General features: G+C 46.2%; 2 protein-coding genes across 2 annotated transcripts; both read left to right on the plus strand.

The window, feature by feature from the left end:
- Positions 1–6,659: 6,659 nt before the first annotated feature.
- On the plus strand, positions 6,660–97,831 carry LOC122541192 (uncharacterized). Its single transcript, XM_087979717.1, has 5 exons — positions 6,660–6,759; positions 20,771–20,851; positions 80,782–80,883; positions 86,082–86,219; positions 92,407–97,831. The coding sequence occupies exons 2-5, from the start codon at positions 20,794–20,796 to the stop codon at positions 96,225–96,227; spliced, it is 4,119 nt and encodes a 1,372-aa protein (XP_087835843.1). The 5' UTR covers positions 6,660–6,759; positions 20,771–20,793; the 3' UTR covers positions 96,228–97,831.
- A 30,127-nt stretch (positions 97,832–127,958) lies between these two features.
- On the plus strand, positions 127,959–136,313 carry LOC148140963 (uncharacterized). Its single transcript, XM_087979718.1, has 2 exons — positions 127,959–128,628; positions 133,707–136,313. Exon 2 carries the CDS (start codon positions 133,948–133,950, stop codon positions 135,328–135,330), a length of 1,383 nt encoding a protein of 460 aa, XP_087835844.1. The 5' UTR covers positions 127,959–128,628; positions 133,707–133,947; the 3' UTR covers positions 135,331–136,313.
- Positions 136,314–144,179: the final 7,866 nt, after the last annotated feature.

The following is a 144,179-nucleotide window of genomic DNA, read 5'->3' on the forward strand; positions in this document are numbered from 1 at the left end:
TTAATAATGGGACACACACTCAGTGTGAGAGAGTACAGTGATAGGGGATGAGCTGCAGTCAGCATCTGTTTCCGTCAATGATGGTAATTAAATAAATGTCAGATTATCAAATTGATTTGAAATATCCCCTTTTTTTTATCCTCAGGCCTTCAACAGTGCCTTCTGAATCTTGCTCTTGTACAGCAATCTTGTTGCTCCTCATTTTTATCTCATTATGGCCTGAACTCATCTTCCCAGTCTGCGGCTTCTCATTCCCTCCATCCCGAAGAAATTGGATGCTGTAAACTCCTTCCATCTAACTCGGAGTGGGTGCCTGCTGACTGCTATATGATAAATGTTTGCCCCTGGCATTGTGGAACCATTCCTTCCGACATCCCTGTATGCTGTCGTGATATCTTCTCCTCAACCCTTTCTATCCATATCAACTGGCATTGCACACTGGCCAGCCTCACCCCACCATATCTCGGACCATATCTCCAGCTGGTATGCTTCTGCCAGGTTTGCCCTGTATTCAGCGGCACACACCCACATTCTGTCTATTTACACAGGAAGTATTTTCTAGCTCTGGCTTGTTTTCTTCGAGCTCCTGTACTTAGTTGGACACTGCCACCTTCTGTCTACTCCATGTTGCTTTCTGAGCACAAATTCACTGACCGACTCGCTGCCTGCCTCTGTGGCTTGCTTTATTCATCCAAAGGTCTTTCATCATCAGTTCCACACGGCTTTTTAGGAGAGAGAGGAGGGCCATCTGTGTTGCTGGGGAGAACTGAACAGCTGAGGGAATAAATGTCTGACACTGCAGCATGTGCCAGTGGTTTTCACAGTAAACACATTACATGTGATTTAAGTGAACAGCCATGTGCGAAAGTCAAAAGGGAGCAGTTGTCACTGGGTTGGAGGTCTATGGTGAAGTACCAGAGCAGTCGGAGGAGGGGCTCATCTGATGCTCATCCAGGGTGTGGGCCGTGGGTAGTCAGGCACTTGGTTCTAGCAGAGTCTAAGGATCTATGGCCTTGCAGCTGAGGACTGGACTGCAGTTAGTCTCACTGGTCAAGTGCAAACAGTGCAGGTAGCTCAACTGGTACACGTTGTGGAGAAATTAGCCTGGGGGTTGGGGCACGATAATTTGGGTCTACCCTGCCAAGTCGTTTTGGGGGAAGAAGTGAGTGGGGTGGGGAAGGGGGTTGGTCAACATTGGCTCAGGGGTTTACTGGGGCCAGAGTGTGAGCTCCTGGAAAAAGCTGGCAACTCGAACCCGGGAAGGGACTGCACCGGACTATTTTGCTGAGGGAATGATTATTGTGATGGGGGCAGTTTCAGATAGTAGGCTGGAACCTCAGAACGTACTGGAAGAGACTGGGAGCTCCGGAAGAAACAGTTTAAATCAGTAAGAGTAACAATCTAGGCATTAACACTTCCATTGCGGTGAAAGGTATATGATTAATACATTTATTCATACCATTCTAATTGTTTACAGAATAAAACAATTGATGTTCATGCCTCATGAATTTAAAGAAACCTTAGTCAGATAGTCCTTCCAGAAGCATGACCTAATTTTGTATGGGTCAGAGGGCAGGGAATCCTCGGAGTGTTAATGGAAAATTGTTTGTAAAGTGTTGGTTTATGACAAAGGGAGTACACATTTAATTTCTCTTCAGTTTAGAATGATTAAAACATGATGTGAACTGAAAACATCCAGCTTGAGAGTTTTTCAGGCAGTTTGAAGGAGATTTGGCTGGCTTCAGAACCAAGTATAATCTCTCTTGTCCAAAGGAGTTTTGTCAGAGCAGTTAAGGGAATAACCTATCTCAGTAGGAGAGTTTAGTTTGTGCAGTTTACAGACAGGAGCGTTTGGTTAGTATTCTGCAGATTATTAGGAGCTAAGAAAATCTAAGCTCTATGTTTTGTGTGTCTTCACGTAAGAAGACTCCACAGGTCACAGGAAAACAACTGGGGGAGAATCAGTTTAGTCAACCTGAAAGATTCCATACAGAATGCAAATTTGAGATGTCAGGTCCCCAGCCCTTGCTATCATTTTCTTCAATGGTCTGAAGGAGAGGCACGAGTGAAGGCTATCCTCAGCCATCATCACCAAACTGTGTCTGAGCAGGAAATACACTCAGAAAGACTGGGCCTTATCCCAATGCAGTAGCTGTCAAATGCCACAGCTGATGTGAATTTTTATGTCTCTGGCTCATTTCAAGCAACGATTGGAGATCTGTCTGGTATTTCCCAATCCTCCACTGACCAATGCTATTTTCTGCAGACTCTTCTTCTCACATCCCCGTGACGAGAAATGTTCAGCATCTCCGATACTGGGGTTCTCCACCATCACTGGCCTTTACCAGATGCAGGGGCTAACTTAGTGCAGCATAGAGTCATAGAGGTGTACAGCACGGAAACAGACCCTTCGATCTAACTCATCTCTGCTGACCAGTTATGCAGCACCCGGCCCATATCCCTCCAAACCCTTCCTATTCATATACCCATCCAAATGCCTCTTAAATGTTGCAATTGTACCAGCCTCCACCACATCCTCTGGCAGCTCACTCCATACACGTACCAGCCTCTGCATGAAAAAGTTGCCCCTTCGGGCCCTTTTATATTTTTCCTCTCTCACCCTAAACTTAAGGTCTCTAGTTTGGACTCGCCAACCCCAGGGAAAATATTTTTCTATTTACCTTATCCATGCCCCTCATGATTTTATAAACTTCCATAAGGTCACCCCTCAGCCTCCGACGCTCCAGGTAAAACAGGCCCAGCCTGTTCAGCCTCTCCCTGTAGCTCAAATCCTCCAACACTGGCAACATCCTTGTACATCTTGGAGATCAGAATTGCACACAATATTCCAACAGTGGCCTAATCAATGTCCTGTACAGCCACAACATGACCTCCCAACTCCTATACTCAATACTCTGACCAATAAAGGAAAGCATACCAAACGCCTTCTTCACTATCCTATCTACCTGCGACTCCACTTTCAAGGAGCTATGAACCTGCACTCCAAGATCTCTTTGTTCAGCAACACTCTCTAGGACCTTACCATTAAGTGTATAAGTCCTGCTAAGATTTGCTTTTCCAAAATGTAGCAGTTCACACTTATCTAAATTAAACACATCTGCCACTCCTCAGCCCATTGGCCCATCTGATCAAGATCCTGTTGTACTCTGAGGTAATCTTCTTCGCTGTCTACTGCACCTCCAATTTTGGTGTCATCTGCAAACTTACTAACTGTACTCCCATGCTGACATGCAAATCATTTATATAAATGATGAAAAGTAGTGGACCCAGCACCGAAATTTGTGGCACTCCACTGGTCACAGGCCTCCAGTCTGAAAAACAACCCTCCACCACCTCCCTCTGTCTTCTACCTTTGAGCCAGTTCTGTATCCAAATGGCTAGTTCCCCCTGTATTCCGTGAGATCTAACCTTGCTAACCAGTCTCCCATGGGGAACTTTGTTGAATGCCTTACTGAAGTCCATATAGATCACATCTACCGCTCTGCCCTCATCAATCCTCTTTGTTACTTCTTCAAAAAAACTCAGTGAAGTTTGAGAGACATGATTTCCCACGCTCAAAGCCACGTTGACTATCCCTAATCAGGCCTTGCCTTTTCAATTACATGCACATCCTGTCCCTCAGGATTCCCTCCAATAACTTGCCCACCACTGATGTTAGTTCATGTTGCTTTGAGAGTTTTCTATCACCTTTATGAAACCAGAACAATTATACAATACTAGGAGCAAATGAGGAGTGCAGAGGTAACGCCGATATAGTCATCAATGCAGCAAAGGAAAAGGTGGGGAATGGCATCAGCAACTTCACTAACATGTTCCACCCTGACCTCAAGTTCACCTGGACCATCTCAGACATCTCCCTCCCCTTCCTGGAACTCTCTATCTCCATTTCAGATGACCAACTCAACACGGACATCTTTTACAAACCCACCGACTCCCACAGCTACCTGGACTACACCTCCTCCCACCCTGCCTCCTGTAAAAACATTATCCCTTATTCCCAATTCCTCTGCCTCCACCACATCTACTCTGAGGAGGACCAATTCCACCACAGAACACACCAGATGGCCTCCTTTTTTAAAGACCGCGATTTCCCCTCCCACATGGTGGATGATGCCCTCCAGCGCTTCACCTTCACTTCCTGCATCTCCACCCTTGAACCCCACCCCTCCAATCGCAACAAGGACAGAACCCCCCCCTGGTTCTCACCTTCCTCCCCACCAATCTCCGGATACATCGCATTATCCATCACTATTTTCACCACCTACAAACAGACCCTACTGTCAGGGATATATTTCCCTCCCCAACCCTATCAGTGTTCCGGAAAGACCATTCCCTCCGCGATCCCCTTCTCAGGTCCACGCACCCCCACCCACCCACTCTCCCCTCCCGGCACCATCCCTTACCAATGCAAGAAGTGCACAACCTGCGTCCACACCTCTCCCCTTACCCCTGTCCAAGGCCCCAAAGGAGCATTGCACACAGGTCAGAGATTTACCTGTACTTCCACACACAAGGAGGATTCTGGGTAATCCAAGATGGAGGACAGCACAAAATTTCTGGCTGTAACAGCTGCTCCTTTTTTGAGGCATTTAGGTGCTGGAGGTGATTTCCTCGAATTCCAGGAGCAGCAATTACTGTATCATGTGCTGTTGCATTGTTTTGGAACTTTGGAAAAACAAGTCAAAACAACAGCAGTTTAAAAAGGGAGAAGAGCATACAAAGGAAGCACATGGTGAGGACAGTGCAGGAGAGAGAGAGAGAGAGAGAAACTGATACTGCCTTTGCTGTTTTTGAATTCATGTATAGCTGGACATCGGAGTGCGTTTGAGAAAATGAACAAACAGTGATATTCACAACTGATCTTGGAGGAACTGTAGGGTGAAGTTCACAGCACAGAAGATGAGCTGCCAGAGGATGTGGTGGAGGCTGGTACAATTGCAACATTTAAGAGGTATTTGGATGGGTATATGAATAGGAAGGGTTTGGAGGGATATGGGCCGGGTGCTGGCAGGTGGGACTAGATTGGGTTGGGATATCTGGTCGGCATGGACGGGTTGGGCCGAAGGGTCTGTTTCCATGCTGTACATCTCTATGACTCTATGACATCATCGACTGTATCCGTTGCTCTTGATATGGTCTCCTCTACACTGGGGAGACAGGACACCAACTTGTGGAATATTTCGGAGAACATTTCCTGGATACTCACACCAAACAACCCCACCGCCCTGTGACTGAACACTTTAACTCGCCCTCCCAGTCCACCAAGGACATGCAGGTCCTGGGCCTCCACCGCCAGACCCCAACCACCTGAGGCCTGGAGGAAGAACAATTCATCTTCCGCCTCGGAACTCTCCAACCCCAGGGCATCAATGTGGATTTCACCAGTTCCCTCATTTCCCCTCCCCCCACCTTATCCCAGTTCCAACCTTCCAGCTCAGCACCACCCTCATGACCTGTCCTACCTGCCTATCTTCCTTTCCACCTATCACCTCCATCCCGAACCCCATTCACCCATTGTACTCTTTGCTACTTTCTCCCCAGCCCCACCCTCCCATTTAAAGGCTTCCTGCCTCTATTCCTGATGCAGGGCTTTTGCCTGAAACGTCGATTTTCCTGCTCCTCGGATGATGCCTGACCTGCTGTACTCTTCCAGCACCACTCTAATCCAGACTCGGGTTTCCAGCATCTGCAGCCCTTGTTTTTATCCACCGATATATTAACAAGGCCTGCAGTCTGGGGGTCAAGGTAAGGACATGGGAAAAGCTCAATCCCTAAAGCTGTTAAACTAGATCCTGAGTCCAGAAGGCTGAAGAGTTCCCAAGTGGAAAATAAGGTGCTGTTCCTCAGCTTGTGCTCAGCTTCAGTGGAGCACTGCAGCAAGCCAGAGATAGAGATAGTGGCCAGGGATAAGGGTGGCGTGTTGAGGTAGCAGGCAACGGGAAGCTCAGGATCGTTTTGCGGGCAGGACTTGTGGGCGGCACGGTGGCACAGTGGTTAGCACTGCTGCCTTACAGCGCCAGAGACCCGGGTTCAATTCCCGCCTCAGGCAACTGTCTGTGTGGAGTTTGCACATTCGTGGGTTTCCTCCGGGTGCTCCGGTTTCCTCCCACAGTCCAAAGATGTGCAGGGTGAAGGGGTCAATGTAGGGGAATGGGTCTGGGTGGGTCGCTCTTCGGCGGGTCGGTGTGGACTTGTTGGGCCAAAGGGCCTGTTTCCACACTGTAAGTAATCTAATCTAATCTAAATTTAGGTGTTCTGGACTGTGATCTCCCAGTTGATGCTTCATTTCCCCAATCAGAGGAGAACAAACTTTAAGCTAAGGATGCACTAGAGCTACATTGAGTGACCACTATTAGTGTTTCTGAAGTTTAAATCATTGAAGCACATCTGCATTAACGGAGAGCCCGGCACTGGCCATTGTGGGTTCCCTCTCGCTGCCTGATAGCTGTGTTTTCTGTTACCTCCGTTGTTTTGGACATACAATAAATAGTATATTATGAGGTTTGAGAGTGAATGTGCAAAAACAAAGTGTATCATTTCTCGGAAACTGTTACAATGTGGGGAAGAAATGCAACTTGTGAAACTGAGCAAAGTGAAAGTATATGCTTTGAGACATCACCGCTGAATCTCTGAGATAACAGCGGCAGAGTTCCTGCAGCACTTCAGGATGTTGTTATCTGGAAACTGAATTATCAAGAGCCCACAGAAAATAATCCTTCAATCAAGTTTGTAGTCCAGGTCAGGCCAGTGTTTATGTTTCACCCGAGTCTCCTTGCATCCTTTCTCATCTTTCCCTGTCAACATAACACTATTATTTTCTCCCTCATGCAGTCCTTTAACCTTCCACTAAATGCGTCTATCCAACACTGTCTGCTTCAGCTATGCCTTGTGATAGTAAGTTACACGTTCTCACCACTCTCTGGGTAAAGAGTTCTCCATTTGATATCTCAATGATCGTGTTATGTTGATATGCTCCAATTTCCATTTCTGTCACACAAACGTTTATAACTTAAAGATGTCTCTGCCGATGTATTCTCCTTTCACAGAAGAGGAGACCCTGCTTGCCCACACTTTCCTGATTTAGGTGACTACACGTAACTCGTAAACTTCTTTTAAATCTTTTCTGCACCCTCTCTACCTTCTTTATAGACAGCACACAAGGTTCTTAGTCTAATCCAAGCACATTTTAATACTGGATTAGAATTCTCTATCTCAACAAATTAGAGTTTGATTAATTTTTGTTGTGGACTTATTAACCTGTGTCACACTATGTCGATTTATGCTTTGATATCACTTTTCTCCACCATAATCTTCCCAATAATATGATTTCCTTCTTTTCTTAACCGATGTACGATTTCTGACAGTTTTCTATGATTAAACTTTCCAAGTATTGAACTATTCTTTAAGTTTATCACCTTTTTCATGTCTTCTTGCAAGTTGAGTATCCATGCATTTAGTTGTTACAGTATGTTTGTGATTATTAAAATACATTTAGATTACCAGAGATTTTAGCACTGGTGTTTGCAAGTTCCCTCTTGCAGCCAGCTAGCTATGTATTCTGCCATTTACTTTTGTTTTGGACATGCAATAGTTTATTACAAGACTTGAGATCAAATTCCAAAAGCAAAATGTATCATTTCTCGGAAACTGTTACAATGTGGGGAAGAAATACAACTTGTGAAACTGAGCAAAGTGAAAGTATATGCTTTGAGACATCACCGCTGAATCTCTGAGATAACAGCGGCAGAGTTCCTGCAGCACTTCAGGATGTTATTATCTGGAAACTGAATCATCAAGAGCCCACAGAAAACAAAGATCCCTTTCTGTGATATAACGATCTCCCACATCCAAATACCAGATAATGCAGGACCATTAATCACTGAATCAAACGCAGCCTGACATCAATTCTAACCAGACAGTCACTGAGGGCCTAGATGTCTCTTTTTCTCCCAGAATGACCTGTTTCTTTTAAAAAAAGACTAAATATCAGAGTTGTTATGGACCAAACTAAATCCTCTCAATCTGTATTAATAAGATTGTCTAGATGGCCCAGTGATTAGCACTGCTGCCTCACAGCACCAGGGACCTGGGTTTGATTCCAGCCTCGGGTGACTGTCTGTGTGGAGTTTGCACATTCTCCCCGTGTCTGTGTGGGTTTCCTCCCACAGTCAAAAGATGTGCACGCCAGGTAAATTGAACAATTTAGCATGGCCATAGTGTTAGGTGCATTAGTCAGAGGGAAATGGGTCTGGGTGGGTTACTCTGCGGAGGGTCGGTGTGGACTGGTTGGGCCGAAGGGCCTGTTTCCACACTGTCGGGAGTCTAATCTAATGCTTTCTTGTTTTCAAGGTGAGTGCAAAACATTATGCTCTAGGCACAATTTGATTGGTCAAACTGCTCAATTTTATGCAAAACACACTTTATCTTTATACTGCAGTTAAAGGACAGATAAAGCAAAAAGAAAGAATTGTCTTAACTGTAACTTGATGGAAATGCTTAACAAAATAATAGACAGATAAACTACTCCTAATTAATGGTCCCAGTATAGTAACATCCCATAAATCTGGTGAAATAGATTGTCTCATATGTAATTCTAGCAACAGGAAGAGAACCCCAGCTGTTGCCTGAAACAGAGAGGGGAGTAGGTGCTCCCACATCCAGCTTCAAGATCCCAGCAACTGCTGAAAGCTATAACTAAAACTCCTGGTTCCGTGGGAGCTTGATCCCACCCATTCAGGCTACTTCTATTGTTCCAATTTATATTAAAAAAAACTCAAGGCCTCACAAGTAGTTGCCTTTATTGGCTTCGAGCAGACTGCTTTTCACCTCTGTCTCAAACCGTCTTCATTATGAAAACCAGGAAGACATACACTTCTTCCAGCCTTAACATCATCATACAGTATCCCAACGGTATTCCCCAAACTGGTCAAAGAGTCCTGGTTTTAAGCTTCCCTGGAATATCCTTTCCTTTAAATGGCCCCCATATTACATTTCGTGTTGGCTCATTTGAAAATTCTCTCTCCCACTGCACGCTGGGAATAGGAAAGAGAAGGTCAGCTGTTGATCATGATGGGATGCTTCCATATGGGAAGGAATCTTTCTCACCAACACCAGGAGAATCCCTAGAGCGTACAGGCCGGCTATTTGAGCCATCTAGTCGAGACCGACCATCCAAAGACCATCCCACCCAGACACAACCCTGTACCTTATCCCTGTAGCCCTGTTTTTTCCATCGCTATTCTTGACGCTATGGGCAATTTAGCACAGCCAATCCACCTAACCTTTACATCTTTGGACTGGGGGAGGAAACCGGAGCACCCGGAGGAAACCTACACAGACACAGGGAGAACGTGCAAACTCCACACATTCTTGAGGTGGAATGAAACCCAGGTCCTTGGCGCTGTGAGGCAGCAGTGCTGACCACTGAGCCACCGTGCCACCCTCTGGGGATCAGCCTCTAATGAAACCCGGGTCCTTGGCGCTGTGAGGCAGCAGTGCTGACCACTGAGCCACCGTGCCACCCTCGGGGGATCAGCCTCTAATGAATTAGATTGACAGCAATGTCCACCCCAGTCAGGAGCCACCCTTGAAGAGGAATTCAGTTGTCCCCATCAGGAGATCACCAATCAACACTAGGGGAAGTCGTGGACAAGTCTGGTTGAGCCTTGGAACATTGAAAGATCACACACCTCCTGCTGGCAGGAATACACAGGAGACCCAGTGATGTACTGGTAATATCACCGGACTGGTCAGCTAGTAACTAGGAGAAAGTGAGGACTGCAGATACTGGAGTACCAGAGTTGAAAAATGTGTTGCAAGAAAAACACAGCAGGCCAGGCAGCATCCAAGGAGCAGGAGAATCGGGCATAAGCCTTTCTTCAGGAATGAGGCTGGTGTGCCAAACAGGCTGAGATAAAAGGTAGGGAGGAGGGACTTGGGGGAGAGGTGCGCTGGGAATGCGATAGGTGGAAGGAGGTGAGGGTGATAGGCCGGAGAGGGGGTGGGGGCGGAGAGGTCGGGAAGAAGATTGCAGGTCAAGAGGGCGGTGCTGAATCCGGGGGTTAAGACTGAGATAAGGTGGGGGGTGGGGAAATGAGGAAGCTGGTGAAATCTACATTCATCCCTTGTGGTTGGAGGGTTCCCAGGCGGAAGATGTAATCTAGGGCGACCAACTCAACAAAAACATTTACTACAAACCGACCGACTCCCACAGCTACCTAGATTACACCTCCTCCCACCCTGCCCCCTGTAAAAACGCCATCCCATATTCCCAATTCCTTCGCCTCCACTGCATCTGCTCCCCGGAGGACCAATTCCAATAACGAACAACCCAGATGGCCTCCTTCTTCAAAGACTGCAATTTCCCCCCAGACGTGGTTGACGATGCTCTCCACCACATCTCCTCCACTTTCCGCTCCTCCGCCCTTGAACCCTGCCCCTCCAATCGCCACCAGGACAGAACCCACTGGTCCTCACCTACCACCCCACCAACTTCCAGATATATCGCATCATCTTTCGTGATTTCCGCCACCTCCAAACAGACCCCACCACCAGGGATATATTTCCCTCCCCTCCCCTACCAGCGTTCCGAAAAGACCACTCCCTCTGTGACTCCCTCGTCAGGTCCACACCCCCCCACCAACCCAACCTCCACTCCCGGCACCTTCCCCTGCAACCGTAAGAAATGCAAAACTTGCGCCCACACCTCCCCCCCACCTCCCTCCAAGGCCCCAAGGGATCCTTCTATATCAGTCACAAATTCACCTGCACCTCCACACACATCATTTACTGTATCCGCTGCACCCGATGTGGTCTCCTCTATATTGGGGAGACAGGCCGCCTACTTGCGGAACGTTTCAGAGAACACCTCTGGGACACCCGGACCAACCAACCCAACCACCCTGTGGCTGAACACTTTAACTCCCCCTCCCACTCCACCAAGGACATACAGGTCCTTGGCCTCCTCCATCGCCAGACCATGGCAACACGACACCTGAAGGAAGAGCTCCTCATCTTCCACCTAGGAACCCTCCAACCACAAGGGATGAATGTAGATTTCCCCAGCTTCCTCATTTCCCCTCCCCCCACCTTATCTCAGTCCCAACCCCCGGCTTCAGCACCGCCTTCTTGACCTGCAATCTTCTTCCCAACCTCTCCGCGCCCACCCCCTCTCCGGCCTATCACCCTCACCTTAACCTCCTTCCACCTATCGTATTCCCAGCACCCCCCCCCCCCCCCCCCCCCCCACCTTTTATCTCAGCCCACTTGGCACATCAGCCTCATTCCTGAAGAAGGGTTTATGCCTGAAACGTTGATTCTCCTGCTCCTCGGATGCTGCCTGGCCTGCTGTGTTTTTCCAGCACCACACTTTTCAACTCTGGTCAGCCTGGGGATATGGATTTAATTCATTTCATTAATTTTATTCCAGTTGCTTTGTACATTCAGATACAAAGCCTTTATGTTTGTTAGAATCATACAGTCATAGACTCCTACAGCATGGAGACAGGCCCTTTGGCCTAATCTGGGCCATACCGACCAAAATGTCCACCCACGCTAACCCCATTTCCCTGCACTTGGCCCATATCCTTCTAATCCTTTCCTATCCATGTATTTGTCCAAATGCCTTTTAAATGTTGTTAATGTACCCATCTCAACCACGTCCGCTGGCAGCTCATTCCATATGCGTACCACCCTTTGTGTAAAAACGTTGCCCCTCAGGTTCCCTTTTATTCCTTCCCCTCTAACCTTAAACTGATGCCCTCTAGTCCTCGATTCCCCATCCCTGGAAGAAAGACTGAGTGCATTCACCCTATCCATACCTCTCATGATCTTATACACCTTTATAAGAGTCCCCCGTCAGTCTCCTATGCTCTAAGGAAAAATATCCGAGCTTGCCCAGCCTCTCTCTAAAACTCAGACCCTTGAGTCCTGGTAAAATCCTTGTAAACTGCTTCTGCACTCTTTCCAGTTTAATAACATCCTTCCCATAGCAAGGTGACCAAAACTGACACAAATGCGGCCTCATCAACGTCCTGTATAACTGCAACATAACTTCCAAACTGCTTTCCTCACTGCCCTGACTGATGAAGGCCATTGTGCCAAAAACCTTCCTCACTGCCCTGTCTACCTGTCACTCCACTTTCAGAGAACACTGCACCTGAACTCCAAGGTCCCTCTGTTCCATTACACTCCTTAAGGTCTCACCATTCACCATGAAACTCCAACATTGATTTGACTTTCCAAAATGCAAGACCTCACACTTAAACTCCATTTGCCATTTCTTGGCCCACTTCCCCAGGTGATCAAGGTCCTGCTGTAATTTCTGATAACCTTCCTCACTGTCCATGAAACTGCCTATTTTAGTGTCATCTGCAAACTTACTAATCATACCTTATACATTCTCATCCAAATCATATATATATAGATAACAAACAGTAATAGGCCCAGCATCGAATCCTGAGGCACACCACTAGTCACAGGCCTCCAGTCTGACAAGTATCCTTCTGCTATTACCTTCTACTTCCTACCATCAAGCCAATTCTGTATTTAATTTGTCAGATCCCCCTGGATTCCATGCGATCTAACCTTCTATTATCAGATGTCCTTACAGGTTTATGCTTCATTGGTGCAATGTGAGATTAACCATGGTTCACCAAGACTTTGGTCCCAGCATGATTCAAGTGGAGCCCATTCCATCAGGAAAGCTCCCCACTTCCCCAGTACTGATGCCAATGTCCCATGAATTTGAACCCATTTCTCCCAAAACGAATCTTTGCCCCTTTAATCTTGACCCTGTGCCAATTAGTTTGTGGGTCAGGTAGTGGAGGTTATGACCTTTTTCGTTCTGCTTTTTAATTTGCCCCTAGTTGGTCATATTCCTTCAGCAGATCCTCTTCCCTCATTCTACTGATACTGCTGGTATCTATGTGGACCACAACACCTAGATCTTTCCTCTCCCACACCAAGTCCCTCTGCAACCTAAAGGAGACACCCTGCACCCAGGCTCCAGGCTGGTAACACAGCCTTCAGCTCTGTCAACCTTAGCCGCAGGGAACACTGAATATTCCCTGATGATACTATCCCTGATTACAGCTACATTCCTGTTTTCTCCACCCCCCTGAATGGCTCCCTATACCACAGTGCTGTGATCAGTTTGCTCAGCCCCCAGGCTCTCCCTCACAGAGAACAAGAATCTTGAACCTGTTAAATGAGTTGAAGGGCTGACGCTCCTGCAGTGCTACCTGGATACCTCAACATGCCTCGCTGGTAGTCACTACCCCCTGTCCCTGACCTCTGACTGGATTAGAGGTACAGTAATTCATCTGAAGAGTGTGACTACCTCCTGAAATACAGTGTCCAGGTAACTCTCCCCCTCTCAGATGTGTCTTGAAGCTCAGACTCTAACTCATTAATTCTGAGTAGGAATTCCTTAGCGCTTGCTAAAAGTGTGGTCATTATCATCCAAAGTGGGATCCATCCACTCCCACATCATCCAGTTACAACAGATCGCCTGCTCCAGCATCTCTACTGCATCTCGTCAGTTCTGTAAGATACCTCTCCCATTTACCTTTAATCTGAGAGTAACCAATCATATACTTATATTAGCAGCTATTATGAACCAATGAACATATGATTTTCACGTGATATCATTTTATGTTTTTTGTGGGGCCTCAATTAATCCGTTAAAAAAGACCTGACAAACAAAGGCAAAAAACACTTCTTCCCCAATACACTGAACACCCACACTGCTCTAAAGTCCCAGAATCACTCACTCACTCACAGACTCAGAGTCATAGAGACAACATGGAAACAGACCCTTCCGTCCAACCCGTCCATGCCGACCAGATATCCCAACCCAATCTAGTCCCACCTGCCAGCACCCGGCCCATATCCCTCCAAACCCTTCCTATTCATATACCCATCCAGATGCCTTTTAAATGTTGCAATTGTACCAGCCTCCACCACATCCTCTGGCAGCTCATTCTGAACATGTACCACCCTCTGTGTGAAAAAGTTGCCCCTTAGGTCTCTTTTATATCTTTCCCCTCTCATCCTAAACCTATGCCCTCCAGTTCTGGACTCTCCCACCCCAGGGAAGAAACTTTGTCTATTTATCCTATCCATGCCCCTCATGATTTTATAAACCTCTATAAGGTCACCCCTCAGCCTCCGACGCTCCAGGGAAAACAGCCCCAGTCTGTTCAGCCTCTCTCTGTAGCTCAAATCCTCCAACCCTGGCAACATCCCTTGTAAATCTTTTCTGAACCCTTTCAGGTTCAGAGGGAGGGAGACAAAATTGCGCATGATATTCCAAAAGTGACCTAACCAACATCCTGCATAGTCGCAACATGACCTCCCAACTCTTGTACTCGATACTCTGACTGATACTCGATACTTTATTGGTCAAAGTATTGAGTACAGGAGTTGTGAGGTCATGTTGCGGCTGTACAGGACATTGGTGAGACCATTTTTGGAATATTGCGTGTAATTCTGGTCTCCTTCCTATCGGAATGATGTTCTGAAACTTGAAAAAGGTTCAGAAAAGATTTACGAGGATGTTGCCAGGGTTGGAGGATCTGAGCTACAGGGAGAGGCTGAACAGGCTGGGGCTGTTTTCCCTGGAACGTCGGAGGCTGAGGGGTGACCTTATAGAGGTTTATAAAATCATGATGGATATGGAAAGGATAAATAGACAAAGGTTTTTTCCCTGGGGTGCGGGAGTCCAGAACTAGAGGGCATAGGTTTAAGATGAGAGGAAAAAGATATACACAGAGGGTGGTATGTGTATGGAATGAGCTACCAGGGGAAGTGGTGGATGCTGGTACAATTGCAACATTTAAGAGGCATTTGGATGGGTATATGAATAGGAAGGGTTTGGAGGGATATGGGCCAAATGCTGGCAGGTGGGACTAGATTGGGTTGGGATATCTGGTCGGCATGGACGGGTTGGACCGAAGGGCCTGTTTCCGTGCTGTACATCTCTATGACTCTGTGACTGTATGACTCAATGGCTGCAATAATAAAATCCATCGAACCAGTCTGAATTTTTTGTTCTTCAATATCTCCAAAAGCTTTAATTGGTTATGATCAGTATGTATGATTGTCTCAGGCACGTTACTGGCAATATAAACATTGAAAAGTAACGCCAACACCAAGCTCAAGGTCTTCTTCCCAACTGTCAAATATTTCTGTTGATGAATTTTCAATTTCCTGGAGAAATATCGAATAAGTCTTTCTATCTTCTCATCATCTTCTTGCACAAATACAGTATCGACACTGACATCATTCGTATCGATAGCCACCTTGAATGGCTTTGCATAAGTAGGTGTGGCTAATACTGGGGCAGTAGTTAGCACAGCTTTCAGGCTGTCAAGTGCCTTCTGTCAGTTTACTGTCCACTGAAACTTGCTACATTTCTTCAGTAGTTCAGTGAGTGGAGCAGCCACACTGCTAAAAGTCAGTACGAATTTCTGATAAAACCCACTCAATTCTAGGAAACATACTGCTCTCTTCATCAATGGTATAGGAAACTTCCCAGCAGTCTTTGTTGTCACATTCCTTGGGGCCATCTGTCCATGTCTAAAGACATGGCCCAGGAAGGTGACTTGGGCTTTGGCAAATTCATGCTTCGCCAGATTTATCACCAAGCCTGCCTCCCAAAGTGAATCAAATAATTCCAATAAATTCTGATAACGTTACTTCCATGTGTAAATTAAAAATCACCAGGTCGTTGATGTATACCGCACAATTGCATAATCCAGAAAGGACTTTATTGGTTAGCCCTTGATAAGTAGCTGGTGCATTTTCCAGACCAAATGGCATGACTTTATGTTGATACAGTCCATTCAATGTTACAAAAGCTGAAGTTGTTTTTGCTATTTCGGATGAGGGTACCTGACACGAATCCTCTGAGTAAGTTCAACTTAGAAATATAAGTTGCTTGTCCCACCTTCTCAATATGTGGTATCAGATATGAATCAGACTTTGTAACTGTATTGACTTTGCAATAGTCTACACATAGCCGTTGGGTACCATCTGGTTTTGGCACCATGACTATGGATGAGCTCCAGTCACTGCAACTACTTTGATTATGTCATCTTGGAGCATACATTCAACCTCTTTTTGAACCGGTTACAATTTTAGAAGGTTAAGTCTATAAGAATGTCATTTAATTGGAACAGCATCTCCTATATCTATATCATGAATAATTAGATTAGTACTTAACAGCTTATGTCCACATATCTCCCCATGTGATAGCAATAAGACTTTCAGGTCATTTTGATTTTCATCTGGAAGGTAAATCAATAATTTATCCCAATTTTTGTCAACTTGCTCATTGTCCAATTTAATTTGAGAAGTGTCCAATTCAGAATCCTCTGAACTTGGTTCTTCCCTCTGTTTTGTAATCACTAACACATTCTTCTCTTGATTTCCTTCCCTATCAAATACCTTTTGAACATATTCACATTACACACTCTGTGAGATTTCTTTCTATCTGGACCCCTTATCAAATAGTTCACCTCACCTTTCGAGTTGTTAAAACCCACTAAACCTTGCTTTGACAGATGATCAGAAGTACCACAAACACTTTTATCTCCATTAGCAAAATTGCGAGGTTTTGATTTGTTCCTGTTTCATCATATCCAGTGAAAGTTTTAATTGCTGTCTAGCCAACTCCCCCAGTCTATTTAACTGTTCCCTAAAACGTGGCACACAGTCCAAATATGTGGTCTCTGAATTCTGACTTTTAATTGGAACAGGAATCTGTATCTATATCATGAATAATTACATTAGTACTTATGTCCATATCTCCCCATGTGATAGCAATAAGCCTTTCAGGTCGTTTTGATTTTCATCCTTGTGGTCCTCTCACCTCATGCCCAAAAACTAATTCAAATGGACTGATCGATTCATTTTGTGCATCTCTAATGGCAAAAAGTACAAACAGAATTCCTTTATCCCAGTCATCTGGATAGTCTTGACTATAAACCCTTAAAATGGTCTATAATGTCTGATGCCACCTTTCTAGTGCTCTCTGCGATTCCGGATGGTACACAGTGGATGTGAATTGTTTTACTCCTAATTTTTGAATTCCTCCAAAATAATTGTCTCTCGAAGAGCGTCATATGTCTGATCTATTCTTAATGCCCTGATCCATCTATCAAATTTGCTTTGTTTGATCCTCGATATACATTTGACCAGGGTCTGTCTTTGGATGCCGGAAACATTGTCTGTAAGCTTCTGGCACAAGCTGATATTCATTTAAGATGGCTTTCTTCACCTCCTCATACTCCATAGATACTTCTCTGCTGGTGGTGCAAATACCTTACTAGGCTCTACCTACCAGCTTTGTTTGGATCAACAAAACCCACATGGTCAGTGGCCACTGCATTTGTTTAGCCACTTTCTCAAATGAGATGAAGAAGGCTTCAACAATCCTTCTCATCAAGTTTCGGCAATGCTTGGATATATTTAAAAAGATCCGCACCAGGCCTTTAGCTACGATGGTTTGTTCATCCTCACAAGACCCCTCACTAAGCCTACCTTCTACCTTCACCTCCATCCTTTAAAGCTGTTGTCCACGTGTCAATTTCTGAAGTTCAAACTCTCTATCTTTCTCCCTTTCCTCTACTAGGGCCTTCCTCTCCTCCTTGTTCTGCCAAAGTGATTCCAGCCTTTTCTTTTTGTTCTGCTAAAGCAATTCTTTCCTCTTCTTTTTGTCCTGCTCGGAAGATTTGTTCTTTTTCTCTTTCCTCTGCTTTTAACCCTAATTCAAACTGTCTCATTTCCTTTTCATGTTCAAGCTGCCTCATCCATAATTGAATTCGAACCATTTCCAAAGATTCTGATCGCATTTTCAGCAAATTTAAATGCTGAGCTATTGCTGTAATTACCTTCCCCTTCCTCAGCTAAAAGCAACGCAAACTCCAGTTTGTCTGCCAGCAGCTTAGCCTTGTTCACCTTTTGTAAACCCCCCCCCCCCCCACAAAGTCACTTCTTCCACCCCTAAAAAGTTCTTAGTGACCAAAACAGCCATTACTAGACCAAGAACTGTTTTAATCAAAAAGTGTGGTGCTGGAAAAGTCAGGTAGCATCCGAGGAGCTGGAGAGTTAACATTTCAGGCATAAGTCCCTCATCAGGAATGTGGAGGAGGAAGGGGGTGAGAGATTTACAGAGACGTGGGGCTGGGGGGAAGGTGGCTAAGAAGGCGATAGGTGGATGTAAGTGGGAGGGTGATTGTGATAGGTCAGAGTGGAGTGGATAGGTAGGAAGGAAGATGGACAGGGAGGACAGATCAAGAGGATAGTGCTGAGCTGAAGGGTTGGATCTGGGATAAGGTGGGGTGAGGGGGAGATTTGGAAACTAGTGAAGTCGCTGTTGTTACCGTGTGGTTGGAAGGCTCTTGGGCAGGCGATGAGGTGTTCTCCCTCCAGGTGGCGGGCGGCTTGTAATTGGCGGTAGAGGAGGCTCAGGACTTGCATGTCCTTGTGGCAATGGGAGGGAGAATTGAAGTGGTATTGGGTCTGTTTGGTGCATGTGTCCTGGAGATGTCCCCTGCGATGCTCCGCGAGTTGGTGTCCTGTCACCCCAAAGTAAAGCCAGGTACAATTGCAACATTTAAAAGGCATCTGGATGGGTATATGAATAGGAAGGGTTTGGAGGGATGTGGACCAAGTGCTGGCAAATGGAACTGGGTTAGGTTGGGATATCTGATCGGCATAGATGAGTTGGACCGAAGGGTCTGTTTCCGTGCTGTACATCTCTATGACTCTATGAACAGACGCAGTAGATGAGATGTTTGAATGTGCAGGAAAATCTCTGCTGGATGTGAAATGGACTTTTGGGGCCTTGGATGGAGGTGAGGGGAGAGTTGTGGGTGCAGGTTTTACACCATGTGTGGCGGCAAAGGAAGGAGCTGGGTGTAGAGGGTGGGTTGATGGTGAGCGTGGACCTAACAAGGGAGTGCAGAAGGAATGGTCTCTGTGGAACACAGATAGGGGTGGGGAGGGAAATATAGCTCTGGTGGTGGGGTTTGTTTGTAGGTGGCAGGAATGGTGAGTGTTTCTGGAGATTAGTGTGTTGAAAGGAATGGACCAGGGGAGTTCTATCCTTGTTACGGTTGGAGGGGTGAGGTCATCTTCCCCCTTGGGACCCTTCAACACAGCATCAACATTGATCAGTTTCCAAATCTCCCCTCCCCACACCTCATCCCAAATCCAATCTTCCAACTCAGCACTGGCCTCTTGACCTGCCCTACCTGTCCATCTTCCTTCCCACCTATCCACTCCACCCTCCCCAACGACCTATCACACTAACCCCTCACCTGTATCCACCTAATGCCTTCCCAGCTACATTTCCCCACCCCACCCTCCTATTTATCTCTCAACCCCCTTCCCCCTTCATATCCCTCATGAAGGACTTATGCCCAAAATGTTGATCCTCCTGTCTGGCTGTGCTTTTCCAGTGCTACATGTATGATTAGATTACTTACAGTGTGGAAACAGGCCCTTCGGCCCAACAAATCCACACCAACCCGCTGAAGAGCAACCCGCCCAGACCCATTCCCCTTCACCTAACACTACAGACAGTTAAGCATGGCCAATTCACCTGACCTGCACATCTTTGGACTGTGGGAGGAAACCGGAGCACCCGGAGTAAACCCACGCAGACACGGGGAGAACGCGCAAACTCCACACAGTCAGTCACCTGAGGCGGGAATTGAACTCAGGTCCCTGGTGCTGTGAGGCAGCAGTGCTAACCACTGTGCCACCGTGCTACCCAGTCTGACTCTCCAGCATCTGCAGTCCTCACTTTCTCCACGCACTATTTAAACCAACCGAAACCAACACCCAAAATAAAAGACACTAATGCTGAACACTCACTGCCTTCGAGTCCAACAACTCTCAACTCAAAATGGAATTATTGAATCAATCCCGACAAGTGACCCCAATCTGTTATGGACCAGGCCAGATCCGCTCAAAACACGTCAAGAAGGTAACCCAGACCCTGACTTTTCCTTATTTTAAAGGCAGGTGTGAGGTGGATATTCCAGGTGCAATGCAGCTGGTCAAACCACTCGGCTTTAAGCAAAACAGAATCTATTTAAACGTTACAGTTGAAACAAAAAAAAATGGAATTTAGAATAGCTTAACTGTTGGAAAACTTAACTAACCTGATCCTGCACCTTAACTAAGGAGCCGTTCCAATCCAGTAATATCCCATGAACACAGCCCTTTGGCAAAAAGGTAAACTGAAACACAGATTCTTACAGCAGGAGGGAACAACGTCCGAAGAGTTTTTAGAGAGAGAGTCAGTCAGGAATGATTCGCTGAAACTTGGAACCTCTCCTGGATTCAGCATCTTGAGCCTGCCACAGCTAAACCAAACCAGAAAACCCTGAACAGGGAGAACTGGCCATTCCCCTGCATTGTTAAACTGGGCTCTTTCCAGACCACTCAGCACCTCTGCCTTTGTGACCTCTGTTAAAAAAACAGCCGAGAGATAAAATAACATTGTTGAAGTGACAGCATCATCACACACGGGAGAGTCTACAGAAGAATGAGACAGTGTGCAGTTTCTGGAATGGGACCACACCCACAACCAAGTGACTCAGAAAAGAATGTGATTGACTGATGTCTGGGTGAATCATCCATGCACAGGAAGGTTCCAAAGTGTACTGATGTGAGAGATAGTTATTCAATGTTGTTATCTTGCAGTCAAATATTATTTCTCGTGCTTTGTGTTTAGAACATAATTCTGAAGGTCGAAGAATGGAATGGAAAAGTTACTACAGTCTTCTCTTGTTGCTCCCTACGGTTGGAGCCTCTGGTGAGGAGAATTTAAATTCAGCTTTGATTTTCTTGTTCGAGAGTGACTGCAAAGGTTGATTACTAATGAGAGGATGCAAACAATTAACAATGTGATAGACATGAAAGATCACACATGTCCATGTCAGCAGCAAGAAGGTAAGTGTACTGCTGATTGCGACCTCAAATGTCCACGTACCTTCATCCCCTTGGATGCTAGTTCCAGCACGGTGCAGTATTGAACAGAGTTGGGGAGCCATGGGCGAGGCATGATTCCAATGCTGCAAATTACAGCAGATGGATTCTGGGATCTCCACTGGAAATAACAAATGTGGGGCTGGGAATATTGGTGTAAGGTGAGGGAGTAGGTGTGAACACCCTCAGGGTGAGGGGCAGTGAACATTCGTGTAAAGCAAAGGAGAAGGTGTGAACACTCTCTGGGTGTGGGGCTGTGTATATTATTGGTGCAAGGTGAGTGAGTCAGTGTGAACACTCTCTGGGTGTGGGGCTGTGTATATTATCGGTGCAAGGTGAGTGAGTCAGTGTGAACACCCTCTGGGTGTGGGGCTGTGTATATTATCGGTGCAAGGTGAGTGAGTCAGTGTGAACACCCTCTGGGTGTGGGGCTGTGCATATTATTGGTGCAAGGTGAGTGAGTCAGTGTGAACAGTGTCTGGGTGTGGGGCTGTGAATATTGGTGCAAGGTGAGTGAGTCAGTGTGAACACACTCTGGGTGTGGGGCTGTGAATATTATTGGTGCAAGGTGAGTGAGTCAGTGTGAACACTCTCTGGGTGTGGGGCTGTTAATATTATTGGTGCAAGGTGAGTGAGTCAGTGTGAACATTCTCCGGGTGTGGGGCTGTGAATATTGTCGGTGGAAGGTGAGGGCATAGGTGAGAATACTCACTGGGTGTGGGACTGTGTATATTGGTTAAAGGTGTGGGATTAGGTGTGAACACTCTCTGGGTGTGGGGCTGTGTATATTATTGGTGCAAGGTGAGTGAGTCAGTGTGAATACTCTCTGGGTGTGGGGCTGTGTATATTATTGGTGCAAGATGAGTGAGTCAGTGTGAACACAGTCTGGGTGTGGGGCTGTGTATATTATTGGTGCAAGGTGAGTGAGTCAGTGTGAACACTCTCTGGGTGTGGGGCTGTTAATATTATTGGTGCAAGGTGAGTGAGTCAGTGTGAACATTCTCCGGGTGTGGGGCTGTGAATATTGTCGGTGCAAGGTGAGTGAGTCAGTGTGAACACCCTCTGGGTGTGGGGCTGTGCATATTATTGGTGCAAGGAGAGTGAGTCAGTGAGAACAGTGTCTGGGTGTGGGGCTGTGAATATTGGTGCAAGGTGAGTGAGTCATTGTGAACACTCTCTGGGTGTGGGGCTGTGTATATTATTGGTGCAAGGTGAGTATGTCACTGTGAAAACTCTCTGTGTGTAGGGCTGTGAAAATTATTGGTGCAAGGTGAGTGAGTCAGTGTGAACACACTCTGGGTGTGGGGCTGTGTATATTATTGGTGCAAGGTGAGTGAGTCAGTGTGAACACCCTCTGGGTGCAGGGCTGAGAATATCATTGGTGCAAGGTGAGTGAGTCAGTGTGAACATACTCCGGGTGTGGGGCGGTGTATATTATTGGTGCAAGGTGAGTGTGTCACTGTGAACACTCTCTGGGTGTGGGGCTGAGTATATTATTGGTGCAAAGTGAGTGTGTCACTGTGAACTCTCTCTGGGTGTGCAGCTGATTATATTATTGTTGCAAGGTGTGAGTCAGTGTGAACAGTCTCTGGGTGTGGGGCTGCGTATATTATTGGTGCAAGGAGAGTGTGTCAGTGTGAACAGTGTCTGGGTGTGGGGCTGTGAATATTGGTGCAAGGGGAGTGAGTTAGTATGAACACTCTCTGGGTGTGGACAGTGAATATTGTCGGTGCAAGGTAAATGAGTCAGTGTGAACACTCTCTGGGTGTGGGGCTGAGTATATTATTGGTGCAAGGTGAGTGAGTCAGTGTGAACACTCTCTGGGTGCAGGGCTGTGAATATCATTGGTGCAAGGTGAGTGAGTCAGTGTGAACACCCTCTGGGTGTGGGGCTGTTAATATTATTGGTGCAAGGTGAGTGAGTCAGTGTGAACACACTCTGGGTGTGGGGCTGTGAATATTGGTGCAAGGTGAGTGAGTCAGTGTGAACGTCCTCTGGGTGTGGGGCTGCGTATATTATTGGTGCAAGATGAGTGAGTCAGTGTGAACACTCTCTGGGTGTGGGGCTGTGAATATTGTCGGTGCAATGTGAGTGAGTCAGTGTGAACACTATCTGGGTGTGGGGCTGTGTATATTATCAGTGCAAGGTGAGTGAGTCAGTGTGAACACTCTCTGGGTGTGGGGCTATGAATATTGTCGGTGCAAGGTGAGTGAGTCAGTGTGAACACCCTCTGGGTGTGGGGCTGTGCATATTATTGGTGCAAGGTGAGGGAGTCAGTGTGAACAGTGTCTGGGTGTGGGGCTGTGAATATTGGTGCAAGGTGAGTGAGTCATTGTGAACACTCTCTGGGTGTGGGGCTGTGTATATTATTGGTGCAAGGTGAGTGTGTCACTGTGAACACTCTCTGGGTGTAGGGCTGTGAAAATTATTGGTGCAAGGTGAGTGAGTCAGTGTGAACACTCTCTGGGTGTGGGGCTGTGTATATTATTGGTGCAAGGTGAGTGAGTCAGTGTGAACACTCTCTGGGTGTGGGGCTGTGTATATTATTGGTGCAAGGTGAGTGAGTCAGTGTGAACACTCTCTGGGTGTGGGGCGGTGTATATTATTGGTGCAAGGTGAGTGTGTCACTGTGAACACTCTCTGGGTGTGGGGCTGAGTATATTATTGGTGCAAGGAGAGTGAGTCAGTGTGAACACTCTCTGGGTGTGGGGCTGTGTATATTATTGGTGCAAGTTGAGTGTGTCAGTGTGAACACTCTCTGGGTGTGCGGCTGATTATATTATTGTTGCAAGGTGTGAGTCAGTGTGAACAGTCTCTGGGTGTGGGGCTGCGTATATTATTGGTGCAAGGAGAGTGTGTCAGTGTGAACAGTGTCTGGGTGTGGGGCGGTGAATATTGGTGCAAGGTGAGTGAGTTAGTATGAACACTCTCTGGGTGTGGACTGTGAATATTATTGGTGCAAGGTAAATGAGTCAGTGTGAACACTCTCTGGGTGTGGGGCTGTGTATATTATTGGTGCAAGGTGAGTGAGTCAGTGTGAACACCCTCTGGGTGCAGGGCTGTGAATATCATTGGTGCAAGGTGAGTGAGTCAGTGTGAACATTCTCCGGGTGTGGGGCGGTGTATATTATTGGTGCAAGGTGAGTGTGTCACTGTGAACACTCTCTGGGTGTGGGGCTGAGTATATTATTGGTGCAAGGAGAGTGAGTCAGTGTGAACACTCTCTGGGTGTGGGGCTGTGTATATTATTGATGCAAATTGAGTGTGTCACTGTGAACTCTCTCTGGGTGTGCAGCTGATTATATTATTGTTGCAAGGTGTGAGTCAGTGTGAACAGTCTCTGGGTGTGGGGCTGCGTATATTATTGGTGCAAGGAGAGTGTGTCAGTGTGAACAGTGTCTGGGTGTGGGGCTGTGAATATTGGTGCAAGGTGAGTGAGTTAGTATGAACACTCTCTGGGTGTGGACTGTGAATATTATTGGTGCAAGGTAAATGAGTCAGTGTGAACACTCTCTGGGTGTGGGGCTGTGTATATTATTGGTGCAAGGTGAGTGAGTCAGTGTGAACACTCTCTGGGTGCAGGGCTGTGAATATCATTGGTGCAAGGTGAGTGAGTCAGTGTGAACACCCTCTGGGTGTGGGGCTGTTAATATTATTGGTGCAAGGTGAGTGAGTCAGTGTGAACACTCTCTGGGTGTGGGGCTATGAATATTGTCGGTGCAAGGTGAGTGAGTCAGTGTGAACACTCTCTGGGTGTGGGGCTGTGCATATTATTGGTGCAAGGTGAGGGAGTCAGTGTGAACAGTGTCTGGGTGTGGGGCTGTGAATATTGGTGCAAGGTGAGTGAGTCATTGTGAACACTCTCTGGGTGTGGGGCTGTGTATATTGTTGGTGCAAGGTGAGTGTGTCACTGTGAACACTCTCTGGGTGTAGGGCTGTGGATATTGGTGCAAGGTGAGTGACTCAGTGTGAACACTCTCTGGGTGTGGGGCTGTGAATATTGGTGCAAGGTGAGTGAGTCAGTGTGAACACCCTCTGGGTGTGGGGCTGTGCATATTATTGGTGCAAGGTGAGGGAGTCAGTGTGAACAGTGTCTGGGTGTGGGGCTGTGAATATTGGTGCAAGGTGAGTGAGTCATTGTGAACACTCTCTGGGTGTGGGGCTGTGTATATTGTTGGTGCAAGGTGAGTGTGTCACTGTGAACACTCTCTGGGTGTAGGGCTGTGTATATTATTGGTGCAAGGTGAATGAGTCAGTGTGAACACACTGGGTGTGGGGGTGTGAATATTAATGGTGCAAAATGAGTGAGTCAGTGTGAACACTTTATGGGTGTGGGGCTGTGAATATTGTCGGTGGAAGGTGAGTGTGTCACTGTGAACACTCTCTGGGTGTGGGGCTGTGAAAATTATTGGTGCAAGGTGAGTGAGTCATTGTGAACACTCTCTGGGTGTGGGGCTATGTATATTATTGGTGCAAGGTGAGTGTGTCACTGTGAACACTCTTTGGGTGTGGGGCTGTGAAAAGTATTGGTGCAAGGTGAGTGAGTCAGTGTGAACACACTCTGGGTGTGGGGCTGTGTATATTATTGGTGCAAGGTGAGTGAGTCAGTGTGAACACTCTCTGGGTGTGGGGCTGTGTATATTATTGGTGCAAGCTGGAAATGTGTTGCTGGAAAAGCGCAGCAGGTCAGACAGCATCCAGGGAACAGGAGAATCGACGTTTCGGGCATAAGCCCTTCTTTTCCTGAAGAAGGGCTTATGCCCGTAACGTCGATTCTCCTGTTCCCTGGATGCTGCCTGACCTGCTGCGCTTTTCCAGCAACACATTTCCAGCTCTGATCTCCAGCATCTGCAGACCTCACTTTCTCCTCATATTATTAGTACAAGGTGAGTGAGTCAGTGTGAACACTCTCTGGGTGTGCGGCTGATTATATTATTGTTGCAAGGTGTGAGTCAGTGTGAACAGTCTCTGGGTGTGGGGCTGCGTAAATTATTGGTGCAAGGAGAGTGTGTCAGTGTGAACAGTGTCTGGGTGTGGGGCTGTGAATATTGGTGCAAGGGAAGTGAGTTAGTATGAACACTCTCTGGGTGTGGACAGTGAATATTATTGGTGCAAGGTAAATGAGTCAGTGTGAACACTCTCTGGGTGCAGGGCTGTGAATATCATTGGTGCAAGGTGAGTGAGTCAGTGTGAACACCCTCTGGGTGTGGGGCTGTTAATATTATTGGTGCAAGGTGAGTGAGTCAGTGTGAACACTATCTGGGTGTGGGGCTGTGTATGTTATTGGTGCAAGGAGAGTGAGTCAGTGTGAACACTCTCTGGGTGTGGGGCTGTGTTTATTATTGGTGCAAGGTGAGTGAGTCAGTGTGAACACTCTCTGGGTGCAGGGCTGTGAATATCATTGGTGCAAGGTGAGTGAGTCAGTGTGAACACCCTCTGGGTGTGGGGCTGTTAATATTATCGGTGCAAGGTGAGTGAGTCAGTGTGAACACTCTCTGGGTGCAGGGCTGTGAATATCATTGGTGCAAGGTGAGTGAGTCAGTGTGAACACCCTCTGGGTGTGGGGCTGTTAATATTATTGGTGCAAGGTGAGTGAGTCAGTGTGAACACTATCTGGGTGTGGGGCTGTGTATATTATCAGTGCAAGGTGAGTGAGTCAGTGTGAACACTCTCTGGGTGTGGGGCTATGAATATTGTCGGTGCAAGGTGAGTGAGTCAGTGTGAACACTCTCTGGGTGTGGGGCTGTGTATATTATGAGTGCAAGGTGAGTGAGTCAGTGTGAACACTCTCTGGGTGTGGGGCTATGAATATTGTCGGTGCAAGGTGAGTGAGTCAGTGTGAACACTCTCTGGGTGTGGGGCTGTGTATATTATGAGTGCAAGGTGAGTGAGTCAGTGTGAACACTCTCTGGGTGTGGGGCTGTGAATATTGTCGGTGCAAGGTGAGTGAGTCAGTGTGAACACCGTCTGGGTGTGGGGCTGTGCATATTATTGGTGCAAGGTGAGGGAGTCAGTGTGAACAGTGTCTGGGTGTGGGTCTGTCAATATTGGTGCAAGGTGAGTGAGTCAGTGTGAACACACTCTGGGTGTGGGGCTGTGAATATTATTGGTGCAAGGTGAGGGAGTCAGTGCAAATACTCTCTGGGTATGGGGGTGTGAATAATATTGGTGCAAGATGAGTGAGTCAGTGTGAACACTTTATGGGTGTGGGGCTGTAAACATTATTGTTGCAAGGTGAGTGAGTCAGTGTGAACACTCTCTGGGTGTGGGGCTGTTAATATTATTGGTGCAAGGTGAGTGAGTCAGTGTGAACACACTCTGGGTGTGGGGCTGTGTATATTATCAGTGCAAGGTGAGTGAGTCAGTGTGAACACTCTCTGGGTGTGGGGCTATGAATATTGTCGGTGCAAGGTGAGTGAGTCAGTGTGAACACTCTCTGGGTGTGGGGCTGTGTATATTATGAGTGCAAGGTGAGTGAGTCAGTGTGAACACTCTCTGGGTGTGGGGCTATGAATATTGTCGGTGCAAGGTGAGTGAGTCAGTGTGAACACTCTCTGGGTGTGGGGCTGTGTATATTATCGGTGCAAGGTGAGTGAGTCAGTGTGAACACTCTCTGGGTGTGGGGCTGTGAATATTGTCGGTGCAAGGTGAGTGAGTCAGTGTGAACACCGTCTGGGTGTGGGGCTGTGCATATTATTGGTGCAAGGTGAGGGAGTCAGTGTGAACAGTGTCTGGGTGTGGGTCTGTCAATATTGGTGCAAGGTGAGTGAGTCAGTGTGAACACACTCTGGGTGTGGGGCTGTGAATATTATTGGTGCAAGGTGAGGGAGTCAGTGCAAATACTCTCTGGGTATGGGGGTGTGAATAATATTGGTGCAAGATGAGTGAGTCAGTGTGAACACTTTATGGGTGTGGGGCTGTAAACATTATTGTTGCAAGGTGAGTGAGTCAGTGTGAACACTCTCTGGGTGTGGGGCTGTTAATATTATTGGTGCAAGGTGAGTGAGTCAGTGTGAACATTCTCCGGGTGTGGGGCTGTGAATATTGTCGGTGCAAGGTGAGTGAGTCAGTGTGAACACCCTCTGGGTGTGGGGCTGTGCATATTATTGGTGCAAGGTGAGTGAGTCAGTGAGAACAGTGTCTGGGTGTGGGGCTGTGAATATTGGTGCAAGGTGAGTGAGTCATTGTGAACACTCTCTGGGTGTGGGGCTGTGTATATTATTGGTGCAAGGTGAGTGTGTCACTGTGAACACTCTCTGGGTGTGGCGCGGTGTATATTATTGGTGCAAGGTGAGTGAGTCAGTGTGAACACTCTCTGGGTGTGGGGCTGTGAATATTGGTGCAAGGTGAGTGAGTCAGTGTGAACGTCCTCTGGGTGTGGGGCTGTGTATATTATTGGTGCAAGGTGAGTGAGTCAGTGTGAACACTCTCTGGGTGTGGGGCTGTGTATATTATTGGTGCAAGGTGAGTGAGTCAGTGTGAACACTCTCTGGGTGTGGGGCTGTGTATATTATTGGTGCAAGGTGAGTGAGTCAGTGTGAACACTCTCTGGGTGTGGGGCTGTGTATATTATTGGTGCAAGGTGAGTGAGTCAGTGTGAACACTCTCTGGGTGTGGCGCGGTGTATATTATTGGTGCAAGGTGAGTGTGTCACTGTGAACACTCTCTGGGTGTGGGGCTGTGTATATTATTGGTGCAAGGTGAGTGAGTCAGTGTGAACACTGTCTGGGTGTGGGGCTGTGTATATTATCGGTGCAAGGTGAGTGAGTCAGTGTGAACACTCTCTGGGTGTGGGGCTGTGTATATTATTGGTGCAAGGTGAGTGAGTCAGTGTGAACAGTCTCTGGGTGTGGCGCGGTGTATATTATTGGTGCAAGGTGAGTGTGTCACTGTGAACACTCTCTGGGTGTGGGGCTGTGTATATTATTGGTGCAAGGTGAGTGAGTCAGTGTGAACACTCTCTGGGTGTGGGGCTGTGTATATTATCGGTGCAAGGTGAGTGAGTCAGTGTGAACACCCTCTGGGTGTGGGGCTGTGCATATTATTGGTGCAAGGTGAGTGAGTCAGTGTGAACACTCTCTGGGTGCAGGGCTGTGAATATCATTGGTGCAAGGTGAGTGAGTCAGTGTGAACACCCTCTGGGTGTGGGGCTGTTAATATTATTGGTGCAAGGTGAGTGAGTCAGTGTGAACACTATCTGGGTGTGGGGCTGTGTATATTATCAGTGCAAGGTGAGTGAGTCAGTGTGAACACTCTCTGGGTGTGGGGCTATGAATATTGTCGGTGCAAGGTGAGTGAGTCAGTGTGAACACTCTCTGGGTGTGGGGCTGTGTATATTATGAGTGCAAGGTGAGTGAGTCAGTGTGAACACTCTCTGGGTGTGGGGCTATGAATATTGTCGGTGCAAGGTGAGTGAGTCAGTGTGAACACTCTCTGGGTGTGGGGCTGTGTATATTATGAGTGCAAGGTGAGTGAGTCAGTGTGAACACTCTCTGGGTGTGGGGCTGTGAATATTGTCGGTGCAAGGTGAGTGAGTCAGTGTGAACACCGTCTGGGTGTGGGGCTGTGCATATTATTGGTGCAAGGTGAGGGAGTCAGTGTGAACAGTGTCTGGGTGTGGGTCTGTCAATATTGGTGCAAGGTGAGTGAGTCAGTGTGAACACACTCTGGGTGTGGGGCTGTGAATATTATTGGTGCAAGGTGAGGGAGTCAGTGCAAATACTCTCTGGGTATGGGGGTGTGAATAATATTGGTGCAAGATGAGTGAGTCAGTGTGAACACTTTATGGGTGTGGGGCTGTAAACATTATTGTTGCAAGGTGAGTGAGTCAGTGTGAACACTCTCTGGGTGTGGGGCTGTTAATATTATTGGTGCAAGGTGAGTGAGTCAGTGTGAACACACTCTGGGTGTGGGGCTGTGTATATTATCAGTGCAAGGTGAGTGAGTCAGTGTGAACACTCTCTGGGTGTGGGGCTATGAATATTGTCGGTGCAAGGTGAGTGAGTCAGTGTGAACACTCTCTGGGTGTGGGGCTGTGTATATTATGAGTGCAAGGTGAGTGAGTCAGTGTGAACACTCTCTGGGTGTGGGGCTATGAATATTGTCGGTGCAAGGTGAGTGAGTCAGTGTGAACACTCTCTGGGTGTGGGGCTGTGTATATTATCGGTGCAAGGTGAGTGAGTCAGTGTGAACACTCTCTGGGTGTGGGGCTGTGAATATTGTCGGTGCAAGGTGAGTGAGTCAGTGTGAACACCGTCTGGGTGTGGGGCTGTGCATATTATTGGTGCAAGGTGAGGGAGTCAGTGTGAACAGTGTCTGGGTGTGGGTCTGTCAATATTGGTGCAAGGTGAGTGAGTCAGTGTGAACACACTCTGGGTGTGGGGCTGTGAATATTATTGGTGCAAGGTGAGGGAGTCAGTGCAAATACTCTCTGGGTATGGGGGTGTGAATAATATTGGTGCAAGATGAGTGAGTCAGTGTGAACACTTTATGGGTGTGGGGCTGTAAACATTATTGTTGCAAGGTGAGTGAGTCAGTGTGAACACTCTCTGGGTGTGGGGCTGTTAATATTATTGGTGCAAGGTGAGTGAGTCAGTGTGAACATTCTCCGGGTGTGGGGCTGTGAATATTGTCGGTGCAAGGTGAGTGAGTCAGTGTGAACACCCTCTGGGTGTGGGGCTGTGCATATTATTGGTGCAAGGTGAGTGAGTCAGTGAGAACAGTGTCTGGGTGTGGGGCTGTGAATATTGGTGCAAGGTGAGTGAGTCATTGTGAACACTCTCTGGGTGTGGGGCTGTGTATATTATTGGTGCAAGGTGAGTGTGTCACTGTGAACACTCTCTGGGTGTGGCGCGGTGTATATTATTGGTGCAAGGTGAGTGAGTCAGTGTGAACACTCTCTGGGTGTGGGGCTGTGAATATTGGTGCAAGGTGAGTGAGTCAGTGTGAACGTCCTCTGGGTGTGGGGCTGTGTATATTATTGGTGCAAGGTGAGTGAGTCAGTGTGAACACTCTCTGGGTGTGGGGCTGTGTATATTATTGGTGCAAGGTGAGTGAGTCAGTGTGAACACTCTCTGGGTGTGGGGCTGTGTATATTATTGGTGCAAGGTGAGTGAGTCAGTGTGAACACTCTCTGGGTGTGGGGCTGTGTATATTATTGGTGCAAGGTGAGTGAGTCAGTGTGAACACTCTCTGGGTGTGGCGCGGTGTATATTATTGGTGCAAGGTGAGTGTGTCACTGTGAACACTCTCTGGGTGTGGGGCTGTGTATATTATTGGTGCAAGGTGAGTGAGTCAGTGTGAACACTGTCTGGGTGTGGGGCTGTGTATATTATCGGTGCAAGGTGAGTGAGTCAGTGTGAACACTCTCTGGGTGTGGGGCTGTGTATATTATTGGTGCAAGGTGAGTGAGTCAGTGTGAACAGTCTCTGGGTGTGGCGCGGTGTATATTATTGGTGCAAGGTGAGTGTGTCACTGTGAACACTCTCTGGGTGTGGGGCTGTGTATATTATTGGTGCAAGGTGAGTGAGTCAGTGTGAACACTCTCTGGGTGTGGGGCTGTGTATATTATCGGTGCAAGGTGAGTGAGTCAGTGTGAACACCCTCTGGGTGTGGGGCTGTGCATATTATTGGTGCAAGGTGAGTGAGTCAGTGTGAACAGTGTCTGGGTGTGGGGCTGTGAATATTGTTGCAAGGTGAGTGAGTCAGTGTGAACAGTGTCTGGGTGTGGGGCTGTGAATATTATTGGTGCAAGGTGAGGGAGTCAGTGTGAATACTCTCTGGGTGTGGGGGTGTGAATATTATTGGTGCATGGTGAGTGTGTCACTGTGAACATTCTCCGGGTGTGGGTCTATGAATATTGTCGGTGGAAGGTGAGGGCATAGGTGAGAATACTCACTGGGTGTGGGACTGTGTATATTGGTTAAAGGTGTGGGATTAGGTGTGAACACTCTCTGGGTGTGGGGCTGTGTATATTATTGGTGCAAGGTGAGTGAGTCAGTGTGAACACTCTCTGGGTGTGGGGCTTTGTATATTATTGGTGCATGGTGAGTGTGTCACTGTGAACATTTTCTGGGTGTGGGGCTGTGTATATTATTGGTGCAAGGTTAGTGTGTCACTGTGAACACTCTCTGGGTGTAGGGCTGTGAAAATTATTGGTGCAAGATGAGTGAGTCAGTGTGAACACAGTCTGGGTGTGGGGCTGTGTATATTATTGGTGCAAGGTGAGTGAGTCAGTGTGAACACTCTCTGGGTGTGGGGCGGTGTATATTATTGGTGCAAGGTGAGTGTGTCACTGTGAACACTCTCTGGGTGTGGGGCTGTGAAAATTATTGGTGCAAGATGAGTGAGTCTGTGTGAACCCACTCTGGGTGTGGGGCTGTGTATATTATTGGTGCAAGATGAGTGAGTCAGTGTGAACACACTCTGGGTGTGGGGCTGTGTATATTATTGGTGCAAGGTGAGTGAGTCAGTGTGAACACTCTCTGGGTGTGGGGCGGTGTATATTATTGGTGCAAGGTGAGTGTGTCACTGTGAACACTCTCTGGGTGTGGGGCTGTGAATATCATTGGTGGAAGGTGAGTGAGTCAGTGTGAACAAACCTCTGGGTGTGGGGCTGAGTATATTATTGGTGCAAGGTGAATGAGTCAGTGTGAACACTCTCTGGGTGTGGGGCTGTTAATATTATTGGTGCAAGGTGAGTGAGTCAGTGTGAACATTCTCCGGGTGTGGGGCTGTGAATATTGTCGGTGCAAGGTGAGTGAGTCAGTGTGAACACCCTCTGGGTGTGGGGCTGTGCATATTATTGGTGCAAGGTGAGTGAGTCAGTGTGAACTCTCTCTGGGTGTGCAGCTGATTATATTATTGTTGCAAGATGTGAGTCAGTGTGAACAGTCTCTGGGTGTGGGGCTGCGTATATTATTGGTGCAAGGAGAGTGTGTCAGTGTGAACAGTGTCTGGGTGTGGGGCTGTGAATATTGGTGCAAGGGGAGTGAGTTAGTATGAACACTCTCTGGGTGTGGACTGTGAATATTATTGGTGCAAGGTAAATGAGTCAGTGTGAACACTCTCTGGGTGTGGGGCTGTGTATATTATTGGTGCAAGGTGAGTGAGTCAGTGTGAACACTCTCTGGGTGCAGGGCTGTGAATATCATTGGTGCAAGGTGAGTGAGTCAGTGTGAACACCTTCTGGGTGTGGGGCTGTTAATATTATTGGTGCAAGGTGAGTGAGTCAGTGTGAACACTCTCTGGGTGTGGGGCTGTGAATATTGGTGCAAGGTGAGTGAGTCAGTGTGAACGTCCTCTGGGTGTGGGGCTGTGTATATTATTGGTGCAAGATGAGTGAGTCCGTGTGAACACTCTCTGGGTGTGGGGCTGTGAATATTGTCGGTGCAAGGTGAGTGAGTCAGTGTGAACACTATCTGGGTGTAGGGCTGTGTATATTATCAGTGCAAGGTGAGTGAGTCAGTGTGAACACTCTCTGGGTGTGGGGCTATGAATATTGTCGGTGCAAGGTGAGTGAGTCAGTGTGAACACCCTCTGGGTGTGGGGCTGTGCATATTATTGGTGCAAGGTGAGGGAGTCAGTGTGAACAGTGTCTGGGTGTGGGGCTGTGAATATTGGTGCAAGGTGAATGAGTCATTGTGAACACTCTCTGTGTGTGGGGCTGTGTATATTATTGGTGCAAGGTGAGTGTGTCACTGTGAACACTCTCTGGGTGTGGGGCTATGAAAATTATTGGTGCAAGGTGAGTGAGTCAGTGTGAACACACTCTGGGTGTGGGGCTGTGTATATTATTGGTGCAAGGTGAGTGAGTCAGTGTGAACACTCTCTGGGTGTGGGGCTGTGTATATTATTGGTGCAAGGTGAGTGAGTCAGTGTGAACACTCTCTGGGTGTGGGGCGGTGTATTTTATTGGTGCAAGGTGAGTGTGTCACTGTGAACACTCTCTGGGTGTGGGGCTGAGTATATTATTGGTGCAAGGAGAGTGAGTCAGTGTGAACACTCTCTGGGTGCAGGGCTGTGAATATCATTGGTGCAAGGTGAGTGAGTCAGTGTGAACACCTTCTGGGTGTGGGGCTGTTAATATTATTGGTGCAAGGTGAGTGAGTCAGTGTGAACACTCTCTGGGTGTGGGGCTGTGTATATTATTGGTGCAAGGTGAGTGAGTCAGTGTGAACACTCTCTGGGTGCAGGGCTGTGAATATCATTGGTGCAAGGTGAGTGAGTCAGTGTGAACACCTTCTGGGTGTGGGGCTGTTAATATTATTGGTGCAAGGTGAGTGAGTCAGTGTGAACACTCTCTGGGTGTGGGGCTGTGAATATTGGTGCAAGGTGAGTGAGTCAGTGTGAACGTCCTCTGGGTGTGGGGCTGTGTATATTATTGGTGCAAGATGAGTGAGTCCGTGTGAACACTCTCTGGGTGTGGGGCTGTGAATATTGTCGGTGCAAGGTGAGTGAGTCAGTGTGAACACTATCTGGGTGTAGGGCTGTGTATATTATCAGTGCAAGGTGAGTGAGTCAGTGTGAACACTCTCTGGGTGTGGGGCTATGAATATTGTCGGTGCAAGGTGAGTGAGTCAGTGTGAACACCCTCTGGGTGTGGGGCTGTGCATATTATTGGTGCAAGGTGAGGGAGTCAGTGTGAACAGTGTCTGGGTGTGGGGCTGTGAATATTGGTGCAAGGTGAATGAGTCATTGTGAACACTCTCTGTGTGTGGGGCTGTGTATATTATTGGTGCAAGGTGAGTGTGTCACTGTGAACACTCTCTGGGTGTGGGGCTATGAAAATTATTGGTGCAAGGTGAGTGAGTCAGTGTGAACACACTCTGGGTGTGGGGCTGTGTATATTATTGGTGCAAGGTGAGTGAGTCAGTGTGAACACTCTCTGGGTGTGGGGCTGTGTATATTATTGGTGCAAGGTGAGTGAGTCAGTGTGAACACTCTCTGGGTGTGGGGCGGTGTATTTTATTGTTGCAAGGTGAGTGTGTCACTGTGAACACTCTCTGGGTGTGGGGCTGAGTATATTATTGGTGCAAGGAGAGTGAGTCAGTGTGAACACTCTCTGGGTGTGGGGCTGTGTATATTATTGGTGCAAGTTGAGTGTGTCAGTGTGAACACTCTCTGGGTGTGCGGCTGATTATATTATTGTTGCAAGGTGTGAGTCAGTGTGAACAGTCTCTGGGTGTGGGGCTGCGTATATTATTGGTGCACGGAGAGTGTGTCAGTGTGAACAGTGTCTGGGTGTGGGGCGGTGAATATTGGTGCAAGGTGAGTGAGTTAGTATGAACACTCTCTGGGTGTGGACTGTGAATATTATTGGTGCAAGGTAAATGAGTCAGTGTGAACACTCTCTGGGTGTGGGGCTGTGTATATTATTGGTGCAAGGTGAGTGAGTCAGTGTGAACACCCTCTGGGTGCAGGGCTGTGAATATCATTGGTGCAAGGTGAGTGAGTCAGTGTGAACATTCTCCGGGTGTGGGGCGGTGTATATTATGGGTGCAAGGTGAGTGTGTCACTGTGAACACTCTCTGGGTGTGGGGCTGTGTATATTATTGGTGCAAGGAGAGTGAGTCAGTGTGAACACTCTCTGGGTGTGGGGCTGTGTATATTATTGGTGCAAATTGAGTGTGTCACTGTGAACTCTCTCTGGGTGTGCAGCTGATTATATTATTGTTGCAAGGTGTGAGTCAGTGTGAACAGTCTCTGGGTGTGGGGCTGCGTATATTATTGGTGCAAGGAGAGTGTGTCAGTGTGAACAGTGTCTGGGTGTGGGGCTGTGAATATTGGTGCAAGGTGAGTGAGTTAGTATGAACACTCTCTGGGTGTGGACTGTGAATATTATTGGTGCAAGGTAAATGAGTCAGTGTGAACACACTCTGGGAGTGGGGCTGTGTATATTATTGGTGCAAGGTGAGTGAGTCAGTGTGAACACCCTCTGGGTGTGGGGCTGTTAATATTATTGGTGCAAGGTGAGTGAGTCAGTGTGAACACTCTCTGGGTGTGGGGCTGTGTATATTATCAGTGCAAGGTGAGTGAGTCAGTGTGAACACTCTCTGGGTGTGGGGCTATGAATATTGTCGGTGCAAGGTGAGTGACTCAGTGTGAACACCCTCTGGGTGTGGGGCTGTGCATATTATTGGTGCAAGGTGAGGGAGTCAGTGTGAACAGTGTCTGGGTGTGGGGCTGTGAATATTGGTGCAAGGTGAGTGAGTCAGTGTGAACACACTCTGGGTGTGGGGCTGTGAATATTATTGGTGCAAGGTGAGGGAGTCAGTGCGAATACTCTCTGGGTGTGGGGGTGTGAATAATATTGGTGCAAGATGAGTGAGTCAGTGTGAACACTTTATGGGTGTGGGGCTGTAAATATTATTGTTACAAGGTGAGTGAGTCAGTGTGAACATTCTCCGGGTGTGGGGCTGTGAATATTGTCGGTGCAAGGTCAGTGAGTCAGTGTGAACACCCTCTGGGTGTGGGGCTGTGCATATTATTGGTGCAAGGTGAGTGAGTCAGTGAGAACAGTGTCTGGGTGTGGGGCTGTGAATATTGGTGCAAGGTGAGTGAGTCATTGTGAACACTCTCTGGGTGTGGGGCTGTGTATATTATTGGTGCAAGGTGAGTGTGTCACTGTGAACACTCTCTGGGTGTAGGGCTGTAATAATTATTGGTGCAAGGTGAGTGAGTCAGTGTGAACACACTCTGGGTGTGGGGCTGTGTATATTATTGGTGCAAGGTGAGTGAGTCAGTGTGAACACTCTCTGGGTGTGGGGCTGTGTATATTATTGGTGCAAGGTGAGTGAGTCAGTGTGAACACTCTCTGGGTGTGGCGCGGTGTATATTATTGGTGCAAGGTGAGTGTGTCACTGTGAACACTCTCTGGGTGTGGGGCTGAGTATATTATTGGTGCAAGGAGAGTGAGTCAGTGTGAACACTCTCTGGGTGTGGGGCTGTGTATATTATTGGTGCAAGTTGAGTGTGTCAGTGTGAACACCCTCTGGGTGTGCGGCTGATTATATTATTGTTGCAAGGTGTGAGTCAGTGTGAACAGTCTCTGGGTGTGGGGCTGCGTATATTATTGGTGCAAGGAGAGTGTGTCAGTGTGAACAGTGTCTGGGTGTGGGGCGGTGAATATTGGTGCAAGGTGAGTGAGTTAGTATGAACACTCTCTGTGTGTGGACTGTGAATATTATTGGTGCAAGGTAAATGAGTCAGTGTGAACACTCTCTGGGTGTGGGTCTGTGTATATTATTGGTGCACGGTGAGTGAGTCAGTGTGAACACCCTCTGGGTCTGGGGCTGTGAATATTGTCGGTGCAAGGTGAGTGAGTCAGTGTGAACACTATCTGGGTGTGGGGCTGTGTATATTATCAGTGCAAGGTGAGTGAGTCAGTGTGAACACTCTCTGGGTGTGGGGCTCTGAATATTGTCGGTGCAAGGTGAGTGACTCAGTGTGAACACCCTCTGGGTGTGGGGCTGTGCATATTATTGGTGCAAGGTGAGGGAGTCAGTGTGAACAGTGTCTGGGTGTGGGGCTGTGAATATTGGTGCAAGGTGAGTGAGTCAGTGTGAACACACTCTGGGTGTGGGGCTGTGAATATTATTGGTGCAAGGTGAGGGAGTCAGTGCGAATACTCTCTGGGTGTGGGGGTGTGAATAATATTGGTGCAAGATGAGTGAGTCAGTGTGAACACTTTATGGGTGTGGGGCTGTAAATATTATTGTTACAAGGTGAGTGAGTCAGTGTGAACATTCTCCGGGTGTGGGGCTGTGAATATTGTCGGTGCAAGGTGAGTGAGTCAGTGTGAACACCCTCTGGGTGTGGGGCTGTGCATATTATTGGTGCAAGGTGAGGGAGTCAGTGAGAACAGTGTCTGGGTGTGGGGCTGTGAATATTGGTGCAAGGTGAGTGAGTCATTGTGAACACTCTCTGGGTGTGGGGCTGTGTATATTATTGGTGCAAGGTGAGTGTGTCACTGTGAACACTCTCTGGGTGTAGGGCTGTAAAAATTATTGGTGCAAGGTGAGTGAGTCAGTGTGAACACACTCTGGGTGTGGGGCTGTGTATATTATTGGTGCAAGGTGAGTGAGTCAGTGTGAACACTCTCTGGGTGTGGGGCTGTGTATATTATTGGTGCAAGGTGAGTGAGTCAGTGTGAACACTCTCTGGGTGTGGCGCGGTGTATATTATTGGTGCAAGGTGAGTGTGTCACTGTGAACACTCTCTGGGTGTGGGGCTGAGTATATTATTGGTGCAAGGAGAGTGAGTCAGTGTGAACACTCTCTGGGTGTGGGGCTGTGTATATTATTGGTGCAAGTTGAGTGTGTCAGTGTGAACACTCTCTGGGTGTGCGGCTGATTATATTATTGTTGCAAGGTGTGAGTCAGTGTGAACAGTCTCTGGGTGTGGGGCTGCGTATATTATTGGTGCAAGGAGAGTGTGTCAGTGTGAACAGTGTCTGGGTGTGGGGCGGTGAATATTGGTGCAAGGTGAGTGAGTTAGTATGAACACTCTCTGTGTGTGGACTGTGAATATTATTGGTGCAAGGTAAATGAGTCAGTGTGAACACTCTCTGGGTGTGGGGCTGTGTATATTATTGGTGCAAGGTGAGTGAGTCAGTGTGAACGTCCTCTGGGTGTGGGGCTGTGTATATTATTGGTGCAAGATGAGTGAGTCAGTGTGAACACTCTCTGGGTCTGGGGCTGTGAATATTGTCGGTGCAAGGTGAGTGAGTCAGTGTGAACACTATCTGGGTGTGGGGCTGTGTATATTATCAGTGCAAGGTGAGTGAGTCAGTGTGAACACTCTCTGGGTGTGGGGCTATGAATATTGTCGGTGCAAGGTGAGTGAGTCAATGTGAACACCCTCTGGGTGTGGGGCTGTGCATATTATTGGTGCAAGGTGAGGGAGTCATTGTGAACACTCTCTGGGTGTGGGGCTGTGTATATTATTGGTGCAAGGTGAGTGTGTCACTGTGAACACTCTCTGGGTGTAGGGCTGTGAAAATTATTGGTGCAAGGTCAGTGAGTCAGTGTGAACACACTCTGGGTGTGGGGCTGTGTATATTATTGGTGCAAGGTGAGTGAGTCAGTGTGAACACTCTCTGGGTGTGGGGCTGTGTATATTATTGGTGCAAGGTGAGTGAGTCAGTGTGAACACTCTCTGGGTGTGGGGCGGTGTATATTATTGGTGCAAGGTGAGTGTGTCACTGTGAACACTCTCTGGGTGTCGGGCTGTGTATATTATTGGTGCAAGTTGAGTGTGTCAGTGTGAACACTCTCTGGGTGTGGGGCTGATTATATTATTGTTGCAAGGTGTGAGTCAGTGTGAACAGTCTCTGGGTGTGGGGCTGCGTATATTATTGGTGCAAGGAGAGTGAGTCAGTGTGAACACCCTCTGGGTGCAGGGCTGTGAATATCATTGGTGCAAGGTGAGTGAGTCAGTGTGAACATTCTCCGGGTGTGGGGCGGTGTATATTATTGGTGCAAGGTGAGTGTGTCACTGTGAACACTCTCTGGGTGTGGGGCTGAGTATATTATTGGTGCAAGGAGAGTGAGTCAGTGTGAACACTCTCTGGGTGTGGGGCTGTGTATATTATTGGTGCAAATTGAGTGTGTCACTGTGAACTCTCTCTGGGTGTGCAGCTGATTATATTATTGTTGCAAGGTGTGGGTCAGTGTGAACAGTCTCTGGGTGTGGGGCTGCGTATATTATTGGTGCAAGGAGAGTGTGTCAGTGTGAACAGTGTCTGGGTGTGGGGCGGTGAATATTGGTGCAAGGTGAGTGAGTTAGTATGAACACTCTCTGGGTGTGGACTGTGAATATTATTGGTGCAAGGTAAATGAGTCAGTGTGAACACTCTCTGGGTGTGGGGCTGTGTATATTAATGCTGCAAGGTGAGTGAGTCAGTGTGAACACCCTCTGGGTGCAGGGCTGTGAATATCATTGGTGCAAGGTGAGTGAGTCAGTGTGAACATTCTCCGGGTGTGGGGCGGTGTATATTATTGGTGCAAGGTGAGTGTGTCACTGTGAACACTCTCTGGGTGTGGGGCTGAGTATATTATTGGTGCAAGGAGAGTGAGTCAGTGTGAACACTCTCTGGGTGTGGGGCTGTGTATATTATTGGTGCAAATTGAGTGTGTCACTGTGAACTCTCTCTGGGTTTGCAGCTGATTATATTATTGTTGCAAGGTGTGGGTCAGTGTGAACAGTCTCTGGGTGTGGGGCTGCGTATATTATTGGTGCAAGGAGAGTGTGTCAGTGTGAACAGTGTCTGGGTGTGGGGCGGTGAATATTGGTGCAAGGTGAGTGAGTTAGTATGAACACTCTCTGGGTGTGGACTGTGAATATTATTGGTGCAAGGTAAATGAGTCAGTGTGAACACTCTCTGGGTGTGGGGCTGTGTATGTTATTGGTGCAAGGTGAGTGAGTCAGTGTGAACACTCTCTGGGTGCAGGGCTGTGAATATCATTGGTGCAAGGTGAGTGAGTCAGTGTGAACACTTTATGGGTGTGGGGCTGTGAAGACTATTGTTGCAAGGTGAGTGAGTCAGTGTGAACACTCTCTGGGTGAGGGTCTGTGAATATTATTGGTGCAAGGTGAGTGAGTCAGTGTGAACACTCTCTGGGTGTGAGGCTGTGTATATTATCGGTGCAAGGTGAGTGAGTCAGTGTGAACACTCTCTGGGTGTGGGGCTGTGTATATTATTGGTGCAAGGTGAGTGAGTCAGTGTGAACACTCTCTGGGTGCAGGGCTGTGAATATCATTGGTGCAAGGTGAGTGAGTCAGTGTGAACACCCTCTGCGTGTGTGGCTGTGAATATTATTGGTGCAAGGTGAGTGAGTCAGTGTGAACACCCTCTGGGTGTGAGGCTGTGTATAATATCGGTGCAAGGTGAGTGAGTCAGTGTGAACACACTCTGGGTGTGGGGCTGTGTATATTATCGGTGCAAGATAAATGAGTCAGTGTGAACACCCTCTGGGTGTGGGGCTGTGTATATTATTGGTGCAAGGTGAATGAGTCAGTGTGAACACACTCTGGGTGTGGGGCTGTGTATATTATCGGTGCAAGATAAATGAGTCAGTGTGAACACCCTCTGGGTGTGGGGGTGTGAATATTATTGGTGCAAAATGAGTGAGTCAGTGTGAACACTTTATGGGTGTGGGGCTGTGAATATTGTCGGTGGAAGGTGAGGGCATATGTGAGAACACTCACTGGGTGTGGGACTGTGTATATTATTGGTGCAAGGTGAGTGAGTCAGTGTGAACACACTCTGGGTGTGGGGCTGTGTATATTATTGGTGCAAGGTGAGTGTGTCACTGTGAACACTCTCTGGGTGTGGGGCTGTGAAAATTATTGGTGCAAGGTGAGTGAGTCATTGTGAACACTCTCTGGGTGTGGGGCTATGTATATTATTGGTGCAAGGTGAGTGTGTCAGTGTGAACACTCTTTGGGTGTGGGGCTGTGAAAAGTATTGGTGCAAGGTGAGTGAGTCAGTGTGAACACTCTCTGGGTGTGGGGCTGTGTATATTATTGGTGCAAGGTGAGTGAGTCAGTGTGAACACTCTCTGGGTGTGGGGCTGAGTATATTATTGGTGCAAGGAGAGTGAGTCAGTGTGAACACTCTCTGGGTGTGGGGCTGTGTATATTATTGGTGCAAGCTGGAAATGTGTTGCTGGAAAAGCGCAGCAGGTCAGACAGCATTCAGGGAACAGGAGAATCGACGTTTCCGGCATAAGCCCTTCTTTTCCTGAAGAAGGGCTTATGCCCGTAACGTCGATTCTCCTGTTCCCTGGATGCTGCCTGACCTGCTGCGCTTTTCCAGCAACACATTTCCAGCTCTGATCTCCAGCATCTGCAGACCTCACTTTCTCCTCATATTATTAGTGCAAGGTGAGTGAGTCAGTGTGAACACTCTCTGGGTGTGCGGCTGATTATATTATTGTTGCAAGGTGTGAGTCAGTGTGAACAGTCTCTGGGTGTGGGGCTGTGAATATTGGTGCAAGGGGAGTGAGTTAGTATGAACACTCTCTGGGTGTGGACTGTGAATATTATTGGTGCAAGGTAAATGAGTCAGTGTGAACACTCTCTGGGTGTGGGGCTGTGTATATTATTGGTGCAAGGTGAGTGTGTCACTGTGAACACTCTCTGGGTGTGGGGCTGAGTATATTATTGGTGCAAGGAGAGTGAGTCAGTGTGAACACTCTCTGGGTGTGGGGCTGTGTATATTATTGGTACAAATTGAGTGTGTCACTGTGAACTCTCTCTGGGTGTGCAGCTGATTATATTATTGTTGCAAGGTGTAAGTCAGTGTGAACAGTCTCTGGGTGTGGGGCTGCGTATATTTTTGGTGCAAGGAGAGTGTGTCAGTGTGAACAGTGTCTGGGTGTGGGGCGGTGAATATTGGTGCAAGGTGAGTGAGTTAGTATGAACACTCTCTGGGTGTGGACTGTGAATATTATTGGTGCAAGGTAAATGAGTCAGTGTGAACACTCTCTGGGTGTGGGGCTGTGTATATTATTGGTGCAAGGTGAGTGAGTCAGTGTGAACACTCTCTGGGTGCAGGGCTGTGAATATCATTGGTGCAAGGTGAGTGAGTCAGTGTGAACACTTTATGGGTGTGGGGCTGTGAATATTATTGTTGCAAGGTGAGTGAGTCAGTGTGAACACTCTCTGGGTGAGGGTCTGTGAATATTATTGGTGCAAGGTGAGTGAGTCAGTGTTAACACCCTCTGGGTGTGAGGCTGTGTATATTATCGGTGCAAGGTGAGTGAGTCAGTGTGAAGACTCTCTGGGTGTGGGGCTGTGTATATTATTGGTACAAGGTGAGTGAGTCAGTGTGAACACTCTCTGGGTGCAGGGCTGTGAATATCATTGGTGCAAGGTGAGTGAGTCAGTGTGAACACCCTCTGGGTGTGTGGCTGTGAATATTATTGGTGCAAGGTGAGTGAGTCAGTGTGAACACCCTCTGGGTGTGAGGCTGTGTATAATATCGGTGCAAGGTGAGTGAGTCAGTTGAACACTCTCTGGGTGTGGGGCTGTGTATATTATTGGTGCAAGGTGAGTGAGTCAGTGTGAACACTCTCTGGGTGTGGGGCTGTGTATATTATTGGTGCAAGCTGGAAATGTGTTGCTGGAAAAGCGCAGCAGGTCAGACAGCATCCAGGGAACAGGAGAATCGACGTTTTGGGCATAAGCCCTTCTTTTCCTGAAGAAGGGCTTATGCCCGTAACGTCGATTCTCCTGTTCCCTGGATGCTGCCTGACCTGCTGCGCTTTTCCAGCAACACATTTCCAGCTCTGATCTCCAGCATCTGCAGACCTCACTTTCTCCTCCTATTATTAGTGCAAGGTGAGTGAGTCAGTGTGAACACTCTCTGGGTGTGCGGCTGATTATATTATTGTTGCAAGGTGTGAGTCAGTGTGAACAGTCTCTGGGTGTGGGGCTGTGAATATTGGTGCAAGGGGAGTGAGTTAGTATGAACACTCTCTGGGTGTGGACTGTGAATATTATTGGTGCAAGGTAAATGAGTCAGTGTGAACACTCTCTGGGTGTGGGGCTGTGTATATTATTGGTGCAAGGTGAGTGTGTCACTGTGAACACTCTCTGGGTGTGGGGCTGAGTATATTATTGGTGCAAGGAGAGTGAGTCAGTGTGAACACACTCTGGGTGTGGGGCTGTGTATATTATTGGTGCAAATTGAGTGTGTCACTGTGAACTCTCTCTGGGTGTGCAGCTGATTATATTGTTGTTGCAAGGTGTAAGTCAGTGTGAACAGTCTCTGGGTGTGGGGCTGCGTATATTTTTGGTGCAAGGAGAGTGTGTCAGTGTGAACAGTGTCTGGGTGTGGGGCGGTGAATATTGGTGCAAGGTGAGTGAGTTAGTATGAACACTCTCTGGGTGTGGACTGTGAATATTATTGGTGCAAGGTAAATGAGTCAGTGTGAACACTCTCTGGGTGTGGGGCTGTGTATATTATTGGTGCAAGGTGAGTGAGTCAGTGTGAACACTCTCTGGGTGCAGGGCTGTGAATATCATTGGTGCAAGGTGAGTGAGTCAGTGTGAACACTTTATGGGTGTGGGGCTGTGAATATTATTGTTGCAAGGTGAGTGAGTCAGTGTGAACACTCTCTGGGTGAGGGTCTGTGAATATTATTGGTGCAAGGTGAGTGAGTCAGTGTTAACACCCTCTGGGTGTGAGGCTGTGTATATTATCGGTGCAAGGTGAGTGAGTCAGTGTGAACACCCTCTGGGTGTGGGGCTGTGTATATTATTGGTGCAAGGTGAGTGAGTCAGTGTGAACACTCTCTGGGTGCAGGGCTGTGAATATCATTGGTGCAAGGTGAGTGAGTCAGTGTGAACACCCTCTGCGTGTGTGGCTGTGAATATTATTGGTGCAAGGTGAGTGAGTCAGTGTGAACACCCTCTGGGTGTGAGGCTGTGTATAATATCGGTGCAAGGTGAGTGAGTCAGTGTGAACACACTCTGGGTGTGGGGCTGTGTATATTATCGGTGCAAGATAAATGAGTCAGTGTGAACACCCTCTGGGTGTGGGGCTGTGTATATTATTGGTGCAAGGTGAATGAGTCAGTGTGAACACACTCTGGGTGTGGGGCTGTGTATATTATCGGTGCATGATAAATGAGTCAGTGTGAACACCCTCTGGGTGTGGGGGTGTGAATATTATTGGTGCAAAATGAGTGAGTCAGTGTGAACACTTTATGGGTGTGGGGCTGTGAATATTGTCGGTGGAAGGTGAGGGCATATGTGAGAACACTCACTGGCTGTGGGACTGTGTATATTATTGGTGCAAGGTGAGTGAGTCAGTGTGAACACACTCTGGGTGTGGGGCTGTGTATATTATTGGTGCAAGGTGAGTGTGTCACTGTGAACACTCTCTGGGTGTGGGGCTGTGAAAATTATTGGTGCAAGGTGAGTGAGTCAGTGTGAACACTCTCTGGGTGTGGGGCTATGTATATTATTGGTGCAAGGTGAGTGTGTCAGTGTGAACACTCTTTGGGTGTGGGGCTGTGAAAAGTATTGGTGCAAGGTGAGTGAGTCAGTGTGAACACTCTCTGGGTGTGGGGCTGTGTATATTATTGGTGCAAGGTGAGTGAGTCAGTGTGAACACTCTCTGGGTGTGGGGCTGTGTATATTATTGGTGCAAGCTGGAAATGTGTTGCTGGAAAAGCGCAGCAGGTCAGACAGCATCCAGAGAACAGGAGAATCGACGTTCTGGGCATAAGCCCTTCTTTTCCTGAAGAAGGGCTTATGCCCGTAACGTCGATTCTCCTGTTCCCTGGATGCTGCCTGACCTGCTGCGCTTTTCCAGCAACACATTTCCAGCTCTGATCTCCAGCATCTGCAGACCTCACTCTCTCCTCATATTATTAGTGCAAGGTGAGTGAGTCAGTGTGAACACTCTCTGGGTGTGCGGCTGATTATATTATTGTTGCAAGGTGTGAGTCAGTGTGAACAGTCTCTGGGTGTGGGGCTGCGTAAATTATTGGTGCAAGGAGAGTGTGTCAGTGTGAACAGTGTCTGGGTGTGGGGCTGTGAATATTGGTGCAAGGGGAGTGAGTCAGTGTGAACACTCTCTGGGTGTGGGGCTGTGTATATTATTGGTGCAAGGTGAGTGAGTCAGTGTGAACACTCTCTGGGTGCAGGGCTGTGAATATCATTGGTGCAAGGTGAGTGAGTCAGTGTGAACACTATCTGGGTGTGGGGCTGTGTATATTATTGGTGCAAGATGAGTGACTCAGTGTGAACACTCTCTGGGTGTGGGGCTGTGAATATTGTCGGTGCAAGGTGAGTGAGTCAGTGTGGACACTATCTGGGTGTGGGGCTGTGTATATTATCAGTGCAAGGTGAGTGAGTCAGTGTGAACACTCTCTGGGTGAGGTGCTGTGAATATTGTCGGTGCAAGGTGAGTGAGTCAGTGTGAACACCCTCTGGGTGTGGGGCTGTGCATATTATTGGTGCAAGGTGAGGGAGTCAGTGTGAACAGTGTCTGGGTGTGGGGCTGTGAATATTGGTGCAAGGTGAGTGAGTCACTGTGAACACTCTCTGGGTGTGGGGCTATGAATATTGTCGGTGCAAGGTGAGTGAGTCAGTGTGAACACCCTCTGGGTGTGGAGCTGTGCATATTGATGGTGCAAGGTGAGGGAGTCAGTGTGAACAGTGTCTGGGTGTGGGGCTGTGAATATTGGTGCAAGGTGAGTGAGTCATTGTGAACACTCTCTGGGTGTGGGGCTGTGTATATTATTGGTGCAAGGTGAGTGTGTCACTGTGAACACTCTCTGGGTGTAGGGCTGTGAAAATTATTGGTGCAAGGTGAGTGAGTCAGTGTGAACACACTCTGGGTGTGGGGCTGTGTATATTATTGGTGCAAGGTGAGTGAGTCAGTGTGAACACTCTCTGGGTGTGGGGCTGTGTATATTATTGGTGCAAGGTGAGTGAGTCAGTGTGAACACTCTCTGGGTGTGGCGCGGTGCATATTATTGGTGCAAGGTGAGTGTGTCACTGTGAACACTCTCTGGGTGTGGGGCTGAGTATATTATTGGTGCAAGGAGAGTGAGTCAGTGTGAACACTCTCTGGGTGTGGGGCTGTGTATATTATTGGTGCAAGTTGAGTGTGTCACTGTGAACACTCTCTGGGTGTGCGGCTGATTATATTATTGTTGCAAGGTGTGAGTCAGTGTGAACAGTCTCTGGGTGTGGGGCTGCGTATATTATTGGTGCAAGGAGAGTGTGTCAGTGTGAATAGTGTCTGGGTGTGGGGCGGTGAATATTGGTGCAAGGTGAGTGAGTTAGTATGAACACTCTCTGTGTGTGGACTGTGAATATTATTGGTGCAAGGTAAATGAGTCAGTGTGAACACTCTCTGGGTGTGGGGCTGTGTATATTATTGGTGCAAGGTGAGTGAGTCAGTGTGAACGTCCCCTGGGTGTGGAACTGTGTATATTATTGGTGCAAGATGAGTTACTCAGTGTGAACACTCTCTGGGTGTGGGGCTGTGAATATTGTCGGTGCAAGGTGAGTGAGTCAGTGTGAACACTATCTGGGTGTGGGGCTGTGTATATTATCAGTGCAAGGTGAGTGAGTCAGTGTGAACACTCTCTGGGTGCAGGGCTGTGAATATCATTGGTGCAAGGTGAGTGAGTCAGTGTGAACACTCTCTGGGTGTGGGGCTATGAATATTGTCGGTGCAAGGTGAGTGAGTCAGTGTGAACACCCTCTGGGTGTGGGGCGGTGCATATTATTGGTGCAAGGTGAGGGAGTCAGTGTGAACACTATCTGGGTGTGGGGCTGTGTATATGATTGGTGCAAGATGAGTTACTCAGTGTGAACACTCTCTGGGTGTGGGGCTGTGAATATTGTCGGTGCAAGGTGAGTGAGTCAGTGTGAACACTATCTGGGTGTGGGGCTGTGTTTATTATCAGTGCAAGGTGAGTGAGTCAGTGTGAACACTCTCTGGGTGCAGGGCTGTGAATATCATTGGTGCAAGGTGAGTGAGTCAGTGTGAACAGTCTCTGGGTGTGGGGCTGTTAATATTATTGGTGCAAGGTGAGTGAGTCAGTGTGAACACTGTCTGGGTGTGGGGCTGTGTATATTATTGGTGCAAGGTGAGTGAGTCAGTGTGAACACCCTCTGGTTGCAGGGCTGTGAATATCATTGGTGCAAGGTGAGTGAGTCAGTGTGAACATTCTCCGGGTGTGGGGCGGTGTATATTATTGGTGCAAGGTGAGTGTGTCACTGTGAACACTCTCTGGTTGTGGGGCTGAGTATATTATTGGTGCAAGGAGAGTGAGTCAGTGTGAACACTCTCTGGGTGTGGGGCTGTGTATATTATTGGTGCAAATTGAGTGTGTCACTGTGAACTCTCTCTGGGTGTGCAGCTGATTATATTATTGTTGCAAGGTGTGAGTCAGTGTGAACAGTCTCTGGGTGTGGGGCTGCGTATATTATTGGTGCAAGGAGAGTGTGTCAGTGTGAACAGTGTCTGGGTGTGGGGCTGTGAATATTGGTGCAAGGTGAGTGAGTTAGTATGAACACTCTCTGGGTGTGGACTGTGAATATTATTGGTGCAAGGTAAATGAGTCAGTGTGAACACTCTCTGGGTGTGGGGCTGTGTATATTATTGGTGCAAGGTGAGTGAGTCAGTGTGAACACTCTCTGGGTGCAGGGCTGTGAATATCATTGGTGCAAGGTGAGTGAGTCAGTGTGAACGTCCTCTGGGTGTGGGGCTGTTTATATTATTGGTGCAAGATGAGTGAGTCAGTGTGAACACTCTCTGGGTGTGGGGCTGTGTATATTATCAGTGCAAGGTGAGTGAGTCAGTGTGAACACTCTCTGGGTGTGGGGCTATGAATATTGTCGGTGCAAGGTGAGTGAGTCAGTGTGAACACCCTCTGGGTGTGGGGCTGTGCATATTATTGGTGCAAGGTGAGGGAGTCAGTGTGAACAGTGTCTGGGTGTGGTGTTGTGAATATTGGTGCAAGGTGAGTGAGTCAGTGTGAACACACTCTGGGTGTGGGGCTGTGAATATTATTGGTGCAAGGTGAGGGAGTCAGTGCGAATACTCTCTGCGTGTGGGGGTGTGAATAATATTGGTGCAAGATGAGTGAGTCAGTGTGAACACTTTATGGGTGTGGGGCTGTAAATATTATTGTTGCAAGGTGAGTGAGTCATTGTGAACACTCTCTGGGTGTGGGGCTGTTAATATTATTGGTGCAAGGTGAGTGAGTCAGTGTGAACATTCTCCGGGTGTGGGGCTGTGAATATTGTCGGTGCAAGGTGAGTGAGTCAGTGTGAACACCCTCTGGGTGTGGGGCTGTGCATATTATTGGTGCAAGGTGAGTGAGTCAGTGAGAACAGTGTCTGGGTGTGCGGCTGTGAATATTGGTGCAAGGTGAGTGAGTCATTGTGAACACTCTCTGGGTGTGGGGCTGTGTATATTATTGGTGCAAGGTGAGTGTGTCACTGTGAACACTCTCTGGGTGTAGGGCTGTAAAAATTATTGGTGCAAGGTGAGTGAGTCAGTGTGAACACACTCTGGGTGTGGGGCTGTGTATATTATTGGTGCAAGGTGAGTGAGTCAGTGTGAACACTCTCTGGGTGTGGGGCTGTGTATATTATTGGTGCAAGGTGAGTGAGTCAGTGTGAACACTCTCTGGGTGTGGCGCGGTGTATATTATTGGTGCAAGGTGAGTGTGTCACTGTGAACACTCTCTGGGCGTGGGGCTGAGTATATTATTGGTGCAAGGAGAGTGAGTCAGTGTGAACACTCTCTGGGTGTGGGGCTGTGTATATTATTGGTGCAAGTTGAGTGTGTCACTGTGAACACTCTCTGGGTGTGCGGCTGATTATATTATTGTTGCAAGGTGTGAGTCAGTGTGAACAGTCTCTGGGTGTGGGGCTGCGTATATTATTGGTGCAAGGAGAGTGTGTCAGTGTGAACAGTGTCTGGGTGTGGGGCGGTGAATATTGGTGCACGGTGAGTGAGTTAGTATGAACACTCTCTGTGTGTGGACTGTGAATATTATTGGTGCAAGGTAAATGAGTCAGTGTGAACACTCTCTGGGTGTGGGGCTGTGTATATTATTGGTGCAAGGTGAGTGAGTCAGTGTGAACACTCTCTGGGTCTGGGGCTGTGAATATTGTCGGTGCAAGGCGAGTGAGTCAGTGTGAACACTATCTGTGTGTGGGGCTGTGTATATTATCAGTGCAAGGTGAGTGAGTCAGTGTGAACACTCTCTGGGTGTGGGGCTATGAATATTGTCGGTGCAAGGTGAGTGACTCAGTGTGAACACCCTCTGGGTGTGGGGCTGTGCATATTATTGGTGCAAGGTGAGGGAGTCAGTGTGAACAGTGTCTGGGTGTGGGGCTGTGAATATTGGTGCAAGGTGAGTGAGTCATTGTGAACACTCTCTGGGTGTGGGGCTGTGTATATTATTGGTGCAAGGTGAGTGTGTCACTGTGAACAGTCTCTGGGTGTAGGGCTGTGAAAATTATTGGTGCAAGGTGAGTGAGTCAGTGTGAACACTCTCTGGGTGTGGGGCGGTGTATATTATTGGTGCAAGGTGAGTGTGTCACTGTGAACACTCTCTGGGTGTGGGGCTGAGTATATTATTGGTGCAAGGAGAGTGAGTCAGTGTGAACACTCTCTGGGTATGGGGCTGTGTATATTATTGGTGCAGGTTGAGTGTGTCAGTGTGAACACTCTCTGGGTGTGCGGCTGATTATATTATTGTTGCAAGGTGTGAGTCAGTGTGAACAGTCTCTCGGTGTGGGGCTGCGTATATTATTGGTGCAAGGAGATTGTGTCAGTGTGAACAGTGTCTGGGTGTGGGGCGGTGAATATTGGTGCACGGTGAGTGAGTTAGTATGAACACTCTCTGTGTGTGGACTGTGAATATTATTGGTGCAAGGTAAATGAGTCAGTGTGAACACTCTCTGGGTGTGGGGCTGTGTATATTATTGGTGCAAGGTGAGTGAGACAGTGTGAACACTCTCTGGGTCTGGGGCTGTGAATATTGTCGGTGCAAGGTGAGTGAGTCAGTGTGAACACTATCTGGGTGTGGGGCTGTGTATATTATCAGTGCAAGGTGAGTGAGTCAGTGTGAACACTCTCTGGGTGTGGGGCCATGAATATTGTCGGTGCAAGGTGAGTGAGTCAGTGTGAACACCCTCTGGGTGTGGGGCTGTGCATATTATTGGTGCAAGGTGAGTGAGTCAGTGTGAACAGTGTCTGGGTGTGGGGCTGTGAATATTGGTGCAAGGTGAGTGAGTCATTGTGAACACTCTCTGGGTGTGGGGCTGTGTATATTATTGGTGCAAGGTGAGTGTGTCACTGTGAACACTCTCTGGGTGTAGGGCTGTGAAAATTATTGGTGCAAGGTGAGTGAGTCAGTGTGAACACTCTCTGGGTGTGGGGCGGTGTATATTATTGGTGCAAGGTGAGTGTGTCACTGTGAACACTCTCTGGGTGTGGGGCTGAGTATATTATTGGTGCAAGGAGAGTGAGTCAGTGTGAACACTCTCTGGGTATGGGGCTGTGTATATTATTGGTGCAGGTTGAGTGTGTCAGTGTGAACACTCTCTGGGTGTGCGGCTGATTATATTATTGTTGCAAGGTGTGAGTCAGTGTGAACAGTCTCTGGGTGTGGGGCTGCGAATATTATTGGTGCAAGGAGAGTGTGTCAGTGTGAACAGTGTCTGGGTGTGGGGCGGTGAATATTGGTGCAAGGTGAGTGAGTTAGTATGAACACTCTCTGGGTGTGGACTGTGAATATTATTGGTGCAAGGTAAATGAGTCAGTGTGAACACTCTCTGGGTGTGGGGCTGTGTATATTATTGGTGCAAGGTGAGTGAGTCAGTGTGAACACCCTCTGGGTGCAGGGCTGTGAATATCATTGGTGCAAGGTGAGTGAGTCAGTGTGAACATTCTCCGGGTGTGGGGCGGTGTATATTATTGGTGCAAGGTGGGTGTGTCACTCTGAACACTCTCTGGGTGTGGGGCTGAGTATATTATTGGTGCAAGGAGAGTGAGTCAGTGTGAACACTCTCTGGGTGTGGGGCTGTGTATATTATTGGTGCAAGCTGGAAATGTGTTGCTGGAAAAGCGCAGCAGGTCAGACAGCATTCAGGGAACAGGAGAATCGACGTTTCCGGCATAAGCCCTTCTTTTCCTGAAGAAGGGCTTATGCCCGTAACGTCGATTCTCCTGTTCCCTGGATGCTGCCTGACCTGCTGCGCTTTTCCAGCAACACATTTCCAGCTCTGATCTCCAGCATCTGCAGACCTCACTTTCTCCTCATATTATTAGTGCAAGGTGAGTGAGTCAGTGTGAACACTCTCTGGGTGTGCGGCTGATTATATTATTGTTGCAAGGTGTGAGTCAGTGTGAACAGTCTCTGGGTGTGGGGCTGCGTAAATTATTGGTGCAAGGAGAGTGTGTCAGTGTGAACAGTGTCTGGGTGTGTGGCTGTGAATATTGGTGCAAGGGGAGTGAGTTAGTATGAACACTCTCTGGGTGTGGACTGTGAATATTGTCGGTGCAAGGTGAGTGAGTCAGTGTGAACACCCTCTGGGTGTGGGGCTGTGCATATTATTGGTGCAAGGTGAGTGAGTCAGTGTGAACAGTGTCTGGGTGTGGGGCTGTGAATATTGGTGCAAGGTGAGTGAGTCATTGTGAACACTCTCTGGGTGTGGGGCTGTGTATATTATTGGTGCAAGGTGAGTGTGTCACTGTGAACACTCTCTGGGTGTAGGGCTGTGAAAATTATTGGTGCAAGGTGAGTGAGTCAGTGTGAACACTCTCTGGGTGTGGGGCGGTGTATATTATTGGTGCAAGGTGAGTGTGTCACTGTGAACACTCTCTGGGTGTGGGGCTGAGTATATTATTGGTGCAAGGAGAGTGAGTCAGTGTGAACACTCTCTGGGTATGGGGCTGTGTATATTATTGGTGCAGGTTGAGTGTGTCAGTGTGAACACTCTCTGGGTGTGCGGCTGATTATATTATTGTTGCAAGGTGTGAGTCAGTGTGAACAGTCTCTGGGTGTGGGGCTGCGTATATTATTGGTGCAAGGAGAGTGTGTCAGTGTGAACAGTGTCTGGGTGTGGGGCGGTGAATATTGGTGCAAGGTGAGTGAGTTAGTATGAACACTCTCTGGGTGTGGACTGTGAATATTATTGGTGCAAGGTAAATGAGTCAGTGTGAACACTCTCTGGGTGTGGGGCTGTGTATATTATTGGTGCAAGGTGAGTGAGTCAGTGTGAACACCCTCTGGGTGCAGGGCTGTGAATATCATTGGTGCAAGGTGAGTGAGTCAGTGTGAACATTCTCCGGGTGTGGGGCGGTGTATATTATTGGTGCAAGGTGGGTGTGTCACTCTGAACACTCTCTGGGTGTGGGGCTGAGTATATTATTGGTGCAAGGAGAGTGAGTCAGTGTGAACACTCTCTGGGTGTGGGGCTGTGTATATTATTGGTGCAAGCTGGAAATGTGTTGCTGGAAAAGCGCAGCAGGTCAGACAGCATTCAGGGAACAGGAGAATCGACGTTTCCGGCATAAGCCCTTCTTTTCCTGAAGAAGGGCTTATGCCCGTAACGTCGATTCTCCTGTTCCCTGGATGCTGCCTGACCTGCTGCGCTTTTCCAGCAACACATTTCCAGCTCTGATCTCCAGCATCTGCAGACCTCACTTTCTCCTCATATTATTAGTGCAAGGTGAGTGAGTCAGTGTGAACACTCTCTGGGTGTGCGGCTGATTATATTATTGTTGCAAGGTGTGAGTCAGTGTGAACAGTCTCTGGGTGTGGGGCTGCGTAAATTATTGGTGCAAGGAGAGTGTGTCAGTGTGAACAGTGTCTGGGTGTGGGGCTGTGAATATTGGTGCAAGGGGAGTGAGTTAGTATGAACACTCTCTGGGTGTGGATTGTGAATATTATTGGTGCAAGATAAATGAGTCAGTGTGAACGCTCTCTGGGTGTGGGGCTGTGTATATTATTGGTGCAAGGTGAGTGAGTCAGTGTGAACACTCTCTGGGTGCAGGGCTGTGAATATCATTGGTGCAAGGTGAGTGAGTCAGTGTGAACACCCTCTGGGTGTGGGGCTGTTAATATTATTGGTGCAAGGTGAGTGAGTCAGTGTGAACACTATCTGGGTGTGGGGCTGTGTATATTATTGGTGCAAGATGAGTGACTCAGTGTGAACACTCTCTGGGTGTGGGGCTGTGAATATTGTCGGTGCAAGGTGAGTGAGTCAGTGTGAACACGATCTGGGTGTGGGGCTGTGTATATTATTAGTGCAAGGTGAGTGAGTCATTGTGAACACTCTCTGGGTGTGGGGCTATGAATATTGTCGGTGCAAGGTGAGTGAGTCAGTGTGAACACCCTCTGGGTGTGGGGCTGTGCATATTGTTGGTGCAAGGTGAGGGAGTCAGTGTGAACAGTGTCTGGGTGTGGGGCTGTGAATATTGGTGCAAGGTGAGTGAGTCATTGTGAACACCCTCTGGGTGTGGGACTGTGAATATTATTGGTGCAAGGTGAGTGTGTCACTGTGAACACTCTCTGGGTGTAGGGCTGTGAAAATTATTGGTGCAAGGTGAGTGAGTCAGTGTGAACACACTCTGGGTGTGGGGCTGTGTATATTATTGGTGCAAGGTGAGTGAGTCAGTGTGAACACTCTCTGGGTGTGGGGCTGTGTATATTATTGGTGCAAGGTGAGTGAGTCAGTGTGAACACTCTCTGGGTGTGGGGCGGTGTATATTATTGGTGCAAGGTGAGTGTGTCACTGTGAAAACTCTCTGGGTGTGGGGCTGAGTATATTATTGGTGCAAGGAGAGTGAGTCAGTGTGAACACTCTCTGGGTGTGCGGCTGATTATATTATTGTTGCAAGGTGTGAGTCAGTGTGAACAGTCTCTGGGTGTGGGGCTGCGTATATTATTGGTGCAAGGTGAGTGAGTCAGTGTGAACACCCTCTGGGTGCAGGACTGTGAATATCATTGGTGCAAGGTGAGTGAGTCAGTGTGAACATTCTCCGGGTGTGGGGCGGTGTATATTATTGGTGCAAGGTGAGTGTGTCACTGTGAACACTCTCTGGGTGTGGGGCTGAGTATATTATTGGTGCAAATTGAGTGTGTCACTGTGAACTCTCTCTGGGTGTGCAGCTGATTATATTATTGTTGCAAGGTGTGAGTCAGTGTGAACAGTCTCTGGGTGTGGGGCTGCGTATATTATTGGTGCAAGGAGAGTGTGTCAGTGTGAACAGTGTCTGGGTGTGGGGCTGTGAATATTGGTGCAAGGTGAGTGAGTTAGTATGAACACTCTCTGGGTGTGGACTGTGAATATTATTGGTGCAAGGTTAATGAGTCAGTGTGAACACTCTCTGGGTGTGGGGCTGTGTATATTATTGGTGCAAGGTGAGTGAGTCAATGTGAACACTCTCTGGGTGCAGGGCTGTGAATATCATTGGTGCAAGGTGAGTGAGTCAGTGTGAACACCCTCTGGGTGTGGGGCTGTTAATAATATTGGTGCAAGGTGAGTGAGTCAGTGTGAACACTCTCTGGGTGTGGGGCTGTGAATATTGGTGCAAGGTGAGTGAGTCAGTGTGAACGTCCTCTGGGTGTGGGGCTGTGTATATTATTGGTGCAAGATGAGTGATTCAGTGTGAACACTCTCTGGGTGTGGGGCTGTGAATATTGTCGGTGCAAGGTGAGTGAGTCAGTGTGAACACTATCTGGGTGTGGGGCTGTGTATATTATCAGTGCAAGGTGAGTGAGTCAGTGTGAACACTCTCTGGGTGTGGGGCTATGAATATTGTCGGTGCAAGGTGAGTGAGTCAGTGTGAACACCCTCTGGGTGTGGGGCTGTGAATATTATTGGTGCAAGGTGAGGGAGTCAGTGCGAATACTCTCTGGGTGTGGGGGTGTGTATATTATTGGTGCAAGATGAGTGAGTCAGTGTGAACACTCTCTGGGTGTGGGGCTGTTAATATTATTGGTGCAAGGTGAGTGAGTCAGTGTGAACATTCTCCGGGTGTGGGGCTGTGAATATTGTCGGTGCAAGGTGAGTGAGTCAGTGTGAACACCCTCTGGGTGTGGGGCTGTGCATATTATTGGTGCAAGGTGAGTGAGTCAGTGAGAACAGTGTCTGGGTGTGGGGCTGTGAATATTGGTGCAAGGTGAGTGAGTCATTGTGAACACTCTCTGGGTGTGGGGCTGTGTATATTATTGGTGCAAGGTGAGTGTGTCACTGTGAACACTCTCTGGGTGTAGGGCTGTAAAAATTATTGGTGCAAGGTGAGTGAGTCAGTGTGAACACACTCTGGGTGTGGGGCTGTGTATATTATTGGTGCAAGGTGAGTGAGTCAGTGTGAACACTCTCTGGGTGTGGGGCTGTGTATATTATTGGTGCAAGGTGAGTGAGTCAGTGTGAACACTCTCTGGGTGTGGGGCGGTGTATATTATTGGTGCAAGTTGAGTGTGTCAGTGTGAACACTCTCTGGGTGTGCGGCTGATTATATTATTGTTGCAAGGTGTGAGTCAGTGTGAACAGTCTCTGGGTGTGGGACTGCGTATATTATTGGTGCAAGGAGAGTGTGTCAGTGTGAACAGTGTCTGGGTGTGGGGTGGTGAATATTGGTGCAAGGTGAGTGAGTTAGTATGAACACTCTCTGGGTGTGGACTGTGAATATTATTGGTGCAAGGTAAATGAGTCAGTGTGAACACTCTCTGGGTGTGGGGCTGTGTATATTATTGGTGCAAGGTGAGTGAGTCAGTGTGAACACACTCTGGGTGTGGGGCTGTGAATATTATTGGTGCAAGGTGAGGGAGTCAGTGCGAATACTCTCTGGGTGTGGGGGTGTGAATATTATTGGTGCAAGATGAGTGAGTCAGTGTGAACACTTTATGGGTGTGGGGCTGTGAATACTATTGTTGCAAGGTGAGTGTGTCAGTGTGAACACTCTCTGGGTGTGGGGCTGTTAATATTATTGGTGCAAGGTGAGTGAGTCAGTGTGAACATTCTCCGGGTGTGGGGCTGTGAATATTGTCGGTGCAAGGTGAGTGAGTCAGTGTGAACACCCTCTGGGTGTGGGGCTGTGCATATTATTGGTGCAAGGTGAGTGAGTCAGTGAGAACAGTGTCTGGGTGTGGGGCTGTGAATATTGGTGCAAGGTGAGTGAGCCATTGTGAACACTCTCTGGGTGTGGGGCTGTGTATATTATTGGGGCAAGGTGAGTGTGTCACTGTGAACACTCTCTGGGTGTAGGGCTGTAAAAATTATTGGTGCAAGGTGAGTGAGTCAGTGTGAACACACTCTGTGTGTGGGGCTGTGTATATTATTGGTGCAAGGTGAGTGAGTCAGTGTGAACACTCTCTGGGTGTGGGGCGGTGTATATTATTGGTGCAAGGTGAGTGTGTCACTGTGAACACTCTCTGGGTGTGGGGCTGAGTATATTATTGGTGCAAGGAGAGTGAGTCAGTGTGAACACTCTCTGGGTGTGGGGCTGTGTATATTATTGGTGCAAGTTGAGTGTGTCAGTGTGAACACTCTCTGGGTGTGCGGCTGATTATATTATTGTTGCAAGGTGTGAGTCAGTGTGAACAGTCTCTGGGTGTGGGGCTGCGTATATTATTGGTGCAAGGAGAGTGTGTCAGTGTGAACAGTGTCTGGGTGTGGGGCGGTGAATATTGGTGCAAGGTGAGTGAGTTAGTATGAACACTCTCTGGGTGTGGACTGTGAATATTATTGGTGCAAGGTAAATGAGTCAGTGTGAACACTCTCTGGGTGTGGGGCTGTGTGTATTATTGGTGCAATGTGAGTGAGTCAGTGTGAACACTCTCTGGGTGTGGGGCTATGAATATCATTGGTGCAAGGTGAGTGAGTCAGTGTGAACACCCTCTGGGTGAGGGGCTGTGAATATTATTGGTGCAAGGTGAGTGAGTCAGTGTTAACACCCTCTGGGTGTGAGGCTGTGTATATTATCGGTGCAAGGTGAGTGAGTCAGTGTGAACACTCTCTGGGTGTGGGGCTGTGTATATTATTGGTGCAAGGTGAGTGAGTCAGTGTGAACACTCTCTGTGTGTGGGGCTGTGAATATCATTGGTGCAAGGTGAGTGAGTCAGTGTGAACACTCTCTGGGTGTGGGGCTGTGTATATTATTGGTGCAAGGTGAGTGAGTCAGTGTGAACACTCTCTGGGTGCAGGGCTGTGAATATCATTGGTGCTAGGTGAGTGAGTCAGTGTGAACACCCTCTGGGTGTGTGGCTGTGAATATTATTGGTGCAAGGTGAGTGAGTCAGTGTGAACACCCTCTGGGTGTGTGGCTGTGAATATTATTGGTGCAAGGTGAGTGAGTCAGTGTGAACACCCTCTGGGTGTGAGGCTGTGTATAATATCGGTGCAAGGTGAGTGAGTCAGTGTGAACACACTCTGGGTGTGGGGCTGTGTATATTATCGGTGCAAGATAAATGAGTCAGTGTGAACACCCTCTGGGTGTGGGGCTGTGTATATTATTGGTGCAAGGTGAATGAGTCAGTGTGAACACACTCTGGGTGTGGGGGTGTGAATATTATTGGTGCAAAATGAGTGAGTCAGTGTGAACACTCCATGGGTGTGGGGCTGTGAATATTGTCGGTGGAAGGTGAGGGCATATGTGAGAACACTCACTGGGTGTGGGACTGTGTATATTATTGGTGCAAGGTGAGTGAGTCAGTGTGAACACTCTCTGGGTGTGGGGCTGTGTATATTATTGGTGCAAGGTGAGTGTGTCACTGTGAACACTCTCTGGGTGTGGGGCTGTGAAAATTATTGGTGCAAGGTGAGTGAGTCAGTGTGAACACTCTCTGGGTGTGGGGCTGTGTATATTATTGGTCCAAGATGAGTTAGTCAGTGTGAACACTCTCTGCGTGTGGGGCTGTGAATATTATCGGTGCAAGATAAATGAGTCAGTGTGAACACCCTCTGGGTGTGGGGCTGTGTATATTATTGGTGCAAGGTGAGTCTGTCACTGTGAACACTCTCTGGATGTGGGGCTGTGAAAATTATTGGTGCAAGGTGAGTGAGTCATTGTGAACACTCTCTGGGTGTGGGGCTATGTATATTATTGGTGCAAGGTGAGTGTGTCACTGTGAACACTCTTTGGGTGTGGGGCTGTGAAAAGTATTGGTGCAAGGTGAGTGAGTCAGTGTGAACACTCTCTGGGTGTGGGGCTGTGTATATTATTGGTGCAAGGTGACTGAATCAGTGTGAACACTCTCTGGGTGTGGGGCTGTGTATATTATTGGTGCAAGCTGGAAATGTGTTGCTGGAAAAGCGCAGCAGGTCAGACAGCATCCAGGGAACAGGAGAATCGACGTTTAGGGCATAAGCCCTTCTTTTCCTGAAGAAGGGCTTATGTCCGAAACGTCGATTCTCCTGTTCCCTGGATGCTGCCTGACCTGCTGCGCTTTTCCAGCAACACATTTCCAGCTCTGATCTCCAGCATCTGCAGACCTCACTTTCTCCTCATATTATTAATGCAAGGTGAATGAGTCAGTGTGAACACTCTCTGGGTGTGCGGCTGATTATATTATTGTTGCAAGGTGTGAGTCAGTGTGAACAGTCTCTGGGTGTGGGGCTGCGTAAATTATTGGTGCAAGGAGAGTGTGTCAGTGTGAACAGTGTCTGGGTGTGGGGCTGTGAATATTGGTGCAAGGGGAGTGAGTTAGTATGAACACTCTCTGGGTGTGGACTGTGAATATTATTGGTGCAAGGTAAATGAGTCAGTGTGAACACTCTCTGGGTGTAGGGCTGTGTATATCATTGGTGCAAGGTGAGTGAGTCAGTGTGAACACCCTCTGGGTGCAGGGCTGTGAATATCATTGGTGCAAGGTGAGTGAGTCAGTGTGAACATTCTCCGGGTGTGGGGCGGTGTATATTATTGGTGCAAGGTGAGTGTGTCACTGTGAACATTCTCTGGGTGTGGGGCTGAGTATATTATTGGTGCAAATTGAGTGTGTCACTGTGAACTCTCTCTGGGTGTGCAGCTGATTATATTATTGTTGCAAGGTGTGAGTCAGTGTGAACAGTCTCTGGGTGTGGGGCTGCGTATATTATTGGTGCAAGGAGAGTGTGTCAGTGTGAACAGTGTCTGGGTGTGGGGCTGTGAATATTGGTGCAAGGTGAGTGAGTTAGTATGAACACTCTCTGGGTGTGGACTGTGAATATTATTGGTGCAAGGTTAATGAGTCAGTGTGAACACCCTCTGGGTGTGGGGCTGTTAATAATATTGGTGCAAGGTGAGTGAGTCAGTGTGAACACTCTCTGGGTGTGGGGCTGTGAATATTGGTGCAAGGTGAGTGAGTCAGTGTGAACGTCCTCTGGGTGTGGGGCTGTGTATATTATTGGTGCAAGATGAGTGATTCAGTGTGAACACTCTCTGGGTGTGGGGCTGTGAATATTGTCGGTGCAAGGTGAGTGAGTCAGTGTGAACACTATCTGGGTGTGGGGCTGTGTATATTATCAGTGCAAGGTGAGTGAGTCAGTGTGAACACTCTCTGGGTGTGGGGCTATGAATATTGTCGGTGCAAGGTGAGTGAGTCAGTGTGAACACCCTCTGGGTGTGGGGCTGTGAATATTATTGGTGCAAGGTGAGGGAGTCAGTGCGAATACTCTCTGGGTGTGGGGGTGTGTATATTATTGGTGCAAGATGAGTGAGTCAGTGTGAACACTCTCTGGGTGTGGGGCTGTTAATATTATTGGTGCAAGGTGAGTGAGTCAGTGTGAACATTCTCCGGGTGTGGGGCTGTGAATATTGTCGGTGCAAGGTGAGTGAGTCAGTGTGAACACCCTCTGGGTGTGGGGCTGTGCATATTATTGGTGCAAGGTGAGTGAGTCAGTGAGAACAGTGTCTGGGTGTGGGGCTGTGAATATTGGTGCAAGGTGAGTGAGTCATTGTGAACACTCTCTGGGTGTGGGGCTGTGTATATTATTGGTGCAAGGTGAGTGTGTCACTGTGAACACTCTCTGGGTGTAGGGCTGTAAAAATTATTGGTGCAAGGTGAGTGAGCCAGTGTGAACACACTCTGGGTGTGGGGCTGTGTATATTATTGGTGCAAGGTGAGTGAGTCAGTGTGAACACTCTCTGGGTGTGGGGCTGTGTATATTATTGGTGCAAGGTGAGTGAGTCAGTGAGAACACTCTCTGGGTGTGGGGCGGTGTATATTATTGGTGCAAGTTGAGTGTGTCAGTGTGAACACTCTCTGGGTGTGCGGCTGATTATATTATTGTTGCAAGGTGTGAGTCAGTGTGAACAGTCTCTGGGTGTGGGACTGCGTATATTATTGGTGCAAGGAGAGTGTGTCAGTGTGAACAGTGTCTGGGTGTGGGGTGGTGAATATTGGTGCAAGGTGAGTGAGTTAGTATGAACACTCTCTGGGTGTGGACTGTGAATATTATTGGTGCAAGGTAAATGAGTCAGTGTGAACACTCTCTGGGTGTGGGGCTGTGTATATTATTGGTGCAAGGTGAGTGAGTCAGTGTGAACACACTCTGGGTGTGGGGCTGTGAATATTATTGGTGCAAGGTGAGGGAGTCAGTGCGAATACTCTCTGGGTGTGGGGGTGTGAATATTATTGGTGCAAGATGAGTGAGTCAGTGTGAACACTTTATGGGTGTGGGGCTGTGAATACTATTGTTGCAAGGTGAGTGTGTCAGTGTGAACACTCTCTGGGTGTGGGGCTGTTAATATTATTGGTGCAAGGTGAGTGAGTCAGTGTGAACACCCTCTGGGTGTGGGGCTGTGCATATTATTGGTGCAAGGTGAGTGAGTCAGTGAGAACAGTGTCTGGGTGTGGGGCTGTGAATATTGGTGCAAGGTGAGTGAGTCATTGTGAACACTCTCTGGGTGTGGGGCTGTGTATATTATTGGGGCAAGGTGAGTGTGTCACTGTGAACACTCTCTGGGTGTAGGGCTGTAAAAATTATTGGTGCAAGGTGAGTGAGTCAGTGTGAACACACTCTGTGTGTGGGGCTGTGTAATATTATTGGTGCAAGGTGAGTGAGTCAGTGTGAACACTCTCTGGGTGTGGGGCGGTGTATATTATTGGTGCAAGGTGAGTGTGTCACTGTGAACACTCTCTGGGTGTGGGGCTGAGTATATTATTGGTGCAAGGAGAGTGAGTCAGTGTGAACACTCTCTGGGTGTGGGGCTGTGTATATTATTGGTGCAAGTTGAGTGTGTCAGTGTGAACACTCTCTGGGTGTGCGGCTGATTATATTATTGTTGCAAGGTGTGAGTCAGTGTGAACAGTCTCTGGGTGTGGGGCTGCGTATATTATTGGTGCAAGGAGAGTGTGTCAGTGTGAACAGTGTCTGGGTGTGGGGCGGTGAATATTGGTGCAAGGTGAGTGAGTTAGTATGAACACTCTCTGGGTGTGGACTGTGAATATTATTGGTGCAAGGTAAATGAGTCAGTGTGAACACTCTCTGGGTGTGGGGCTGTGTGTATTATTGGTGCAATGTGAGTGAGTCAGTGTGAACACTCTCTGGGTGTGGGGCTATGAATATCATTGGTGCAAGGTGAGTGAGTCAGTGTGAACACCCTCTGGGTGAGGGTCTGTGAATATTATTGGTGCAAGGTGAGTGAGTCAGTGTTAACACCCTCTGGGTGTGAGGCTGTGTATATTATCGGTGCAAGGTGAGTGAGTCAGTGTGAACACTCTCTGGGTGTGGGGCTGTGTATATTATTGGTGCAAGGTGAGTGAGTCAGTGTGAACACTCTCTGTGTGTGGGCTGTGAATATCATTGGTGCAAGGTGAGTGAGTCAGTGTGAACACTCTCTGGGTGTGGGGCTGTGTATATTATTGGTGCAAGGTGAGTGAGTCAGTGTGAACACTCTCTGGGTGCAGGGCTGTGAATATCATTGGTGCTAGGTGAGTGAGTCAGTGTGAACACCCTCTGGGTGTGTGGCTGTGAATATTATTGGTGCAAGGTGAGTGAGTCAGTGTGAACACCCTCTGGGTGTGTGGCTGTGAATATTATTGGTGCAAGGTGAGTGAGTCAGTGTGAACACCCTCTGGGTGTGAGGCTGTGTATAATATCGGTGCAAGGTGAGTGAGTCAGTGTGAACACACTCTGGGTGTGGGGCTGTGTATATTATCGGTGCAAGATAAATGAGTCAGTGTGAACACCCTCTGGGTGTGGGGCTGTGTATATTATTGGTGCAAGGTGAATGAGTCAGTGTGAACACACTCTGGGTGTGGGGGTGTGAATATTATTGGTGCAAAATGAGTGAGTCAGTGTGAACACTCCATGGGTGTGGGGCTGTGAATATTGTCGGTGGAAGGTGAGGGCATATGTGAGAACACTCACTGGGTGTGGGACTGTGTATATTATTGGTGCAAGGTGAGTGAGTCAGTGTGAACACTCTCTGGGTGTGGGGCTGTGTATATTATTGGTGCAAGGTGAGTGTGTCACTGTGAACACTCTCTGGGTGTGGGGCTGTGAAAAGTATTGGTGCAAGGTGAGTGAGTCAGTGTGAACACTCTCTGGGTGTGGGGCTGTGTATATTATTGGTCCAAGATGAGTTAGTCAGTGTGAACACTCTCTGCGTGTGGGGCTGTGAATATTATCGGTGCAAGATAAATGAGTCAGTGTGAACACCCTCTGGGTATGGGGCTGTGTATATTATTGGTGCAAGGTGAGTCTGTCACTGTGAACACTCTCTGGGTGTGGGGCTGTGAAAATTATTGGTGCAAGGTGAGTGAGTCATTGTGAACACTCTCTGGGTGTGGGGCTATGTATATTATTGGTGCAAGGTGAGTGTGTCACTGTGAACACTCTTTGGGTGTGGGGCTGTGAAAAGTATTGGTGCAAGGTGAGTGAGTCAGTGTGAACACTCTCTGGGTGTGGGGCTGTGTATATTATTGGTGCAAGGTGAGTGAGTCAGTGTGAACACTCTCTGGGTGTGGGGCTGTGTATATTATTGGTGCAAGCTGGAAATGTGTTGCTGGAAAAGCGCAGCAGGTCAGACAGCATCCAGGGAACAGGAGAATCGACGTTTAGGGCATAAGCCCTTCTTTTCCTGAAGAAGGGCTTATGTCCGAAACGTCGATTCTCCTGTTCCCTGGATGCTGCCTGACCTGCTGCGCTTTTCCAGCAACACATTTCCAGCTCTGATCTCCAGCATCTGCAGACCTCACTTTCTCCTCATATTATTAATGCAAGGTGAATGAGTCAGTGTGAACACTCTCTGGGTGTGCGGCTGATTATATTATTGTTGCAAGGTGTGAGTCAGTGTGAACAGTCTCTGGGTGTGGGGCTGCGTAAATTATTGGTGCAAGGAGAGTGTGTCAGTGTGAACAGTGTCTGGGTGTGGGGCTGTGAATATTGGTGCAAGGGGAGTGAGTTAGTATGAACACTCTCTGGGTGTGGACTGTGAATATTATTGGTGCAAGGTAAATGAGTCAGTGTGAACACTCTCTGGGTGTGGGGCTGTGTATATTATTGGTGCAAGGTGAGTGAGTCAGTGTGAACACTCTCTGGGTGCAGGGCTGTGAATATCATTGGTGCAAGGTGAGTGAGTCAGTGTGAACACCCTCTGGGTATGGGGCTGTTAATATTATTGGTGCAAGGTGAGTGAGTCAGTGTGAACACTATCTGGGTGTGGGGGTGTGTATATTATTGGTGCAAGATGAGTGACTCAGTGTGAACACTCTCTGGGTGTGGGGCTGTGAATATTGTCGGTGCAAGGTGAGTGAGTCAGTGTGAACACTATCTGGTTGTGGGGCTGTGTATATTATCAGTGCAAGGTGAGTGAATCAGTGTGAACACTCTCTGGGTGTGGGGCTATGAATATTGTCGGTGCAAGGTGAGTGAGTCAGTGTGAACACCCTCTGGGTGTGGGGCTGTGCATATTATTGGTGCAAGGTGAGTGAGTCAGTGTGAACAGTGTCTGGGTGTGGGGCTGTGAATATTGGTGCAAGGTGTGAGTCAGTGTGAACACTCTCTGGGTGTGGGGCTGTGAATATTATTGGTGCAAGGTGATGGAGTCAGTGTGAATACTCTCTGGGTGTGGGGGTGTGAATATTATTGGTGCAAGATGAGTGAGTCAGTGTGAACTTTCTCCGGGTGTGGGGCTGTGAATATTGTCGGTGGAAGGTGAGGGCATAGGTGGGAACACTCACTGGGTGTGGAACTGTGAATATATCGGTGAAAGGTGTGGGATTATGTGAACACTCTCTGGGTGTGCGGCTGTGTATATTATTGGTGCAAGGTGAGTGAGTCAGTGTGTACACTCTCTGGGTGTGGGGCTGTGTATATTATTGGTGCAAGGTGAGTGTGTCACTGTGAACACTCTCTGGGTGTGAGGCTGTGAAAATTTTTGGTGCAAGTTGAGTGAGTCATTGTGAACACTCTCTGGGTGTGGGGCTGTGTATATTATTGGTGCAAGGTGAGTGAGTCAGTGTGAACACACTCTGGGTGTGGGGCTGTGTATATTATTGGTGCAAGGTGAGTGAGTCAGTGTGAACACTCTCTGGGTGTGGGGCGGTGTATATTATTGGTGCAAGGTGAGTGTGTCACTGTGAACACTCTCTGGGTGTGGGGCTGAGTATATTATTGGTGCAAGGTGAGTGAGTCAGCGTGAACACTCTCTGGGTGTGGGGCTGTGTATATTATTGGTGCAAGGTGAGTGAGTCAGTGTGAACACTCTCTGGGTGTGGGGCGGTTTATATTATTGGTGCAAGGTTAGTGTGTCACTGTGAACACTCTCTGGGTGTGGGGCTGAGTATATTATTGTTGCAAGGTGTGAGTCAGTGTGAACAGTCTCTGGGTGTGGGGCTGCGTATATTATTGGTGCAAGGAGAGTGACTCTGTGTGAATATTATTGGTGCAAGGTGAGGGAGTTAGTGGGGCTGTTAATATTGGTGCAAGGTGACGGCGTAGGTGTGAACACACTCTGGTTGCAGGACTATGATCATTATCGGTGCGAGGTGAGTGAGTCAGTGTGAACGCTCTCTGGGTGTGGGGCTGTGAATATTATTGGTGCAAGATAAATGAGTCAGTGTGAACACTCTCTGGGTGTGGGGCTGTGTATATTATCGGTGCAAGGTGAGTGAGTCAGTGTGAACACCCTCTGGGTGTGGGGCTGTGTATATTATTGGTGCAAGGTGAGTGAGTCACTGTGAACACTCTCTGGGTGTGGGGCTGTGAATATTTTTGATGCAAGGTGAGGGAGTTAGTGTGAACACCCTCTGGGTGTGGGGCTGTGAATATTATTGTTGCAAGGTGAGTGAGTCAGTGTGAACACTCTCTGGGTGTGGGGCTGTGAATATTGTCGGTGTAAAATGAGTGAGTCAGTGTGAACACTCTCTGGGTATGGGGCTGTGAATTTTATTGGTGCAAGGTGAGTGAGTCAGTGTGAACACTCTCTGGGTGTGGGGCTGTGTATATTATTGGTGCAAGGTGAGTGAGTCAGTGTGAACACCCTCTCGGTGTGAGGCTGTGTATATTATCGGTGCAAGGTGAGTGAGTCAGTGTGAACACTCTCTGGGTGTGGGGGTGTGAATATTATTGGTGCAAGATGAGTGAGTCAGTGTGAATACTCTCTGGGTGTGCGGGTGTGAATATTATTGGTGCAAGGTGAGTGAGTCAGTGTGAACATTCTCTGGGTTTGGGGCTGTGTATATTATTGGTGCAAGGTGAGTGTGTCACTGTGAACACTCTCTGGGTGTGAGGCTGTGTATATTATTGGTGCAAGGTGAGTGAGTCTGTGTGTACACTCTCTGGGTGTGGGGCTGTGTATATTATTGGTGCAAGGTGAGTGAGTCAGTGTGATCAGTCTCTGGGTGTGGGGCTGTGTATATTATTGGTGCAAAGTGAGTGAGCCAGTGTGAACACTCTCTGGGTGTGGGGCTGTGAATATTATTGGTGCAAGGTGCGGGCGTTAGTGTGAACACTCTCTGGGTGTGGGGCTGTGAATATTATTGTTGCAAGGTGAGTGAGTCAGTGTGAACACTCTCTGGGTGTGGGGCTGTGTATATTATTGGTGCAAGGTGAGTGAGTCAGTGTGAACACTCTCTGGGTGTGGGGCTGTGTATATTATTGGTGCAAGGTGAGTGAGTCAGTGTGAACACTCTCTGGGTGCAGGGCTGTGAATATCATTGGTGCTAGGTGAGTGAGTCAGTGTGAACACCCACTGGGTGTGTGGCTGTGAATATTATTGGTGCAAGGTGAGTGAGTCAGTGTGAACACCCTCTGGGTGTGTGGCTGTGAATATTATTGGTGCAAGGTGAGTGAGTCAGTGTGAACACCCTCTGGGTGTGAGGCTGTGTATAATATCGGTGCAAGGTGAGTGAGTCAGTGTGAACACACTCTGGGTGTGGGGCTGTGTATATTATCGGTGCAAGATAAATGAGTCAGTGTGAACACCCTCTGGGTGTGGGGCTGTGTATATTATTGGTGCAAGGTGAATGAGTCAGTGTGAACACACTCTGGGTGTGGGGGTGTGAATATTATTGGTGCAAAATGAGTGAGTCAGTGTGAACACTCCATGGGTGTGGGGCTGTGAATATTGTCGGTGGAAGGTGAGGGCATATGTGAGAACACTCACTGGGTGTGGGACTGTGTATATTATTGGTGCAAGGTGAGTGAGTCAGTGTGAACACTCTCTGGGTGTGGGGCTGTGTATATTATTGGTGCAAGGTGAGTGTGTCACTGTGAACACTCTCTGGGTGTGGGGCTGTGAAAAGTATTGGTGCAAGATGAGTGAGTCAGTGTGAACACTCTCTGGGTGTGGGGCTGTGTATATTATTGGTCCAAGATGAGTTAGTCAGTGTGAACACTCTCTGCGTGTGGGGCTGTGAATATTATCGGTGCAAGATAAATGAGTCAGTGTGAACACCCTCTGGGTATGGGGCTGTGTATATTATTGGTGCAAGGTGAGTCTGTCACTGTGAACACTCTCTGGGTGTGGGGCTGTGAAAATTATTCGTGCAAGGTGAGTGAGTCATTGTGAACACTCTCTGGGTGTGGGGCTATGTATATTATTGGTGCAAGGTGAGTGTGTCACTGTGAACACTCTTTGGGTGTGGGGCTGTGAAAAGTATTGGTGCAAGGTGAGTGAGTCAGTGTGAACACTCTCTGGGTGTGGGGCTGTGTATATTATTGGTGCAAGGTGAGTGAGTCAGTGTGAACACTCTCTGGGTGTGGGGCTGTGTATATTATTGGTGCAAGCTGGAAATGTGTTGCTGGAAAAGCGCAGCAGGTCAGACAGCCTCCAGGGAACAGGAGAATCGACGTTTAGGGCATAAGCCCTTCTTTTCCTGAAGAAGGGCTTATGTCCGAAACGTCGATTCTCCTGTTCCCTGGATGCTGCCTGACCTGCTGCGCTTTTCCAGCAACACATTTCCAGCTCTGATCTCCAGCATCTGCAGACCTCACTTTCTCCTCATATTATTAATGCAAGGTGAATGAGTCAGTGTGAACACTCTCTGGGTGTGCGGCTGATTATATTATTGTTGCAAGGTGTGAGTCAGTGTGAACAGTCTCTGGGTGTGGGGCTGCGTAAATTATTGGTGCAAGGAGAGTGTGTCAGTGTGAACAGTGTCTGGGTGTGGGGCTGTGAATATTGGTGCAAGGGGAGTGAGTTAGTATGAACACTCTCTGGGTGTGGACTGTGAATATTATTGGTGCAAGGTAAATGAGTCAGTGTGAACACTCTCTGGGTGTGGGGCTGTGTATATTATTGGTGCAAGGTGAGTGAGTCAGTGTGAACACTCTCTGGGTGCAGGGCTGTGAATATCATTGGTGCAAGGTGAGTGAGTCAGTGTGAACACCATCTGGGTATGGGGCTGTTAATATTATTGGTGCAAGGTGAGTGAGTCAGTGTGAACACTATCTGGGTGTGGGGGTGTGTATATTATTGGTGCAAGATGAGTGACTCAGTGTGAACACTCTCTGGGTGTGGGGCTGTGAATATTGTCGGTGCAAGGTGAGTGAGTCAGTGTGAACACTATCTGGTTGTGGGGCTGTGTATATTATCAGTGCAAGGTGAGTGAATCAGTGTGAACACTCTCTGGGTGTGGGGCTATGAATATTGTCGGTGCAAGGTGAGTGAGTCAGTGTGAACACCCTCTGGGTGTGGGGCTGTGAATATTGGTGCAAGGTGTGAGTCAGTGTGAACACTCTCTGGGTGTGGGGCTGTGAATATTATTGGTGCAAGGTGAGGGAGTCAGTGTGAATACTCTCTGGGTGTGGGGGTGTGAATATTATTGGTGCAAGATGAGTGAGTCAGTGTGAACTTTCTCCGGGTGTGGGGCTGTGAATATTGTCGGTGGAAGGTGAGGGCATAGGTGGGAACACTCACTGGGTGTGGAACTGTGAATATATCGGTGAAAGGTGTGGGATTATGTGAACACTCTCTGGGTGTGCGGCTGTGTATATTATTGGTGCAAGGTGAGTGAGTCAGTGTGTACACTCTCTGGGTGTGGGGCTGTGTATATTATTGGTGCAAGGTGAGTGTGTCACTGTGAACACTCTCTGGGTGTGAGGCTGTGAAAATTTTTGGTGCAAGTTGAGTGAGTCATTGTGAACACTCTCTGGGTGTGGGGCTGTGTATATTATTGGTGCAAGGTGAGTGAGTCAGTGTGAACACACTCTGGGTGTGGGGCTGTGTATATTATTGGTGCAAGGTGAGTGAGTCAGTGTGAACACTCTCTGGGTGTGGGGCGGTGTATATTATTGGTGCAAGGTGAGTGTGTCACTGTGAACACTCTCTGGGTGTGGGGCTGAGTATATTATTGGTGCAAGGTGAGTGAGTCAGCGTGAACACTCTCTGGGTGTGGGGCTGTGTATATTATTGGTGCAAGGTGAGTGAGTCAGTGTGAACACTCTCTGGGTGTGGGGCGGTTTATATTATTGGTGCAAGGTGAGTGTGTCACTGTGAACACTCTCTGGGTGTGGGGCTGAGTATATTATTGTTGCAAGGTGTGAGTCAGTGTGAACAGTCTCTGGGTGTGGGGCTGCGTATATTATTGGTGCAAGGAGAGTGACTCTGTGTGAATATTATTGGTGCAAGGTGAGGGAGTTAGTGGGGCTGTTAATATTGGTGCAAGGTGACGGCGTAGGTGTGAACACACTCTGGTTGCAGGACTATGATCATTATCGGTGCGAGGTGAGTGAGTCAGTGTGAACGCTCTCTGGGTGTGGGGCTGTGAATATTATTGGTGCAAGATAAATGAGTCAGTGTGAACACTCTCTGGGTGTGGGGCTGTGTATATTATCGGTGCAAGGTGAGTGAGTCAGTGTGAACACCCTCTGGGTGTGGGGCTGTGTATAATATTGGTGCAAGGTGAGTGAGTCACTGTGAACACTCTCTGGGTGTGGGGCTGTGAATATTTTTGATGCAAGGTGAGGGAGTTAGTGTGAACACCCTCTGGGTGTGGGGCTGTGAATATTATTGTTGCAAGGTGAGTGAGTCAGTGTGAACACTCTCTGGGTGTGGGGCTGTGAATATTGTCGGTGTAAAATGAGTGAGTCAGTGTGAACACTCTCTGGGTATGGGGCTGTGAATTTTATTGGTGCAAGGTGAGTGAGTCAGTGTGAACACTCTCTGGGTGTGGGGCTGTGTATATTATTGGTGCAAGGTGAGTGAGTCAGTGTGAACACACTGTGGGTGCAGGGCTGTGAATATCATTGGTGCAAGGTGGGTGAGTCAGTGTGAACACCCTCTCGGTGTGAGGCTCTGTATATTATTGGTGCAAGGTGAGTGAGTCAGTGTGAACACTCTCTGGGTGTGGGGGTGTGAATATTATTGGTGCAAGATGAGTGAGTCAGTGTGAATACTCTCTGGGTGTGCGGGTGTGAATATTATTGGTGCAAGGTGAGTGAGTCAGTGTGAACATTCTCTGGGTTTGGGGCTGTGTATATTATTGGTGCAAGGTGAGTGTGTCACTGTGAACACTCTCTGGGTGTGAGGCTGTGTATATTATTGGTGCAAGCTGAGTGAGTCTGTGTGTACACTCTCTGGGTGTGGGGCTGTGTATATTATTGGTGCAAGGTGAGTGAGTCAGTGTGATCAGTCTCTGGGTGTGGGGCTGTGTATATTATTGGTGCAAAGTGAGTGAGCCAGTGTGAACACTCTCTGGGTGTGGGGCTGTGAATATTATTGGTGCAAGGTGCGGGCGTTAGTGTGAACACTCTCTGGGTGTGGGGCTGTGAATATTATTGTTGCAAGGTGAGTGAGTCAGTGTGAACACTCTCTGGGTGTGGGGCTGTGTATATTATTGGTGCAAGGTGAGTGAGTCAGTGTGAACACTCTCTGGGTGTGGGGCTGTGTATATTATTGGTGCAAGGTGAGTGAGTCAGTGTGAAGACTCTCTGGGTGTGGGGATGTGTATATTATTGGTGCAAGGTGAGTGAGTCAGTGTGAACGCTCTCTGGGTGTGGGGCTGTGAATATTATTGGTGCAAGATAAATGAGTCAGTGTGAACACTCTCTGGGTGTGGGGCTGTGTATATTATCGGTGCAAGGTGAGTGAGTCAGTGTGAACACTCTCTGGGTGTGGGGCTGTGAATATTATTGGTGCAAGGTGAGTGAGTCAGTGTGAACACTCTCTGGGTGTGGGGCTGTGAATATTTTTGGTGCAAGGTGAGTGAGTCAGTGTGAACACCCTCTGGGTGTGAGGCTGTGTATATTATCGGTGCAAGGTGAGTGAGTCAGTGTGAACACATTCTGGGTGTGGGGCTGTGTATATTATCGGTGCAAGGTGAGTGAGTCAGTGTGAACACCCTCTGGGTGTGAGGCTGTGTATATTATCGGTGCAAGGTGAGTGAGTCAGTGTGAACACTCTCTGGGTGTGGGGCTGTGAATATTTTTGGTGCAAGGTGAGTGAGTCAGTGTGAACACTCTCTGGGTGTGAGGCTGTGTATATTATTGGTGCAAGTTGAGTGAGTCTGTGTGAACAATCTCTGGGTGTGGGGCTGTGAACATCATTGGTGCAAGGTGAGTGAGTCAGTGTGAACACCCTCTGGGTGTGGGGTTGTGAATATTGGTGCAAGGTGAGTGAGTCAGTGTGAACCGTGTCTGGGTGTGGGGCTGTGAATATTGGTGCACGGTGAGTGAGTCAGAGTGAACGCTCTCTGGGTGTGGGGCTGTGAATATTATTGGTGCAAGATAAATGAGTCAGTGTGAACACTCTCTGGGTGTGGGGCTGTGTATATTATCAGTGCAAGGTGAGTGAGTCAGTGTGAACACTCTCTGGGTGTGGGGCTGTGTGTATTATCGGTGCAAGGTGAGTGAGTCAGTGTGAACACCCTCTGGGTGTGGGGCTGTGTATATTATCGGTGCAAGGTGAGTGAGTCACTGTGAACACTCTCTGGGTGTGGGGCTGTGAATATTTTTGATGCAAGGTGAGGGAGTTAGTGTGAACACCCTCTGGGTGTGGGGCTGTGAATATTATTGTTGCAAGGTGAGTGAGTCAGTGTGAACACTCTCTGGGTGTGGGGCTGTGAATATTGTCGGTGTAAAATGAGTGAGTCAGTGTGAACACTCTCTGGGTATGGGGCTGTGAATATTATTGGTGCAAGGTAAATGAGTCAGTGTGAATACTCTCTGGGTGTGGGGCTCTGTATATTATTGGTGCAAGGTGAGTGAGTCAGTGTGAACACTCTCTGGGTGTCGGGCTGCTGAATATCATTGGTGCAAGGTGAGTGAGTCAGTGTGAACACTCTATGGGTGTGGGGCTGCGAATATTATTGGTGCAAGGTGAGTGAGTCAGTGTGAACATTCTCTGGGTGTGGGGCTGTGAATATTATTGGTGCAAGGTGAGTGAGTCAGTGAGAACAGTCTCTGGGTGTGTGGTTGTGTATATTATTGGTGCAAGGTGAGTGAGTCAGTGTGAACAGTCTCTGGGTGTGGGGTTGTGTATATTATTGGTGCAAGGTGAGTGAGTCAGTGTGAACACCCTCAGGGTGTGAGGCTGTGTATATTATTGGTGCAAGGTGAGTGAGTCAGTGTGAACACTCTCTGGGTGTGGGGCTGTGTATATTATTGGTGCAAAGTGAGTGAGTCAGTGTGAACACTCTCTGGGTGTGGGGCTGTGTATATTATTGGTGCAAGGTGAGTGATTCAGTGTGAACACCCTCCGGCTGTGGGGCTGTGAATATTATTGGTGCAAGATGAGTGAATCAGTGTGAATACTCTCTGGGTATGGGGCTATGTATATTATTGGTGCAAGGTGAGTGTGTCTGTGTGAACACTCTCTGGGTGTGGGGCTGTGAATATTATTGTTGCAAGGTGAGTGAGTCAGTGTGAACACTCTCTGGGTGTGGGGCTGTGTATATTATCAGTGTAAAATGAGTGAGTCAGTGTGAACACCCTCTGGGTGTGGGGCTGTGAATATTGGTGCAAGGTGAGTGAGTCAGTGTGAACACCTTCTGGGTGTGGGGCTGATTATATTATTGTTGCAAGGTGTGAGTCAGTGTGAACAGTCTCTGGGTGTGGGGCTGCGTATATTATTGGTGCAAGGAGAGTGACTCTGTATGAATGCTCTCTGGGTGTGGGGCTGTTCATATTTGTGCAAGGTGACGGCGTAGGTGTGAACACACTCTGGTTGCAGGACTATGATCATTATCGGTGCAAGGTGAGTGAGTCAGTGTGAACGCTCTCTGGGTGTGGGGCTGTGAATATTATTGGTGCAAGATAAATGAGTCAGTGTGAACACTCTCTGGGTGTGGGGCTGTGTATATTATCGGTGCAAGGTGAGTGAGTCAGTGTGAACACCCTCTGGGTGTGGGGCTGTGTATATTATTGGTGCAAGGTGAGTGAGTCAGTGTGAACACTCTCTGGGTGTGGGGCTGTGAATATTTTTGATGCAAGGTGAGGGAGTTAGTGTGAACACCCTCTGGGTGTGGGGCTGTGAATATTATTGTTGCAAGGTGAGTGAGTCAGTGTGAACACTCTCTGGGTGTGGGGCTGTGAATATTGTCGGTGTAAAATGAGTGAGTCAGTGTGAACACTCTCTGGGTATGGGGCTGTGAATATTATTGGTGCAAGGTAAATGAGTCAGTGTGAATACTCTCTGGGTGTGGGGCTATGTATATTATTGGTGCAAGGTGAGTGAGTCAGTGTGAACACTCTCTGGGTGTCGGGCTGTGAATATCATTGGTGCAAGGTGAGTGAGTCAGTGTGAACACTCTATGGGTGTGGGGCTGTGAATATTATTGGTGCAAGGTAAATGAGTCAGTGTGAACACTCTCTGGGTGTGGGGCTGTGTATATTATTGGTGCAAGGTGAGTGAGTCAGTGTGAACACTCTCTGGTTGTGGGGCTGTGAATATCATTGGTGCAAGGTGAGTGAGTCAGTGTGAACACTCTCTGGGTGTGAGGCTGTGTATATTATCGGTGCAAGGTGAATGAGTCAGTGTGAACACTCTCTGGGTATGGGGCTATGTATATTATTGGTGCAAGGTGAGTGAGCCAGTGTGAATATTTTATGGGTGTGGGGCTGTGAATATTATTGGTGCAAGGTGAGTGAGACAGTGTGAACACCCTCTGGGTGTGGGGCTGTGAATATTGGTGCAAGCTAAGTGAGTCAGTGTGAACAGTGTCTGGGTGTGGGGCTGTGAATATTGGTGCAAGATAAATGAGTCAGTGTGAACACTCTCTGGGTGTGGGGCTGTGTATATTATCGGTGCAAGGTGAGTGAGTCAGTGTGAACACCCTCTGGGTGTGGGGCTGTGTATATTATTGGTGCAAGGTGAGTGAGTCACTGTGAACACTCTCTGGGTGTGGGGCTGTGAATATTTTTGATGCAAGGTGAGGGAGTTAGTGTGAACACCCTCTGGGTGTGGGGCTGTGAATATTATTGTTGCAAGGTGAGTGAGTCAGTGTGAACACTCTCTGGGTGTGTGGCTGTGAATATTGTCGGTGTAAAATGAGTGAGTCAGTGTGAACACTCTCTGGGTATGGGGCTGTGAATATTATTGGTGCAAGGTAAATGAGTCAGTGTGAATACTCTCTGGGTGTGGGGCTATGTATATTATTGGTGCAAGGTGAGTGAGTCAGTGTGAACACTCTCTGGGTGTCGGGCTGCTGAATATCATTGGTGCAAGGTGAGTGAGTCAGTGTGAACACTCTATGGGTGTGGGGCTGCGAATATTATTGGTGCAAGGTGAGTGAGTCAGTGTGAACATTCTCTGGGTGTGGGGCTGTGAATATTATTGGTGCAAGGTGAGTGAGTCAGTGAGAACAGTCTCTGGGTGTGTGGTTGTGTATATTATTGGTGCAAGGTGAGTGAGTCAGTGTGAACAGTCTCTGGGTGTGGGGTTGTGTATATTATTGGTGCAAGGTGAGTGAGTCAGTGTGAACACCCTCAGGGTGTGAGGCTGTGTATATTATTGGTGCAAGGTGAGTGAGTCAGTGTGAACACTCTCTGGGTGTGGGGCTGTGTATATTATTGGTGCAAGGTGAGTGAGTCAGTGTGAACACTCTCTGGGTGTGGGGCTGTGTATATTATTGGTGCAAGGTGAGTGAGTCAGTGTGAACACTCTCCGGCTGTGGGGCTGTGTATATTATTGGTGCAAGATGAGTGAATCAGTGTGAATACTCTCTGGGTATGGGGCTATGTATATTATTGGTGCAAGGTGAGTGTGTCTGTGTGAACACTCTCTGGGTGTGGGGCTGTGATTATTATTGTTGCAAGGTGAGTGAGTCAGTGTGAACACTCTCTGGGTGTGGGGCTGTGTATATTATCAGTGTAAAATGAGTGAGTCAGTGTGAACATCCTCTGGGTGTGGGGCTGTGAATATTGGTGCAAGGTGACGGCGTAGGTGTCAACACACTCTGGGTGCGGGACTATGAACATTATCGGTGCAAGGTGAGTGAGTCAGTGTGAACGCCCTCTGGGTGTGGGGCTGTGAATATTATTGGTGCAAGGTAAATGAGTCAGTGTGAACACTCTCTGGGTGTGGGGCTGTGTATATTATTGGTGCAAGGTGAGTGACTCAGTGTGAACACTCTCTGGTTGTGGGGCTGTGAATATCATTGGTGCAAGGTGAGTGAGTCAGTGTGAACACTCTCTGGGTGTGAGGCTGTGTATATTATCGGTGCAAGGTGAGTGAGTCAGTGTGAACACTCTCTGGGTATGGGGCTATGTATAGTATTGGTGCAAGGTGAGTGAGCCAGTGTGAATATTTTATGGGTGTGGGGCTGTGAATATTATTGGTGCAAGGTGAGTGAGACAGTGTGAACACCCTCTGGGTGTGGGGCTGTGAATATTGGTGCAAGGTAAGTGAGTCAGTGTGAACAGTGTCTGGGTGTGGGGCTGTGAATATTGGTGCAAGGTGAGTGAGTCAGTGTGAACACCTTCTGGGTGTGGGGCTGATTATATTATTGTTGCAAGGTGTGAGTCAGTGTGAACAGTCTCTGGGTGTGGGGCTGCGTATATTATTGGTGCAAGGAGAGTGACTCTGTGTGAATGCTCTCTGGGTGTGGGGCTGTTAATATTGGTGCAAGGTGACGGCGTAGGTGTGAACACACTCTGGTTGCAGGACTATGATCATTATCGGTGCAAGGTGAGTGAGTCAGTGTGAACACTCTCTGGGTGTGGGGCTGTGAATATTATTGGTGCAAGATAAATGAGTCAGTGTGAACACTCTCTGGGTGTGGGGCTGTGTATATCATCGGTGCAAGGTGAGTGAGTCAGTGTGAACACCCTCTGGGTGTGGGGCTGTGTATATTATTGGTGCAAGGTGAGTGAGTCAGTGTGAACACTCTCTGGGTGTGGGGCTGTGAATATTTTTGATGCAAGGTGAGGGAGTTAGTGTGAACACCCTCTGGGTGTGGGGCTGTGAATATTATTGTTGCAAGGTGAGTGAGTCAGTGTGAACACTCTCTGGGTGTGGGGCTGTGAATATTGTCAGTGTAAAATGAGTGAGTCAGTGTGAACACTCTCTGGGTATGGGGCTGTGAATATTATTGGTGCAAGGTAAATGAGTCAGTGTGAATACTCTCTGGGTGTGGGGCTATGTATATTATTGGTGCAAGGTGAGTGAGTCAGTGTGAACACTCTCTGGGTGTCGGGCTGTGAATATCATTGGTGCAAGGTGAGTGAGTCAGTGTGAACACTCTATGGGTGTGGGGCTGCGAATATTATTGGTGCAAGGTGAGTGAGTCAGTGTGAACATTCTCTGGGTGTGGGGCTGTGAATATTGTCGGTGGAAGGTGAGGGCATAGGTGGGAACACTCACTGGGTGTGGAACTGTGAATATATCGGTGAAAGGTGTGGGATTATGTGAACACTCTCTGGGTGTGCGGCTGTGTATATTATTGGTGCAAGGTGAGTGAGTCAGTGTGTACACTCTCTGGGTGTGGGGCTGTGTATATTATTGGTGTAAGGTGAGTGTGCCACTGTGAACAGTGTCTGGGTGTGAGGCTGTGAAAGTTTTTGGTGCAAGTTGAGTGAGTCATTGTGAACACTCTCTGGGTGTGGGGCTGTGTATATTATTGGTGCAAGGTGAGTGTGTCACTATTATCACTCTCTGGGTGTGGGGCTGTGAAAATTATTGGTGCAAGTTGAGTGAGTCAGTGTGAACACACTCTGGGTGTGGGGCTGTGTATATTATTGGTGCAAGGTGAGTGAGTCAGTGTGAACACTCTCTGGGTGTGGGGCGGTGTATATTATTGGTGCAAGGTGAGTGTGTCACTGTGAACACTCTCTGGGTGTGGGGCTGAGTATATTATTGGTGCAAGGTGAGTGAGTCAGCGTGAACACTCTCTGGGTGTGGGGCTGTGTATATTATTGGTGCAAGGTGAGTGAGTCAGCGTGAACACTCTCTGGGTGTGGGGCTGTGTATATTATTGGTGCAAGGTGAGTGTGTCACTGTGAACACTCTCTGGGTGTGGGGCTGATTATATTATTGTTGCAAGGTGTGAGTCAGTGTGAACAGTCTCTGGGTGTGGGGCTGCGAATATTATTGGTGCAAGGTGAGTGAGTCAGTGTGAACATTCTCTGGGTGTGGGGCTGTGAATATTGTCGGTGGAAGGTGAGGGCATAGGTGAGAACACTCTCTGGTTGTGGGACTGTGTATATTATTGGTGCAAGGTGAGTGAGTCAGTGAGAACAGTCTCTGGGTGTGTGGTTGTGTATATTATTGGTGCAAGGTGAGTGAGTCAGTGTGAACACCCTCAGGGTGTGAGGCTGTGTATATTATTGGTGCAAGGTGAGTGAGTCAGTGTGAACACTCTCTGGGTGTGGGGCTGTGTATATTATTGGTGCAAAGTGAGTGAGTCAGTGTGAACACTCTCTGGGTGTGGGGCTGTGAATATTATTGGTGCAAGATGAGTGAATCAGTGGAGTACTCTCTGTGTATGGGGCTCTGTATATTATTGGTGCAAGGTGAGTGTGTCTGTGTGAACACTCTCTGGGTGTGGGGCTGTGAATATTATTGCTGCAAGGTGAGTGAGTCAGTGTGAACACTCTCTGGGTGTGGGGCTGTGTATATTATCAGTGTAAAATGAGTGAGTCAGTGTGAACATCCTCTGGGTGTGGGGCTGTGAATATTGGTGCAAGGTGACGGCGTAGGTGTCAACACACTCTGGGTGCGGGACTATGAACATTATCGGTGCAAGGTGAGTGAGTCAGTGTGAACGCCCTCTGGGTGTGGGGCTGTGAATATTATTGGTGCAAGGTAAATGAGTCAGTGTGAACACTCTCTGGGTGTGGGGCTGTGTATATTATTGGTGCAAGGTGAGTGAGTCAGTGTGAACACTCTCTGGTTGTGGGGCTGTGTATATTATCGGTGCAAGGTGAGTGAGTCAGTGTGAAAACTCTCTGGGTATGGGGCTATGTATATTATTGGTGCAAGGTGAGTGAGCCAGTGTGAATATTTTATGGGTGTGGGGCTGTGAATATTATTGGTGCAAGGTGAGTGAGACAGTGTGAACACCCTCTGGGTGTGGGGCTGTGAATATTGGTGCAAGGTAAGTGAGTCAGTGTGAACAGTGTCTGGGTGTGGGGCTGTGAATATTGGTGCAAGGTGAGTGAGTCAGTGTGAACACACTCTGGGTGTGGGGCTGTGAATATTATTGATGCAAGGTGAGTGAGTCAGTGTGAATACTCTCTGGGTGTGGGGGTGTGAATATTATTGGTGCAAGATGAGTGAATCAGTGTGAACACCCTCTGGGTGTGGGGCTGTGAATAATATTGGTGCAAGGTGAGTGAGCCAGTGTGAACACACTCTGGGTGTGGGGCTGTGTATATTATTGGTGCAAGGTGAGTGAGTCAGTGTGAACACTCTCTGGCTGTGGGGCTGTGAATATTATTGGTTCAAGGTGAGTGAGTTAGTGTGAACACCTTCTGGGTGTGGGGCTGTGAATATTATTGGTTCAAGGTGAGTGAGTCAGTGTGAACACCCTCTGGGTGTGGGGCTGTGTATATTATTGGTGCAAGGTGAGTGAGTCAGTGTGAACACTCTCTGGGTGTGGGGCTGTCTGTATTATTGATGCAAGGTGAGTGAGTCAGTGTGAACACTCTCTGGGTGTGGGGCTGTGTATATTATCGGTGCAAGGTGAGTGAGTCAGTGTGAACACTCTCTGGGTGTGCGGCTGTGTATATTATTGGTGCAAGGTGAGTGAGTCTGTGTGAACACTCTCTGGGTGTGGGGCTCTGAATATTGGTGCATGGTAAGTGAGTCAGTGTGAACAGTGTCTGGGTGTGGGGCTGTGAATATTGGTGCAAGGTGAGTGAGTCAGTGTGAACACCCTCTGGGTGTGGGGCTGTGTATATTATTGGTGCAAGGTGAGTGAGTCAGTGTGAACACCTTCTGGGTGTGGGGCAGTGATTATTATTGGTTCAAGCTGAGTGAGTCAGTGTGAACACCCTCTGGGTGTGGGGCTGTGAATATTATTGGTGCAAGGTGAGTGAGTCAGTGTGAACACTCTCTGGGTGTGGGGCTGTGTATATTATTGGTGCAAGGTGAGTGAGTCAGTGTGAACACCTTCTGGGTGTGGGGCTGTGAATATTATTGGTTCAAGGTGAGTGAGTCAGTGTGAACACCCTCTGGGTGTGGGGCTGTGTATATTATTGGTGCAAGGAGAGTGAGTCAGTGTGAACACCTTCTGGGTGTGGGGCAGTGATTATTATTGGTTCAAGGTGAGTGAGTCAGTGTGAACACCCTCTGGGTGTGGGGCTGTGTATATTATTGGTGCAAGGTGAGTGAGTCAGTGTGAACACTCTCTGGGTGTGGGGCTGTGTGTATTATTGGTGCAAGGTGAGTGAGTCAGTGTGAACACTCTCTGGGTGTGGGGCTGTGTATATTATCGGTGCAAGGTGAGTGAGTCAGTGTGAACACTCTCTGGGTGTGGGGCTGTGAACATTCGTAGGGGTGAGGTGGGAATGTGGGTAGCGAGACTGTGGGCAATGTTGCCAGGAGCTAGATTGGCATCTTGGTTGTCTGATGGAGGTGTGGGCTGTCACAGGTAAGGATGAGCCCGATTGGATTTGAGCTCTGTTTGCCAGTCACCCACCGTACTGAAGCTCTTTGAGACTCCCACCGATTTACCCTGGAGTTACTCTCCTCAGCTTTATCCTTGGTATGAAAGATATTTATAAATTTGTGTCAAAGACAGTACATGCGTGGGGCATAGTTACATCTCTGTGGCTCTCATCCTCTAATCCTACAGCTGGAGAGAATATTACAACAAACCCAGCAGGGAAATCTGGCAACCAGAAATTTTAACTTGCTGTATATTTTCTCAGGATCCCAAGATGCAGCTTTAATCATTCATTGCTCCATCTCGTGGAAGATTCCATTCCACCGTGATTGGCCAGTTCTCATGAATGTTCCACAAGGGTTAGCATGCCCAGGCGACTCAACAGACTGCTACAATCACTTAAACGATTGCCTTTCGTATATGTTGGTTATGGAGATAAGGCAGGAACAGGATACTGATTAAGGATGATCAGCCATGATCATATTGAATGGTGGTGCAGGCTCGAAGGGCAGAATGGCCTACTCCTGCACCTATTGTCTATTCTTTGCCCTGAATGAATCAAAATGAGAGGTTGTGGTGAGGCCATGTAAGGGCGATCTGTATTAGTGGGCAGGATCTCTCTGGGTTTGTTGCTGGGGCACCACTAACATACCATGAAGATTTTGTTCATGTGCCATTTTGTTCCTTTGGAACTATAATACATTTGATTGAACCAATATCCTGTGAAACATTTTCTTAGTCTGGTGATATCAATATAATGATGTGATTTGTTTCCTTTTGTTTCCAGATGACTGTTGGGTTCCACCTTTGATAGTAATTCTTCCAGTGTATATTTGTATTGTAATTGCTGCTGTGCTGATTCCGATCTGGGTCTACCTTCAATCCAATGGTATGGCATGTTATAAATTATTCACTTCAAACAAACAGAGAAACACAGCAGTTCTGACAGCATCTATGGAGACAGAAACAAAGTTAACATTTCAAGACCGGTATGACTCTTGCTCAAAACTCAGAGTTCTGAATTTAAATAACTCTTAGTTTTAAGTAAGAATTGTATCCCCAATTAAACGTTAACTGTTTCTCTCTCCAGAGATGCTGCCAGAGTTTCTGAGTTTCACCAGATTCTGTTTTTTTTTCAGATTTCCAGCATCCACAACATTTTGTTAAGTTACGGAGTTAATTGCAATCACTCTGTTGTAATTCACTTTGGGCTCCTTGAGTTCTATTCTTTCACCAAAATGACAGCTATTTTCTAGTAATCATTCATTGCCACCACATGTGAGTTTGGTTGCACATGCAATTGTGTTATAGCTTGTAGAGAGCCTCCAGTCCTCGCCACACACAGTACTGAATTCCTACATCCTCTTCTTGAAAATTGTGCATTGGAATGGGAGGGAGGAAACATTCAACTTTTGGGACATGGAAAGTAGTGGTAGCAGATCTGTCACTTATTAGACATCCTACTTCAGGTTCCTTTCAAATGAATATAGTGTTAGATGAATTTGTCTAATCACAGGTTTTTGTGCAGCACTTGACTGTTTCAGTCTGTGAAAGGAGTGAATCAAATGACTGATGACTGAATCTTGGAGAGGAAGTTCTGAAGAGAAATTCGATACCCTGCTTTTAGTTATGACTATATATTTTGAATCTCCTGTAAATTCTAAGATGTTGTATGTATTTAAACAAATTGTTGAATTTAGAATCATCATGGTAGTGCTCTGAGATTAAAAAAAAGATATACAACAACTCAATGCAAACATAATAGTGAAAGAGATGTAAAACAAAAAGGACATTTCCCCTCTCACCAACATGCATAGCTACCCATAAAGTTTCCCTCAATTTTTTACATATAGATGATTTGGAGTTGGGAACCACGTGTAGGGTATCAAAGTTTGCAGACGACACTAAGACGAGTGGCAGAACAAAGTGTGCGGGGGACAGTGAAACATTGCAGAGGGACATAGTGAGTGGGCAAAGGTCTGGCAGGTGGACTACAATGTTAATAAATGTGAAGTCACCCATTTTGGTAGGAGTAACAGTACAAAGGATTAGTACTTGAATGGTAAAAGGTTGCAGCATGCTGCTGTGCAGAGGGACCTGAGTGTCCTTGTGCATGAATCATAGAGGTACAACAGGTAATTAGGAAGGCAAATGGAATTCTGTCCTTCATTGCTAAAGGGATTGAGTTTGAAAACAGGGAAGTAATGTTGCAGCTGTACGGGGTGCTGGTGAGACCACAGCTGGAATGCTGTGTGCAGATTTGGTCTCCTTACTTGTGAAAGGATGTACTGGCGCTGGAGGGGGTGCAGAGGAGGGTCACTAGATTGATTCCGGAGTTGAGGGGGTTGGCTTATTAGGAGAGACTGAGTAGACTGGGATTATACTCATTGGAATTTAGAAAATAGAGGGGGTGGGATCTTACAGAAACATATAAAATTATGAAGGGAATAGATAAGACAGAAGTAGAAAAGATGTTTCCATTGGCAGGTGAAACTAGGACAAGGGGGCACAGCCTCAAGATTAAGGGGAGCAGATTTCATACTGAATTGAGAAGGAAATTCTTCACCCAGAGGGTTATTGATCTATGGAATTCCCTTCCCAGTGAACAGTTGACACTACTTCACGTTTTTAAATCTAAAATAGTTTGTTTGAACAATAAAGGAATTAAGAGCTATAGTCAGAGGGTGGGTAAGCGGATCTGAGGCCATGAGAAGATCAGCCATGATCTTATTGAATGGCGGAACAGCTCGAAGGGCCAGACAGCGTACTCCTGCTCCTAGTTGTCATGTTACGTTGCTATTGTGCTTTCAGCATTTTTAAGTGTATCACAATGATAAGCAACATTGATATCCTGTGTGAAGGAAGTAATGTTAGGAAGATTCACTGTATACCTTTCCTAATAAAAAAGTACAATCGCGAGAAGAGAAAATTCCAGTAGAGTACTGTGCACAGGTGTCATCACTGTCGGTATTGCAGAAGGATAGCATATGGATGAGGAAAAGAGGAAGCCATGTATAGATTCTTGAGGAGCTCACAGAATGCAGATAGCGGTACGGAACAACAGTCAATCATCTCGATGTCTGACCTATAACCAGAGGAACCAGTGAAGAGTTGTTGTAATGAGTTGGATAATAGAAGAGGATGGTATTGTGTTTGACCATGTCAAAGACTGTAGATAGAAGGAGTCAGTCAGAAGAAGCGGACGTACAGACCCAGAGGACATGATTGATGCTTCTTATTCTTCCCGGCGATGAGGAAAAGCCGATTATACACATTAGTGTCTCGAAGCGGGTCGGCCATACTGATAGCTTTTAGAAAACCTGACCAGGGAAGGCAAATAAGATTCAAATGACAGAATCACAGAAATGGTATGGTGCAGAAGGAGGCCATTTGGCCCATCATGCTTGTCCCAGCTCCTCAGACAAACAAATTACTGAGTGCCAATCTTCATTTTCTCCTCATACCCGTGCACATTGTTCATATCCAAATAATTATCCAATCCTTTCTTGAGTGTGTCCACTGAATGTGTCTCCACCACATTTCCAGGCAGCGAATGATTCAGGAAGACATAGTCATTCTAGGCCAGTTAAGGCCAATGGAAGTTTGGCAAGGTTGGACTGGATTGTTTTAATGCAAGGATTCTGTTGAACAAGGCAGATGAGTTCAGAGTACAAATTAAATCATGGGAATATGTTGTAACACGAGCGAGAGAAGGGCAGGATTGACAGCTCAATATTCCAGCGTATAAGGTCTTCAGGTGAGACAGAGAAGGAGGCAAAACAGGAGGAGGTATTATAATTCTGACCAGGAAATCAATTACAGCAGTAAGGAAGGATGATATATCAGGTGGCTCCTCAAGTGTAGAAAGTAAAACCCAAAAAGGAACAATCATTGCTGGGAGTGTACTACAGATCTTCTCACAGTCTGAGAGAAATAGAAGAGTAGATATGATGGCAAACTTCATAGAAGTGTAAAAGTAATAAGGTAGTGATAAAGGATTTCAATTTCTCCAACATTAACTGGGTAATCGTAGGGCATTTGAAAAGACAGCTAAAAGCTGGCATAAAGAAAGGAAAACTTTAAGTTGTTTTACAGATACATTAAGGACAAAAGATAATGAGGAATGAGCAGGGGTCATGAAGGACCACAGTGTAATTTGTGTGTGGAGCCAGAGGATGTAGATGGATTCTAAATGAATAGTTTGGGTCAATGTTCATGATTAAAAAGGGATAATGTGCAGAAAGGAGTCTAGAAAAAGATGATAATTTGTTAGGGAAGGGAGTTGATCTGTCGTACACTCCCAGCAATGATTGCTCCTTTTTGGGTTTTACGTTCTGCACATCTGGTTTGATTTGAGCAGCATCTGAGATATCATCCTTCCTTACTGCTGCAACTTGTCCTCAAACAGATGAAGACAGCCATTTCAAAGGCATAGGTGAACTATCTGTGGTGAAATAAAAAATTTACCATGTCAGTTAATACTGGAGCAGGAAGAAAAATCTGACAGTTAGTTGTTTAATGAAAATTGAGTCAAAAGTCAAGGAAGCAACTGAAACAGACAACTCGGAGACATTATTTGGCCCTCCAAAAATATATATAAAGATTTTCTAAGACATTATTTTCACTGTGTGTGAACAACTCAAACATTAATCAGAATGCAAAGACACACAGGACTCAACTAATGTTTATGCGACTATAAATATCATTAAATCTTAGGCATAAAATAATTAACTGAAATAGTACATTTTGCATTTTGTAGGAGAGAATTATACTTTTACCATTCTTTGTGTAGGTTTTCATAACATCTCTCTCAACAAATCTTGGCTCCAATTTAAGTAAATGTTCATTTGTCCTAGTCTCCCATATCAGTGGCAAGTATTTTTCTATGAATCTGATGATTTATTTTCAAAACACCAAACAATTCTACTAAATCATCAGTTAATCTTCAATATTCAAAGAAATACAGTCTATAATCTTCTCTCCGTTTAGAGCTTTGGTTATATTTAGTGAATTTACATTCCTCAAAAGCTAGTGAATCCTTTTTAATAAGATATCAAGAACTGTACTCATTTAAGAAATCTCCCTGTCCTTTATATTCTAGACCTTGAGTTATTGGTTGTCATTTTAATACAGTAGCCCAACTGCGTTGGGCCAAATGGCTACAGGGATCTTCAGTGCCACAATGACTTCATTTTAGTGATCTGTGCACACAAATTCCTAAATCTTTTTGCTCTGCAACTGTTTCTAAATTTACCATTTAAACAACAATCAAGTCTATCCACTTTTGGTCCAAAGATCAATGACTTCACACTTAAATATGTTCAAATCCAGCTCCCTTATTTTGTGTACTTGTTCAGACTATCAACATCTCTTTGTAATCTTATTTTCCCATCCAGGCTACTTATAATGCCACAAATATTGAGCCATTGGTAAAAGTGAATAGATGGCTTTCTAAGGATCATTGAGTATACATCCATTATGTTTACTCTTCTTTCACCTCCCCCACCCCTCTCACCCACTCCAACCTCTCACCCTTGGAAATCATTCCTGAAGAAGGACTTATGCCCGAAACGTTGATTCTCCTGTTCCCTGGATGCTGCCTGACCTGCTGCGCTGTTCCAGCAACACATTTTCAGCTCTGATCTCCAGCATCTGCAGCCCTCACTTTCTCCTCTTCTTTTACCTAATCAAGCAAATACTTTGCCTTCAAAATTGTAAGCTTATGTTTTAGCTCATAGTCTCTTTTGTCGAGTCTTAGAGAACAGCTGTCAAAGTCCATAGAAATGACCTCGAAAGACACTTCCCTATCTCTTGCTTTCGTCAATGCTTAGAAACTGTTCAATTAGCTAATGATTTGACCCCATGTCCCCAGAACTACATCTACATTGGAACTGATTAGAATAACCCAGATTTTCTAATCTGCAATTAGTCTCCTATTTTAATCAAAATTTTCAATTGTCAACACAGTTACTGCGCCTTAAATGTTGCTCCCTGATATTTTCTTTCGAGACTGGAATACCTGATTTGTTTGCTGATGCATGCCAACGGATTTCAGCTTTATATAGATTTGTAAATCTTCTTTTGCAGAAAACCTATGGCTGCAAGGATCTCAATCTCACTGCCCTGGAACTAGGACAGCAACAACTGTTATAGAACAAGCAGCTCTGGGCCGACCTTTCCAATTGGGAATGTTGTATGACTGCCGATCAGATTTTCTGATTCCAGGTAATGAAATAACGTCATGTTTCTTGACCTAGATCAACACAGTTACAATTGACTTGACTCTAAGCATTGTACTATAAACATGCAGAGTTACATCCTTAAAGTTGCAACGCCAGAGAGGGAGTTGGGGTCCATAACTCGAGGCATCAGTCTAAATTAGCACCATAGACCAGTTCATCTTTTTCTTCTGGTTGAAATCTCTATCTATTCATCATGCTTACTTTTCCAATCTGGAATGATTCAGTGAGCTCGAAGTAGGAACAGGGAGCAGACTGTTGTGGTTGAAGACAGTCTAATATTTCAAAGCAAATTGTGAACTATTCCAGGGTCACCCTGAGACAAAACATCACCCAGACTCCTCATGGTCTCCTTAAAGTGCCTGCATTCTCCCCTGTAACAAACTCATTCATTGATAGACAAAATCTGTGTACCTACTTTCACTGCATCCAGCTGCCCACAAAGCCAAACCTCCTTTCTATTCTGACTCAAAACCTGTCTCTCCATCTTGCTAGCTACTGCCCTATCCTTTTGTTCCCCTCGTGGACCCTTTACCCATTGACAGTAAAACTGTCATCCAGATTATCCTCCCTGATGTTCTTCCTTCATTTTCTAGCTCCGTGGTATGGTTCTAGTTTGGTTCCATGATAGCTTCTACTCCCTTTCTTAGCTAGTGACCTTGAGATCCCCTTCCCTAAGATGTCCCCACAGATCTCACTGACCGTGGATACATCCTTAATATTTCATCTTTCTCTACTGTATCTGCTTGTGTCAGTCAAATTTCTGAGACCAAATGTTTCGGCAATAAGCATAGGACCAACTCGTTCCCGAGTAATAATTTGAGAGGTTGAAATCTGCCCTGTCACACCATCTGAAGCCTTAGCTATTTATTATGGTACTTCGGCTGATCACAGAATTGCCAGATGAGAGACTGCTCCCAATAATCTGCCCCCAACCCAGCTCGAAAGGGGTAAATATTTTTATTATTTAGTTCAGACAAGTGGAGGTAAACAGTCAAATCTGAATGAGAAGATTTGTGCCAGAGTAAGTTTGATTTGCTTCCCCTCTATGGAATTATTCAGTGCCTTAGAGGTGATGAAAGGAAGTGGGAATAGCTTAGAGCAGTAGCGAGAGGCAATAGTGTGCACCAGCAACAACTCATCACAGCTCCTTAAACAACACCTTAGAAACCCATCTAGACCAGCAGATACACTGGACCACCACCAACTGCACGTTTCCTGACTTGGAAATATGTTGTGGAGGAGCCAGTGTTGGACTGGGGTGGACAAAGTTAAATATCACACAATACCAGGTTATAGTCCAACAAGTTTAATTGGATGCACTCGTTTTCAGAGCGCTGCTCTTTCATCAGGTGATTGGCCATGCTAAAGTGCCCATAGTGCTTGGTGAATTAGTCAGGGGAAAATACAAGGTAGGGGAATGGATCTGGGTGGGTTACTCTTCAGAGGGTTGATGGGCCTGTTTCCATACTGTAAGGAATCTAATGTAATTTTGACGGTTTGAGCAAGAACTTTCAAAAGTTCATTGGGGACAAATGTTCGCAGGTAAAGGGATAGCTGGAAACTGGGAAGCCTTTAGAAAAGAGATAACAAGAGTCCAGAGACAGTATATTCCTGTTAGGGTGAAAGGAAAGGCTGATCGGTGTCGGGGGGAATGACTAGACAAATTGAGGTTTTGGCCAAGTAAAGGAAGCATATGTCAGGTATAGATAGCAGAGATCAAGCAAATCCCTAGAAGAGAATAAAGCTAGTAGGATTATATTTAAGAGGGAAATCAGGAGGGTAAAAAGGGGAAATTAGATAGCTTTGGCAAATAGGGTTAAGGCGAATCCAAAGGGATTTCACAATTAAATACAAAAGGGTAACTAGGGAGAGTAACTAGGGCCCCTTATAGATCAGCAAGGCCACTTATGTGTGGAACTGCAGGAGATGGGGGAGATACTAAACAAATATTTTACATTAGTGTTCATTATAAAGAAGGATATGGAGGACAGAGAACATGGGGAAATAAATAATACATCTTCAAAAATTGCATAGGAGGCAGTGCCAGATGTCTTAAAATGCATAAAGATGGATAAATCTGTGGGACGTGATCGGGTGTACCCTCTGTGGAAAGTTAGGGAAGTGATTACTGTGCTCCTTGCTGAGATATTTATATCATTGATAGCCACAGGCCAAGTGCCAAAAGACTGTAGGTTGGCTAATGTGGTACCACTATTTAAGAAAGGTGGTAAGGAAAAGCCAGGAAACGATAGACCAGTGAGCCTGATATCGGTGGTGGGTAAGTTGTTAGAGGGAATCCTGAGGGACAGGAGGTACATGTATTTGGAAAGGCAAGGACTGATTAGGGATAATCAATATGACTCACTAATTTAATTGAGTTTTTTGAAGAAGTAACAAAGAGGATTGATGAGGGCAGAGCAGTAGATGTGATCTATATGGACTTCAGTAAGGCGTTCGACAAGGTTCCCCATGGGTGACTGATTAGCAAGGTTAGATCGCATGGAATACAGGGAGAACTAGCCATTTGGATACAGAACTGGCTCGAAGGTAGAAGACAGAGGGTGGTGATGGAGGGTTGTTTTTCAGACTTGAGGCCTGTGACCAGCAAGGTGCCACAAGGATCGGTGCTGGGTCCACTGCTGTTTGTCAATTATATTAGTGATTTGGATGTAAACACAGGAGGTATTGTTAGTAAGTTTGCAGATGACACCAAAATTGGAGATGTGGTGGACAGTGAAGAAAGTTACCTCAGATTACAACAGGATCTTGATCAGGTGGGCCAATGGGCTGAGAAGTGGCAGATGGAGTTTAATTTAGATAATTGTGAGGTGCTGCATTTTAGAAAGGCAAATCAGGGCAGACGTTATGCCCTTAATGGTAAGGTTGCTGAACAAAGAGACCTTGGAGTGCAGGTTCATAACTCCTTGAAAGTGGAGTCGCAGGTAGATAGGATAGTGAAGAAGGCATTTGGTATGCTTTCCTTTATTGGTCAGGGCATCGAGTATAGGAGTTGGCAGTTCATGTTGTGGCAGGACATTAGTTAGGCCATTTTGGATTACTGTGTGCAATTCTGGTCTCCCTCCTGTAGGAAGGATGTTGTAAAACATGAAATGGTTCAGAAAAGATTTACAAGAATGTTGCCAGGGTTGGAGGGTTTGAGCTATAGAGAGAGGCTGAATAGGCTGGGATTATTTTCCCTGGAGCTTCAGAGGCTGAGGGTCTTGTTGTCCTTATGGTGACCTTATGGTTTATAAAATCATAAGGGGCTTGGATAGGGTAAACGGACATGGTCTTTCCCCCAGGATGGGGGAGTTCAGAACTAGACTGCATAAGTTGAAGGTGAGAAGATTTAATAGTGACTTAACCTTTTCACACAGAGGATGATGCGTGTATGGAATGAGCTGCCAGAGAAAGTGGTAGAGGCTGGTACAATTGCAACATTTAAAAGATATCTGAATGGTTTAGGAAGAACAGATATGGAGGTGCCAGTGTTGGGTTAAAAATCACACAACACCGAGTTATAGCTCAACAGGTTTACCTGAAAGTGCAAGCTTATAGAGTGCAGCTTCTTCGTCAGGTAGTTGGTGGGGCAGGGTCAAAGGACATAGAATTTATTGTAAAAGATCAAAGTGTCAGACAACTGATGCGATGTATTGAACAAACCTAGATTGCTGTCAAGTCTTTAATCACTTAGAATTGGGATGCAGGTTCCAATTAATTAATATGTAAATTCAGAATTTCTTTCAAGTCACAGTCCCAAGATAACTTAAGCTTTTATCAGTACATATAAAAAAGGAGCATTTTAGCTCAGACAATGCATTAAAAATGTGAGGTTAGAGACTGTCTATATCCCAACCTGGAGGCAGACTGATGTTATTTTCAAAGTAGAAATTTATAAAATGTCACATTAACTGCCTGCCTACAGATTGTGTGCTAGAGTAAAATAGAATGTATCTGCAAATAAAAATCTGCAAACACAAAGTCACCCCTTGAATTGTGTGTGAGGCAGAAGGAAAATATGTGTTATTGTGTGTGTGTGTGAGAGTGTGTGTGTGTGAGAGAGAGAGAGAGAGAGAGACTGTGTGAGAGTGTGAATGTGTGAGAGTTCATGAGAGTGTGTGCTTGATAGAGTGTGTGCATAAGTGTGACAGAGTATATGCCTGTGAGAGGGTGTGTGAGTGGGTGTGAGTGAGTGAGTGGCAGCGAGTATATGAGGGAGGGTCTGTGTGATTGTGATCGTATATGAGAGTCTATTGTGATTTTGTGTGTGAGTGTATGCATGTGTGTATGAGAGTGTATATTGTGGTGGTGTCACTTATAGTGTGACATGAACCCAAGATCCGGTTGAGCCATCCCCATGGGTCCTGAACTTAACTATCAGTCTCTGCTTGGCCACTCTGTGTTGTTGCGTAACCCGAATTCCCGCTTGGAGGACGCTTACCCGAAGATCCGAGGCTGAATATCCCTGACTGCTGAAGTACTTCCCAAATGGGAGGGAACATCCAGGTCTGTTGATTGTTGTGTGGTGTCCATTAATCCATTGTCGTAGCTTCTGCTCAGTCTTGCCAAAGTACCCTGCCTCAGGGCATCCTTGCCTGCAGCATATGACATAGACAACGTTGGCCGAGTCACATGAGTTCCTGCTGTGTACATAGTGGGTGGTGTACCTACATATAATGAGGGTATCCATGTCAACACTCTGATAGGTCTTGCAGTGGTTGCCGTGACAGGAATTGGAAAGGTGTTGAGGGATATGGGTCAAATTCTAGCAAATGGGACTAGATTTATTTTGGATATCTGGTCAGCATGGATGAGTTGGACCAAAGAGTCTGTTTCCTTGCTGTACATCTGTATGGCTCTATGAGTTACCCTTTGAAGGGCGTCACGTTGCTGAAACACACAGCCTCTTGCTGACACAATGACGCAGTTAACCCTCCAACCCCTGTACATTTATGACTTACAGGATGATGGAAGGCAGCAGCTTCTTCTACTTAGGACAGTGAGTTCTATGCTTTGCCTATCTGTACTGGTGAATCCCCACCAAGCATAAACAGCCCATTCCTTGTTGTTTCATCCAATCTCTGCCTGTTCCTCCATTGCAAGTGTCCTTGCAGCAACATTATAATCAGATGTATCAGTGTGCCCCAAACTGCAGCATTCAAGTGCAGAAGTATCCTGTAAGTGCATCAGAGGTGTGCTCTGAGGGTGTGAAGAGTCTGGCATGATCTTAGTTGCCAGCATCATACAGTTGCTTCAATACTGTGTCCTCTGAGATGGTAGGATGGGGTGTCCAAGATAATGTTTTGCAGGAGCAAGCAGCAAGCTCAAGTCCCCAGATTCTTGATCATCATGCTGGGAACCCTCAGCATTTAGTATCTATCCCATTACGGCAGGATAACAACCTACATATTAATGAGGTGATTTTCAGTTCTAATGAAATTTTTAATGTGGGATAATCCCTGTTAACATGCCACTTCTTGGTAAGGTCCAGAACTCAGTCAGAAATGTTGCTCTTGACATCAGGACAGGCCTTGGGAGACTTTTTGCATGATTTTCCCAGATTTCTCGCCATAAGCCACGTTGTTCAGGGTTTTGTAAGATTCTACCCATTCATTTAGTTTCTACTTTTCACAGGTGCCAACCCCTATTACTACCTCACTCACTGTGGGTGGCTTGAGTGAGAAATATTGAGAGCGATGTGGAACAAGAGACTTCACAGCTAACCCAGTGCATCCTCCTGCACCCAAGGTCAATTACTACCGTGAACACTGGATTGGGATCAGGGATGGGAATTCTCACTGAGTCGCGCCGGCTTGCTGGGGCCAATTTGATTCCTATTCCAGCTGAGATTAACTACCATTGATCAATGATTATATTTGGAAAGCACTGATGTGTATAATTCAGTTAACATGTAAATCCACTTAATGGAGGATGAGAAGTAAGGAAAACAATGAGATATCAGTTAAAAAAAAGACAAAAACAGAAACAGCTGGATATTAGTAAAATTTGACTTAATTCTAACACAATGTTTATTGTTACTGATCACGGGATTAACATTTTAATAGAAAGCCAGTATTCACGGCTCATTCCTGATTCCCCTTAAAATGGTTGTTCCGATTATGCCTCACTTACTATTCTCATTTAATGCTACTGAACTATTTCTTCTGTAGGTGTCACATTGTGGGATTTAGAGATTCTGCAGAAAGATCTTGAAATAAGGCTTCAGCCTGAGACCGAATTTGACGTCATTGCATCCGACTCCACTGATACGAAAGCCTCTGCGCTGAATGTGGATGGATCATTGAAAGCAAGTTTCTTGTGCGGCTTGGTGGAAGTGGCAGGATCAGCGAAATATCTCAATGACACAAAGAGATCGAGGCAACAAGCCCGAGTGACCCTTCAGTACCGAGCAACAACCAGGTTTGAGCAGCTGACAATGAGCCACTTGGGGCTGCAGAATATAACCCATCCGAATGTGTTTGATGAGGGGACAGCAACTCACGTGGTTACAGCAGTGGGGTACGGGGCTCAGGCTTTCTTTGTGTTTGATCAAGAGGTCTCTGCAACAGAGAACCTGCAGGACATTCAGGGTCACCTTAAGGGGATAGTTAACATGATTCCGACTATTGCAATCGAGGGTCAGGTCTCCCTAGAAATGGCAGAGGAACAAATATCCAATGCCCAGAAATTCAGCTGCACATTTCATGGGGATTTCTTCCTGGAAAACAATCCCACCACATTCCAAGATGCTGTCAAAATCTACACAACCCTCCCAACGTTACTGGGAGATGATGGAGAGCACGCAGTGCCCATGAGGGTCTGGCTCTACCCACTCAACAAACTGGACTCCAAAGCTGCTCAGCTGGTACGGGACATAAGTATCGGATTGCTCAATGACTGCCAGTCTGTGCTGGAGCAGCTCAGTGAGACGGTGATCAGATGTAATGATATGATGAGAGACAGTGTCACTGTTCAATTTCCAGAGATCGGGGACAGGATACTGAAATTCCGAGAGATGTGTCTGGAGTACAGAGTGGTTTTCCAGAAAGCTTTATCCAGCGTGTTACCATCTATCCGTGGAGGTGGGGAGGAGGAAGGGTCACTGGTGAATATTCTGAAGAACAAGGAACAGTCACCATTCAAACACCAGGCACTGAGCAAATGGCTGGATGACAGGAAGGAGGAAATGTATATGGTGAGGTATTACCTCAGTATATTAAAGGATATATACACTGTAAAATCAAGAAGTGAGTTATATCACAAAGTGTTTGGCCTAGAAAGAGAGAATCTGGTCTGCTTCACATTCACATCCCTGCAGCAAGAGGATTTCTATCTGTCAGAAGCAGACAGCTACCTACAGTCTCACACAGCTGAGAAAATGCAGGTACCAGATCCTGCTAACCAGGTCAGTGCAGAACATCACAACCAGCAGTGGTTTCACTCAGAGTCTGTATCCCAGAAGATGAGGGAGCTCTCTGACTCATTCCTGGATTTTGCCACAGCGAACAGAGCACAAGGGAAAACAAAGTTCATTGTTGCATCTGTGCAGGATGACAGTAATGTGGGAGCATCGATTTACCTGTATGGGGGAGGGTTTGTGGTGAATCACTGCTTCACACCCCCATCACAGCCGGAGAGACCTGTGGTCAGTGGAACATCACATGACAGTGTGACTCTCCAATTACAGCCACCGAGACATGGTGCTGGGGAGACTGTTGGGTACAGGGTGGAATACCGAAACATCCAACAGGAGGAATGGAAAACTGTGGATACTCCTGATAAATCTGAATCCATCACAATTCCTGGGTTACAGCCACATCAGGAATATCAATTCCAATACAGAGCAGTGACCAAGGTCGGGGTCAGCAAGGCCAGTGAGAGTTCCTCGGTCACCACACGTCCTACAAGCCCACCTGGTAAACCTTTACCATCCCAGCTTTACTGGGATGATGCATCACTCACCTGGGACAGGCCAACTGAGATTGGAGCTGGTGTTAATATTGTTCAGTACAGGATCGAATATAGAGAAGGAAAGGCAGGTCCCTCCAGCACAGAGAATGCATTGTGGGAGGAAATAAGGACAACAGACAGTGAATGTTGTTGTACTTTAGAGGGATTGATACCCAACACCATCTACAGAGTGCGAGTGTCTGCTGACTGTGGAGAAGGAGGTTCTAGTGAACCAAGTGAGGAGCTTTTAATAGAAACTAAAAATCAACCAAAGAGACTGGCTGTGAAACTTCTCAGAGAATGTACATTAACAGCCAGGGGGAACCCTCCCATTTACACACTGCCCTTACAGAAGAAGGTATTTGATAAGGCTGGACACCTTGTAAAATGCTCCTTTGGAAAACCCACTGGAAAACACAGTGTGAGGACAATCATGGTTCTTGGAGCAACAGGAGCAGGAAAAACAACCCTCATCAATGGGATGGTCAACTACATCCTGGGTGTGGGATGGGAGGACAACTTCAGATACAAATTAATCAATGAAGGGACAGGAAGATCCCAGGCTGAAAGTCAGACATCATCAATCACTGCCTATGAACTGCACTATCGAGCAGGATTCCAGATTGATTACTCTGTCACTATCATCGACACTCCAGGATTCGGAGATACCAAGGGGATAATCCGAGATAAATTGCTCACTGATCAGATTCGAGAGTTCTTCACTTCCCCAGATGGTGTCGATCAGATCGATGCCGTGTGTTTTGTTGCTCAGGCCTCTTTGGCTCGTCTGACCCCGACACAGAAATATGTCTTTGATTCAATTCTTTCCATTTTTGGTAAAGATATTGCAGAGAACATCCGAATCCTGGTGACATTTGCAGATGATCAGGCTCCCCCTGTTCTGGAGGCCATCAATGCTGCTGAGGTATCGTGTCCCAAAGATAAAAAAGGTTTCCCAGTTCACTTCAAGTTCAACAATTCAGCCATATTTGCTCAAAGACACGTTCCTGGTAACTCTGTTAACAATACAAGCCCAGATATTGTTAGTAAGGAGGAGGAAGATGAAGCATATGACAATAGCTTTGCTGCAATGTTCTGGAAGTTGGGACTGAACAGCATGAGGAAATTCTTTTCAGTTCTGAGCAAAATGGAAACAAAGAGTTTACGTTTAACAAATGAGGTCCTGAGGGAGCGTCAGCAACTGCAGGCTGCAGTAGAGGGATTGCAGCCTGTGATCAAAGTGAGTTTAACAAAACTGGAGGAGATCAGGAGGACAGAACAGGCTCTGAAACAACACCAGATCAATCTAGATGCAAATAAGGATTTTGAGTATGAAGTTCAAAGCACAGTTCCAGTGAAGATGGATATCAGTGGGAGCGGCAATTACATAACCAACTGTCAGAAGTGTAATTTCACCTGTCACTATCCCTGTCGCATTCCTAATGATGATGGCAAAAAGGGATGTATAGCAATGAACCAGAATGGATACTGCAAAGTCTGTCCAAATAAGTGTACTTGGTCTGTTCATTTCAACCAAAAGTACAAATTTGAATATGAAACCAGAAAGGAGAAGAGAACATATAGGGAGCTGAAAGAAAAGTATGAGAAGGAAACCGGTGAAAAGATGACACAAGAGAAAATCTTGAAGCAACTTCAGCAGGAATTTGCTGAGGTTATGGATGTGGTGTTGAAACTGATTGCAATGTCAAACCAGTGCATTTTAAGACTTGAGGAAATAGCTCTCAGACCAAACCCATTATCAACCCCAGAATACATTGATCTGCTGATTCAATCTGAGAAAGAGGAAGCAAAGCCTGGGTTCCTGGACAGAATCCAGTCACTGATCGAAGTCAAGGAACAGGCTGAATTAATAGCAAAGGTTGCTGGAAAAGAGGAGCTGTTACCAAAGGAATCAAAACCATATCAAGCTAAAATGGACAATAAACCACTTCAACCTGATAAAATAATCCATCAGGCATGGAAATGGATCAAACAGCAGGTAGAGAATCGCTGGGAAGGCAGGCCAAAAGCTCTTGAGTGAAGTCCCACCTGCTCCAAAGATGGGTAATGACACCTCTGAACAGGTTGATTAGAAGATATATCAAAAACAATCTTTAAAATTGAATATTTTAAAGTATGTTTAATATATACATTTACCATAATACCCAAATGATCATTTAGGCTTTTACTCCACTGATTTAACTAAGTCTACCAAGCACTTTCCCATATGGAGAATACTTGCTTCTCTCATAAACTAAGGTCTAATTCTATTTCATTGATGTGAAGTAATTCCATCCAGATATTTCCAATTTGAACAACAGACACTCCCTTGCATTACACCCAGAGAAAGCAAGAGAGAGGTCCAAAACCTCTGTGTAAAACCTCCAGTTCTCTGTTCAAGTTGCTTTTTCCAATGGACTTTTGTTGGACTTTAAAATTTCACCCACTCAACTCAGAAGAAGATGACTGTTCCCAGGATTATCCAGCTACCACCAGGCATAAAGCGAAAAACCACTCCCTGGCGTGTGATCCATTTTTTATCATAACCCCAACCAAACCAACACAAAGGACTTGAAGATGAAGTTTCTGCCTCAGCCAATTCCAAACAAAGGAAACCATCAAAACCCACTATTATTTCACTTGGCAAAAAATGTCCTTAATTATCTATCACCAAACACGACAGGTTTTGGACAGGACATCAAAACTCATGAGAATAATGTTGTGTAGGTTGCAAGGGTTGTTATGGAGCTGCAATTCATTGGTCATAAATAACATGTGGATGGAGCTAAAGTCCACCAAACAGGGCTACAGTATGGACATGAATAAAATGGATAATAAAAGATTGGAGGTCGATATATCAAGGATTATCATGTTCTGCAGTGTTTAGTTTAAACGTAAAATAAATTTTGTCACTTTGAAATCTAAGCCTGAAGATGTTCTTGACTTAGTCTGCTTGAGGACAAAGCTGTCTTGAAACCAAACTCATAACATGGCATCAAACCGCACAAAAGCTGGTGGCAGCTATGAGAAGTATGGCTTGGAATAACTAAGTGTAGATCAAGAAACAGACCTGAGACTTCAAGAAGAGAAAAATTCAAAATATATATTTTTGCAAAAAAAAATTATCTACACAGCTTTAAGATCAGCTCACAACCAGAAAAGCTGCAGAGCTGAAAGAACACCACCAGCACTGACTAAGCCAGAAACACTAACATCAACCGTCTTCTCACCCCTACTGAGACTTCCTTATTGGGCAGTGACTCGAAAGAAATGCTTGGATTTACATATTAATCAATCGAAACCTGACGTCCATTCTAACTGATTAAAACTTAACAACTATCTAAGTTTGTTCATTACACTCACATCAATTGTATAACCCTTTGATCTTTTACCTATAAATTCTATGTCCGATTATATAAACATATATTCCTCACTAACACCTAAAGGACCAAAGCTCCAAAAGCCTGTGTTTTCAAATAAATCTGTTGGACTATAACATGGTGCCGTGCGATTTTTGTCCTTACTGGAAGATGGAGGAGTTGTGCCAAAGTTCTGAAGAGCTGTCTCACAGACTATTAAAGCCACAGTTTTACTTATGAAACGATATCATATAGACAATCTCCCAGGCACTAGCATCAGCATCCCTCGTTGTGTCCTGTCTCATAGCAGAGAGACATCAGAAGTGGTAGCACAATTTCTAACAGTTGGGAAGGAATTACCCTGGACTCATTAATGTTGAGTCAAGGCCCCCTGAAATCTACCCCCCCCGGGTTACTGCCTCCTCCCCAGACCTTGGCTGATGAACCTACAAGCTTCAAGTTGAAATGGATTGGGATCTGAATTTTTAAGGCGAGAGGAATTTCAGAATGAAAGTAAGTTAGGAACAAGTGGAGGGGTGGGTCTGTTAAGATGGAATAAGCACAATAGAGAAGAGCACATCAGTTCAGGAAACCAAGATGTGAAAGCAGTTTGATTGAAATAAGAAATGACAATGCTGTGAAGTCACGGTGGGAGTGATGCATTGACTGCATAGTGAGAATCATACAATAGGGTGGGACATAAAGGGAGAAACAATCCCAGTTTATCAGAGAAGCATGGCAAAAATCATGGACATTTTAGCCTAAATATTAACTGATTTTTGTGAAAAGTTGGCATCAATGCTAAGTTCATAGTGTTAGAACTTTTGCTGGCTATCTTTACTTCATAACATTTTGGTTAAAACTGTGAGCTAAGAGTTGAAGTTGACCTTTGGAATATGAGCAGTAGTTCATTTTAAATAAAAAGGGAGAACCAAACAAACGGACATTTATTTATAGAACTAGGCCTGGAAGTTAACTGCAAGTTGATTCTTGTTCACAGAACGCTGCAGATATTTCAGTTCAGAGATGCATTCTGCTCAAGCATTGGCAGATGTTCAGATGTTTGTTTTTAAACTCATTTTCTGGGATATGAGCGTCACTAGCTGGCCAGCATTTATTCCCTGTCCCTAGATGCCCTTTGAGAAAGTAATGATGAGCTGCCTTCTTGAACCACTGCAGTCCACCTGCTATGGGTTTGATCCAGTGAAGGAATAGGAACATATATCCAAATGAGGATGGTGAGTGGCTTGGAGGGAAACTTGAAGGTAGTGGTGTTCCCATGTATCTGTTGCCCTTGTCCTTCCAGACGGAAGTGGCTATGTGTTTGGAGGGTGCTATCTAAGGATCTTTAATGAATTTCTGCAATGTATCTTGTAGAGAGTACACACTGCTGCTGCTACTGAGCGCCGGTGGTGGAGAGAGCTTATGGATGTGATGTCACATACAGGCTGCTTTGTTAAGCTTCTTACGTGTTGGTGGAGCTGCACCCATCCAGACAAATAGGGAATATTCCATCACACTCCTGACTTGTGCCTTGTAGGTGGTGGATAGACTTTGGGGAGTTAGGAGCTGAGTTACTCACTACAGTATCCCTAGTCTCTAACCTGTTCCTGTAGCCACTGTGTCTATATGATGAGTCCAGTTGAGTTTCTGGTCAATGATAACCCCTAGAATGTTGTTAGTGAGGGCATGTTAGTGGTATCACCATTGAATGTCAAAGGGCAGTGGTTAGAGTGTCTCTTATTGGAGATGGTCGTAGCTTGGCATTTGTGTGGCATGAATATTACTAGATATCTGGATATTGTCCAGATCTTGGTCCATTTGAAATGGACTGCTCCAGTATCTGAGGAGTCACAATTGATTACACAGTGTTCAGCACCATCAGCAAACATGCCCACAACTAATCTTATGGAGGTGTACACTACCCTGAAGAGATGTCCTGGAGCTGAAATAACTGACCTCCAACAATGAGAACCATCTTCCTGCGTGCCAGGTATGACTCTAACCACTAGAGACTTTGCCCCCTTATACACATTGATTCTAGTTTTGCGAAGGCTCCTTGATGCCATACTTGGTTGAATGCAGCCTTGATGTCGAGGGCTGTCACTCTCACCTCACCTCTGGAATTTGGCTCTTTTATCCATGTTTGAACCAAGGCTGTAATGAGGTCAGGAGCTGAGTGACCCTGGCAGAACCTAAACTGGTTATCACTGAGCAGGTGCTGCTTGATAGCATTGTCCGTCACTTTACTGATGCTAGACAGTTGACTGATTGGGCAGCAATTGGCCAACTTGGATTTGTCCTGCTTTTTATGTACAGGACATATCTAGGCAACTTTCCTCATTGTCGCGTATATGCCAGTGTTGTAACTGTACTGGAACAGCTTGGTTAGGGAAGCAGCAAGTATTGGAGCACGTGTCTTCAGTACTAGTGCCGGAATGTTGTTACGGACCATGGCCTTTGCAGTATCCAGTGTCTCCCTCAATGTGGAGGAAATCAAATTAGCTGAAGACTAGTTCCTGTGATTCTGGGGACCACTGGAGGAGGCCAAAATGAATCATCAATGCCGCACTCTGGCTGAAGATGGCTGCAAATGCTTCAGCCTTACCTTTTTCTCTTATGTGCTGGGCTCTTCCATCACTGAGGATGGGGATATTGGTGGAGCCTCCACCTCCTCCAGTGAGTTATTTAATTGTACACCACCATTAACAACTGGATGTGCCAGGACTACAGAGCTTAATTCTGATCTTTTGGTTGAGGGATCGTTTAGCTCTATCTATCATTTGCTGCTTATTCTGTTGGCATGCAAGTAGCCTTGTCAGGTGGCTTCACCTGGGTGACACCTCCTCTTTAGGTATGCCTGGTGCTGCTCCTGGCACACCCTCCTGCACTCGCCATTGAACCAGGATTGACTCCCTGGCTCGATTGTAATGGTTGAAGGGGGAATATGCTGGGCCATGAGATTAGAGATTGTATTGGACTACAATTCTGCTGCTGTTGATGGCCTACAGCGCATCATGGTTGCCCAACCTTGAGTTTCTACATTCGTGCAAAGTCTCTTCCATGTAGCATAGTGACAGTGCCACGTGACATGATGGAGGTTATTCTCAAAGTGAATGTGAGACGTCATCTCCATGAGGACTGTGCGATGGCCACTCTTACTGGATACAATCATCAACAGATGCACCTGCAGCTGGCAGATTGGTGAAGATGAGGTCTAGTATGTTTTTTCCCTCTTATTAGTTCCCCCACTACCTGCTGCAGACCCAGTCTAGCAGCTGTATCCTTGAGGACCTGACCAGCTCGATCAGTAGTCCTGCTGCTGAGACAATCTTGGTGGTGGGCAGTGAAATCCCCCACCCAGAGTGCATTTCGTGCACTTGCCACTCTGAGTGCCGTTCAACATGGAGGTGTACAGATTCATCAGCCGAGGGTAATGTGGTAATCAGCAGGAGGTTTCCTTGCCCATGTTTAACCTGAAGCCATGAGATAGCATGGACTCCTATTCAATGCTGAGGACTCCCAGGACAACTTCCTCATGACTATACACCATGCCCCACCTCTGCTGGGCCTGCACTGCCAATGGGAGGAAACCTATCCAGGGATGGTGATTGTGGTGTCTGGGACATTGTCTGTAAGGTATAATACTGTGAGTAGGACTACATCAGACTGTTAGCTGAATAGGCTGTGAGAGGTGTTGACCTTTGTATTGCAGCTTCAAATTAACTAAATGGGAAAAAAAATTCAATGTTATTTTGCTCTCCCTTCCAAAATAAATTTCACATTTTCCTACATTATATGCCACCTTTTTGCCTATTATAGAGATATGAAAAGGATAAGTAAACAAGGAGATTATCGATAGCAGTCCAGGACAGAAGAGAAGCTGCATAAGTCATCAGAGGAAATAAGAGTAGGAGAAAATGGGTAAACTGTCCTGAAAGCATCCACATAATGGTATAACAGTCCGAAGAGTAGGTAAGAATAGGTGGACTGTACTAAACAGGACTGGGTGTGTAGTGGGCAAAAAAAAAACATGGAAGGATGGAATCAGGTTCTAAAAGTTTTGAACTCTATGTTGAATCTGCAGGTCCCTAAGCAGAAAATGAGGTTATTCTTCCAGCTTGCACTGAGCATCGCTGGAGCCCTGCAGAAAGTCTGTGTGAGAAATGTTAGCCATGGAATATGGCAGTTGACATGGCAGGCCTTGGCAAGCTCAGGAGAGAGTGCCTCAGTGCTGTCCACCATTTTCATCAACAGAGATTCCCCACCATGGTGGTTGATAGAGCGCTTAGCCTTGTCTAACCCTTGTCCCACACTTCTGCCCTCATCCCTTCTCTTCGCTCCCACAACAGCAATAGGCTCCCCCTTGTTTTCACTTCCCAACTCATAATCTTCCGCATCCAATGGATTGAAAGCCACTATTTCTGACACCTCCAATGGGATGCTACCACCAGATACATATTCCCCTCCACTCCCTTGTCAGCATTCCTCTGGGACACACTGGTCCATTCCCTCTCCACTTCCAACTCCTCCTCACACTCCCATTGCACCTTTCTATACAATTGCAGAAGGTGTAGCACCTGCCCATTTACCGCTCCCTCCTTACTATCAAATCTTCCACACTCACCTTCCACGTGAAGCATCAATTTACCAGCATTTCATTCCACCTATCTACTGTATTTGCTGTTCATAGTGTGGTTTTCTCTACGCTGGGAGGATGAAACAAAGACTGGGTGACTGTTTTGCTGGACACCTACATTCTGTCCGCAAAAATGACCCGGAGCAATGCCACTTCATCACATCAGTGTTCCCTGGCTTGGACCTGAGGCAATATCACAGTGTTCCCTGGCTTGGACCTGAGGCAATGTTCCAGTGAACGCAATGCAAGCTGGAAGAACAATGCCTCATTTTCTGCTCGGGATTATATGTTTTTGCAGATAAGTCTCTTGATTAAACTTAAAATATAAACTATTAATTTAACCTGGTGCAGTGTTTTGTAGAGGAATAAGATGGTGTTATTTTCTGGGTCTGTAGATTGTGAAGGAGCAAAAATGGCCTTTTGCAGTGATATGTACTTCTTGTCAGATGTGGGACTTTAAAGAGAGTTTATGGGTTACTATGGATTATATCTGCCATAAATGCTGCTGGATGCGAATCTTATCAGATCGAATGGATCAGTTGGAGAGACAGTTAGAAGCAATGAGGAATTTGCAAAAGCAACAGTATGTGATGGATGGCAGTTATAGGAAGGGGGAAAAGTCTCAGATACAGTCACATAGATGGGTTAACTCCAGGAAGGGTAAGAGAGATAGGCATCTAAGGCAGGAGTTTTTTGTGGGTATACCCATTTCAAACAGGTATACTGTTTTGGAAAATGTAGGGGTGATGAATTCTCAGGGAAGGTAGCACGAACAGCCAGTTTCTGGTATTGAGACTGGCTCTAATGCAACGAGGGGTACGTCGGCTTCCAAGAGATCAATTGTGTTAGGGGATTCTGTAGTCCGAGGTACAGACAGACGTTTCTGTCGTCAGCAGAAAAAAAAGCAGAATGGTGTGTTGTTTCCCTGGTGCCCGGATCAAGGATGTCTCAGAGAGAGTGCAGAATGTTCTCATGGGGGAGAGGGGCCAGCAGGAGGTCATTGTCCACATTGGAACCAACGACATAGGAAGGGAAAAGGTTGAGATTCTGAAGGGAGATTACAGAGAGTTAAGCAGAAATTTAAAAAGGAGGTCCTCAAGGGTGGTATTATCTGGATTACTCCCAGTGCTACGAGCTCGTGAGGGCAGGAATAGGAGGACAGAGCAGATGAATATATGGCTGAGGAGCTGGTGTATGGGAGAAAGATTCACATTTTTGGATCATTGGAATCTCTTTTGGGGGAGAAGTGACCTGTACAAGAAGGACGTATTGCACCTAAATTGGAAGGGGACTAATATACTGGCAGAGAAATTTGCTAGAATTGCTTGAGAGGATTTAAACTACTAAGGTGGTTGGGGCGGGGGGGAAGGGTGAACCCAGGGAGATAGTGAAGAAATAAAGAAATAGATCAATCTGAGACAGGTACAGCTGAGAACACAAGTGAGTCAAACAGTCAGGGACAAGGTAGGACTAATAAATTAAACTGCATTTATTTCAATGCAAGGGGCCTACCAGGGAAGGCAGATGAACTCAGGGCATGGTTAGGAACATGGGACTGGGATATCATAGCAATTACAGAAATATGGCTCAGGGATGGGCAGGACTGGCAGTTTAATGTTCCAGGATACAAATGCTACAGGAAGGATAGGAAGGGAGGCAAGAGAGGATGGGGGGTGGCATTTTTGATAAGGGATAGCATTACAGCTGTGCTGAGGAAGATATTCCCAGAAATACATCCAGGGAAGTTATTTGGGAGGAACTGAGAAATAAGAAAGGGATGATCACCTTATTGGGATTGTATTATAGACCCCCTAATAGTCAGAGGGAAATTGATCTCCTTGTAAGGAGATCTCAGCTATCTGTACGAATAACAGGGTAGTTATGGTGGGGGATTTTAACTTTCCAAACATCGACTGGGACTGCCATAGTGTTCAGGGTATAGATGGAGAGGAATTTCTTAAGTGTGTACAAGACAATTTTCTGATTCAGTATGTGGAGGTACCTACGAGAAGGTGCAAAACTTGTCCTTGTCTTGGGAAATAAGGTAGGGCAGGTGACTGAGGTGTCAGTGGGGGAGCACTTTGGGGCCAGCGACCATAATTCTATTCGTTTTAAAATAGTGATGGAAAAGGGTAGACCAGATCTAAAAGTTGCAGTTCTAAATTGGAGAAAGGCCAATTTTGACGGTATTAGGCAAGAACTTTCAAAAGCTGATTAGAGGCAGATGTTCGCAGGTAAAGGGACGGCTGGAAAGTGAGAAGCCTTCAGAAATGAGATAACAAGAATCCAGAGAAAGTATATTCTTGTCAGGGTGAAATGGAAGGCTGATAGGGAGAGGGAATGCTGGACGACTAAGAAATTGAGGGTTTGGCTAAGAAAAATAAGGAAGGATGTGTCAAGTATGGACAGGATAGATCGAGTGAATCCTTAGAAGAGTATAAAGGAAGTAGGAGTATACTTAAGAGGGAAATCAGGAGGGCAAAAAGGGGATACGAGATAGCTTTGGCAAATAGAATTAAGGAGAATCCAAAGGGCTTTTACAAATATATTAAGGACAAAAGGGTAACTAGGGAGAGAATAGAGCCCCTCAAAGATCAGCAAGGCGGCCTTTGTGTGGAGCTGCAGAAAATGGGGGAGATACTAAATATTAATATTTTGCATCAGTATTTACTGTGGAAAAGGATATGGAAGATATAGACTGTCAGGAAATAGATGGTGACATCTTGCAAAATTTCCAGATTACAGAGGAGAAAGTGCTGGATGTTTTGAAACGGGTAAAGGTGGATAAATCCCCAGGACCTGATCAGGTGTCCCCGAGAACTCGGTGGGAAGCTAGAGAAGTGATTGCTGGGCCTCTTGCTGAGATATTTGTATCATTGATAGTCACAGGTGAGGTGCCGGAAGCCTGGAGGTTGGAAAACGTGGTGCCACTGTTTAAGAAGGGCGGTAAAGTCAAACCAGGGAACGATAGACCAGTAAGCTTGACCTCAGTGGGGGGCAAGTTGTTGGAGGGAATCCTGAGGGACAGGATGTACATGTATTTGGAAAGGCAAGGACTGATTGTGGATAGTCAACATGGCTCTGTGCTTAGGAAATCATGTCTCACAAACTTGATTGAGTTTTTTGAAGAAGTAACAAAGAAGGTTGATGAGGGCAGAGCAGTGGATGTGATCTATATGGACTTCAGTAAGGCATTTGAACAGGTTCCCCATGGGAGACTGATTAGCAAGGTTAGATCTCATGGAATACAGGGAGAACTAGCCATTTGGATACAGAACTGGCTCAAAGGTAGAAGACAGAGGGTGGTGGTGGAGGGCTGCTTTTCAGACTGGAGGCCTGTGACCAGTGGAGTGCCACAAGAATCGGTGCTGGGTCCTCTACTTTTTGTCATTTACATAAATGATTTGGATGCGAGCATAAGAGGTACAGTTAGTAAGTTTGTAGATGACACCAAAATTGGAGGAGTAGTGGACAGCAAAGAGGGTTACCTCAGATTACAACAGGATCTGGACCAGATGGGCCAATGGGCTGAGAAGTGGCAGATGGAGTTAAATTTAGATAAATGCGAGGTTACACTTCATGGTAAGGTCCTCGGGAGTGTTGCTGAACAAAGAGACCTTGGAGTGCAGATTCATAGCTCCTTGAAAGTGGAGTCGCAGGTAGATAGGATAGTGAAGACTGCATTTGGCATGCTTTCCTTTCTTGGTCAGAGTATTGAGTACAGGTGTTGGGAGGTCATGTTGCGGCTGTACGGTACATTGATTAGGCCACTGTTGGAATACTGCGTGCAATTCTGGTCTCCTTCCTATCGGAAAGATGTTGTGAAAGTTGAAAGAGTTCAGAAAAGATTTACAAGGATATTGCCAGGGTTGGAGGATTTGAGCTATAGGGAGAGGCTGAACATGCTGGGGCTGTTTTCCCTGGAGCGTCTGAGGCTAAGGTGTGGCCTTATAGAGGTTTACAAAATTATGAGGGCAGAGATAGGGTAAATAGGCAAAATCTTTTCCCTGGGGTCAGGGAGTCCAGAACTAGAGGGCATAGGTTTAGGGTGAGAGGCAAAAGATGTAAAAAGAGACCTAAGGGGCAACCTTTTCACGCAGAGGGTGGTGCGTGTATGGAATGAGCTGCCAGAGGATGTGGTGGAGGCTGGTACAATTCCAACATTTATGAGGCATTTGGATGGGTATATGAATAGGAAGGATTTGGAGGGATATGGGCTGGGTGCTGGCAAGTGGGACTAGATTGGGTTGGGATATCTGGAGGGCATGGACGGGTTGGACTGAAGGGTCTGTTTCCATGCTGTACATCTCTATGATTCTATGACTCTGTGGCCTCTTGGGCTCAACATCAAGTTCAAAAATTTTAGAACCCGATTCCACCCCACAACCAGACCTACTAAATGACACAGTCACTCATTCTCTCCTATTCTTAGCTTTTATCGTCACTTATTCAGCTTCTCTTCTGTCCTGGCCTGCTATACATAATCTCCTGGTTTACCTAACCCTGTCATAATCGCTCTCTGAGCTCCATCTCCCACCTATCCATTCACCTCTCCCCTTTTCCACAATCCATCTCCCCTACTCTTGGCTTCAACATAAATACTTTATTTTTCTAGCTGTTAACTGTTCTGATGAAAAGTCACTGAACTCTGCTTTCTTCCCAGAGATGCTACCAGACCTCCTGAATTTCATCAGCCATCTCTGTTTTTGTTTCAGATCTCCAGTATCCACAATTCTTTGTTTTTGTTGATTGGATTTGTCTCCGTGCAGTAACATAATTGGGGGACTGAGTCCATGTTCTTAGAACACAGATGATATAGGTCTAGAATTTGATTTTGATGCACCTTAAACAGGTAATGTGTCACAAAGCTCGTCCTCAGACTTAAGACAAAGCTTTTCACTGTGCCTCGGTACACATGATAATAAATTCAATTCAATTCAATTCAACTTAAGATGGCATTGGAAATTGTTAAAGATTTTTTTGAAGTATTAGGGGTTTCTCGGGTGCAGTAGCAAGGTCCAACCAAAGCAAAGTTAAAAATCACATAACACCAGCTTATAGTCCAATAGGTTTATTTGGAAGCACATGTTTATTTGAAACCTGTTGGACTATAACCTGGTGTTGTGTGATTTTTAACTTTGTCCATCCCAGTCCAACAGCAGCACCTACAAACCATGACAACCAAAACAAGGTTAGCCAGCAAGCTGGAAATAAAGTTGCCCAAGCAAGCTGTAAAGGCAGACATTTTGGGTTTAGTGGAAATAGACAGATCAGGTGGTACAGGCAGTACATCATGGATCTGGAGTTGTAGTTCAGGCAAACAGAACTGAGAACATTGGAACTAGAGGTTCCAAAGAGTCTTAGAACTTAAAACAACGATAAAATAATGGAATTCCAAATGAAAGAAAAAAAGAGAGAAGAAAAGGAGAAAGAATTCCAAAGAGAATTCAAACTTAGAAAACTAGAACTAGAGAGACAAGACAAAGAAAATGAATATAAATTAGAAATGCTGAAGTTTTGCTCAGCTAAGTCAGAGATTTGGGAATGCACAGATGAGGAAGGTTCTAGTCATAAACCATGGTTCATTCTGGAGAGGTTTAACGTGGTGCAGGCCTTGCCAAAAATTTGAAGAGAATGATGTGGAAGAATTTTTCAAGTCATTTGGAAAGATAGCAACATGCATGAGCTGGTCAAAAGCAGACTGGACCTTGCCCATGCAATATAAATGAACTGGGAAAGCACAAGACATTTATGGATCCCTGTCTGGGAAACATACATGGGATTATGAATGAGGCCAAAGGATTATTCTAACCACTTACTTGTTGGTCCCCAAGCATACAGACAGGGGTTTCAGAATTCACAGAAACTACCTGGACAAATTTATACTGGGTTTGAAAGAGTTGAACTGAATAATGTTGATAGGCAGATAATAGTATGAAAGGCTGAGAATATTTACAATGTTCTCAGAAAAGTTATTCTTTTAGAAGAATTTAAAACTTCTTTACCTTCTATGATCAGAATTGGTGAAAGATGAAAGGGCATCAGCAGCAAGATTAGTAGCTGTAATGATTCATGATTAAAATTGATCCATAAAACTTTGTTTCTGCTTCACTTCTGTCCTGGCCTGCTAACCATTACCTCCTTCTTTACCTAACCCTTTCACATCTGTCTCAGGATTCCATCTCCACCAAAAGATTCCACCTTCTTTTGCCATTACCACCATAAAGAAGAAAAAAGTGAAAACGAAAGAGAAATTAGTAACAAAAAAGGAGAAAGAAGGATGTGGCCATTAAGGTGCTGGACAGCAAACAGACCTAGGAGCCCAGCTGCCTACCTTACCACCTATCACCCAACTATCATGAGGAGATATTGTGGGTATCGTAAGATTCCTATTGCAGGACATAGGGGGATTCAAAAACCTAGGTGTCCATAATAGTCATTTTACCTACCATAAAGGTGTGATGCAGTTTTATAAAACATGTCATACTTGTCAAGTTATAGCTAAATCCCAACACATGATTCAACCAGCACCGTGCTTCGCAAATGTCAGTTTCTGAGGAACCATACAGTGATGCATGAGTGGATGGTGTAGCACCATTATCTAAAAAAAGTTGCAAATGAATACATCTTTACAAATATGGGTATAACAACTCAATTCCAGAGACTATTCTCTTTGGAACAATCAAAACTAGTGATAGTGATAATCTCACAAAATGTTTCACTCATTATAGTCTATTAATTGAAGTACAGTCTGATCAAGAATCAAACTTTACGTCAAAATGTTTTCAGGGAATCATCAGTAGTTTGGTGATTAAAGAATTGAAATCCTCTGTGACCATCCACAGACCCAAGGTGCTTTACAGAGATATCACCAAACTGTCAAAACCATGATCGAAACCTGTTATCAAGGGCTTAGAGCAAAGGTTTTCCTATTTGGACCAGAGATTCTCGAAATGGATCCACTGGCTTCAGTTCATTCAAATTAAGTTATGGCATGAAATAAGAGGACCACTAAAATAGATTTGAGATAAATTAAGTCAGAAAACTGAATCTTCAATGTTACAGCATTGCATCTACGTTTTTCTAAAGGTTAACAGGAGCATGCAGAAACATCTAAACATTTCCAAAAACAGAATGAAAAGTCACCAGGCTAGAAACATTAACTCAGCCTTCTTCCCACGGATGCTGCCAGATCTACTGAGTTCCTCTAAGAGTTTTGTTTCAGATCTCCAGCATCTGCAATTCCTTGTTATATTTATAATGATGAAAGAATGGGCAGATAAATGTGCAACAAACAGAAATTTTAAAGCAATGAATGCACTCAAGGATGGAACATGCTCTCCCTCCTGTAAATTAGTTACCACCCCAAAACAAATGAAGATTTTGACGATGTGACATTTTATCGAAAATTTGTACCTAATTTCAGTACAATAGCCATACCCTTAACCATGTTGCTAAACAGACAAAAAAAAATCCCCGGCAGTCTTTGAAAAGCTGAAAGCAATCTTAACGAATGAACCAGTCTTGACTGCACCTAACTTTAACAAATCATTTAAATTAGCAGCAGACACTAGCAATTTGGGGATTGGAGCAATTCTCTTACAGGACGACAAGACTGGAATGGAGAAGCCAGTGAGTTATTTTTCTAAGATCAGAAATGGTATTCTCCCACTGAAAAGGTGTTGGTAATGTTGGCAGGTCTTCAACACTTTGAAATTTATTAAAATAAAACAGACTCTGGCCAAAGTAGTCTGGGTAAATCTACAGAACAGGGGGAAAACTACAGATCCAACATGTTTCCCTTAGAGTGAATTGTCAGATCAACAGCTCTGGAGAACCTTGGATGTCTAGAAATATTAAAGGCTGCATAAAGAGGAAAAAAGATGCACATAAAGGGAGCAAATCAACAGAGGCACTAGAACAGTATGGAAAGTGTAGGGGGGATCATAAGAAAGCAATTAGAAGAGTAAGGAAGTGCATGAAAAATCACTCGCAGACAAGATTAGGGAGGCTCCCAAGATATTCTTCAAATATTTTGAGAGGAACAGCATAACTAGGGAAGAGTGGGACCGCTAAGCACCAAGAGGGAAACCTGAGGGTGGTAATGTGCAAAACATACTCTGGGTAAGGGATTTCAAATTCCACCTCTGAGAGTGGCTTGGCAGCAGTATTAGTGATCGAGCTGATCAGGTCCTAAAGGACACAGCTGCTCAACTGGATGTGCAGCAGGTGGGGAGAGGAAAACTCATAGAGTCATAGAGATGTACAACATGGAAACAGACCCTTCCGTCCAACCCATCCATGCCAACCAGATATCCCAACCCAATCGAGTCCCACCTGCCAGCACCCGGTCCATATCCCTCCAAATCCTTCCTATTCATACACCCATCCAAATGCCTCTTAAATGTTGCAATTGTATCAGCCTCCACCACATCCTCTGGCAGCTCATTCCATACATGTACCACCAAGAAAAGAACTTCACCTTATGAATTTGCCTGCTGCAGATGCATCTGTCCATGACAGGATTGGTAAGCCTGATCATCACACAGTCCTTGTGGACCTGAACTCTCGCCTTCATACTGAAAATACCCTCCACTGTGCTTTGTCATACTAGCATCATGCTAAATGGGAGAGACTTTGAACAATTGATCAATGCAAGACTCAGCATCCATGATGCACTGTGGGCCATCAGCAGCAGAATTGTACCCCAGCACAATCTGTAACCTCACAACCTGGCATATTCCCCATTAAACCACTACCATCAAACCAGGGGATCAACCCTGGTTCAATGGAAAGTGCAGGAGGGCATGACAGGAGCAGGAGGTGTCAACCTGGTGAAACTACCAAACAGAATGACTTGCATTCCAAACAGCATAAGCAGAAAGTAATAGAGCTAAACAATCCCACAATCAGCAGAACAGACATACACTCTGTAGTCCTGCCACATCCAGTTGTGAATAGTGGTGAACAATTAAACAACTCACTAGAAGAGGAGGCTCCGCAAATGTCCCCATCCTCAATGATGAAAGAGCCCAATACATCAGTCCAAAAGATAAGGCTGAAGCATTCGCAGCAATCTTCAGACCCAAGTGCCTAGCGCATGATCCATCTCAGCCTCCTCCAGAGGTCCCTAACATCACAGATACCTGTCTTCAGCCAATTCAATTCACTTCACAATGTTAAGTTCCTTTTTCCTGAGAATCACACTTGATGCAATTTGCACACACCAACTTCTGCAAACTGTTAAAAGTTTATTAAAGCTTGTACAAGCTAGGTGACCCCCTTTCACCCCCCTCATAGGCATGCAAAGTCAGGTCAAAGTGAGGCCGTTTGTATAAGTCAGTTAGCTATGTTTAAAGATGCTCTGATCACTCCCCAACAGTCACATGTCACTCAAGATCCCAGATTCTCAGTCATAAGTTACCCCAGGTACAACGGCAGGATGAGATCATCCTCAGAGATAATGCTAATGCTCTAATCCTGGGGAATTGCTATGCAGACAATTTCCTCACTTAGTGATTTCCCAAGACAATGCAGGTATGACATACCTCTGGCCAGAAAGAATTTCTGCATGGAAGAGATTAAATTGATAGTTTAACTTGACAATAGCAGGGGAGTAATAGCAATGACTGAGCAAATGAAGTGTAAATTACAGTGGATAGTCGCCCGCATTCTTTCATGGCTGTTATCCCCACCCAAAGACCCTTTAATATTACATTAACATCCAGAAAGATAGCACAATTTAATCTTTTAATATTACAACATGGTATAAAAAAAATGTCTGGAGGCACTCTATACTGCAAAGGCTGAAACCCTGACAACATTTTGGCCATTGTACTAAACACTTCTGATCCAGACCTTGTCACACACCGAGCCAAGCTCTTCCTGTACAATTATTGCCAATATGGAAAATTGCCCAGGTATGTACTGTACACAAAAAGCAGCACAAATTCAACCTAGCCAATTACTACCCCATCAGTCAACTCTTGATCATCAGTAAAGTGATGGAAGGGATCAGCAATAGCACTGTCAAGCAGCACCTGCTCAGTGATGGCCAGTTCAGGTTCCACCAGGGATACTCAGCTCCTGACCTCATTACAGCCTTGGTTCAAACATGGACAAAAGAGCTGCATTCCAGAGGTGAATTAAAAGTGACAGCCCTTGACATCAAGGCCACATTTAACCAGGTTTGATATCAAAGAGCCCTCGCTATAGAAATCAGGGGCAAAACGCCTGGGGTTGGCGTCATACTAGCTCCAGAACATCTCTGCAGGAGTTCCTCAGGGTAGTATATTAGGCCCAACCAGCTGCTTCATCAATGACCTTCCCTCCATCGTGAGGTCAGAAGTAGTGATATTCACTGATGACTGTGAACTATTCAGCACCATTTGTGTTTCTCAAATACTGAAACACTCCATGAACAAATGCAACAAGATCTGGTATAATATCCAGACTTGAGGTGACAAATGGCAAGTAACATTCATGCCACAAACATACCAAGCAATGACTATCTCTGCATGGTGGAGTTGTGGTTAGCGCTGCTGCCTCACAGCACAAGGGACCCAGGTTCAATTCCATCCTTGAGCAACTGTCAGTATGGAGTTTGCATGGTCTCCCTGTGATACCATGCGTTTCTTCCAGGTGCTCCAGTTTCCTACCATCGTCCAAAGATTGTGCAGGTTAGGAGCTTTGGCCATGCTAAACTGCCCATAGCGTCCATGAATTAGCCATGAGAAGTGCAGGCATCGGGTAGGGGGATGTTCTGGGTGGGATATTCTTTGAAGGATCAGTGTGGATTCAATGGGGCCGAATGGCCTGCTTTCACACTATATGAATCCTATGATCTCTAATAAGAAGCAATCTTACAATCCAATATCTCATGATATTCAACAATATTGCCATCACTGAATCCCCTACGATCAACATCCTGAGGCTTACTCTTGACTATAAACTAACTGGACTTGCCACATAAACACAGTGTCGACAAGAGCAGTTCCAAGGCGAGGAATGCTGTGGCAAGCAATGCCTGTCCACCATTTACAAGGTATAAGTCAACAGTGTGATGGAAGGCTCTTCACATGCCTGGATGGGTGCAGCTCCAGCAACCTTCAAGAACCTTGATACCATCCAGAACAAGGAAATCCACTCGATTAGCACCACATACACAAACACAAGCTCCTTCCACCACCGACACTCAATACTAGCAATGAAGACTATCTACAAGATAGAGTCATAGAGATGTACAGCATGGAAACAGACCCTTCGGTCCAACCCGTCCATGCCGACCAGATATCCCAACCCAATCTAGTCCCACCTGCCAGCACTCGACCCATATCCCTCCAAACCCTTCCTATTCATATACCCATCCAAATGCCTCTTAAATGTTGCAATTGTACCAGCCTCCCCCACTTCCTCTGGCGGCTCATTCCATACTCATACCACCCTCTGTGTGAAAACGTTGCCTCTTGGGTCTCTTTTATATCTTTCCCCTCTCACCCTAAACCTATGCCCTCTAGTTCTGGACTCCCCGACCCCAGGGAAAAGACTTTGTTTATTTATCCTGTCTATGTCCCTTATAATTTTGTAAACTTCTATAAGGTCACTCCTCAGCCTCCGATGCTCCAGGGAAAACAGCCCCAGCCTGTTCAGCCTCTCCCTGCAGCTCAGATCCTCCAACCCTGGCGACATCCTTGTAAATCTTTACTGAACCCTTTCAAGTTTCACAACATCTTTCCGATAGGAAGGAGACCAGAATTACATGCAATATTCCAACAGTGGCCTAACCAATGTCCTGTACAGCTGCAACATGACCTCCCAACTCCTGTACTCAATACTCTGACCAATAAAGGAAAGCATACCAAACGCCTTCTTCACTTTCCTATCTACCTGCGACTCCACTTTCAAGGAGCTATGAGCTATGAACTTGCACTCCAAGGTCTCTTTGTTCAGCAACACTCTCTAGGATCTTACCATTAAGTGTATAAGTCCTGCTAAGATTTACTTTCCCAAAATGCAGCACCTCGCATTTATCTGAATTAAACTCCAATGCACTGCAAAAATTCACTAAAGATCCTTAGACAGCCAAACCCATGACCATTTCCATCGAGAAGGAGAAGGACATTAGATAAATGGGAACTACTACCTGCAAGTTCCCCCTCCAAGCTATTCGCCATCCAAACTTGGAAATAGATTACTGTTGTTTCACTGTTGCCTGGTCAGAATCCTGGAATTCCCTCTCCAAGGGCATTGTGATTCAACTTGCAGCATGTGGACTGCAGCAGTTCAAGAAGGCAGCTTCTCAAATGATAATTAAGGGATGGCTAATAAGCGCTGGGCAACCAGTAATGCCCTCATCTGATAAATAATTTAAAATCAGTTAAAAGGGCAGGAGAATGAGCCTGAGACCCACTCAAACTTAATCAAAGGCAACAAATCAGGGTCTGAAAACAGAGCTGGAATTCCTGATGAAGGGCCCGAAATGTTGACTCTCCTGCTCCTTGGATGCTGCCTGACCTGCTGTGCTTTTCCAGCACCAACTCTGATCTCCAACATATGCAGTCCTCACTTTCTCCAAGTTGATTTTAACCCTATTGCAAAGCCTCTTCCGAGGATGCCTACCTTGAAGAAGTTCTCCTCCTCTCTCTACAAAGATCTCAGTGAGTCACTACCTCTCACTGCATCCCCAGGTCATCTCCTCTGCCCTGAAGCAGATTCGCTACCACAGGCACATTTCCATCCTCACAGTGCCTGCCTACAGTCCTCATGGACTCTGGACTACATTCAGACCAACACAATTTGGACCTGAACAGGACAACCAGTACAGACTACAAACCGAAACCTTCAGAAACTATTATCCTTCCGAATCCTCCACTCCACACTCGCAGGCATGTGCCGCAGTGCCGCAATCTAATCTCCCTACAGTAGGCCCTGCCTCAGCTCAGGGTCACACTCTCCCAGACCTGCAAAGGACCTCAGCAGTTTTACATCCTCAGAAGAATTCACAGGCTCAACAAATGCTTTTTCTTCACCATATTGGACACAAAAGAACACAAGTTAAACAAACTTTCATGTACTTATCTCAATACTCGGATTTCCTCGACCATTCTAGAACCTTCTTGTGGCCTCTGGAACTGCCCAGACGCCATTAGCCAGGCTGCAGCTCCAGCCACCACTACCATGGTGAATTATGATGTCACTTCTGTCCCCCGCCACTCCACAGCAGCCACTGCTGACCATGCCGCCTCCGTGATCACTTTCCAGACCACCACCTTCACGGTCGCCGGGAAGATGACCACTTCCACAACCGCCACAGGATCCACCGCCACTGCGACCACCGCAAGATCCACCACCGCCAGCAGTGAAGCAATACCTACCCTGCACATCACTTCCGTCCCTGCAGTTGCCGCCAACACAGCCACTTCCACCCCCAGAAGTTTTGCTCACCGGAACACCAATGACTACGTCGCCGACGTAGTGTCCGCTACCAGTGAGGTCACTTACCGGAACACAGCCAGCAACATTGTAGGCATCATGCATTACATCTCTTCTGCCCCATGGTGAGTGTCACTTCCTCCACCACTGATGTCACTCCCAATCCCATAACCATGCGCACTCCAGTGGCGGTCTCCGACCTCACTCTCAGCTTCAGCCCCACCCCAGGTCCTAGCTCCCTGCGCTGCCAAAATTTTACTATTTCCTCAGACCTCCCCTTACTAATGATGAGCATTCAGTCCTCAGCAAAGGCCTCACCTTCATCCCACTGCATTCCCAGATTAAGGTGTTTGACATGCTCTCATTCCTGATGAAGGATTATACCTGAAATGTCGATTCTCCTGCTCCTCAGATGCTGCCTGACATACTGTGCTTTTCCAGCACCACACTCTGACTCTGATCTCCAGCATCTGCAGTCCTCACTTTCACCTCATGGTTAGGTCAATAGTAATGCATTGAAGACTTTTAAGAAGATATTCCTGAATATACAGAATATATACATTCCACGGAGTAAGAGAGAGTCCAAGGGAATAACTTACCATTGGTGTTAACTAGAAATGTTAAATATCATAACAAACTTAAAGAAAATCTTTTAATTATGCAAAGACAAGTGGCAGGTTTGAGGATTGTACAGAATTTCTTTTAAAATAAAAACCGAAGAATGACCAAGACAGATAATACACAAGAAAGATAATACACAAGAAAGATGGCTAGAAATACAAAAACAGAGTTTCTGTAAATATTCAAAGAAGAGTTCACAAAATGGGCACTGGTCCTACAGAAAGTGAGAGTGAAGAATTAACAATGGAAAGTAAAGAAATGGTAGATAAACTGAATAGGTATTTTGCATGGTGTTCACTAGAGAGGTTATAAAGAATTCCAGAAACTGTGATAAATTGAGGAATGGAAGGGAAGTTCTGGATTAGAGAGGTGCTGGAAAAGCACAGCAGTTCAGGCAGCATCTGAGGAGCAGGGGGAAAAAAAAAATCGACGTTTCGGGCAAAAGCCCTTCAACAGGAATAGAGGCAGAGTGCCTGCAGGGTGGAGAGATAAATGAGAGGAGGGTGGGGGTGAGGAGAAAGTAGCTTAGAGTTGCAGTTGGAGAGGGACTCCCTGAGATTCTTGTAGAGAGAGGAGGAAAACTTCTTCAAGGCAGGTATCTGGTTTCCAGCATCTGCAGTGATTGTTTTTACCTAGTTGATTTTAACCCTACAGCGAATCCTCTTGCAAGGATGCCTGCCTTGAAGAATTTTGCCTCCTCTCTCTACAAGAATGCTAACTACAGACCAGTTAGCATAACATCCATCATAGGGAAAATATTAGAAGTAATCATTAAATGAATTATAGCAGGGTGTACAGATAAATTTAATATAATCAGGCAGAATCAGCATTGCAATGTAAAAGAGAAACCATGTTTAATCAATCTATTAGAGCTCTTTGAGGAGGTAACTTTTTCTTCATTCACTCATAGGACTTGCACATTACTGTTTTGGCTAACATTAACCATTCTTAGTTGCCTTTGAGAAAAACAGTGGTTAGCTGTCTTCTTGAAACTCTAATGTTTCTGTGCTGTAGGTAGGCCCACAATGCCATTTAGGAGAGAATTCCACGTTTATGACCCAGCAACGGTGAAGGAATGCAATATACTTCCAAGTCAAGATGACAAGTGCCTGGAGGAGAACTTGTCAGTGGTGGTGTTCCCATATATCTGCTTCGGTTATTCTTCTAGATGGAAGTAGTCGTGGGTTTGGAAGGTGCTGTTTAAGGATATTTAGTGAGCATTTCTGCAGAGCATCATGTAGATGGTATGTTGCTACTGAGCATTGGTAGTGGATGGAGTGAATACTTCTGCGAGTGATGTCAATTAAGTGGGCTATCTTTCCCCCAGCACCAACCCCCTCCCATTTATCTCTCAATCGCTTTGGGACACCCCCTCATTCCTGAATCAGGGAGGTTCCCAGATGACTGAAAAATTGATAACATGACACCACTGTTTAAAAAGGGAGTAACACAAAAGATGAAAAATTACAGACTGATAAGCCTAACCTTGGTCGTTGGTAAGATCCTGGAATCTATTGTGAAGGATGAGATTTCCGAATACTTGGAAGTGTATGGTAAAGTAGGGCAAAGTCAGCATGGTTTCAACAAATGGAGGTCATCCTCCTTCCCACCTATCTGCTCCACTCTCCTCTCCAACCTATCACCTTCACCCCCACCTTCATCTACCTATCACATTCCCAGCTACCTTTCCTGCAGCCTCAGCCCCTCTCCCGTTTGTCTCTCAGCACCCCCCCCTCCCACAAGCCTCATTCCTGATGAAGGGCTTTTGCCTAAAACGTCGATTTTCCTGCTCCTCCGATTCTGCCTGACCTGCTGTGATCTTTCAGCACCACACTCTCGACTCAAATGGATGCCATGCTTGACAAATCTGCTCGAATTCTTTGGGAAAGTAATGAGCAGATTAGACCAAGGAGGACCAATGGATATTTCGATTTGGATTTCAAGAAGGCCTTTTACAAGGTGCCACACAAGAGGCTACTGGGTATGATCAGTGCCATTGGTGTTACAGGCAAAGTGCTAGCATGGACAGAAGCTTGGCTGTCTGGCAGAAAGCAGAGAATGGGGATTTAAAAAAAAAAAGTGTCCTTCACAGGATTGCAGCTGGTGATAAATGGTGTTCCAGAAAGCTCAGCATTGGGACCACAACTTTTCCATTTATACACTAATGATCTAGATGAAGGAACTGAAGGCATTCTGGCTAGGTTTGCAGACAATACAAAGATAGGTAGAGGGACAGGTAGAGAAGGCATGGAGGTTGCGGAAGGATTTGGACAGGTTAGGAGAGTGGGAAAAGAAGTGGCAGATGGAATACAACATGGGAAAGTGTGAGGTCATGCGCTTTGATAGGAAGAATAGAGTATGGCCTATTTTCTAAATGGGGAGAAAATTCAGAATTCTGAAGTGCAAAGAGACCAGAGAGTTCTAGTCCAGCATTTTCTCAAGCTAAACTTGCAGATTTAGTCAGTAGTTAGGAAGGCAATTGCAATGATGGCACTTATTTTGTGAGGGCTTGAATATAAAAGCAGGGATGGACTTCTGAGGCTCTATAACACTGTGGTCAGACCACATTTGGAGTATTGTGTGCCGTTTTGACCCTCATATCTCAGGAAGGATATACTGACACTGGAGCATTTTCAGGGGAGGTTCACGAGAATGATCCCAGAAATGAAAAGCTTAACATATGAGGAATGTTTGAGGACTTAGGGCCTATATTCAATGGACTTTAGAAGGATGAGGGAGGAACTAATTGAAACTTACAGAATACTGAATGGCCTGCACAGAGTAGATGTTGGGAAGATGTTTCAATTAGTAGGAGAAACTAGGACTCAGGGCACAGCCTTAGAGTAAAGGGAAGATCTTTTAGGACAGAGATAAGGAGAAATGTTTTCAGCCAGAGAGTGGTAAATGTATGGAATTCATTGTCACAGAAAGCTGTGGAGGCCAGGTCATTGAGTATATTTAAGTCATCTGAATGGGTGCATGAATAGGAAGGATTTAGAGGGATATGGGCCAAGTGCTGGCAAATGGGACTAGATTGATTTAGGATAACTGGTCGGCGCATGAAGGAGTTGGACCGAAGGGTTTGTTTCTATGCTGGACATCTGTATGACTCGATAACTACTTGCCAGACCATTAAAGAAAAGAAACAAACTCCAAATCTAGCTCACTCATCTTGAAAATAGGTTTCAATGGTATTACCTCTGAACTTTCAGGCTCAACAATGCATTGTACTATGATGTTTTCTGTTGTCAAACCTTTTCGTAGATGTACTCACATTTATCATCAGAAGATTGACAGATCATCCATTTTGACTGCATCCAGGACAATTCCCCATTGTTGGCTCCACTTAAAAATGGCACAGCATGCCTCAATAATGTGGCACACACCTTTTGTGCTTTGTTGTGGGGAGTAGTCCAGACATTAAAACTTGACCCTCAAGAGGCTTGTGGTCTGTTCCATTATGGCCCTGATAGAAATGTGAGCAACATTGTATTTTTGTTCAATGTCAGTGTGAGGGTTTTGTGAAGATGCAGAATTGGAGAGGGTAGCACCACATACATGGGAGCTCTACTATCACCAAGCTCCCCAACAAGTCATGCACCATTCAGACTTAGTTCTGGCAAAATCCTGGCATTCCCTCCCTAAGTGAGACTTCTGGTTCAAAAGGCATTTCACCACAGTCTTCTCAAGGCCATGTGGTAATTGGCAGTAAATCCTGGCCTATCCAGAAATGCCCAAATTCTACAATGAATAAAAAAAAATTCCATCACCACCTTCCCAAACTTGTGTAATCCCCTGCAGGAGTCACATAATAGTGTTCAGTAGCAGCAATCCTGATTCATTTTTCCTGTCCATGAACTGCAAAACAAGTCACAAGTCCTTTGCTAGGCTCCTTGAAACAATACTCAGCAAAATGCAGGAGAAAGTGAGACTGCAGATGCTGGAGATCAGTGTCGAAGTGTATAGTGCTGGAAGAGCACAGCTGGTCAGGCAGCATTCCATGAGCAAGAGAATCAATATTTTGGGCATAAGCCCTTAATCAGGAATGATGAAGGGCTTATGCCTGAAAAATCGATTCTCCTGCTCCTCAGGTGCTGCTTGACCAGCTGAGCTTTTCTAGCACCACACTCTTCGACTCAGTAAAATGCAGCCTCGATGTCCAGGGTTATTTCTCTCACCTCACTTCTGGAATTCAGCTCTTTTGTCCATGTTTTAACAAAGGATGGAATGAAGTCAGGAGCCGAGTGGCCCTGGTGGAACCTAAACTGGAGTCACTGAGCGTAGCACTGTTGATGACACCTTCCATCACTTTACTGATGATCGAGAGTAGACTGATGGGGTCGTAATTTGCCAGGTTGGATTTGTCCTGCTTTTTGTGTACTGGTCATACCTAGAAAACTAAATTAAACAGTGGCATTATCTCTCATCATATCAATATATCTCATCACTACCTCATTGAGCTGCCCCAACACAGACTGGCAGTGATTGGACAATCCAATACTTGCATCTCATACCAGCTGAGCAACTTTGGAGTCCAGTTTGTTTCGTGCATAGAACCAGACTCTCATCAGCATTACATGCTATCCATCTGCTCCCAATAACTTTGGGAGGGTTACTGTTCAATGTCCAGAGATCACTGACAGGATATTGAAATTCCAAGAGATGTGACTGGTTTTCCAGAAGACTTTAACCAGAGTGTTACCATCTATCCATGCAGGTGAGGAAGAGAAAGGGTCACTGGTGACTATTATGAAGAACAAGTAACAGTCACCATTCAAACACCAGTCACTGATCAAATGGCTGGATGACAAGGAGCGGGAAATGAATGTGGTGAGATTTTCTCACAATATATAAAGATATACACATAATGAAATCAAGGTATAAGTTAGATCAAGGTATAAGTTAGATCAAGGAATGTTGGATCTAGAGACAGAGAATGTGGTCTGTTTCACATTCACATCCCTGCATCATAAGGATTTCTGTCAGAAGCAGACACCTACCTACAATCTCTCACAGCTGAGAAAATGCAGGTACCAGATCCTGCTAACCAGGTTAGTGCAGAACATCACAACCATCAGTGGTTTCACTCAGAGTTTGTATCCTGGAAGATGAGGGAGCTCTCTCACTTATTTCTGGATCTTGCCACAGCGAACAGAGCATGAGGGAAAACAAAGTTCATTATTGTATATGTACAGGATGACTAATGTAGGAGCATTGATTACCTGGATGAGGGAGGGTTTGTGGCGAATCACTGCTTCAAACCCCCATCTGGACCCAAGAGACCTGTGATTAATGGAACAACCCACGACAGTGAAAACAGTCTGAGAGAAACGAAGCTCACTCACTTCAATAATTGCAGTCTGAGACAAGATCTGAATCAGTAGTGTCATTTAGTTCGCTCTTGCAAGAGGGTGTGGCGTCCACTGTCCACAAGGCAGGGACACACACACACTGAATTCAGCTAGTATACAACATTTATGTAATTTGGTTCCTATTCTCTCCTCCCATTGCTCCTCCCCGTTTACATCTCCCACTTCTCTAAGACCGGTGCCCATTACTCTTGTTTATCTCTTGCCTTATCCAGCCTCGTCTGTGACAAAATGCTTACTTCTGGCCTCACAAGGCTGTTTGACCACATCCTGCTGTGGTCCATTATTAGGTATATCCTCCTTCACTACCATCTGTTTCCCTTCCTTGTTATGACCTTATGACCTCATGACTTCTTGATTGTGGTTTGTTCTTGTTTTTGCAGAAGCGGGAAATAGATGCTTATAACTGCTGTTTGTACAGGCGTATCGAGCTTAACCCCCTCCCCTCACAGCACCTTATCTATTTGTCTGTAACATCTACCATTGTTTGCAGGCACATTTCATTCTTGCATGCACATTTTAGCTAATACAAAAACAATTATGTATTTCCTTCACACAGTTTTCATTCTTGTTAACTCAGCTCTTGGCTGAAACCATTATACACTGGTGTGAGTTCATTTACCTTGCATAAGTAATTATGATTACAGAAGTAACATTACTTTACCTTTATCCCACAATTTCCCCCTTTTTCTTTAATCATCATTTGTTACCTTCTGCATTTTTCTGATTTGTCACTTCCAAATTGATGAGCACCTTTCCCGAAATTTCATTTATTTTGGAAATCTCCCCGTGGTCACTTATTCCTTCATTGTTCACCAGGTTAGCCCTTCTCTCCAATTGCTCTTTAGGGGCATCTGTTTCATTAAGGCCATCTCAGTCAGTCTTTGGGTGAGCCCTCGTATACAGGGTATGATGCAACAGCCAATGGCTACCAATAGCCAGGCTACTACTATCAGGGAAGTAAGGATGGAGATCACCACCCGCTTCCATTTTCCAAACCATGGTTCAAGCCATCCCGTGAGAGATGAGTCTACTCCTGAATTCTCAGCCAGTTCCTCTGCTAAGGTAGTCAATCCCCTTAAGGCCGGAGTAATTGACCATCAGGCACAGTGCTATCAGGAATAAAGGTACAACAGCTTCCTCCTAACATCACACACACACACACACACACTCTTTTTCCGCTAGAATCATATCAAGGGCCATTCTGTTTTCGCATGCCATCCTACTTATCGCATCAAGCTGTTGATGAGAAGGGCTCATGCCTGAAACGTCGATTCTCCTGCTCCTTGGATGCTGCCTGACCTGCTGTGCTTTTCCAGCAACATATTTTCAGCTCTGATCTCCAGCCCTCACTTTCTCCTATCCAATAGTTCTGCCTGTTTTCCCTGTCCTACGCTAATTCGAAAACAACAGCCCGAGAAATCCTTCCTGTTTGCTTACATTCCTATCCCAAATGTTTTATCTAATTGTATCTCATAGGTGCCCCCCCACCCCCACCCAGAATTGTTTCGTACCATGTGGTTTTCTTTATCGTTAGGTATATTGGGTTACACTCTTTATCGGGACAATCGAGAGCTGGTTGGAAGGGGGCCCGGTGTACTGTGACAAGACCATTATACCAAGTACCATCCCCAAAGGACTAAAGATGTATCTCTGAGCCGCTGTACTGTCTCTGATTATCTACATCCCCACAATTTACTAAGCTACATGCATCAGGTCAATTACTTGCGGATTATCAGACTCAGGAACCGTTAATAACACATATGAAAATAATGTTTGACAAAATCCCAATGTTAAGAGAGCTTGTATCATAACCCTAAGCATCCCCAGCATTCTAAAAATTGTGTTGAAGCATCAAAAGACTTAATATACAATCCATTAGAAATAATCCCGTGCTCGCGTCACCACTGTATAATCGGTTACTCAAAGTCTCTTTAGTCTGAGTTTCAGTGGTTCTTGCGTTGATTCAGCTGTCCAGAGTTCTTCCTCAACTGAAGATTCCACTGGCCGTTTGATCAGAGTGTAGTGAGTCCAGCCTTTTTCTGCCGTTCTTATTGCTGTTTCAGGAGTCAAGAGAGCCTGGTACGGCCCTTCCCAGTCTGGTTGCAAGTTAGTCCCTGTCCATGATTTTACTAAGACCCAATCTCCCGGTCAAATCAGATGAACAGCGGGGCAGAATCTGTGCCAATCAACCCTGTTTCCTGAGGAAAGACAAAGAGGAGGACAAGCCCAGTATGTACTTCTTTAACAACAAATCTTTCGTTTCTAGGATTGGCAGTGGCCAGAGATAGGAGCTTCCCGAGGACCTGGGACAGTAGGTATTAGGGAATAAACCACTACTTCCTGTGGATTCAGAGCTGCTTCTTTAGTTACCTCATCGGCCAGTAATGTAGCTTTCCATTCTTTAATTAACAATGAATTAATGCTGTCATGTTTTAAATTAACCATGAATCAATATGACAGGTCACTGAGACTGTGTGAAGGGATCCTGCCAATTAATTTTGATTCAGGCTAGCACAATCGATTTATTATAAATATTAATTATTATATATTGTATAAATATAAAAATCATTATTTGTAATTTAGGGTGGAAATGCAACAAATGACCAAAACATTTTTTAAAACTGTAACTGTGCAGTTCTGTTTGTTTCCCAGTCACTTGTGCCTTCTCATTCTGTTTCTGTCATTGTTTTGCTCGAGCACATTCATTTTTAAGAACCTCAACAGATTCCATAGCACCATTTGCAGTTAATTCAATCCCCAATTTGGTGGCAGTATTTTGTCATGAGCGTAAAACTGATTCTTCGTGCCTCTCATCACAAAACTGTCGCCATAATCCAAATAACTCTTTCGTTCCCACTGCCTTGGGCTTAAATTTTAAGGATGACCATGCTGCCCCTGTATTGACTAGGAAAACGACGTCCTCTTTATAAAGTCCCACCTTTAAATTTATTAAGGGTTCCTGGTGAGTCCCCGGAGGCAGGAACCCCTATTTTTCATCAAGGTTCATAAATGGTACTGCCTTTACTTCCTTTTTCAAATCTGGACACTCTCCCTTAAAGTGACCCGTCCTTCCACAGTAATAACACCCCACCTGTGGGGATTTCCACTTTGACCCTTGTTCCTGTCCACCAGACCCCTTCACATCTCCTCCTCGATATCTTCTCCTCCCTTTATGTTCAACATGCTGCCCGCCACCATTCCGGTTTCCTTCTCCTTTTAGTTTTGTCCTTTTCTTTATTACCTCATCAACCGTGGGCTAGCATTATTTTTGCCTTTTGTTTCTACCTCATGTTATGTTGCCAGATCAATTGCTGACTCGATTTAACCAACTGAACAGCCTTAGGGCCACCTAATGGCCATTCTTCATCACCTGATGTTTTATTTAGACCTTGAGAATTTTTTTTTAAAGAAATATTGCAATATTTCTTGCTCCCCATAACGTCAAATGCCAATTCATCAATTTATGCTTGTCTAACTTTAAAGCCTGCTCCTAATTTGTAAGTATATATTTATATATTATAAATTCATTTATTCAGTATTCAATATTTAAAATGTAAAATGCATACAGTTCCCAACTTTGAAATCCACTATAATTACCCGTTTTAGTCCCTTAATTTAAATCCAAAATTAGTTTTCTTAAGTAGTCCTGACAAATCATTGCTGAAAATGTGTTGCTGGAAAAGCGCAGCAGGTCAGGCAGCATCCAAGGAACAGGAGAATCGACGTTTCGGGCATAAGCCCTTCTTCAGGAATAAGCCCGATTCCTGAAGAAGGGCTTATGCCCGAAACGTCGATTCTCCTGTTCCTTGGATGCTGCCTGACCTGCTGCGCTTTTCCAGCAACACATTTTCAGCTCTGATCTCCAGCATCTGCAGCCCTCACTTTCTCTCTGACCAATCATTGCTCAATTATAATGCTATAGGTCATGAAATAATCGGAGCTGCCTTAAAAGGATTTGTCTATTCAAGTTAAAAAACACTTCTAATGCATGAATAATGGCCGAATCCAAGGTCACCGATATTAACCATAGGATTTTTTTTACCACAATCTAATATTGAACTGAAACTTCAACTGTCCTCCATAAATCGCTTTTATGTAAGGATAAAAGAGATTAGTTAGAAACTGATAGTAAGGCAGTCATGACCTGTAAAAAGAACAGGGGTTATCATTTTTTTCATAATCACTATAGAATCCTTAACCTTAAAAGAAATCATGTTAAGTTTCCATAATAAAAATCAGATTCAAAACAGTCCTGGAATTCAAGCTCCAGGGAATAAAGCAGAAACATTCAATCACCAACAAACAATTGTGCATTCAAACCGAATCACAAAGGGTTAAACGTTCTACCAGCTGTACGGCTCTCTTCGTTCTCTCTCTCACACACCGTATCTCACAGACACTTTGAGCTTCCTGCAACAACACCTCTGGGTGCTCCTCGTTTCACCCCTCTATCTTTTGAATATGTTTCTGGATGTCTGGCCATGATTTAGTTACAAAGTGTACCCTCAGTAGCCCTTCAGCCACTAGCCCTTCTGAGTTGAAGCATAATCTGATTCCTCCTGACTGTAAGGCTGTTTTCCATTGACATATAAATTCAAATATTCACAAACCCAGTCTTCGTCCGACCCGTACTTTGGCCAGACGACGGCCATACAAAGCAACAATATTTAATCATCTTTTTCCCTTGTACAAGTATTATTTTTCCAATTCCACAACATCCTGCCCAATGGACTTTCTGGAGGGATGTTGTCAGGGACCCCGCCTCCATTTCCATTGCCTTTTTCTTTTGTTCTCCCGGAGGCTTTTTCCTTACCCTCGGCACAGCCCATATTGAGTTCCTTCATTAGTCCCTTATTAAATACTAAAACTCAATCCCGGCCACCAAGGCAGTACTTAAAAGTCAATTTTCTTACCTTGGTCTGTGCAAAGAGTTGCCTGGTCCCTTTTGCCGTATTTCCTATCAACCTCCTTTCACCTGTCTGATTCAGATGTCTCTCTTGTGGGATTTGTACCAGTCGCCCAAGGGAGCAGACCAAACCAGGACACGAGACCGTTCCTCAATTGGGAATGGGACGTGTCTTCCCAGTGTCCAGGGCCAGCCACCTCTTGCAGCGATGGGAGAATATCCTGGTCGGCCCCCAATTGTGAGAAACGTAGCTCACTCATTTCAATAATTTCAGTCTGAGACAAGATCTGAATCAGTGTCATTTATTTCGCTCTTGCAAGAGGGTGTGGCGTCCAGTGACCACAAGGCAGGGACACACACACACACACACACACTGAATTCAACTAGTACACAACATTTATGTAATTTGGTTCCTATTCTTTCATCCCATTGCTCCTCCCCTGTTTACATCTCCCACTTCTCTAAGACCGGTGCCCATTACTCTTGTTTATCTCTCGCCTTATCCAGCCTCGTCTGTGACAAAATGCTTACTTCTGGCCTCACAAGGCTGTTTGACCACATCCTGCTGTGGGCCATTGTTAGCTTTATCCTCCTTCACTACCATCTGTTTCCCTTCCTTGTTATGATCTTATGACTTCTTGATTGTGGTTTGTTCTTGTTTTTGCAGAAGCGGGAAATAGATGCTTATAACTGCTGTTTGTACAGGCATATCTAGCTTAACCCCTCCCCTCACAGCACCTTATCTATTTGTCTGTAACATCTACCATTGTTTGCAGGCACATTTCATTCTTGCATGCACATTTTAGCTAATACAAAAACAATTATGTATTTCCTTCACACAGTTTTCATTCTTGTTGACTCAGCTCTTGGCTGAAACAGTTATACACTGGTGTGAGTTATTATGATTGCAGAAGTAACATTACTTTACCTATATCCCACACAGTCCAATCCATCATGCAAACCAGCCTTCCATCCATGAGCTGAAACTATACTTTCTGATGCCTCGGAAAGGCCACCAACATAATCAAAACCGCTTCCACCCTGGTTATAATCTCTTCCAACCTTTTCTGTCACGCAGAAGATATAAAAGTTTAAATACACATACAAACGGATTCAAGAGCAGCTTATCCCCCGCAGTTATCGTTCTTTTGAATTGACTTCTCAGTGCTAACTCTGATCTCTCTCTGCACCTTGTCCACAGCTGCAACACTCCATTCTGCTCCCTGACGCACTTTGAATGGCGCAATCTATCTGGAAAGCACGCAAAACAGCACTTTTCACTGTATCTCAATACAAGTGACAAAAATAAATCAAACGCCAGAGAGTGTGATACTCCAAACCCAGCCATGGAGGTACAAGTGCTGGTGAGATTGGAAGGCACAGGAACCCATCCTGACACCATCAAGGACAAAGCAGCCACATGAACAGCAAACCCACCTGTGAGAGACGATTTCGGTACAAATAAGATGTGCATGACCTCAGAGTCTAAGGGGAATAGAGCCGTGGGGGTAGGGTAAAACATGCTTCTCTATAATAAAGGACGAGACAGAGTAGAAAAACAAGTCCTTGATTGATAAGACCACTAACTCTGACAGAGAAGAATAAGTCCTTGACTGATAAGACTGCAGGCTAGAAAAACAACTAGGGAGACATATACTGCAGACTTTGTGATAAGGGTCCAGAATGGAAAAATAATGAATGTTCAGAATGTGAACCTCGTGACTCTTTAGAGCTATAGAAGGGAGGAGCTTGAACTGTATTTAATCGAAAACTTTGTTAGCCTGGCGCGCTTTTCTCAGAAGAGTGCCCAACTCTGCAGACTTGCTAATAAAACTTTGTTTTCCTGAATTTGTCTAGAGCGATTATTGAGAAGCGATTTTCGTTTCTAACAAACTTGGGGGCTCGTCCGATCAACACTCCGGCCGCGAAGGGGGGCTGAGGAAGGACATCGGAGAAGGTGCACCCTGCCGAGTTCGGCAGTCCCTGATTCCTTACTTGTCGCCCCGCGCGGCTTGAGCGAGTGATATCCGGAAGGCTCAGGAGAACAAAGGAGGGGTGTGGCCGAGGCAGTGGGGACGGTTAACGATCGAGTAATTTCGGTGCACTGAACCCAGGTAAGAACAGACTTGCGGGAACCGTCTTTCCGGAGGACTGGGGACCTGCGGAGTGCCTGTAGATTTTTCTACAGAGACGTGGGACTCAGGAATCTAGAGACCGGGGCTCGTCTGTGCGGGATTTTGCAGAGACCGTGTTTGCGGAAGAACGTGGACCTACGGGGTGCCTGTGATCTGTTTCACAGAGACGTAGGACACAAGAATCCAAAGACCGGGGGTGCCTGCAAAGGGACCTGGGCGATCACGGGACTGAAGGTCCGGGAATTGGCTAAATAGTGATAGATTATCACGGGATAATACAGGAATCTCCGATTTTACAAAGTCCTCGGCAATGGGAAGTAAGGGATCCAAGACGAATAAGGGAAAGGTAGGCTTGAGCGTAGACAATGAAAAATACCCTGGGGTACCTGACGATAGTCCGTTAGGAATAATGTTAAATAATTGGGATCAGGGTAGGAGAAAAGGAAAATCTAGAAAGAAGATGGTGAGATACTGTCAAACGTGGTCCCAAACACCTATTCAGGGAGACTCAGTGTGGTGGCCTAAATTCGGCACTGATGAAGACTGGGTCCGGCAAGCTCTAATTTTATATGTCAATTCGAAACCTAATGTTACTCGGGGGGGAAAGTGATTACGCCCTTTGTTGGCTGCCAGTCACACTATCTTGCAAAATGAAGGTAACCAATGAAGACTCGAAAGGGCAGAAAGAATGGGAACCTTTAGATCACTTACCGCCGCCCTACGTGACCCCGTCGGCCCCGCAAAATGGTCCTTCGGGTGGCGACGATTCAGGGGAAGGGGAAGAAAGCGGGGAGGAACCACCAGGTGCCTCAGGAGTACAGACTAGATCTCAAGCTGAAAAGAGTCACAGACGGAACTCTGTCCCGATTGCAAGAATGAATCCACTCCGGGAAGTGCCCATGGGAGGCGCGGAAGGAGGGACGGGATATGTGAACGTCCCCTTAACGAGTACTGAAGTACGGAATTACAAGAGGGAGATGAAGGGCCTACTGGAGGACCCCATGGGCCTGGCTGAACAATTAGATCAGTTCCTGGGGCCAAATACTTATACGTGGGATGAGATGTATTCCATCATGGGAACATTGTTCTCTAGGAGCGACAGATGATACGACAAGCTGCGCTGTTGGTCTGGGAGAGAGAGGGAGGAGCAGGAGGGGAGCAGAAATTTCCCCTCACCGACCCCGAGTGGGATAAGCAAACGGAAGAAGGAAGACGCAACATGAGGAATATGCGGGAATATTGGATAAAAGGAATAAGGCAGGCAGCCCCGAAGGGGCACAATTTTACCAAGGCCTTTGGGAATCATCAAAACCCGGAAGAAACCCCTACAGACTTCCTAGACAGGATTAGGAAGAACTTGCAGCAGTTCGCTGGGGTGGATCCTGAGACGGAAGTGGGACAGCAACTCATACGGGTAGAGTTTGTGTCAAAAGCCTGGCCGGACATACGAAAGAAGTTAGAGAAAATGGATGATTGGGATAGTAAACCTCTGAGTGAACTACTACGGGAGGCGCAAAAGGTGTTTGTGAGAAGGGACGATGAGAAGCAAAAGAAGGCGACAAAGATAATGATGCAGACGGTGCAACAAGTGACAGCTGGAAGGAGGGAAAAGGGGGAGCCGTGGCAGGAACCGGAAAGGGGAGAGTCGTGGCAAGAGCAGAGGAAAAGAGGACCGGGGCCGGAACAAAGGAAGGGTGGAGGAACTCGAGGCCGCGACAGGGAAACGAGGAGGATACTCAGATGTTACTACTGTAATGAAGAGGGACATTTTAAGCGAGAGTGCCCCCGCTACAAGCGGGAAGTGCGGTCGTACGCCCTGATGGAGGAAGATTAGGGAGGTCGGGGGTTCCTACCCTTGGGGCAAAAGGACTATCGACAGGAACCCCTGGTAAACTTGAAAGTAGGGCCCCAAGGGTCGGAGATCACATTTATGGTGGACTCGGGAGCCGAAAGATCAAGTAAAATCCAAATACCCCCCGGCGCCCGAGCAGGAAGAACAGTTATGGGGGTATCTGGCATTGGAGGAAAGACATTGCAAGTCCCAGTAGTGGAGGACGTGGAAATTGGGTATGAAAACAGAACTACTAAACGAGACCTCCTTCTACTGCCAGCGGTGGGGTTTAATTTGTTAGGAAGAGACTTGCAGGTCAAACTAGGGATCGGAACGGTACCAAGTAACGGGGAAATGGTGGTACGGTTGTTCGCCCTCACCGAAGAAGATGATCAACAAATAGACCCGGGAGTTTGGTACCGGGAGGGGAACAGAGGGGGTCTAAACATCAAACCTCTCCAAATCACCATGTTACCAGGAAAAGGCCCGGTAAGAAGGAAACAGTATCCGATTGCTATGGAAGGACGGGAAGGGTTACAACCTGTGATAGAAAGATTAATCACAGATGGACTACTGGAGGAATGTATGTCCCCTTTCAATACTCCAATACTCCCTGTGAGGAAGCCGGATGGGACGTATAGGCTGGTGCAAGACTTGCGGGGGTTGAATGAAGTAGTCCAGGCTAGATACCCGGTGGTACCCAATCCCTACACGTTAATGAGTAAAATTCCCCCCGAACATGAATGGTTCAGCGTAATAGATCTGAAGGATGCCTTCTGGAGTTGCCCCCTTGACGAAGAAAGTCGGAACCTTTTTGCATTTGAATGGGAGAATCCCTTCACAGGACGAAAGCGACAGTTAAGATGGACAGTCTTGCCGCAGGGATTCACGGAGTCACCCAACTTGTTTGGACAAATACTAGAGCAGATCTTAGGAGGATTTCGGTGTAACGCGGAGAATCAATTGCTCCAATATGTCGATGATCTCTTACTCTCAGGACCGAGAGAAGAGGAGGTACGAGCAGACACCTTTGCCCTGCTGAACTTCCTGGGGAAACAGGGCCTACGCGTCTCCAGGACAAAACTCCAGTTTGTGGAGCAAGAAGTAAGATATCTGGGCCATCAGGTTAGTAAGGGGCATCGCCGTATCACGCCAGAACGAATATCGGGGATTACAGGTATGCCAATACCCAGGACGAAGAAGGAAATCAGACAGTTCCTGGGGCTAGTAGGGTATTGCCGGATATGGATTGAAAGTTACACCACTCTAGTAAAGTTTTTGTACGACAAACTGGGACAAGAAGAACAAAAACTGGACTGGTCAGATGAGGAGGAGCAGCGATTTAATATTCTTAAAAATAAACTGATCCGAGCTCCGGTATTGGCTTTACCCACCCTGAAGGAACCGTTCCAGTTATATGTTAATAGCGCCGGTGGAATTGCCCAGGGTGTGCTTACCCAGCTGCGGGCAGGGAAACGTCAGCCGGTTGCATTTTTGTCAAAAATGTTAGACCCTGTGTCACGTGGATGGCCGACCTGTATCCAGGCAGTGGCAGCTACGGCAATGTTAGTAGAAGAGGCCCGGAAACTTACCTTTGGAGGAAGAATCACAGTATACTCCCCACATTCGGTTAGTACCATACTGGCTCAAAAGGCTCATCGCTGGTTAACAGACTCTCGCATCCTGAAGTATGAGACGATTTTGATGACCGGAGACGATCTCACTTTTGCAAAAGATCTCAGTTGCAACCCTGCCCAGTTTCTATACGGACGTCCTGCAGATGGGGAACAGGAGCATGATTGTGTGGAATTTGTAGACTTACAGACCAAAAGCCGAGAGGACCTGCAAGAGGCTCCGCTGGGTGAAGGACAGGAACTGTACATCGACGGGTCCTCCCGGTGCATAAATGGGGTACGGTACAGTGGCTATGCGGTCGTAGATGGCGCAACGAAATGGACGATCGAGTCCGGACGACTGCCCGGGAAGTGGTCAGCCCAATCCTGTGAGTTGTACGCCCTCCAGAGGGCCCTGAAGTTGTTGGAGGGGAAAGTGGGGACCATATATACTGACTCAAAGTATGTATACGGAATTGTTCATACTTTCGGGAAAATCTGGAAAGAGCGAGGATTGATAACTTCCCGGGGAAAAGAATTAGCTCACGAACAAATGATCAGCCTAACGTTGGAAGCCCTGGCGTTGCCTACAGAACTCGCAGTAGTCCATGTACCCGGTCACCAGAAGGGGTCGACACCGGAAGCGGTTGGAAACCGGCTGGCAGACGAGGAAGCCAAGCGGGCAGCGGTCGAAAAATCCGTCCAATTATTAACGTTAATACCGTTGAGGGAAGGGCTCGCTAAACAACCCGTCTTCACCCAGGGGGAGATTGATAAAATGGATCAATTGGGTGCCCGGCTAGAAACTAACGGGAAGTGGACGGTTCCTGATGGGAGACAAGTACTGAACAAACAGATCACCCGGAGTATTCTGCACCGATTACACCATCAGACCCACTGGGGGGTGCAAGCCATGTGTGACACGATCCTGAGAGACTATGTATGTAGGGGGATATACACGTTAGCCCAACAAGAAATAGTCGGATGCCCCACTTGCCAGTGAATTAACAAGAAAGCCATGCGTTCTATGCCAGCTGGTGGTCAGCCCCGCGCAATTAGGCCATTCCAGAGGATCCAAATTGACTTTACAGACTTACCCCCAGTACAGAGATGGAAGTATCTGCTAGTAATAGTAGACCATTTCACTCACTGGGTAGAGGCTTTCCCAACCGCCAAAGCCGATGCACCAACCGTGGCCCGTCTATTGTTAGAGAACATAATCCCGAGATATGGCATAATGGAATCTATCGACTCAGACTGCGGGACACATTTTGTTTCTAGGCTACACCATTTGATCTGTACTGCCCTGGGTATCCAATGGAAATTCCATGCACCCTGGCATCCTCAGAGCTCGGGTCGAGTTGAGAGAATGAATGGCACGCTCAAGACCCAATTGACTAAGCTGATGTTAGAAACTAAGTTACCATGGCCAAAGTGCCTGCCCATTGCCCTATTGAGGATACGTACGGCACCTCGCCGGGATATCGGGGTCTCCCCCTATGAGATGCTGTTCGGATTACCATATTGGAGTAAGGTTGATGGGTGTCCCACTCTACAAGGGGGAGATGTATTTGTCAGAGACTATTTACTGGCCTTATCCCGTTCTTTTGCAGAACTCCGGAGGAAGGGTCTCCTGGCTCAGACTCCGCCGCTCGACTTCCTCTTGCATAAGGTGGAGCCCGGAGATTGGGTACTTGTAAAGACCTGGAGGGCCGAAAAGCTCCAGCCGCAGTGGGAAGGACCGTTCCTGGTCCTGTTAACAACTGAAGCCGCTGTTCGGATGAAAGAAAAAGGGTGGGCCCACGCATCGAGGATAAAGGGGCCTGTTCCGCCAGAAGGAGAGAGCACTTGGACATGCGGGCCAGGGGACAAGCCATTGGTGGTAAAGCTGAAAAGACAGCGACAATGAACTCTACCTGGACTGTATTGGTGGGGATATTGATCGGTTTACTCCTGTATGTGGGGGAGGTCGAGGGGAGATGTGACAAATGTCGGACTACGGTGAGGCTTGGGAGTCAGATCTACTCGGGATCATTTGTGTCTCACTCCCATGTGAACGATCGGTGTTACGATGTGAATGCACGGCAAGAATGTTGGGAGGATGGAAAACCCTATTATCAAGTGTATAATAAAGGGTACGGTGGCAAAGTCCGTGGGTGCCCTAAAAATGACCGCTGGGTGTGTGTTAACAAAGATGGGCAGTGGGGCCTACCCTCCGTGTTGCTCAGAGAGCAGGTTGACAGAGTCAAGGAGACCAGAGTTCAGAACACTGAACGGGAGTTAGAGAAAGAGAACGACCGTCAGAGAACGGTCGTTGTCTCTAAAGTGCCATCCATATACAAAGAGGTAGAAGAGCAGATTGAGCTCCCTGATGTAACACAAAACCTGTTTATTGATCTCACCTCTAGGATTGCCACTGTTTTAAATGTTAGCAATTGCTGGGTTTGTGGGGGGCCACGTATGTCAGAACAATGGCCGTGGACTGGGCAAAGCTTAGACATATGGGAATTGCTTCAATACAATTGGACACATGTCAACGAAAGGAAAAGCCAGGGGTGGAGACTGACAAATAGCCCTGAGGGCCAGTTATGTGTTGAAGGCAAGGGGACCGTGGAGGTAGGAATTAGTCCCTGTCAGAGTGTATTGAATGCCACCACACAAGTATGGTGGCCTGAGAATATTGCTTGGTACATTGCAAACCGAGATCATCAAAATTGCATTCGGTTACGTTCTGATTCCTCCTCTTACGAGCTAAGTGCTGACCCTTCCGATGGCATGAAAAGAGTGTGGAGCGGTGGTTGTCAGGGGAATCAATGCTGGAATAATCCTGTCCAGACTCTGCCACGGGGCCAACAATCCGAATACTGGAATTGCAGTGGTCCTGGTCCTTATGAGGGCGTCCCTGGGGTAAAGGAGTTGTGGGATGACGTTGTGAGGCAGGGAGGGCCTGCTCCAGATGGCCTATTTTGGATATGCGGTAATCAGGCATATTCCAAACTGCCCATGGGATGGGCTGGAGTATGCTTCCTGGGTCTAATAAGACCTGAATTCTTCCTATTACCCCGGGAGGAAGGCGATGATTTGGGAGTTAAACTCTTTGACTCCCTGCGTAGGTCGCCAAGGGATATCCAAGTCGGTGATTGGGGGGATGAGTGGCCACCATTATTGAATACTACGGGCCTGCTACGTGGGCATAGGACGGATCATGGGGATACCGTACTCCTATCTATATGTTAAACCGAATTATCAGGCTCCAAGCAGTCGTAGAGGTCATTACTAATCAGACCGCCCTGGCCCTGGAGTTGCTGGCTAAGCAGCAGGATCAGATGAGGGCTGCTATATACCAAAACCGGCTTGCCTTGGATTATCTGTTGGCCTCGGAAGGGGGCGTGTGCGGGAAGTTTAACCTGACTAACTGCTGTCTGAAAATTGACGATAATGGTAAAGCGGTTTTGAAGATTTCCGATAAAATTCGGAAACTGGCCCATGTGCCGGTTCAATCCTGGCGCCCTCTTGGTGGCATCGGATGGTGGGATGGTCTCCTAGGTGGTAGTTGGTGGCGCACGGCGTTACTGGTGGCTGGGGGGGGGGGGGGGGTGCGTAATGCTTCTACTCATCTTACCCTGCCTGACCCCCTGTGTTCAATCTTTAATCCAGAAAAATATTTCCCAACTCCAGGCAGTGGCGGTACCCCAACATGGAACGCAGGAACTTAAGGTGCTGTTGCTGCGAAAGACCAAGGATTTCCCGGGCCCCTGATGGGAGGACGCTTGTCTTTGTCATGCACATCTTAAAAACAGAAAGGGTGGAATTGTGAGAGACGATTTCGGTACAAATAGTTAAGATGTGCATGACCTCAGAGTCTAAGGGGAATAGAGCCGTGGGGGTAGGGTAAAACATGCTTCTCTATAATAAAGGACGAGACAGAGTAGAAAAACAAGTCCTTGATTGATAAGACCACTAACTCTGACAGAGAAGAATAAGTCCTTGACTGATAAGACTGCAGGCTAGAAAAACAACTAGGGAGACATATACTGCAGACTTTGTGATAAGGGTCCAGAATGGAAAAATAATGAATGTTCAGAATGTGAACCTCGTGACTCTTTAGAGCTATAGAAGGGAGGAGCTTGAACTGTATTTAATCGAAAACTTTGTTAGCCTGGCACGCTTTTCTCAGAAGAGTGCCCAACTCTGCAGACTTGTTAATAAAACTTTGTTTTCCTGAATTTGTCTAGAGCGATTATTGAGAAGCGATTTTCGTTTCTAACACCACCCATCACCATCACTCTCTTATGCAGTAACAACAATGTTTGTCCAAGCTCCCTTCCAAACCCAAGATCCATACCACCCAGAGGATCAAGAGCAGTAGGTACAGGGAACCTCTACTTATGGGATATAAGTAAAGTAGTGTTACTTCTGCACTCACCATCCTGACTTTGAAATATATCACCGCCCTGAAATCCTCTCAGCAGATGACTGCTGCATGATATGCAGAATTAACTCTTGGAAGGTTGGAAAGATGAGGCAGGAGTTGGTGATAACGGAGAGAAGGAGAATGGGATGAGGATGAAGGTTGTGACTGGACTGGGTTGGGTTGGGGGGGGGGGTGCAGCGGGGCTGCCATTTACAGGTGCGCACCACCAATTGCGGCACCGCCACCTAACGGCCGCACGGGCTCGCGCGTCCTCGGATTCAAACCTTTAACCGCCGCGGCGCGCGAAGGACTACAACTCCCGTCAGGCACCGCGGACAAGAGTGCGCGCACGCTCTCTCTCTCCCCTCCACCCAAATCTACACAGTCGCCTTTCTCGGCGCAGGCGCGGCGACCATATGCAGCATGGGTAATGTAGTTTCCGCGCCGGCAAAGCGGAGGAGCTTCTGCGTTGACCTGCGGCTTGGGCTGTGCAAGGACGAGAGAGACTGGTTCCAAAGCCTCTGTAGGGTGGGATGTCTCTCATATACTAACTGCACTTCGTGCGTGATAGGGAGAGGGACCTATACACCATCACCGGGGGGGGAAAAAAACCCAACGCGGACTGTGGAATTGAGAAATAATAGAGAGAAAGTGCTGGAGAAACTCAGCAGGTCCGGCAGCATGTGCGGAGTGAGAGAAACAGAGTTAACATTTCGGGTCCATCATGAGACTTTGCCGAATTGAGGGTCACTCCTGCAACTGGGATGGTTGGTATTTCTAATCAAGCAACCCGCCTGTCGCTACATATTCTTGTGCGAGAAGCAATTCCCCCTTCACCCTCTGTTTTTTTTGGATCAAACCCCCTGGTGCTACATTGAAAGGGCAGCTGGACGGTGCATGGCTCACTCGTTTTCCAAACCGACAACCATTACCGCCTAGAAGGTCACAGGCAGCAGATGGATGGGAATACCACCACCTGCAAATGCCCACCACATCAGCATTGGGTCAAAATCATGAATCTCTCTCTCTCTCTGTAATGATGTTGTGGATCTACCTGCAGCAGTTAGTAAAGACAGCTCAGCACCACCTTCGCGAGAGCAATAAATTCTGGCCAACTTAGCAATGGATGAATTAAAAGTCCTTCACATTGAGGGATATTATTATTATTCTGTGTCGATGCCCCCGGAGATGTCATAGATCAAAGAGTGGGCTCACGGTTCAACAACACCTCAACGCAGGTTCTCCTCAGGGCCAACTAGAAAAAGACAGAAGGCTTTGTACTCTAGGACGTTGGCAGGAAGCGTTCCCATCAGATAAGGAAGACTGAGTAAACATTTTAGTGGACCCACAGAAAAACCTGGCGCCAAAGGGGTTGGCGGGTGTGCTAATGGAGTGAGACCTTGTTCAGGTAATGAAGTCTGCATAACCATGAGCTAATTATTTCTCTGATTAACTTAAATTGGAGGGTTTCATAGAGAGCCTCCCTTCTTTTCTGGAAGACCTCAAATGAATCTCAAGTGAGGCATTGTCATAGAGATGTACAGCATGGAAACAGACCCTTCGGTCCAACCTGTCCATGCCGACCAGATGTCCCAACCCAATCTAGTCCCACCTGCCAGCACCCGGCCCATATCCCTCCAAACCCTTCCTATTCATATACCTATCCAAATGCCTCTTAAATGTTGCAATTGTACCAGCCTCCACCACATCCTCTGGCAGCTCATTCCATACATGTACCACCCTCTGCATGAAAAAGTTGCCCATTAGGTCTCTTTTATATCTTTCCCCTCTCACCTAAACCTATGCCCTCTAGTTCTGGACTCCAATCCCAGGGAAAAGACTTTGTCTATTTATCCAATCCATGCCCCTCAGCCTCCAATGCTCCGGGAAAACAGCCCCAAACTGTTCAGCCTCTCCCTATAGCTCAAATCCTTCAACTCTGGCAACACGCTTGTAAATCTTTACTGAACCCTTTCAAGTTACATAACATCTTTCCGACAGGAAGGAGACCAGAATTGCACGTAATATTCCAACAGTGGTGTAACCAATGTCCTGTACAGTGGCAACATGACCTTCCAACTCCTATACTCATTACTCTGACCAATAAAGGAAAGCATACCAAACGTCTTCTTCACTTTCCTATCTACCTGCGACTCCACTTTCAAGGAGCTATGAATCTGCACACCAAGGTCTCTTTCTTCAGCAATACTCTCTAGGACTTTACCATTAAGTGTATAAGTCCTGCTAAGATTTGCTTTCCCAAAATGCAGCACCTCGCATTTATCTGAATTAAACTCCATCTGCCACTTCTCGGCCCATTGGCCCATCTGGTCCAGAACCTGTTGTAATCTGTCGCTGTTCACTACTCCTCCAATTTTGGTGTCATCTGCAAACTTACTAACTGTACTTCTTATGCTCACATCCAAATCATTTATGTAAATGACAAAAAGTAGAGGACCCAGCACCGATCCTTGTGGCACTCCACTGGTCACAGGCCTCCAATCTGAAAAACAACCCTCCACCACCACCTTCTGTCTTCTACCTTTGAGCCAGTTGTGTATCCAAATGGCTAGTTCTCCCTGTATTCCAGTCTCCCATGGGGAACCTTGTGGAACACCTTACTGAAGTCCATATAGGTCACATCTACTGCTCTGCCCTCATCAATCCTCTTTGTTACTTCTTCAGAAAACTCAGTCAAAGTTTTTGTGAAATCTTGAAAAAGCTTGTTGCATGATTGCAACGAATCTAGGGTTGGGAAGAACAGACAACTAACACAGGTTCCTGACGGTTAGTGAGTGATATCTGGGCGCATTTTAATATGGTGCCAGAATACAAATTGGGAGCAGTAGCCATTTAGCCCAACAGCCTGCACCATCTTTCAATACGATCATTGCTGATCTATGCGTGTTTCGAATTCTATATTCCCATCTATCCCACTTACCTTTGATTACTTTCTCTGACACAAATCTACCTCTGTCTTAAAAAAAAATTCAATACTCCATCTCCACCACTTCTGAGGCAAAGTAACAATGTCAGTCAACATTCTAAGAGAAAATAATTCTCCTCTTTGTCTTTGATGAGTGAATACTAATTTTTCAACATTATCCCCTAGTTACTGGACTCATTGTTACAAAGGGGAGGTCAATACCTCTCTGATAATTAAAACCAAAACACCCAGAGGAACACCTTACTTCAATCTGATAAAGAAGTGTGACAAGTGGTATAACCTACCTCTCACCCCCAATCTGTTGTAAAGGAGTGGTTAAAGGAAAGGAATCCCTGATATTCACTTTATAAGTAACAAGTAATAATTTATTGAACTCCAACCGTGAACAACTAACAAACCAAGCAATTCCTCTCTAACTACCTATTCGCAAATAAAACAAGATTCTAATGGTATGCTGCTTCAATAACACAAGTCCCACATATATAAAAACAAGTAATAAGAAAACAGTAAATTAAAAGTTAATCTCTCAAAGTTCACAGAGAGCAGGTCTACCTTTTCTGCTGTCTCTTCTGTCCAAGATGCCTTCTTAGTCATCTTCTGGTGTCCAAAATGCCTTCTCCAACATTTTCCTCCGATCCTTTTGCCTGGAATATTGCTATGTACCTTTATGAATAGATGGTGTTCTTTTCTGAGAGCTGGAAAGTTCTTATCTCTTCAGATGGCTCTCTCTCCTCTCTGTCCAATTACCCCTGTCTTTATACCAGTGCTGACATATTAATTTGTTAACAACCGAATTGGTTCAAAGTTGTCATCACCATCAGATTTAAATTTAATTGACTTTCAATCTCTAAGTGCTTGGTTTAAATTAATTGGCTAACTTTGAAAAGACATGTCTTGGTTGTTCGATACAAACTTTTTCAATCTGTGCACCTGCATTTTAGTTGCTGTTCAAAAATCCATTTTGATTCTAAGCACCAAAAAGAACATCATCTTTTAAAGGGACCGTGTAAATGCTTTCCCCCATTTTACAATTTTGCCATTTTTACACACCAACTTTGCTACATCATACACATGAAGAAATATCCTTCCAATGTCCACTTTGAAGACAGTTCTTTTACACTTCTTTCAAGTCTACTCATACACTTCTAAACTCCTATTCACTTCCACAATTACTTGCTGTACCTGCAGACTAACCTTTTGTAATTCCTGTGCTAGAACATCTGGATCTCCCTGTTCCTTAAAATTCTAGTTATTCTCCATTTAACTAATACTTTGCTATTTTGTTCTTCCTGCCAAAGTAAACAAATTTTCATTTTCCCACATTATATTCCACCTACCAGACTTTTCCCTACTCACTGCACTGCGCTGCACCGCCCACCCGGGGATGCCATTTTCAGCAGTGCCATCTAATGGCCCACTCGGGTTTGCACATCCTTGGGTTCAAACCCTTAACCACTGAGGTGTGCGACAGGACCAGATCCTATCAGGCACCACAGCACAGAAACTTGTGGGACCCTATGTGTTACACCCTGCCAAACAGAAACAGATCCTTTTCATCAGACTTTATTTTCTATAGGCCAAGGAGTCTTCTATCAATGCTAATATGTTACGCTGTACCCCATGGCAGAGAGTGCAATTTTTATTCCTGGAAAGATATGGTATGGTTTCATACAGCTACTGTTAATTGTCCCAAAGCCCTATTTAGCTCACTAATGAACTTTATGGGAGGAAGTTTGCCTTCCATACCTCCATCGGACTACATACAGCTCCAAACCCACAGCAATGTGGTTGGCTTTTCACTGCACTATAGGCAAGATATCAGTGTCAAGATTAGAGTGGTGCTAGAAAAGCACAGCGGGTCAGGCAGCATCCAAGGAGCAGGAAAATTGACGTTTCAGGCAAAAGCACTTCATCAGGAATATGCCCGAAACATCGATGTTCCTACTCCTCAGATTCTGCCTGACCTGTTGTGCTTTTCCAGCTTCACTCCAATCTTGACTCTAATCTTCAGCATCTGCAGTGCCCACCTCCACCTAATATATCAATGTCACCCATATCCTGTCAACAAATAAAAAACAAACCATGAGCTCCTGCTTTGCAATACATCAGTAGAGGAAGGGGCAGGAATTTATTGCTTGCCTGCCTGCTGGTCTGCTGCAATTCACCATGCAATACATGCAGAAAGTGGTGGAAAAGCACAGCAGGTCAGACCACATCCGAGGAGCAGGAGAACCAACATTTCGGACCATTTCCTGATGAAGGGTTTATGCCTGAAACATCCATTCCCCTGCTCCTTGGATGCTGTCTGACCTGTAGCACTACACGCTCAACTCTGAGTTCCAGTGTCTGCAATCCCCACTTTCTCCTAACACATGCAGAAACTCACTTTCATTTATAATGAGCTGAAAAGCCACATAGTTACACAAGAAAATTCACCTCGATCCATGGAGAAAATGACAATCAAAAGTGGGTTATTTTGTGATTATAAATCACAACCAGAAAAAATAATCACACCTGAACAGCAGTCATACTGGACTCGAAACATTAACATTGTTTTTCTCTCCAGAAATGCTGCCACAGTTTCTATTCCCAAGACCTGTTGTGTTGGTTCTTGCTGATCTGAAGGCTTCTCACTTAGGAGAAACCTAGCAAGTTTGGCAGCATTTCTGGAGAGAAAAGCAATGTTAATGTTTGAGTCCAGTATGATTGCTCTTCAAGTCTGATTATTTTCGGTCTGGTTGTAATTTATAATTCCAAAATCCTAACAATGTATAAACATCATTAATAAAGTTTTCAACAGGTTCTCCACGAAGTTGTATTCTTTTATTAAATCTTGCTCACTCCATTATACGATTGATTCTTAATATAATCATCAAATTTTCTTACAATCCTGTCGAAGGTGTGTTCCTTTACATTGTGTAATTTTTAAACACGATCTGCAACTAGACCTATCACATAGAGCAATTTGTTCAGTTGTACTTCTCTGGGTTTCTTACACAACCTTGAAAATAATTTATATTACCTGAATTGTCTTTCCAGACATTTCAGTTCAATTCCTTGTTGAAAGGGTGTCAGATTTTAAATCTGCTTGGGATGTCTTATGTTTTTCTCCATTGTCATTAACTTAACTGCTGTTTTTCTCTTATTTTATTTACTTAAAAGCTATTACAGGATTTTTATAAACAACAAAACAAAAACAGAAGTAGCTGGAAAAGCTCAATCTGTCTGTCAGCATCTGTGAAGAGAAATCTGAGTTAACATTTTGGATCCAGTAACTCTTCCTCAGAACAGACGGGAAACATTAACTCTGATTTCTCTGCACAAATACTGCCAGAGCTGCTGAGCTTTTCCGGCACCTTCTGGTTTTGTTTCTGATTTACAACATCCATAGTTCTTTCAGTTTTTACAGGATTTTTATAATTCTTCATAGATGATTTTAATATTCAGTGTTTTAAATTGCTCAAGCACTTCAGTTGTATTAAATGTTGAGTCTTCTTCAAGAAATTTCATAAAGGTTGTAATTATTTTTTAATCACTCCATATTGAAGAGAGGTGTTGTTTCAATGAAGTATTTTAAGTTCTAGCTTATTTTCTTTCCAAACGCTTTCCTAGAACTTTTGCTGTAAAATTGTTTTTCATTCGAATAAAAGTCATTGAAATGTTTAAAATTGAAGAAATATTGCATTTTATATTTGTGCACAAAATAAAGGGAAGCTTGTTTTTTTTCTCTCATTACTGTCTACTTTTCTCTAATTTTGGCTGATACACCTCAATCAGATCTCCTCTCAACTTTCTCTGCTGCAAAGAAAACAACCTGAGTTTATCTAGCCTCTCTACATGGTTGAAATGCTCAATCCCAAGCAACTTCCTGGTGAATCTCCTTCGCACCCTGTCCATTGCAATCACATCCTTCGTATAGAATGACGACCAGAACTGCACACAGTATACCAGCTGTGACCTAACCAACGTTCTGTCCAGCTCCAATGAGACCGCCCTGCTCATAGGCAAGCTTTCTTAGCTACCCTATTAATCTGACCTGCCACCTTCACAGATTTGTGGACAAGCAAACCATGATCATGTCCTCTGAGCTTCCTTATGTCTTGCTATTTCCTTGTTCCTTTTCCCAAAGTACATCACCTCACATTTATCAGGTTAAATTCCATCTGCCACGAATCTGCCCATCTGACCAATCCATTTGTGTCATCCTGTAACCCAACACCTTCCTCCCTACTGTCAGCAGCCACTTTCTCCTTTTCAGCAGCTGGTTCTGCTGAGCCTGGCCACATTTCCTCCGGGCGACTGCCATTAACAATGCCTCCAAAAACATCACGTGCTATCATATAAGCTGTCCTCAAATAAATTATGAGGAAACAGTAATAAATTGTTGGTGAAGTGTTGACATCGTGCCCCAGAAAGTCTCCCAACGTGTCTCAGAAATTGTCTTCAAATACTGTCCACTTAGCTGATTTTCAGAAGCCAGTGAAACGTAGTTGCCTTTTTAAGCAGGTGCTGATGATTTTCCCATCACCTTTTTATCAGATACAATTTGCCTTGTAGCCGATTTAGAAATCTGTGGGATCAAATCTCACTCCAGAAAACAAATAAAGATTGACACGCCAACGCGGTGTTGAGGAAATGTTGCATTGTCACAGATTCTGTCTTTCAGTTGGTCCCAACTGCTCTCTCCGATAGATGTAAAAGACCCCATGTCACCGTTTCAAAGAA

This window comes from Chiloscyllium plagiosum, unplaced genomic scaffold (assembly GCF_037043375.1).
Source record: "Chiloscyllium plagiosum isolate Xiang-an unplaced genomic scaffold, Cpla_swu_hap1 HiC_scaffold_35, whole genome shotgun sequence".
NCBI lineage: Eukaryota > Metazoa > Chordata > Chondrichthyes > Orectolobiformes > Hemiscylliidae > Chiloscyllium > Chiloscyllium plagiosum.

What these genes read in the sequence shown, in the direction of transcription:
- LOC122541192 (XM_087979717.1), top strand. Translation starts at nt 20,794, where the DNA reads ATGGAATGGAAAAGTTACTACAGTCTTCTCTTGTTGCTCCCTACGGTT. An exon ending in GGTCTACCTTCAATCCAATG is followed by an intron (nt 80,884 to 86,081) that starts GTATGGCATGTT and finishes CTTCTTTTGCAG; the next exon opens with AAAACCTATGGCTGCAAGGA. An exon ending in ATCAGATTTTCTGATTCCAG is followed by an intron (nt 86,220 to 92,406) that starts GTAATGAAATAA and finishes TTTCTTCTGTAG; the next exon opens with GTGTCACATTGTGGGATTTA.
- LOC148140963 (XM_087979718.1), top strand. Translation starts at nt 133,948, where the DNA reads ATGCGGGCCAGGGGACAAGCCATTGGTGGTAAAGCTGAAAAGACAGCG.